A 131246-nucleotide genomic window follows, 5' to 3' on the forward strand; every position below is an offset into this window, starting at 1 on the left:
CCCCAATTGGCCCTCCCTAACCCCAGGATCGTGGAACCAACATGCAGCCCCTTCAGATACTGGTAGAGGGGCAGCAACCTCGTTACCATTGGCAACGTCCCATTTTGTGTCATTGTGGCAGTCGGCAGCCAGCTTGAGAGCCCATTGTGATTGGTGCACTGTGAGAGGCATTGTGACATCATCACTGTGAGAAGACTAGAAGCTGTCTGTGAGAAGGCGGTTTTCACACGCACGTGCACGCACGCACGCACGCACCTAGTTATATAGAGATGTCCCAGCTAGAACAATGAAATTCTTATGGGCCTGTCCCACTGTACGAGGTAATTCAAGAGTTCTCCCGAGTTTCCCCTGATTCGAACTCGGAGAATTACAGTAATAGCCGCTCGTAGGTACTCGGGGCTCTCGTGGACATTTTTCAACATGTTGAAAAATCTTCACGAGCTTACCAAGTACCTGCCGTTAGCGTTACGAGGCTAAGAGACGTCCCGGGCTCTGACGTACCCGCTACGTGCATTCTACGTGCTTACCACGAGTTTAATTTTTTTTTTAAACTCGGGAGAGCTCTTGAATGAACTCGTACAGTGGGACAGCCCCTTTACTTGCAGCAGCACAACAGAATATGTCAACATGGTGCACTGTAAACAGTATAAAATAAACAAGCTAGAAACAAGGTCCAGTGTGTATATACACATACTCACAAATATATATGTATAGATTATGTGTATGTGTATATAATGAGTGAACAATGAGCCAACTACGTCTGTTTTTGAGTAGTCATACAGCGCAGAAAGATGCCTTTCTGCCCATCTTGTCCATGCCAACCCAGATGCCCCATCAAAGCCAGTCCCATTTGCCTGCATAGACAGTCATACAACATGGAAACAGGTCCTTCAGCCCTACTTGCCTATGCTGACCAAGATGCCCCATCTACATAGTCCCAACTGTCCGCCTTAAGGTCATAAGGAATAGGAGTAGAATAAGGCCATTCAGCCCATCAAGTGTACTCCACCATTCAATCTTGGCTGATCTATCTCTCCCTACAAACCCCATTCTCCTGCCTTCTCCCCATAGCTGTAGGGAGAGGTTGAGTAGGCTGGGACACTATTCCCTGGTGCGCAGGAGGATGAGGGGTGATCTCTTAGAGGTGTATAAAATCATAGATCGGGTAGATGCACAGAGTCTCTTGCCCAGAATGGGGGAATCGAGAACCAGAGGGCAAAGGCTTAAAAGAATTTATAGGAAACTGAGAGGTAACCTTTTCATGCAAAGCGTGGTGGAACAGGCTGCCGGAGGAGGCAGTTGTGGCTGGGACTATCGCAACTTTTAAGAAACATTTATAGATAATAGATAATAGGTGCAGGAGTAGGCCATTCGGCCCTTCGAGCCAGCACCGCCATTCACTGTGATCATGGCTGATCATCCCCAATCAGTACACCGTTCCTGCCTTCTCCCCATATCCCCTGACTCCACTATCTTTAAGAGCCCTATCTAGCTCTCTCTTGAAAGTATCCAGAGAACCGGCCTCCACCGCACTCTGAGGCAGAGAATTCCACAGGCTCACAACTCTGTTCCGAAAAAGACAGGTACATGGATAGGACAGGTTTAGAGGGATATGGACCAAACACAGGCAGGTGGGATTAGTGTAGATGAGACATTGGTTGGTGTGGGCAAGTTGGGGCGAGGGGCCTGTTTTCATGCTGTATCACTCTATGACTCTATGTCTTACGAACATATGACATAGGATTGACTTGGATACCCCCGTATAATATTCTTCAAATTAAAGTTGACATTTTATCATCGTTTTACCAGCAGTCCAGTACATAGAAAAGCCTTTTACAAAAGTTCACAAGCTATGGGAGTAGAATGAGCCATTCGGCCCATTGAGTCTACTCTGCCATTCAATCATGGCTGATCTCTGCTTCCTAATCCCATTTTCCTATCTTTTCCCCATTACCCTTGACACTCGTTCTACTCAACAATTTGTCTATCTCTGCCTTAAAAATATCCACTTACTTGGCCCTAAGCAATACGATTGAGAATAAATGCAGCCTCGTTGGTGTGGCTGGTATCTGATTATGGGTCGTGAATCTGCGGAATTCTCTGCCACACCAGGCAGTGGAGGCCAAATCACTGGATGTTTTCAAAAGAGAGTTAGATTTAGCTCTTAGGGCTACAGGAATCAAGGGATATGGGGAGAAAGCGGGAACGGGGTACTGATTTTGGATGATCAGCCATGATCATATTGAATGGTGGTGCTGGCTCGAAGGGCCGAATGGCCTACTCCTGCATCTATTTTCTATGATTCTATATCTATGTTTCTATATTATGAGAGAAAAAACTACTTTGCATTGCCATGACAATAAATAAACTTGCCATTAATAGCTGATTTAATTATTTGAAATATTTAAAGCTAATATTAATTTTTTAGTATTTTGTCATTAGACAATAGCCAAACATGAAAGAATGTGATTAAACATGGCTTCTTCAAATTGTTTATTGTGGTTTTTAATACATATCCAACCTGACTGACTCAACGACAAACCATCTCTGTGGCAATCACCTTTCTCGCTAAACACATTTCATTTTTCACAGCTGTTTTTCCCACTTCAGGATATGCAGGACCATCTCCGCATGGATTTCTCCTCCACAGTCTTTCCTCTCGCAAGGGATTGGCTACAACCGCTGTGCTCCGAACGCTTGGAAGTCCTCCGGAATGGTATCTGGAAATAGAAGCAGGCACGTTAACGGCAATAGACAATAGACAATAGGTGCAGGAATAGGCCATATGTCCCTTCGAGCCAGCACCGTCATTCAATGTGATCATGGCTGATCATCCCCAATCAGTACCCGGTTCCTGCCTTCTCCCCATATCCCCTGACTCCGCTATCTTTAAGGGCCCTATCTAGCTCTCTCTTGAAAGCATTCAGAGAACCCGCCTCCACCGATTTCTAAGGCAGAGAATTCCACAGACTCACCACTCTCTGTGAGAAAAAGTGTTTCCTCGTCTCCGTTCTAAATGGCTTAATCCTTATTCTTAAACTGTGGCCCCTGGTTCTGGACTCCCCCAACATCGGGAACATGTTTCCTGCCTCTAGCGTGTCCAAGGCATTTATGGGAATTTTGGCCAGACATGTAGGGAATGGAGGGATCTGGATCAGGTGCAGCTAAGATGCGTTCAATATGTCACCCAACCCATGTGACCATTTGTGTGCTAGCCAAAGGAACATAGAGTCATAGAGTGATACAGCGTGGAAACAGGCCCTTCACCCCAACTCGCCCACACCGACTAACATGTCCCAGCTACACTAGTCCCAGCTGCCTGTGTTTGGCTTATATCCCTCCAAACCTGTCCTTTCCATGTGCCTGTCTAACTGTTTCTTAAACTATGTGATAATCCCTGCCTCAACGACCTCCTCTAGCAGCTTGTGTGAAAACGTCACCCCTCAGATTTCTATTAAATCTTTTCCCCTTCATCTTAATCCTATGTCCTCCGGTCCTCGATTCACCTACTCTGGGCAAGAGGCTCTGCGCATCTACCCGATCTATTCCTCTCATGATTCTGTACACCTCTACGGGGGGAGATTGCAACATTCACGTGGTCCGCCCTGTTTCGACGAATGCAATCAACCCGGCGTGTACAATCAAATAAGATCAAATAGTACAAGTTGTCCTACAACTGTAGGCTGTGCACGCCAAACGCAAGAAGAAGCAGAAGATACACCTCTATAAGATCATGACTAATCCTCCTGCAGATGTACAATCACATACGAATCATCCTACCACAATTGGAGAGCAGTCCTGAGCTGCTATCTACCTCATTGGTGACCCTTGGGCTATCTTTGATCGGACTTTACTGGCTTTGCCTTGCACTAAACATTATTCCCTAATATGCTGTAAACGGCTCAATTGCAATCATGTATTGTCTTTCCACTGACTGGTCAGCATGCAACAAAAGCTTTTCATGTACAAGGAGAGGGGTTATAGGTTTAATTTAGAGATACAGCATGGAAACAGGCCCTTCAGCCCAGCGTCCCGGGATGGTGGGACTGTCATACGTTGAAAGAATGGAGCGGCTGGGCTTGTATATACTGGAGTTTAGAAGGATGAGGGGGTATCTTATTGAAACATTTAAGAATGTTAAGGGCTTGGACACGCTAGAGGCAGGAAACATGTTCCCGATGTTGGGGGAGTCCAGAACCAGGGGCTACAGTTTAAGAATAAGGGGCAGGCCATTTAGAACGGAGTTGAGGGAAAACTTTTTCACCCAGAGAGTTGTGAATCTGTGGAATTCTCTGTCTCAGAGGGCAGAGCCGATTCTCAGAAGGTAGAAAGCCGATTCTCTGGATGCTTTCAAGAGAGAGTTAGATAGAGCACTTAAAGATAGCGGAGTCAGGGGATATGGGGAGAAGGCAGGAATGGGACACTGATTGTGGATGATCAGCCATGATCACATTGAATGGCGGTGCTGGCTCAAAGGGCTGAATGGCCTACTCCTGCACCTATTGTCTTTTGTCTATTGACCAGTGATCCCCGCACATTAACACTATCCTACACACACTAGGGACAATTTACACTTACACCAAGCCAATTTACCTACAAACCTGTACGTCTTTGGAGTGTGGGAGGAAACCGAAGATCCCAGAGAAAACCCACGCAGGTCACGGGGTGAACGTACAAACTCCATACAGACAGCAGCCGTAGTCAGGATCGAGCCTGGGTCTCCGGCGCTGCAAGCGCTGTAAGGCAGCAACTCTACCGCTGCGCCACCATGACCGCCCTTTGGCCTGCGTAAATTGCCCCCAGAGTGCAGTGAGTGGATGAGAACGTGGGATAATATAGAACCAGTGTGAACGGGAGATCGATGGTCGGCGTGGACTCGATAGGCAAAAAAGAACTATTGTTGTCGTATCGTTCATAAATACACGTTATAGAATTAGGCCATTCGGCCCATCAAGTCTACTCCGCCATTCAATCATGGCTGATCTGTCTCTGCCTCATAACCCTATTCTCCAGTCTTCTCCCCATAGCCCCTGACACCCGTATTCATCAAGAATCTGTCAATCTCCGCCATAAAAATATCCATTGATTTGGACTCCAGAGCCGTCTGTGGCGAAGAATTCCACGGATTCACCGCCCTCTGACGGGATTAATCACTTGTGACTGAACTGGAATTGAGAGGTTATAAGGAAATGCCTTTATGCCTAAATTAAGAGGAAGATTAATTTCAGATTTGAAGGAGTAAAAATTATCTGGTCGTACCCAACAAATTACTAGTCACATGGTTTCCCAAGTACAGTTTCCCAAATTGCAAACTTGTTTTGATTAAATTCATATAATTGCTGCTCCTCTACCACAATTACTAGTTTACTCCGCACATCCTTGGAAGACAGCCCGCACGTAGCCACGAAGGCAGACGTGACCACGATGCACAATAATACAGAGACGCTGCCTGACCCACTGAGTTCTTCACGCTCTTTGTGTTTGGCTCAGTAGTTGAGTATAATACGGTGGCGCAGCGGTAGAGTTACTGCCTCACAGCGCCAGAGATCCGGGTTCGATCCCGACTACGGGTGCTGCCTGTACGGAGTTTGTACGTTCGCCCCGTGGCCTGTGTGGATTTTCTCCGAGATCTTCTGTTTCCTCCAATTGGCTTTGGTAAAATTTTAAATTGTCCCTAGTGTGTGTAGGATAGTGTTAATGTGCGGGGATCGCTGGTCGGTGCAGACTCGGTGGGCCGAAGGGCCTTTTCCCCCCCGCTGTATCTCTAAACTAAATTAAACAGTAACACTTTAGAATGCTTGTTAAGTGAAAATTATTTTTATTAGGTTTGTAGGTTAATTAGCTTGTTATGAATGTAAAATTCATCCTATACGTCCTAGTGTGTTTCGGAGAGCGTTAATAATAATAATAATAATGGATGGGATTTATATAGCGCCTTTCTAATACTCAAGGCGCTTTACATCGCATTATTCATTCACTCCTCAGTCACACTCGGTGGTGGTGAGCTACTTCTGTAGCCACAGCTGCCCTGGGGCAGACTGACGGAAGCGTGGCTGCCAATCTGCGCCTACGGCCCCTCCGACCACCACCAATCACTCACACACATTCACACACAGGCAAAGGTGGGTGAAGTGTCTTGCCCAAGGACACAACGACAGTATGCACTCCAAGCGGGATTCGAACCGGCTACCTTCCGGTTGCCAGCCGAACACTTAGCCCATTGTGCCATCTGTCGTCCCATGCACGGGTATCGCTGGTCGACGCGGACTCGGTGGGCTGAAGGACCTGTTTCCGCACTGTATCCCTAAACTAAACTAAACTAAACTTAGAAGCTAATTAACTAAACTAAGAGCAGGGGTAGGTCACCATGCCCCGCCGTCCAATATTATCATGGCTGATCTACCTCACACTTCATCTACTCTTCTTTTAAAAAAATATATTAATTTTATTAGAAGCGATTGTACGAGGAGAAAGTATTCGACATAACAATTATACAATTTTCGTACAGCTTCAGTTTTAACATTTTATAAACTAATAAGTAAATCGGAAAAAAGGAAAAAGGAAAGAAGGGAATGGAAAAAGAAAAGAAAGAATTTCGAAAAAGATACGAAAAAGAAAAAAGAAAAACCCCTGAACTAACGAAGAACTGAAAAAAAAAGCGGAGAAATATCCCACTACCCGTCCCTATGCCCGCTCACCCGACCCTAGCGTCGGTTTTGAATTTGTGTTCAACTATTATGTTGTTGAAGAAATTCAATGAAAGGAGACTATATTTTGGAGAATGGATCTGATTTGTCAGACAAAACAAGCCTTATTTTTTCTAAATGTAGTGGCTCAGTCATTTCTGTGATCCACATCTTCACTGTAGGAACTGTTATCTTTTTCCAGAATTTAAGTATAAGTTTTTTTGCAGTTATTAAACCATAATCAAGGATCATCTCCTCTTCTGTGTCAGTTCAGACTTTATCATGTATCTGTACACTGTGGACGGCTCGATTGTAATCACGTATTGTCTTTCTGTGGACTGGTTAGCATGCAACAAAAGCTTTTCACTGTACCTCGGTATATGTGACAATAAACTAAACTAAACTTTAGACTTTAGAGATACAGCGTGGAAACAGGCCCTCTAACCCACCGAGCCTGCACTGACCAGCGTTCACCCCATACACTAGCACAATCGCACCCCTTAGAGACAATTTACAATCTACAGAAGCTAATTAACCTGCTAACCTGGAAACCCGGGCTCCCGGAGAAAACTCACGCGATCATGGGGAGAACGTACAAACTTCGTACAGACAGCACCCGCAGTTAGGATAGAACCGGGGTCGCTGGCGCTGTAAGGCCGCAACTCTACCGCTGCGCCACCGTGCCATCAGTTCCTCATATTCCACAATCTCTCAAACCTGTATTTACATCGTCTTAAAATACTGCCAATAATTTAGCCCGCACAACTCTCAGGGTAAAGAATGACAGAAAATGACCATTCAAGAGAGATGTGGAGACTAGAACAACAAGCTCTCCTTGACAGCTTTGAATGTTCGTGCATTTGCTCAGCCCTGTAAAGTTTAGAGTTTCGAGATACAGCATGGACTCTGGCCCTTCGGCCCACCAAGTGCACACCGCCCATTCACACTAGCTCGAACATCCACGCACCAGGGTTATTTTTACAGAGGTCCATTAACCTACAAACCCGCATGTCTTTGGGATGTGGGGGGGGGGGGGGGAAGAGCGGAGCACCTGGAGAAAACACATGCGGTCACAGGGAGACAGGCACAGAATGCTGGATCAGTCATCATCTCTGTAGAAAAGGAATAGGTGACGTTTCGGGTCGGGAGCCCGCTTCAGACTACCTTGTCACATGGGGAACGTGCAATCTCCACACAGACAGCACCCAAAGTCAGGATCGAACCCATGTTTCTGGCACTCGAGGCAGCGGCTCTCTCTACCTCTCTCTCTCTCTCTTTCTCTACTCAACCTGAGGAGCAACCTGTGCGAATGTCATAGAGTCATAGAGTGATACAGTGTGGAAACAGGCCCTTCGGCCCAACTTGCCCACACCGGTCAACATGTTCCATCGACACTATTCCCACCTGCCTGCGTTTGGTCCATATCCCTCAAAACCTGTCCTAACCAAGTTTTTTAAATGTTTTTTAAACATTGCAATAGTCCCTACCTCAACTACCTCCTCCGGCAGCTCGTTCCATACACCCACTACCCTTTGCGTGAAAAAGTTACCCCTCAGGTTCCGATTAAATATTTCCCCCCTATGTCCTCTTGTTCTCGATTCCCCTACTCTGGGCAAGAGACTCTGTGCTTCTACCCGATCTATTCCTCATGATCTTATACACTTTCTAAACTCACTATGGGCCAGACGCAGGCAGGTGGGACTTGGACATGGTGGCCGGTGTGGGCAAGATGGGCCGAGGGGCCTGTTTCTACACTGTATCACTCTATGACTGTTTGACTCCATGACCTCTGTAAGATCATCCCTCATCCTCCTGCGCTCCAAGGAATAGAGTTCCAGCCTGCTCAACCCCTCCCTGTAGCTCATCAGGCCCTCGATTCTTGGCAACATCCTTGTGAATCTTCGCTGCACCCTTTCCAGCTTGACCACATCTTTCCTCTAACACGGTGCCCAAAAGCTGAATGTAAAACGTAAAATGTTTTCTGTGCAATGTCTGAACCAAACTTTGTTCTCTTTGATGATGTCTGTGCATTTCCAGATGTTGTCTTGCCTTGAGCACCCATCCCCGACACCAGCAGCATGTGTCCATGAGGGACATTGTTTCTTACCATTGCAACGATACTTGAGGTTGGACCAGATGATGTTTTCTTGAGAGAAACAGAAGACGCCCAGCCGACCTCCTCTCATGGTGCTGTCTATCATAACTCCAGAGTCAGCCACCAGATCCGAACCTTCGTAGAACTGTGCCCTGATGAAAAAACAGAAACACCAAAACCCATGTAAAAAGCTTGCCTTTACATTTAGTCTCCATTGCTGCTGTAAATTTGGAAACTTTGTGGTTCAACGGTTCATTATTATCACGTGTGCCAAGTACAGTCGCCGACTTTCTCGCTCCCAAATAAGGGACAAGAGGTCAAAATAAGGGACAAATTCCCGACCGACTCGGCCATGGGCTGGGTGAATGATGAGTTGGCCTGGGTGCTGGACTGCACACAAAGCCCAGCCGGCGGGCCAGCTGAGGAGTTTTGGTCCTGACCGCATAGTCCGGCGCCCCATCCAACTCGTGAACCGATGATCAGCCATGAGAAGGAGGGGGTGGTGGTGGTGGTGGTGTCGGCGGTAAGCGAAGGTCCGAAGGTCAGGCAGCTGGCCGGGCTGCCGACCGACGGGGCCACGGGCGAGGCGCTGCTGCTGCTGCACTCCATGGGCTGCACTACGTCGGGCGGGGCCGGACGCGGCGCTCTGACCCGACAGTCCCCTCGACCCGAGTGGTAGCAGTCAAATACGGAACATGGGCGGTCCCTTATAGGACAAACCAATTTAGCCCAATATACGGGATGTCCCGGCTAATACGGGACAGTTGGCAACTCTAGTACCAAGGTACGTGTGAAATTATTTTTTATTGCAGTAAGATCAGTAACATCATTGTCATGCATCAGTACAATCCCCGGTTCAGTAGAGAATGCACAGAAACAGCCCAGTGAGTTTATATACAAGAGTGGCCAGGATTGGGGCACCGTTCCCCAGTCCCCGCTGTAGCTGCCGCAAAGGCCCATTGCAGCCGTCACCTCCGTCCGGATCGTCCCGTGAACCGTCGTCCCTCTCCTCGCCCGGCCCCCTCCAGCCCACGTGACCCAGGGGGTCAACGCCCCCGGTTCTTCTTACCAGCCCTTTGCCCAGCGTCCAACATCGCGGTCGATGATGGCGCCGACTCACAGGAGAGGACGGACCACGTGGTTAGTGAGGATGCCCTTCGGCCCATCGAGCCCATGCCGACCATCGGGGTCACCTCTTCACACTAGTTCTGTGTGATCCCAATTTCTCGCTCGCTCCTTCAACATTAGGGGCAATTTGCAGAGGGCCAATTATCCCGCAAAACCGCACGCCATGGGGATGTGGGAAGAATCCAGAGCACCCGGAGAATCCCTGGAGCACCCGGAGCGGCACGGTGGCGCAGCGTTGGAGTCGCTCCCTCGTAGCGCCAGAGACCCAGGTTCTATCCTGACTACAGGTGCTTGTCTGTACGCAGTTTGTACGTTCTCCCCGTGACCGCGTGGGTTTTCTTCGGGTGCTCTGGTTTCTTCCCACATTCTAAAGGCATGCAGGTTTGTAGGTTTAAGAAGGAACTGCAGATGCTGGAAAATCGAAGGTACGCAAAATTGCTGGAGAAACTCAGCGGGTGCAGCAGCATCGATGGAGCCTGAAGAAGGGTTTTGGGCCCGAAACGTTGCCTATTTCCTTCGCTCCATAGATGCTGCTGCACCCGCTGAGTTTCTCCAGCAATTTTGCGTACCTCAGGTTTGTAGGTTAATTGGCTTCTGTACAACATTGTAAACTGTCCCTGGTAACGTGGGTAGTGCTAGTGTACGGGGATCGTTGGTCAGCGTGGACTCGGTGGGTCCAAGGGCCTGTTTCTGCGGTGTGTATCTATCTAAAGTCCCTCTAAAACCCACGCGGTCTGGTCACAGGGAGAACGTGCAACATCCACACAGATGACACCCAAGGGCAGGATCGAACCCAGTTCTCTGACGCTGTGAGGCAGCAGCTCTACCAGCTGCGCCGCTGTGGTGCCCTTGAATTTAATTTCCCCACAGCTACGACATGCCTGATCCCACACAGTGAACCAAAGTGTCCAATTACAGTTGAATAGGAAGCAGATGGTCTCAGACATGGCTGAATCCATGATGTGTATCGAGCCACTGTGCCACGCTAGCTGGAGGCAGAGATACTGTTTGCTGCTGAGTGTTAGGAAGCCAGTTGATGTGGGGGGGCTGGGGTATATTCACCAGGATACGCAATAGTACTGAATCCCCACATACCTTCTACCCAGTTCCTGGTTCAGGCTGAGAATCTGATCCACAAAAATGTGTAAGCAATTTAATAAATAACATTGTTATCTTCTGGATTGGTTTCAATCGCCTGAGGGGCTTTGTGTTAAGAGCAATTTTCCAGTATTTTGTTTTTAGCTTAGTTTCTAACTACCTTTCAATGTACGCACATAATGAATTACGATTTCCTTTAACCCAACAATTGAAGGACATTTTGTGGCACCTTTTTGGTCCTTTAAGGGGCTGTCCTACTTGGCGATTTTTTCGGCGACTGCCGGCAACATTGACTGACGTATCAGGTCACCGAAAAACGTCGCGCCGTGATGTGGCGTGGCGCCGCGCGGCGTAATTACGTATTGACGTGCGGTGTTTCCTCAAGTGTCGCAACAATGTTTTTTGTTGCCACTGGATTTTGAAATGTTCGAAATCTTTCGGCGACCCTGATACGTCAGTCAATGACGCCGGCAGTCGCCAAGTTGGACAGGCCCTTTAGTTCTTCCCTGCTTTTGTTATATTCTTTAGGGCCCTGTCTAATCTCTGCTTCCCTAACCTTACATTTGCGATCTTGTATGAGCTAAGCAAAAATAAAATTGCTGTGCTGTGCATACATGACATGATTTTCCTTTTTTGACGAGATATCAAATATCTCTCATCAACCAACCTGAACCTTTTCATATTTGTATTAACTTGTTTTGAAGCATCTTCTGGAGTATGATTCTAAATCAATTCAGATTGATGCTTGGATTAGATAGTCATAGTCATAGAGTGAAACAGGCCCTTCAGCCCAACTTGCCCACACCGGCCAACAATGTCCCAGCTACACTCGTCCCACCTGCCTGCGCTTGGTCCATATCCCTCCAAACCCGTCCTCTCCATGTACCTGTCTAACTGTTTCGTAAACGTTGGGATAGTCCCAGCCTCAACTACCTCCTCTGGCAGCTTGTTCCATACACCCACCGCCCTTAGTGTGAAAAAGTTACTCCTCAGATTCCTATTAAATCTTTTCCCCTTCACCTTGAACCTATGTCCTCTGGTCCTCAATTCCCATACGCTAGGCAAGAGACTCTGTGCATCTACCCGATCTATTCCTCTCTTGATTTTGTACACCTCTATAAGATCCCCCCTCATCCTCCTGCGCTCCATGGAATAGAGACCCAGCCTACTCAACCTCTCACTATAGCTCACGCCCTCTAGTTCTGGCAACATCCTCGTAAATCTTCTCTGAACCCTTTCAAGCTTGACAATATCTTTCCTATAACATGGTGCGTATTAATTATAAGGAGAGACTGGACAGACTTGGAGTTTTATTTCCTGGAATGCTGATGTGGGGAGCTGGGTAGAGACCTGATAACTCATACAAGATTATGAGAGGTATAGATAGGGTAGACAGTCCAAACCTTGTACCAGGTACATCGCTCAAAGATGAGAGGTGCAAAGCTAACAAGAGATGTACCGTGATGTTCAATGTTTTATGTTCTATGTTGACTCCAGGTACAGTTGTATGTAGGAAGTACCTAATAGAAAAAAAACTGGCCAATCTATAAAGATGAATAGATTCCTACTTTACCTGATGTATCCAATTTGGGGTCGATGTTGCAAGAACCAGCGGTAAGAGACCTTGTCTTTCCAGCCCACGTCTCTGGGATCTTTCCATAGCAGTCGCACCTGATCAGTGGTGTCTCCAGTGTGCCAGAGTGCATTCCGTAGATGCTCGCCAGGTCCGGTGTTGGACTTGACTGCCTACAGGACCAGTGATGACAGCGTTACATGCAGCATTGCAAAACAGCAAACCCATCAACATCGCACAAGAGCGGCTACAGAAAGCTTCACTCCCCTGCACTCAATTACCATTTTCCACTATAACATTTCAAAATGGCGGTCATGGTGGCGCAGCGGTAGAGTTGCTGCATTACAGCTCTTGCAGCGCCAGATGCCCGGGTTCTATCCCGACTATGGGTACTGTCTGTACAGAGTTTGTACGTTGGCCCCGTGACCGCGTGGTTTTTCTCCGAAATCTTCGGTTTCTTCCCACACCCCAAAGAAGTACAAAAGGTTCGTAGGTAAATTGGCTTGGTGTACGTGTAAATTGTCCCTAGTGTGTGTAGGATAGTGTTAGTGTGCGGGGATCGTTGGTCGGTGCGGACTTGCTGGGCCAAAGGGCCTGGTCCCGCGCTGTATCTCTAAACTAAACTAAAAAACGAAAGCTAGACCAAACATTCTAAGCTACCAAGACAACATGTGAGGCAATAAATAATGGTGGATTTAAATAATGGTTCAATTCGACTCAATTGGACTAATAATTACTTTGATGAACAGTGAATAACTTTTGACGTACTTTTATGATTTTTTAATTTAATTTTAAATGTTTTAATTAATTAATATTTAAATGTATATAAAATTAAATTGATTTTTAATTTTAATTTAATTTTGACTGACATTGACACAGCGCAGCAGCAGAGTTGTTGTCCTAAAGCGCCAGAGACCAGGGTTCGATCCGTGAACAGTGCGAGTTTACCCGGGTGATCCGGTTTCATGTTTACAACTGATAGGAGCAGAATTGGGCCATTCGGCCTATCAAGTCTATTCTGCCATTCAATCATTCAATCTATCTCAACCCCATTCTCCTGCCTTCTCCCCATAACCCCCGACACCAGTACTAATGAAGAATCTATCTATCTCTGCCTTAAAAATATCCATTGACTTGGATCCCCACGGCCTTCTGTGGCAAAGAATTCCACGGATTCACCACCCTCTGACTGAAGAAATTCATCCTCACGACCTTCCTAAAGGAAAGTCCTTTTATTCTGAGGCTATGACCTCTGGTCCTAGATTCTCGCATGCATTAGTTCCTAGTGTGTAGGATAGTGTTAGAGTACGGGGTGATCGCTGGTCAGCGCAGGCTTGGTGGTTCCGAATGGGCCTGTTTCCATGCTGTAGCTCTAAAACTAACACTATATTCAAGGCATCGGAGAGACCAAGCGTAGGTTGGGCGATCGTTTCGCCGAACACCTCCGCTCAGTCCGCAATAACCTACCTGAACTCCCGGTGGCTCAGCACTTCAACTCCCCCTCCCATTCCCAATCCGACCTCTCTGTCCTGGGTCTCCTCCATTGCCAGAGTGAGCAACAGCGGAAATTGGAGGAACAGCACCTCAAATTCCGTCTGGGGACCTTGCGTCCGTATGGCATTAACATTGAATTCTCCCAATTTTGCTAGCCCTTGCTGTCTCCTCCCCTTCCTTAACCCTCTAGCTGTCTCCTCCCACCCTCCCATCCGCCCGCCCTCGGGCTCCTCCTCCTCCTCCCCTTTTCCTTCTTTCTCCCCCCCCCCCACCCCCCATCAATCTGAAGAAGGGTTTCGGCCCGAAACGTCGCCTATTTCCTTCGCTCCATAGATGCTGCTGCACCCGCTGAGTTTCTCCAGCAATTTTGTGTACCTTCGATATTCCAGCATCTGCAGTTCCCTTTTGAACACTATATTCAAGGAACTTGTTTTTGGATATTATACCAGGAGAGCACCTCACTGTGAGAGAGCCACTCTGCAATCCTCCTTGCCACTCTAGCAAGCCAGTCAGAAAGTTCGGTGGGATAGTTCACCCGAAAACATGAGTTAAAATGCACTCAGAAGTGCATGGGGATTTTCCACCAAAATGTTGGTGGTCGGGAACTCATGTAGAAGAGGAAGAAAAATTAACCAGAACTTTTACAGTCAGCAAATTACAGAAAATAATTTAAATATAAAAAGCGAGCAGTGAGCAGAGTTTAGTTTAATTTAGTTTAGTTTAGAAATACAGCATGGAAACAGGCCCTTCCGCCCACCGCGTCCACGCCGACCAGCGATCACCCTAGTTCTATATTTGTATATTATCTCACCCACTCCATACACACACTCGGGGCAATTTACAGAGGCCAATTAATCTATCGACTCGCACATCTTTAGGATGTGGGAGGAAACCGGTGCACCCACTCAGTCACAGGGAGAGCGTGCAAACTCCACACAGACGGCACCCGAGAACCAGTGTCTCTGGAGCTGTGAGACAGCAGCTGCGCATCTGTGCCTCCCTCACACTGTTGCTCGGTGGACTCGCCTGTAATTACTTGCATGTGTAGGAAGGAACTGCAGATGCATGGTTTACACTGAAGATAGACACAACATGCTGGAGTAACTCAGCGGGACAGGCAGCATCTCTGGAGAGAAGGAATGGGTGACATTTCTGGGCGAGACTGAAGAAGGGTAATTCGTTCTATCCAGTAATTAGTTGTAGTTGGCCTGGAATCAACAGACTAAACATATGGAGATGCAAGGCATAGACAGATAGCAGTCTTGTCAATATTCATGCCTTCAGTGAGCTGGAAGAGAAACATTTAAGACACTTGGACAGGTACATGAATAGGAAAAGTTGGAGGGTTATGGGGCAAACACGGGAAAACTAGTGTAGATGGGGCATCTTGGTTTTTACAAGTTTTAGTTTAGAGATACAGCGCGGAAACAGGCCCTTCGGCCCACCGAGTCCGCGCCGACCAGCGATCCCCGCACATTAACACTATCCTACACGCACTAGGGACAATGTTTACATTCACCAAGCTAATTAACCTTCAAACCTGTACATCTTCGGAGTGTGGGAGGAAACCGAAGATCTCGGAGAAAACCCACGCAGGTCACGGGGAGAACGTACAAACTCCGTACAGACAGCACCCGTAGTCGGGATCGAACCCAGGTTTGCGGCGCTGCATTCGCTGTAAGGCAGCAACTCTACCGCTGCGCCACCGTGCCTCCATGGACGTGTTGGGCGAGTTTCATGCTGTATACTCTGTGAGAAGTGCCCGGCAGAACTGGAAAGCTTAAGTTGAATGGTAACAAAGAACTACTTGAGGGATTGTGCAGGAGCTGAGTGAGGCAAGTAGGAGGAAAATATTATGAAGATGGAAATTAGAAGATTTGCGATGGGATGGATATGTGATCCTAATATTTTGGTACATGGGTACTGAGTATAGAGGTTGCGGTAGACACAACATGTTGGAGTAACTCAGCGGGATAGGCAGCATCTCCGGAGAGAAGGAATGGGTAACGTTTTGCGTCGAGACCCTTCTTCAGACTAGTCAGGGGAGAGGGAAACGAGAGATATAGACAATGATGAAGAGAGATAAAGAACAATGGATGAGAGATATGCAAATAAAAAAGTAACGATGATTCAAGATTCAAGAGAGTTTATTGTCATGTGTCCCAGATAGGACAATGACATTCTTGCGTTTAAGAAGGAACTGCAGATGCTGGAAAATCGAAGGTACACAAAAATGCTGGAGAAACTCTGGAGAAACAGCAGCATCTAGGAGCGAAGGAAATAGGCAACGTTTTGGGCCGAAACCCTTCTTCAGATAGAAATTCTTGCTTTGCTTCAGCACAACAGAATATAGAAGGCATGAATACAGAACAGATCAGTGTGTCCATATACCATTGTATAAATATATACACACACGAATAAATAAACTGATAAAGTGCAAATAAACAGATAATGGGCTATTAATGTTCAGAGTTTTGTTTGAGTTAAGTTTGATGGCTGTGGGGAAGTGGCTGTTTCTGAACCTGGTCGTTGCAGTCTTCAGGCTCCTGTACCTTCTACCTGAAGGTAGTGGGGATATGAGTGTGTGGCCAGGATGGTGTGGGTCTTTGATGATACTGCCAGCCTTTTTGAGGCAGCGACTGCGATAGATCCCCTCGATGGAAGGGAGGTCAGAGCCGATGATGGACTGGGCAGTGTTTACTACTTTTTGTAGTCTTTTTCGCTCCTGGGTGCTCAAATTGCCGAACCAAGCCACGATGCAACCGGTCAGCATGCTCTCGACTGTGCACCTGTAGAAGTTAGAGAGAGTCCTCCTTGACAAACCGACTCTCCGTAATCTTCTCAGGAAGTAGAGGCGCTGATGTGCTTTCTTTATAATAGCATCAGTGTTCTCGGACTAGGAGAGATCTTCAGAGATATGCACGCCCAGGGCTGTAAACTGCCCAAGCGAAATATGAGATGCTGTTCCTCCAATTTCATATTTCGCTTGGGCAGCTTACAGCCCAGTGCTATGAATATACCTTAGATTTAAGGTGAGATGGGAAAAATTTAAGAGGAATCTGAGTGGCAACTTCTTCCCTCAGAGGATGGTGGGTGCATGGAATGAGCTGCCAGAGGAGCTATTTAAGGCACGGACTATTACAGCATTTAAAAGACACTTGGACAGATACATCGATCTGAAATGTTAGGAAGGAATGGTCCAATAGGAGAGAACATGGGCATGTTGGACGGCATGAATGAGTTGGGCAGAAGGGCCTGTCTATGAAAGATAACATTCCCTGCAAATCACACAGGATTTAACTTGTGTCTCTAGGGAGAATTATTCTTTGGTACTTGGCCGAGATAAAAACCTAACTGCATAAGAGGGGATACTTGGAGATGACAAGATGAAAGATTCATGGAGCTGGTGTGGGTGGGGGGTGTGGCTTGGTGGCAGGAAATGAAGATTGTTGGGTCTCTAGAGGTCATAGAGTCATACAGTGTGGAAACAGGCCCTTCGGCCCAACTTGCCCGACACCGGCCTACTTAACTCCCACCTGCCCGCGTTTGGCCCATATCCCTCCAAATCTGTCCTATCAATGTACCCGTTTAACTGTTTCTTAAATGTTGCGATAGTCCCTGCCTCAGCTATCTCCTCTGGCAGCTCGTTCCACACACCCACCACCCTGTGTGTGAAAGTTACCTCTCAGATTCCTGTTAAATCTTTTCCACTTCACCATAAACCTATGCCCACTGGTCCTCGATTCCCCTACTCTGGGCAAGAGACTCTGTGCATCTACCCGATCTATACCTCTCATGATCTTATACACCTCTGTCATTAGATCACCCCTCATCCTCTTGTGCACCAAGTTATAGAGTCTCTGCCTACTTATCTTGTCCCTAGAAGTCACACCCTCTAGTCCTGGCAACATCCGCGTGAAAGCTGGGGAGTATTCAATCTAACCCACATGAGCCTCCCTAGTGAAGCTGGCCCATTGCCCATTGACAATGTAGCTAGATGCGTGGGCGATCTGGGTGGTCGGCGTACCTTGAGCTGGATGCCGGGTTCGGCCACGGCACGGAAGGGGGTGGCCTGCCAGTAGGTCTGCTCCGTCTGCTTCCACATCACCACGTAGAAGCTGGAACTGTCCTGGTATCCGAAGATAAACCCAGCATAATCGTCATCGGTCATGGTGTTGACATGGAACGTGCCTTCAAAATCAACTCCATTGAACGCCGTATAGCCTGCATGGTGACAATAGACAATAGACAATAGTCAACAGGTGCAGGAGGAGGCCATCCGGCCCTTCGAGCCAGCACCGCCATACAATGTGATCATGGCTGATCATCCCCAATCAGGACCCCGTTCCTGCCTTCTTCCCATATCCCCTGACTCGCTATCTTTAAGAGCCCTATCTAGCTCTCTCTTGAAAGTATCCAGAGAACCGGCCTCCACCACCCTCCACAGACTCACAACTCTGTGTGGAAAAAGTGTTTCCTCATCTCTGTTCTAAATGGCTTACCCCTTATTCTTAAACAGCGGCCCATTGATAAGATCCAGCCATCAGTCATAGAGCCATTGATAGTCACAGAGTCACACAGAGCACAGGAAGAGGCCTCTCGGCCCCACTGTAACAGTAAGGAACAGCAGATGCGGGTTTATACCAAAGATAGAAACAAAATGCCACAGAAGGCTGTGGAGGTTAAGACAGTGGATATTTTTTAAGGCAGAGATAGATATATACTTGATTAGTACAGGTGCCAGGGGTTATGGGGAGAAGGCAGGAGAGTGGGGTTGAGGGTGAGAGATAGGTCAGCCATGATTGAATGGCAGCGTAGTCTTGATGGGCCAAATGGCCTAATTCTGCCCCTATCACTTATGAACTTATGGAGTAATTCAGCGGGTCAGGCAGCATCTCTGGAGATCTCTGTTTGAGAAGGAACTGCAGATGCTGGAAAATCCAAGGTAGACAAAAGTGCTGGAGAAACTCAGCGGGTGAGGCAGCATCTATTGAACGAAGGAAATAGGCAACGTTTCGGGCCGAAACCCTTCTTCAGACTGATGTAGGGTGGGGGGGGGGGGGCGGGAAGAAGAAAGGAAGAGGAGGAGCCAGAGGGTTGAGGGAGAGCTGAGAAGGGGAGGAGACAATAAGGGCTACCGGAAATTGGAGAAGTCAATATTCATGCCGCTGGGGTGTAAACTGCCCAAGCGGAATATGAGGTGCTGCTCCTCCAATTTCCGGTGGTGCTCACTTTGGCCATGGAGGAGGCCCAGGGCAGAAAGGTCGGATTCGGAATGGGAGGGGGAGTTGAAGTACTGAGCCACCGGGAGATCAAGTAGGTTATTGTGGACCGAGTGTAGGTGTTCGGCTAAACGATCGCCAAGCCTACGCTAGGTCTCACCGACGTAGATCAGCTGACATCTAGAGCAGCGGATGCAATCGATGAGGTTGGAGGAGGTGCAGGTGAGCCTCTGTAGGAAAGACTGCTTGGGTCCTTGAATGGAGTCGAGGGGGGAGGTAAAGCGACAAGTGTAGCATCTCTTGCGGTTGCAAGGGAAAGTGCCCGGGGAGGGGGTGGTGGGGGAGGGAAGGGAAGAATGACCAGGGAGTTATGAAGGGAGCGGTCTTTACGGAAAGCAGACGGGGGGGGGAGATGGGAAGATGTGGCGAGTGGTGGGGTCACGTTGGAGGTGGCGAAACTGACGGAGGACTATTTGTTGTATGTGCCGGCTAGTGGGGTGGAAGATGAGGACTAGGGGGACTCTGCCCTTGTTGCGAGTGGGGGGATGGGGAGAGAGAGCAGTGTTACGGGGTATTGAAGAAACCCTGGTGAAAGCCTCATCTATAGTGGGGGAGGGGAATCCCCGTTCCTTGAAGAATGAAATCTCAAGAAGGGTCCCAACCAGAGACGTCAGCTATCCATATTCTCCAGAGATGCTGCCTGAGCTGCTGAGTTCCTCCATTTTGTGTCTACCTTTGGTCCAACTCTCCCGTGCTGACCAAGATGCCCCATCTGCACTAGTCCCACCTCCCCACATTTGGCCTCCCTCAATCTTTCCTGGCCAATTGTCTTTTGAAAGTTGTTATAGTTCCCGCCTCAACTACCTCCTCTAGCAGCAGGGGCGGACATCCTGGGGGGGACGGGGGGGGGGGAGCGGGCACGTCCCCCCCCCCACTTTGAGAGGTGGGGGACAATCCCCCCCCCATGTTTTGTAATCCGTATTTTATCAGACGCTTTCTAAGGGCTGAATCGGCCCGTTCGTGTCCCCCCGCATGTTTTGACAGCGATTTACGTGCCTGAATAGCGGCATTGGCGTTGCATTAATCAATGTGCTTGGTCCACAACAGATCTTTGGAAATATTAACGCCAAGGAACCTGACGCTCTGAACCATTTCTACATCGGCTCCATTGATACTGATTGGGACAGCAGTAGCTGCAAAACTCTTTCAGTCAGGATAAGGGCCGTAATACTGAAGCTCTGTAAGATGCTGGTCAGGTGGCACTTGGAGTATCGTGAGCACTTTTGGGCCCCATATCTGAGGAAAGGGCGTGCTGGCACTGGAGAGGGTCCAGAGGAGGTTTAGAAGAATGATCCCAGGAATGAGTGGGTTAACCTACGATGAGCGTTTGACGGCTCTGGGCCTGTACTCTCTGGAGTTTAGAGGAATGAGGGGGAGACCTCATTGAAACTTATCGAATAGTGAAAGTCCTGGATAGAGTGGATGTGGAGAGGATGTTTCCACTAGTGGGAGAGTCTGGGACCAGAAGCCACAGCCTCAGAATTAAAGGACGTTCCTTTACAAAGAAGATAGGGAGGAATTTCTTCAGTCAGAGGGTGGTGAATCTGTGGAATTCTTTGCCACAGGCAGCTGCGGAGGCCAAGTCGGTGGGTATTTTTAAGGCAAAGATTGGCAGATTTTTTGACTAGTACGGGTGTCAGGGGTTATGGGGAGACGGCAGGAGAATGGGGTTGAGGAGGAAGGATAGATCAGCCAGTTTGTGGGTTAATGGTGGAGTAAACTTGATGGGCCGAATGGCCTAATTCTGCTCCTATAACATGAAGTTATGAACTTACGACTGCAATCAAACATTGCGTTCCTCTGGCAATTAGCTATGATGATGCTATTGTTTCTGTACAAGGTGAATGAATGCATTATATGATGTTACTTACCCACAGCCAGGCCAGGATCACTGTTCATTGTCTGTACTATTTCCATTCCCTGAAACAAATCAATTGGGTTAGGGAAGGTTACACAATAACCTACACATCACCTTTAGAGCAGTACAACCTGGCAAGGCACTCTACTAGAATGACAATGGAACAGACTTCATGTAGAGCCAAGGTTGGAACAGTGCTCAGCGGTAGAGTTGCTGCCTAAAGGGCCTGTCCCACAAGCATGTGACTCCATGCGGCAAGTGCGACCTAAAGGGCCGGTCCCACCAGCATGCGCCTGCATGCGGCAAGTGCGGCCAAACCAGAAGCAGGGGGCCGCGCGGAGGTCGTGTGAGTGACATGAAGTTCGAGCGAAGTTTGCGCGTGGGTCGCAGGGCATGTTTCAGCACTGTAACTCCAAACTAAACTAAACTAAACAATGTATATTCTGTTTGGTGAAGGGGCATGTGGAAACTTGCAAAAAAAGGGGAAAGGAACCAACAGGGTAAAGAAGGCTTTTGAGCCGGAAGCTATGTGTAATAGCAAGGAACTGCAGAAGCTGGTGTGTCATAGACTCATAGAGTCATACAAACTGGAAACAGGCCCTTCGGCCCAACTTGCCCACACCGACCAACATGTCCCATCTACACTAATCCCACCTGCCTGCGTTGGACACATGTCCCTCTGAACCTGTCCTATCCATATACCTGTCCAAATGTTTCTTAAATGTTACAATAGTACCTGCCTCAACTACAGTTGGTTCCATACACCCACCACCCTTTATATGAGAAGGTTATCCCTCAGCTTCCTATTAAATCTCCCCCCGCCCCCCCTTTCCTTAAATCTATAATTCTTGACTCCCCTACTCTGGGCATGGGACTCTGTGCGTCTACCGGGCCAATCCCTCTCCTGGCTGTTAGTATAAGACTGTACCAGTATTAAGATGACATAACATTGTTCACATCAACTCTCACCTGGTTAAGTACCACCCAGTTTGGATCAATTTGTGCATCGCCTTCAGGATCGAGGACAACAGTCTGGTACGCCCTGAAATCGGTTAAAGTCACCTCTGCATTCTCAGGACAAACGTCTATCCTGTCAATTATGGTGTCCTGATCAAAATCACCTTCACAGATGTCCCCAACTCCGTCAACTAAGTGAAATAAGTAAAGTTGTGCCATTGTAAAAAAAGTAGACACACAATGCTGGAGTACTTCTATAACTTTTCATAAGGCATGATAATTCATGTCAACAATCGAATGTTGCTAAATTCAATTGAATTGTTTAATTAATAACTATCAAATTGTTTAATTACTAGCTCTCCAAACGGGTTATAGAGAAAAAGCCACGAGCAAACACCTGAGATTTGAAGTGTTTAAGAAGGAACTACAGATGCTGGAAAATCTCAGGTACACAAAAAAGCTGGTGAAACTCAGCGGGTGCAGCAGCATCTATGGAGCGAAGGAAATAGGCAACGTTTCGGCCCGAAACGTTGCCTATTTCCTTCGCTCCATAGATGCTGCTGCACCCGCTGAGTTTCTCCAGCTTTTTTGTGTACCTGAGATTTGAACATCTTTTAGGTTTAGGTTTCTATTTATTATTGTCACGTGTAGCGAGGTACAGTGAAAAGCTTTGTTTTGCCTGTTGTCCAAACAGATCAGATAATACTATACATAAATACAATCAAGCCAAACTCAGGTACAATAGGTAGAGCAAAGGGGAAGACACAGAGGGCAGAATATGGTTCTCAGCATTGTAGCGCATCAGTTCCAGAGACAACGTCCAATGTCCGCAATGGAGTAGAGGTGAATCAGACAGTACCCTAGCTTATAGAAGGACCATTCAAAAGCCTGGTAACAGAGGGGAGGAATGCTTCTTGCATAAAACTACTCTTTCCAAATCTGACTTAGGATGGCATTCACGAGCAATATTTTATTGGGTTCAGAATTAGAAATGAAAAGCTTTCCGTTCTAATAGTGGCGGAAGTTGCTCCAACTTAAGTTAGCACAATCCAACATAATTGCATAAGATGGATGATAACTAAAATGAAGGATACAGATCAGGAGATTTCCACTTCATTTACTTCTACAACTTTCGAAGGCTTAGCATGACCAAACCACATCTTTGTACCACCACACTCAGGAACCATTTCTTCCCCCTCTGCTGTCAGGCTTTTGAACGGTCCTCCCGTAAGCTAGGGTATTGTCCGATTCACCTCCACCCCATTGCGGAAATTGGACTTTGTCCCACCAGCACAGAGCACCTCTGTCCACAAAGCTCTTTGGCTGCAGCAGTAATTAGGCTAGAGTAGGAAAAATCCCCCCCCCCCCAGGATGTCTCTCACCCTTACGTAAGCAAGGTCACACGTTCACAAGTTATAGGAGTAGAATTAGTCCATTCGGCCCATCGAGTCCACTCCGCCATTCAATCGTGGCTTATCTCTGCCTCCTAATCCCATTTTCCTGCCTTCTCCCCATAACCCTTGACCACCCGTCCTAATCAAGAATCTGTCTATCTCTGCCTTAAAAATATCCACTGACTTGGCCGCCACAGCCCTCTGTGGCAATGAGTTCCACAGATTCACCACCCTCTGGGGTCAAGGAAAGAGTGTTCACGTACGCGGCCCTGTTTCCACCAATCGTTCCACCACCGCGCACAAGAAGCGACAAGACAGACACCATTGCACGCAGATGCCGAGAAGTGTGTTCAACTCTGGCTGAACAACTTCTAATCTTGTATGTGGACTCGATAAGAAGACTACCCTCTGACTAAAGAAGTTCCTCATCAGCTCCTTTCTCAAAGAGCGCTTGCCCTGACATGAGATACGAAGGCGTGACCTCCATATTTTCAACACTGAAACCATCGGAATGTCCATAACCCACCTGGTTCTTCAGCAACTTTATGCCCCTGTCCCACTTATGCCCCTGTCCCACTTAGGAAACTTGAACGGAAACCTCTGGAGACTTTGCACCCCACCCAAGGTTTCCGTGCGGTTCCCGGAGGTTTTTGTCAGTCTCCCTAATGGTCGAAAGTGGTTCCCGCTTCTTTTATGTTGCGGTTGCGATGCTAGTTGGAGGTGGTTGCCGGAGGTTGCAGGTGGTTGCCTTCCACTACCTGCAACCTCCGGTAACCACCTTCAACTAGCATCGCAACCGGCTTCGACTAAAAAATTACCGATTTTTAAAAAGGCAACCTATTTTTAGTCGCGGCCGGTTTTGATTTTTTAAAAATTTTTTTTAAATAATCGCCGGAACATAGAAGAAGCGGAAACCACTTTCGACCAACGGTTAGTGTCGCTAGATCCCGTGCTGGAACTTACAATCAGAGGCAAGAAGATGGTTTAGATATGTCGAACAATGAGGCAAATGTTGATGTAATCTGATGCTGGCTGCATTGAATAATTACATCAAATAAAATAGTGAATGTGTGAGTTAAGTAGTGGTAGGTTGGGCAATGTTGATGGACAAGGGATCTGGGAAAGCAAATCTGCAGCTGTAACGCATTTAAGAAGATAAGTGGTATTTTTGGCCTTTGTTACAAAGAGGCTTTGAGTACAGACAAGTCAATGAGAAAGCGGGATAATATAGTACTAATGTGAAAGGTCAGAGTGTATTCAGTGGGCTGAAGGGCCTGTTTCCATGCTGTATCGCTAAAAGTCAAACTAAAACTAAATCTTATATATTTAAGAAGGAACTGCAGATGCTGGAAAATCGAAGGTAGACAAAAATGCTGGAGAAACTCAGCGGGTGAGGCAGCATCTATGGAGCGAAGGAAATAGGCAACGTTTCGGGTCAAAACCCTTCTTCAGACTGAAACGTTGCCTAAACTAACCCCTGATCTATCTCATTGATGACCCTCGAACTATCTTTGATCGGACTTTACTGGCTTTACTTGAACTGAACGTTATTCCATTATCATGTGTCTGTACACTGTGAAAGGCTCAATTGTAATCATGTACTGCCTTTCTGTTGACTGGATAGCACGCGACAAATGATTTTCACTGGTACCTCAGTACACTGGTACCAGTTCACTGGTAATTCAGGACAATAAACTCAACTGAACTGAACGGAAAGGTCAGAATGCCGACCAAGATGAACTGAACCACCTTCACCACCTACGCTGCAGCCAATGTTGGTGTTGCCATGATGTGCCAATTAGTTTTTCCTTCGGCACAGCAGGGCTTCCCATACTCACAGTTATCGTCCTCCTGGCCGGGATTGGCGACCAGTCTACAATTATCTGGGCCAGGGGGGAAGACATCAGGGATTCCATCATTATCATCGTCATCATCGCACTCATCTCCAAGCCCATCCTTGTCAGTGTCAAGCTGGGAGCTGTTGATGATGGTGGGGCAGTTGTCGTTGTTGTCTTGGTGCCCGTCTCCATCGCTGGCAATACAAAGAAACACAGCAACATCTTAGCCACGCCATTCTTTTTGTTTAGTTTGAACGAATTGGCCGAGAACGAACACATACAAGGAATTTGCCTCGATGCTCCGCTCGCAAGTAACAACACAACATACAGTAAACAATTAAAAATAAAACATAAAACATTAAAACATTAAGAATAAAACATTATAGTTTAAACGTGTGAATGAAATAAAATGCCAGAGCAAAAAGGAGGCTACAGACTTTTGGTTATCGAGTAGAGCCACCCTTCGTGGAAAAAAGCTGTTTCGAGTTGCAGCGCGGAAACAGGCTCATCCGCCCACCGACCAGCGAACCCCGCACACCAACACTATCCTACTCACATGAGGGACAATTAATTTTACCAAGCCAATGAACCCTACAAACCTGTACTTATTTGGAGTGTGGGAGGAAACTGGAGAAAACCCACGCAGGTCACGGGGAGAACGTACAAACCCTGTTTAGACAGCAGCCGTAGTCAGGATCGAACTCGGGTCTCTGGCGCTGTAAGGCAGCAGCTCTACCCCTGTGCCACCGTGCCTCCCATTATTCTCGTTCTCAATATCTCTTTTTCATTCTGGTGGTGGGTGTATGGAACAAGCTGCCAGAGGAGGTAGTTGAGGCAGGGACTATAACTGCATTGAAAAGGCATTTGGTCAGGTACATGGATAGGAAAAGTTCAGAGGGATAAAGGACAAACGCGGGCAGATGGGATTAGTGTAGATGGAGCATCTTGGTCGGCGTGGGCATGTTGGCCTGTATCCATGCTGTATGAATCCATGAGCCCCAAGTAGATGTTCTATATAGGGTTGGAGTAACGCAGTGTGTCAGGCAGCAACACTGGAGAAAAAAGATCAGTGATTAGTGGGAACACTTCTTCAGGCCGAGAGGGGTGAAGAGGGAGTGGCCAGGGTGGGACTGGCCCTTGATTATGCTGCTGGCCTTGCTGAGGCAGCGTGAGGTGTAGATGGAGTCAATAGAAAGGTGATGGTTTGGCGTAATGGTCTGGGCTGTAAATCGAGTTGGATTTGTATTTGTCTGCATAGTCGTGGGTGGATAAAGAGTATAGAAGGGGGCTGAGAGCGAATGATTGCCGGGGCAACAGTGTTGAGGATTATTGTAGAGGCTCGTCTAGATTGTGACCATGATAATCTATGCACTAGAACGGTACTTGATATTAATGGGAGCGTCAAACGTCAGAGTTCAAACTTGCCTCATTATAATGTTTTTATCCGTTGATATTTTGGGCCCCATATCTGAGGAAGATGTGCTGGCGCTGGAGAGGGTCCAGAGGAGGTTTACGGAAATGATCCCAGGAATGAGTGGGTTAACATATGATGAGTGTTTGTCAGCACTGGGCCTGTACTCGCTGGAGTTTAGAAGGATGGGGGGTGGAAGGGAACCTCGTTGAAACTTTCCAAATAGTGGAAGGCTTGGATAGAATAGATGTGGAGAGGATGTTTCCACTAGTGGGAGAGTCTAGGACCAGAGGTCTTACCCTCAGAATAAAGGTATGTATCTTTAGAAAGGAGAGGAGGAAGAATTTCTTAGTCAGAGGGTGGTGAATCTGTGGAATTCATTGCCACAGACAGCTGTGGAGGCCAAGTCAATGGATATTTTTAAAGCAGAGATTGACAGATTCTTGATTAGTTCGGGTGTCAGGGGTTATGGGGAGGCAGGCAGGAGAATGGGTTTGGGAGGGAGAGATGGATCAGCCATGATTGAATGACGGAGTAGACATGATGGGCCGAACGGCCTCATTCTGCTCCGAGAACCTATGAGCATTATTGAAATGTTTATCAAGATTTGTCAACAAACAAAATAATTTCCACTTTATTTAAGGTTAAGTTACACAAGGATTGGGAAATATTATTGATGTCACTGGTGTTTTAAAGGTTGTTAGACGCTCTTGATTCATGTTTGTCTTTATAGTTGGGTGGCCAAGCAAAACATTTGCAGAGGTGGATTTTCAATCCATCCCATTGATATTTGGGGCGGCATTTACTTGCGTCATTTTCCACCTCATAGATTAGAGAACTGCACACAAGGAACACAAATTTGGGTTGGTTCCCTGGCAACCGAACGTCTGGCAAACAAATGTTAGTTTCGAGGCACAGCATGGAAACAAGCCCTTCGACCCACTGAGTCCGTTCTCACCATCGATCACCCGTTCACTAATTATACGTTATCCAACTTTCACATTCACTCCCTGCACGTTAAGACTGGTCACAGAGGACAATTAACCCACAAAGCCGCACGCCGTTGGGATGTAGGAGGCTACTGGAGCAGCTGGAGGAAACCCACGTGGTCACAAGGAGAACGTGCAAACTCCACACAGACAGCACCCGAGGTCACTGGTGCTGTGAGGCAGTGGCTCGACCATATGTACCACTGTGCCTGCCTCAACTATCTCTTCCAGCAGCTCATTCCATAGACCAACCACCCTATTTGTGAAAAAGTTGCCCCTCAGGTTCCTAATAAATCCTCTGCCCTCACATTAAATCCATGTCCTCTGGTTCTCGATTCCCCTACTCTGGGTAAAAGACATTGTGCGTTTATGGATGAATGAATGAATAAGTTTATTGGCCAAGCATATACACATACAAGGAATTTGCCTTGGTGCTCCGCTCGCAAGTAACATCACGACATACAGTTAACCATTAAGAATGCGCAAAGATACGAAGCAGGTATATCCCTTTTATTTTATTTTTATTTTTTTTATTTTCCCTTTTTTTCCGCTCTTTTTCTTGTACTTTTTCACGAACTATCACTTTCACCACCTTACCTAACTTTCTTTTTCTCTCTCGTTCTTGCTTCTACTATTTTTTTATTATTAAATTTTAAAATAGGTTGTACGCGAAATGTATTATATTATTCTTGGTTTATACTACTGTGTATGACCTAATAAAAATATTTAAAAAAAAAAAAAGAATAAAACATAAAACATTAAAACAATAAGAATAAAACATTATAGTTTAAACCTGTGAATGAATGGGATTTTCACAGACGACACAAACAAACAAACACATACAAAACAGCAAGGAGCAGTACGCCGTGGCAGCCATCTTCAGTGCCAGCCATTACCCGATCCATTCCCTTCCTGATCTTATACATCATGCTGCCTGACGCACTGAGTTCCTCCAGCACTTAGTGTTTTGCCAGATTAGCCTCTAGATTGTAACGTTAGAAGTTCCTACGTAAGAAATTTCAGGTTCATATCAAAGATATCTGATCACAATACAACCAAGAAAGTACCTGTCTTGATTTGTGTCGCAGGAATCTCCAACAAGGTCATTGTCGATGTCTGACTGTGAACAGTGAAACAAAATCATCGGGCGTTAGTGGAACAGGTCACAAAGCTCTTTACTTACAAAATGGGAGGAAACTGGAGCACCCGGAGAAAACCCACGCGGTCACGTGGAGAATGTACAAACTCCGTACAGGCCCTCTGGCCCAACTTGCCCACACCGGTCAACAATGTCCCAGCTACACTAGTCCCACCTGCCTGCGTTTGGTCCATATCCTTCCAAACCTGTCCTATCCATGCACCTGTCTAACTGTTTCTTAAACGTTGGGATAATCCCAGCCTCAACTACCTCATCTGGCAGCTTGTTTCATACACCCACCACCCTCTGTGTGAAAAAGCCACCCCTCAGATTCCTATTAAATCTTTTCCCCTTCACCTTGAACCTATGTCCTCTGGTCCTCGCTTCTCCTACTCTGGCCAAGAGGCTCTGTGCATCCATCTACCCGATCTATTCCTCTCAATGATTTTGTACACTGTGTTTGGCCCAAATCCCTCCAGTGCATGGAATTTGCACAGGGTTAATGTCAGGTTTGCTCAGCCAGACCTGGTTCGGGTTGATGACATCTGGACAGCTGTCACAAGCATCTCCCACGCCATCGTTGTCCTTGTCCTTCTGGTCCACGTTGGGAACCCTCTGGCAATTGTCCAAGAAATTTTTTATCCCTATGGGAAGATGCAACAAGCATCACCAAAACGTTATTCATCGTCAAATTAAAATACACACACCGATTTTGGAAATTTTACACATCTCCATTAAACCTGCCCCTCTCACCTTATAGCTGTGCCCTCTTGAGACAAAGAGTTATAGTGTGATACAGTGTGGAAACAGGCCCTTCGGCCCAACTTGCCCACACCGGCCAACAATGTCCCAGCTACACTAGTCCCACCTGCCTGCGTTTGGTCCATATCCTTCCAAACCTGTCCTATCCATAGAAACATAGAAAATAGGTGCAGGAGTAGGCCATTCGGCCCTTCGAGCCTGCACCGCCATTCAATATGATCATGGCTGATCATCCAACTCAGTATCCTGTACCTGCCTTCTCTCCATACCCCCTGATCCCTTTAGCCACAAGGACCACATCTAACTCCCTCTTAAATATAGCAATCCGTGTACCTGTCTGACTGATTCTTAAACGTTGGGATAGTCCCAGCCTCAGCTACCTCCTCTGGTAGCTCGTTCCATACTCCCGCCACCCTTTGTGTGAAAAAGTTACCCCTCAGATTCCTATTAAATCTTTTCCCCTTCACCTTAAACCCCTGACATCTGGTCCTCGATTCCCCTCCTCTGGGCAAGAGACTCTGCGTGTAGTCTGAAGAAGGGTCTCGACCCGAAACGTCCCCCATTCCTTCTCTCCAGAGATGCTGCCTCACCCGCTGAGTTAGTCCAGCATTTTGTGTCTACCTGCATCTACCTGTGTAGTGTTGGACATTTCCTCCGTGAGGAGAAAGGTTCTGACTGTCCACCCTCTCTATGCCTCTCGTAATTTTAGATGCAACATTGGGAACTCCAATGATTGGGAAATGGGTGAACATGCGGGGATGAGAGTGATTGACTGCGTCGTAGATTTTCACCCAGAGAGTTGTGAATCTGTGGAATTCTCTGCCACAGAAGGCAGTGGAGGCCCATTCACTGGATGTTTTCAAGAGAGAGCTAGATTTAGCTCTTAGGGCTAACGGAATCAAGTGATATGGGTAGAAAGCAGGAACGGGATACCGATTGGGGATGATCAGCCATGATCACATTGAATGGCGGTGCTGTCTCGAAGGGCCGAATGGCCTACTCCTGCACCAATTTTTTTAATGTTTCTATGTTTCTAATGTGATACTCCACTGTTCCAGTCATAGTGTCATACAACAATAGAAAAGGCCCTTTGGCCCAACTTGCTCATGTCAACCAAGATGACCTGCCTCCACTGGCATCTATGTTTCTGCTTGGATGAGATAAAAACTAACCGTCACCATCCATGTCTTCGTCGCAGGCATCACCTTTCCCATCGTTATCCGTGTCTCTTTGATCATTGTTAATCGATAATCGACAGTTATCACAAGCATCGCCATAGTTATCCTCGTCAGTATTCAGCTGGTTGATGTTGCGGACCAGCACACAGTTATCCTGGGGAGAGATGTCAGTGTTCGTAAGTCAATGTTCGATGATGTTCTTGATTAGTACGGGTGTTATGGGGAGAAGGCTCAGGAGAAAGGGGTTAGGAGGGAGAGAGATGGATCGGCCATGATTGAATGGCAGAGTAGACTAGATGGGCCGAATGGCCTAATTCTGCTCCTATCCCTTATGAACTTGCATTAATAATAATAATAATGGATGGGATTTATATCGCGCCTTTCTAATACTCAAGGCGCTTTACATCGCATTATTCATTCACTCCTCAGTCACACTCGGTGGTGGTAAGCTACTTCTGTAGCCACAGCTGCCCTGGGGCAGACTGACAGAAGCGTGGCTGCCAATCTGCGCCTACGGCCCCTCCGACCACCACCAATCACTCACACACATTCACACACAGGCAAAGGTGGGTGAAGTGTCTTGCCCAAGGACACAACGACAGTATGCACTCCAAGCGGGATTCGAACCGGCTACCTTCCGGTTGCCAGCCGAACACTTAGCCCATTGTGCCATCATTAGGAGATAGGAAGGTTGTACCTCATCTCCCTTATGCCTGTATCATCCCCTTTGCTCTATCTATTGTACTTGAGTTTGTACTGATTGTATCTAGCTTTGGTACATCTTAGTTTTGGTTTTTAGTTTTACACGGTAGCACAGTGGTAAAGTTGCTGCCTTACAGCGCCAGAGTCCCAGGTTCGATCCCGACTACGGGCGCTGTCTGTATGGAGTTTTGTACGTTCTCCCTGTGACCACGTGGGTTTTACCTGGCTGCTCCGGTTTCCTCCCACACTCCAAAAATGTACAGATTTGTAGGTTAATTTGACTAGTAAAAATTGTGAATTGTCCCTAGTGTGTGGATAGTGCCAGTGTACGAGGGTTGTTGGGCGGCGGGGACTCGGTGGGCTGAAGGGCCTGTTTCCGTGTTGTATCTCTAAACCGAGCTTAACAAAGGTGTAGTTTAAAAATGGACCTACAGATCTGTACGTCTTTGGAGTGTGGGAGGATACTGAAGCACCCGGAGAAAACCCACGTGGTCAAGGGGGGAACGTACAAACTCCACACAGACAGCACTTGTGGTCCGGATCGAACCTGGGACTCTGGCACTGCAAGGCAGCAACTCTACCGCTGCGCCACCCTGCAGCCCCAATACAATCTGATCTGTTTGATTAACATGCAAAACGAAGCATTTCACTGCATATAAACTTAAATCTAAACTTAAAAGCAGCCCCGAGACTGCAGCACCCGAGGCATTGGTTACAAACTGGAACAACACACGTCCGCTTGGATAGAGTTGCTGCTCCCGGCTTTAACTGATGCTGTATGAGTTTTAACCATATAACCATATAACCATATAACAATTACAGCACGGAAACAGGCCATCTCGGCCCTACATGTCCGTGCCGAACAACTTTTTTCCCACCTGCCTGCACTCATACCATAACCCTCCATTCCCTTCTCATCCATATGCCTATCCAATTTATTTTTAAATGATACCAACGAACCTGCCGCCACCACTTCCACTGGAAGCTCATTCCACACTGCTACCACTCTCTGAGTAAAGAAGTTCCCCCTCATGTTACCCCTAAACTTCTGTCCCTTCATTCTGAAGTCATGTCCTCTTGTTTGAATCTTCCCTATTCTCAAAGGGAAAAGCTTGTCCACGTCAACTCTGTCTATCCCTCTCATCATTTTAAAGACCTCTATCAAGTCCCCCCTTAACCTTCTGCGCTCCAGAGAATAAAGACCTAACTTATTCAACCTTTCTCTGTAACTTAGTTGCTGAAACCCAGGCAACATTCTAGTAAATCTCCTCTGTACTCTCTCTATTTTGTTGACATCCTTCCTATAATTGGGCGACCAAATTTTGCCAAGTTACTTTGCTTCATCAGCAGACACACAGTGCTAGAGTTACTCAGTGGGCCAGGCAGCATCTCTGGAGAATTTGGACAGGTGACGTTTCAGCCCGGGACCTTTTTACAGTCTGATCTCTTGCTTCAGCCTCATCTTTTCCTTTTACTTCAACTCTAGTAGAGTTGACCTTTGGATCACAGGATGCTCTTTGGCAGTCTTATTCAGTGTCCAGGGCAGAGGTAGAGATGCTGCCTGAAAACACCAGAGACCTGGGTTCGATCCTGACTACGGGTGCTGTCTGGACAGAGTTTGTCCGTTCTCCCTGTGACCACGCGTGTTCCCCTGGGCGCTCCGGTTTCCTCCCAACACCCCAAAGACATGCAGGCTTTGATTTGTCCTTTTCACACCTTTCATTCTCTTGTTCCTTGTACCTTTTCATATTTCCCTCTCCCCTGACTCTCAGTCCGAAGAAGGGTCTCGACCTGAAACATCACCCATTCCTTCTCTCCAGAGATGCTGCCTGACACGTTGATGTTACTCCAACATTTTGTGTCTATCTTCATGTTAAATCTTCAGGGGGCCACAGTTTAAGAATAAGGGGTAGGCCATTTAGAGCGGAGGTAAGGAAAAGCATTTTCACCCAGAGAGTTGTGAATCTGTGGAATTCTCTGCCTCAGAAGGCAGTGGAGGCCAATTCTCTGGATGCTTTCAAGAGAGAGTTAGATAGGGCTCTTAAAGATAGTGGAGTCAGGGAATATGGTGAGAAGGCAGGAACGGGGTACTGATTGTGGATGGTCAGCCATGATCACAGTGAATGGCGGTGCTGGCTCGAAGGGCTGAATGGCCTATTCCTGCACCTACAGTATTTTCTCTGTTTCGATGTTTCTAACTCATCGATGCCGTTGGTAGGTTAATTGGCTTCGGTAAAATTATCCCTAGTGCGTAGGATAGTGCTCGTGTGCGGGGTGGTCACTGGTCTGCATGGACTCGGTGGGCCGAAGGGCCTGTTTCCATGCTGTATCTCTAAAGTCGAATGGGAAAGAATGGAGATAGGGTACTGGCCATACCCACTTTGCTCATTCCCACTTTTATGGACGTAATTGACGGTGCAGTGGCAGTGGCCATTGATCCGAAGTCTTTCAGGATCAATCTCAGGTCATGAGTCACAGCCAAGCCCTCTCACACGGACACTTCTGCACAGTTTACCTGTCGGCGCGGCCCAGATTAATTGCCTCTTCCCGAGAGTTAGTCACTAACCAGGCCTCGACTCAACCTGCACTTCGTTGAGTCACTGCCAGGTTGCCAGCTGGAGGCTGAGACTGGGTGAACCCGACTGAATTTGCTCCAGCCACCATCATCGCATGCTGTAAATGCTTAACGCAGATTCATTCTGTACTGACTGTTCTATTGCACACATACGCGCACACACACACACACACACACACACAGGCACACACACATGCAGGCACACGCGCGCACACACACACACACACAGGCACACACACACACACACACACACACACACACACACACACACACACACACACACACACACACACGCAGGCACACGCGTACACACACACAGGCGCACACACACACGCAGGCACACACACAGGCACACACATACACACACAGGCACACACACCAATGCACGAGCAAATGTGCTCACATGCACGCACTCATGCACACACACAGGCACACGCACGCACACACAGATGAATGTGCAAACATGTACACACACACACACACACACACACACAGGCACACACACACACACACACACACACACACACACACACACACACACACACACAGGCACACACACACACACACACACATGCAGGCACACGCGTGCACACACACACACACACACACACAGGCACACACACACAGGCACACACATACACACACAGGCACACACACCGATGCACGAGCAAATGTGCTCACATGCACGCACTCATGCACACACACAGGCACACGCACGCACACACAGATGAATGTGCAAACATGTACACACACACACTAATACAGGCACACACACACACAGGCATACACACACAGGCACACACACATTCATGCACACACACAGGCACACGCACACACACAGGCACACGCACACACAGATGAATGTGCAAACGTGTACACACACCCACTAATACAGGCACACACTAGCACGTACGCACACACATGCGCGCACACGCATGCACACATTCACTCACGCGCACACACACTGGCACACACACGTGCACATCCGTGCACACACACGCGCACACACACACACCACTCCAATCCCATCAGATAAAATGTAAAGAAGTGTGAAAACCTCCAGTTTCAGGGGCAGTTTCTTCCCAGCTGTTATCAGGCAACTGAACCATCCTACCAACAACAGGAGAGGGTTGCTGAGTGACCAGAGGAGGTAGTTGAGGCAGGTACGAGAAGCAACATTTAAAATATATTTGCACAGGTAAATGGATAGGACAGGTTTAGAAAGATATAAGGGCCGAATGCAGGCAGGTGGGACTCGTGTCGATGGGGCATATTGGTCGGAATGGGCAGGCTGGGCCGAAGGGCCTGTTTCCACACTGTATCACTCTATGGCTCGATCGAAACAGGTCGTTCGGCACAGAATGCTCATGGATGAAGCCCATTTTTGTCAGTAATGCTGCTGTTGCCGTGATGCCTGTAACCAGACACCAGAGATGCTGACTGTAATCATTGCCTTGGGTCAAACCCATCATTTTGTTAAACACACACCTGCACGTTGAAAATACCATCTCCATCTGCATCATCATCACAAGCATCGCCTCCTCCATCACCATCAGCATCTTCTTGCCCAGAATTAGGAACAAATATGCAGTTATCCTGAGTTTGGAGAAAGACAATGAGAAAAAAGTTACCTTTCAGTGAAATGTCTATTTTTAAATTACTTGGACTGCTTGAGTTCAATAGTAAGAGCTAGATAGGGCTCTTAAAGATAATGGAGTCGGGGATAGGGGGAGAAGGCAGGAACGGGGTACTGATTGGGGATGATCAGCCATGATCACATTGAATGGCAGTGCTGGCTCGAAGGGCCGAATGGCCTACCCCTGTACCAATTGTCTATTGTCTAAAGCGACACAAATCAGAAGAGTAAAACCGCTAGTAGTAAGTTCATAGGTCCATAGGTTCTAGGAGAAGTTCTTGGAGCATAATTAGGCCATTCGGCCCATCGTCTACTCCGTCATTCAATCATGGCTGATCTATCTCTCCCTCTTAACCCCATTCTCCTTCCTTCTCCCCATAACCCCTGACACCCGTACTAATCAAGAATCTATCAATATCCTAAAATATCCATTGGCTTGGCCTCCACGGCCGTCTGTGGCAATGAATTCCACAGATTCACCACCATCTGACTAAAGAAATTCCTCCTCATCTCCTTTCTAAAGGTACATCTTTTTATTCTGAGGCTGATTCAGAACGCCCGGGGAAAAGCAGCAACTATACCCCAGCGCCAACATGCTGCCCTGTCCTACACCTGCTATAAACCATTCTGTACTAAACACCAGGGACAATTTACAGAGGGCAAATTAACCTACAAACCTGATCGTCTTTGGAATGGGGGGAGGAAACTGAAGCACCCGGAGAAAACCTGTCCGATCCATGTACCTGTCTAATTGCAGTCACAGGGAGAACATACAAACTCCGTACAGACAGCACCCGTAGTCTGGATCCAACCCGATTCTCTGGCGCTGTAAAGGGTCTGTCCAACTTACGCGGCCTTTACAGGTGACTGCCGGCACCCGTGATAGGTCGGGAGAGGTCGTGAGAGGTCTCCTAGGGTCGTGAGAGGTCACCCGCGACATGTCGCCTGGGGTCGCCTGTATGGTCCGTGAGAGGTCTCCTATGGTCATGAGAGGTCTCCAAAAATTCGTAGCGTCTTTCTGGTCGCTGCTGAATTTCCGACATGTTGCAAATTTCGGCGCCCTATCACGGATCCCGGCAGTCGCCTGTAAAGGTCGCGGAAGGCCTTTTGATTTTTGCTAAGCAAATGCTTCCATGAAAATGAAAGCCTAATTGCTTGCCCAGATCTTCCGCAGTTAAAGAAAAAAATGGCTTAAATAAAAACTGGAATGGAAACTCAACCTCTGATGCCAAGCTCTATTTTGGTCGAAACAATGTCATTCCTCTTCCTAAGAAAAGAGGCCCAGTGAACAAGAATTAATATTCTCTTCCCATCTGCTCTTGGCATAGAATAAAAGCAGAGAATACGGGGAGAGCAATGTTGTGGAGAAAAAAACACAGATAATACGTGAGATCAAAATTAGTTTATATGTTATTAGGGGCGGCACGGTGGCGCAGCGGTAGAGTCGCTGCATCACAGCGCCAGAGACCCGGGTTCCATCCCGACTACGGGTGTTAGCAGCACAGAGTTTGTACGTTCTCCCCGTGACCTGCGTGGGATTTCTCCGAGATTTTCGGTTTCCTCCCACGCTCTGAAGACGTACAGGTTTGTAGGTTAATCGGTTTTGGTCAAATTTGCAAATTGATCGCAGGTCAGCGAGGACTCGGTGGGCCGAAGGGCCTGTTTCCACGCTGTGTCTCGAAGCTAAACTAAAAAACTAACCAATGCATGATTACAATCGAGCCATTCACAGCGTACAGATACGTGATAAGGGAATAACGTTTAGAGCAAGGTAAAGCAGTCAGGTCTTTGAACCTCTAACGCCATCTTACTGCCAACACATTTACTGACATGTACAGTGCATTCAGAAAGTATTCAGGCCCCTTCACTTTTTCCACATTTTGTTACGTTACAGCCTTATTCAAAAATGGATTAAATTCAATTTTTTTATCATCAATCTACACACAATACCCCATAATAAAAAAGCGAAAACAGGTGTGTGGAAATTTTTGCAAAGTAATTAAAAAGAAATAACTGAAATATCACATTTGCACAAGTATCCAAACCCTTTACTCAGTACTTTATTGAGGCACCTTTGGCAGCAATTACAACCTCAAGTTCTTGGGTATGACGCTACAAGCTTGGCACACCTGTATTTGGGTAATTTCTGCCATTCTTCTCTGCAGATCCTCTCAAGCTCTGTTAGGTTGGATGGGGAGCGTCGATGCACAGCTATTTTCAGGTCCCTCTAGAGATGTTCGATCGGGTTCAAGTCCGGGCTCTGGCTGGGCCACTCAAGGACATTCACAGACTTGTCACAAAGCCACTCCTGCGTTGTCTTGGCTGTGTGCTTAGGGTCATGGTCCTGTTGGAAGGCGAACCTCTGCCCCAGTCTGAGGTCCAGAACGCTCTGGATCAGGTTTTCATCAAGGATCTCTCTGTATCTCTGTATCTCTCTGTATCTCTCTGTACTTTGCTCCGTTCATCTTTCCCTCGACCCTGACTAGTCTCCCAGTTCCTGCCGCTGAAAAACATCCCCACAGCACGATGCTGCCGCCACCATGTTTCACCGTAGGTATGGTATTGGCCAGGTGTTGAGCGGTTCCTGGTTTCCTCCAGACTTGACACTTGGCATTCAGGCCAAAGAGTTCAATCTTGGTTTCATCAGACCAGAGAATCTTGTTTCTCATGGTCTGAGAGTCCTTAGGAGTGGTTTCCGTCTGGTCACTCTACCATAAAGGACTGATTGGTGGAGCTGCTGTGGATATTGTTGTCCTTCTGGAAGGTTCTCCCATCTCCACAAAGGAACTCTGGAGCTCTGACCATCGGGTTCTTGGTCACCTCCCTGACCAAGGCCCTTATCCCCCCGATTGCTCAGTTTGGCCGGGCAGCCAGCTCTATGAAGAGTCCTGCTGGTTCCAAAGTTCTTCCATTTAAGAATGACGGAGGCCACTGTGCTCTTCTGGACCTGCAATGCTGCAGAAATTATTTTATACCCTTTCTCAGATCTGTGTCTTGACACAATCCTGTCTCGGAGGTCTACGGCCAATTCCTTCATCTTCATAGAAACATAGAAACATAGAAAATAGGTGCAGGAGGAGGCCATTCGGCCCTTCGAGCCAGCACCGCCATTCATTGTGATCATGGCTGATCGTCCCCTATCAATAACCAGTGCCTGCCTTCTCCCCATATCCCTTGACTCCACTAGCCCCGAGAGCTCTATCTAACTCTTTCTTAAATCCATCCAGTGACTTGGCCTCCACTGCCCTCTGTGGCAGGGAATTCCATAAATTCACAACTCTCTGGGTGAAAACATTTTTTTCTCACCTCAGTCTTAAATTACCTCCCCTTTATTCTAAGACTGTGGCCCCTGGTTCTGGACTCGCCCAACACTGGGAACATTTTTCCTGCATCTAGCTTGTCCAGTCCTTTTCTAATTTTATATGTTTCTATAAGATATCCCCTCATCCTTCTAAACTTCAGTGAATTCTTTTCTCCAGCCTAGTCTTTTCAATCTTTCGTCTTATGACAATCCCGCCATCCCAGGGATCAATCTCGTGAACCTACGCTGTACTGCCTCAATCACAAGGATGTCCTTCCTCAAATTAGGAGACCAAAACTGTACACAATACTCCAGATGTGGTCTCACCAGAGCCCTATACAACTGCAGAAGAACCTCTTTACTCCTATACTGAAATTTTCTTGTTATGAAGGCCAACATTCCATTAGCTTTCTTCACTGCCTGCTGTACCTGCACGTCAACTTTCAGTGACCGGTGTACAAGGAGGCCCAGGTCTCGCTGCACCTCCCCCTTACCTAACCTAACCCCATTGAGATAATAATCTGCCCCCTTGTTTTTGCCACCAAAGTGGATAACCTCACATTTATCTGTATTATACTGCATCTGCCACGCATTTGCCCACTCACTCAACCTGTCCAGGTCACCCTGCAACCTCCTAACATCCTCTTCACAGTTCACACTGCCACCCAGCTTTGTGTCATCCGCAAACCTGCCAGTGTTGCTCCTAATTCCCTCTTCCAAATCATTAATATATATGGTAAACAGTTGCGGCCCCAACATCGAGCCTTGCGGCACTCCACTCACCACTGACTGCCATTCTGAAAAGGACCCGCTCACTCCTTCTCTTTGCTTCCTGTCTGCCAACCAATTTTCTATCCATGTCAACACCCTACCCCCAATACCATGTGCTCTAATTTTAGTCACCAGTCTCTCGTGCGGGACCTTATCACAGGCTTTCTGAAAGTCTAGATACACTACATCCACTCGCACCCCTTCATCCATTTTAATTGTCACATCCTCAATAAATTCCAGAAGATTAGTCAAGCATGATTTTCCTTTCATAAATCCATGTTGACTTGGACTAATCCTTTTACTGCTATCCAAATGCCCCATTATTACCTCTTTAATAATTGACTCCAGCATCTTTCCCACCACCGAAGTCAGGCTAACTGGTCTGTAATTCCCCATTTTCTCTCTCGCTCCTTTCTTGAAAAGTGAGATAACATTAGCTATCCTCCAATCCACAGGAACTGATCCTGAATCTATTGAACATTGGAAAATGATCACCAATGCGTCCACTATTTCTAGAGCCACCTCCCTGAGGACCCCGGGATGCAGACCATCAGGCCCAGGGGATTTATCATCCTTCAGTCCCATTAGCCTACCCAATACTATTTCTCACCTAATGAGAATTTCTTTCAGTTCCTCTACCCCCTTAGATCCTCTGTCCTCCAGTACATCTGGGAGATTGTTGGTGTCTTCCTTTGCGAAGACAGATCCGAAGTACCTATTCAACTCTTCTGCCATTTCCTTGTTCCCCATAATAATTTCACCCGTGTCTGCCTTCAAGGGATCCACATTTGACTTTGCTACTCTTTTTCCCTTAAAATATCTAAAGAAGCTTTTACTGTCCTTCTTTATATTCCTGGCCAGCTTCCCTTCGCACTTCAACTTTTCAGCCTGTATTGCTCGTTTTGTTTCCTTCTGTTGTCCTAGGAAAGTTTCCCAATCCTCTGGCTTCTGGCTACTCTTTGCTGTGTTATACGTCTTTTCTTTTAGTTTTATTCTATCTCTAACTTCTCATGGCTTGTTTTTAGCTCTGACATGCACTGTCAACTGTGGGACCTTATATAGACAGGTGTGTGCCTTGCCAAATCATGTACAATTAATTTAATTTAGCACTGGTGGACTCCAATCAAGTTGTAGAAACATCTCAAGGATAATCAATGGACATTTTTGAGTCATAGCAAAGGTTCTGAATACTTATGGAAATCTAATATTTCAGATTTCTTTTTAATTGCAAAAATTTCTAAACACCTGTTTTCGCTTCTTCTTTCAGGGGTATTGTTTGTAGATTGATGATAAAAAAAATTAATTTAATCCATTTTAACATAAGGCTGTAACGTAACAAAATGTGGACAAAGTGAAGGGGTCTGAATACTTTCTGAATGCACTGTATTTTGATTACACATTAGATCAAAATGACCTTGAAGCTTTGTTGGGGGAGTCCAGAACCAGGGGCCACTGTTTAAGAATAAGGGGTAAGCCATTTAGAACGGAGACGAGGAAACACTGTTTCACACAGAGAGTTGTGGGTCTGTGGAATTCTCTGCCTCAGAGGGCGGTTCTCTGGATGCTTTCAAGAGAGAGCTAGATAGGCCTCTTGAAGATAGCGAAGTCAGGGGATATGGGGAGAAGGCAGGAACGGGGTTCTGATTGGGGATGATCAGCTGCTGTCTGAAAAAAGCTCTGAGAATAGCTAAGGACAAACTGCACCCCCTCCACATACACCTGGATATCCTGCCATCAGGCAAGAGATACCGTAGCATCAAAGCCCGGACTACCAGACTGCTAAACAGCTTCCTGCCACAGGCTGTGAGGCTGCTAAACAGTCACTCTGTACTCACAGTCACCTGATTCTGCGGCTTTGCACTGACTTTTTAATAACTCTGGCACTGGCCACTTAAATCAGCTGCCCTGGACATTTTAATGACTGTTTTTACTGTATTTTAATGTTGCTGTTTTACCTGCTTTTAACTATTTATACTGTTTCATCAGGGACTGGATTGTTTTTATTGTTATTATGTGTGAAATGTTTTAAGTTTCATGTGTCCCTGGGAAACGTCTTCTCATTTTGCACTGTACAACTGTTGCTTTGCAAGATGACAATAAAGGTTGATTGATTGAATGGCGGTGCTGGCTCGAAGGGCCGAATGGCCTACTCCTGCACCTATTGTCTATTGACCCCATTGTGGACACTGGACATTTTCTCTGGAACTGATGCACCACAATGCTGAGAAAATATATTCTGAACTTTGCATTTCACCTTAGCTCAACCTATTGTACTTGAGTTGGACTTGATTGTATTTATGTATAGTATTAACTGGCCATGTCATAAGGAATAGGAGTAGAATTAGGCCATTTGGCCCATCAAGTCTACTCCGCATTTCAATTTAGTTTAGTTTAGTTTAGTTTAGAGATACAGCTCGGAAACAGACCCTTCGGCCCACCGGGTCCGTGCCGACCAGCGATCCCTGCACACTAACACTATCCTACACCCTCTAGGGACAATTTTTACATTTACCAGGCCAATTAACCTACAAACCTGTACATCTTTGGAGTGTGGGAGTAAACCGAAGATCTCAGAGAAAACCCAAGCGGATCACAAGGAGAACGTACAAACTCCGTACAGACAGCACCCGAAGTCGGGATCGAACCCGGGTCTCCGGCGCTGCATTGGCTGTAAGGCAGGGACTCTACCGCTGCGCCACCGTAACTGTGACTGATCTATCTGATGGACGATCTATCTCTCCCTCCTAACCCCATTCTCCCGCCTTCTCCCCGTAACCTCAGTTTGGATACCATGCAAAACTAAGCTTATCCACGGTACCTCGGTACACATGACAATATTAAATCCTTGGTACTCGTTGCAATATTAAACCTAAACCTAAAGCTAAGCATGCATCAATCAAAGACACACACTGTAGGTTCCAGAGAAAGACACAAAGTGCTGGAGTAATATTGAACGGCGGTGCTGGCTCGAAGGGCCGAATGGCCTACTCCTGCACCTATTTCCTATGTTTCTATGTAACTCAGCAGGTCCAGCAGCATCTCTACAGAACATGGACAGGAGACTTTTCAGGTTGGGACCCATTCATGTTCTCCAAAGATGCAGCCTGACCCGCTGAGTTCCTCCAGCACTTTATGCCTTTCTTTGGTACACACAGTCTTTGGGTCTCTTGCCCAGAGTAGGGGGAATCGAGAACCAGAGGACATAGGTTTAAGGTGAAGGGGGAAAGATTTTACAGGAATCAGAGGGGTAACACACCAATGGGTGGTGGGTGTATGGAACGAGCTGCCGGAGGAGGTAGTCGAGGCAGGTACAATCGCGATGTTTAAAAAGCATTTAGAGAGGTACATGGATAGGACAGGTTTGGAGGGACATGGGCCAAATGCAGGCAGGTGAGACTAGTGTAGATGGGACATGTTGGTCAGTGTGGGGCCGAAGGGCCTGTTTCCACACTGTATCACTCCATGAGTCTATGACACACCAGCTTCTGCAGTTCCTTGCTATTACACATGGCTTCCGGCTCTAAAGCCTTCTTTACCCTGTTGGTTCCTTTCCCTCCTTTTGCAAGTCTCCACATGTCCCTTAACCAAGCAGAATATACATTGTTTAGTTATTTGGAGACACAGCGCTAAAACAGGCCCTTCGGACCACCGAGTCTACGCCGACCAGCGATCCCCATACACTAGCACTATCCTACACACTAGAGCCAATTTACAGAAACCAATTAGCCAATTAATTACGTGCTTGGAATGTGGGAGGAAACCAGAGCGCCTGGAGGAAACCCACGCAGGTCACAGGGGAAAAAGGTGCAAACTCCCTACCGACAGCGCCCGTAGTCAGGATGAAACCCGGGTCTCCGGCGTGCGAGGCAGAGACTCTACCGCTGCGCCACCGTGATCTCGTGAGCGAATCCCATCGATTCTGGGGCGGAGCGTGCAGCGAGCGTCTACTAACCTTTCTACAACTCTTGTCAGCGCACCTCAGCTCCTGGTCAGGATATCCGTCAATGTCAGTGTCTTTGCCACAAGTGTAGCCGTTTCCAGCCCAGCCGATTCCACACTACGGAGAGGCACAAAGACACTATTAGCAGCCTGTCACACACGCGGCTGAAGGCTAGACCGCCCCTCAGCAGTAAAACACCCCCGCTGATCATTAAGTTATTGTACAGGCACCTTACGTTTCAGAGAGAGTTAGATTTAGCTCTTGGGGCCATAGGAATCAAGGGATATGGGGGGAAAAGCAGGAACCGGGGTACTGATTTTGGATGATCAGCCATGATCATATTGAATGGCGGTGTTGGCTTGAAGGACCAAATGGCCTACTCCTGCACCTATTTTCCTATGCTTCTGTGTTTCTGTGTTTATGCAAAGCATCTTTCTGACCTGGGCCTCCTCCACTGTCAGAGTGAGGCCTAATGCAAATTGGAGGAACTGCATCTCATATTTCGCTTGGGCAGCTTACACCCCAGTGGTATGAACATTGACTTCTCTAACTTCAGGAAACCCTTGCATCCGCTCTCTCTCCATCCCCCTCCAACCAAATCTTTGTACTAAGTTCAAAGTCATCTTGTTGAGTCTCATTGTCTGTAACTCCTTTTCACCCCAGCCTGTTTCCTTTGTCATCGCTACTTTATTGCATATCCTTCATTTATTTGTTCTATATCTCTCTATATTGCCATCTAGATCTCTTGTTTCTCTTTCCCCTGACTTCCAGTCTGAAGAAGGGTCTCGACCCGAAACGTCACCTATTCCTTCACTCCAATGATGCTGCCTGTCCTGCTGAGTTACGTCAGCTTTTTGTGTACCCATTTTCCTCTCCCTGTTCACCGTGGACAGCATGATTGTACTCGTATATAGTTTAGTTTAGTTTAGAGATACAGCACGGAAAAAGACCCTTCGGCCCACCGAGTCCGCGCCGACCCAGTACACCAGCTCTTTCCTACGCACCAGGGACAATTTACAATCTTTACCGAAACCAATTAACCTACAAATCTTTGGATTGAGGGAGGATACAGGAGCACCCGGAGGAAACCCACGCGGTCACGGGGAGGACGTACAAACTCCGTACAGACAGCACCAGTAGTCACGATCGAACCCGGGTGTCTGGTGCTGTAAGGCAGCAACTCTACCGCTGCGCCACCGTGCCGCCCCAGTCCAAGTCTTTACGCTGACTGGATAGCATGCAATGAAAAGCTTTTCACTGTACCTCGGTACACGTGACAATAATAAACTAAACTAAACTAAATTACGCGTTGTTCCTTTAATACCAAAGCTTGATTTACTTGCTGGTATTTTTGGAATAAGGTGTCAAATTTACCACTGACAGCATAGTCGCATATATGTTTAATTTATGCGATTTTGAATTACTGGCCACTTTTCAAGCACGTAACCTCCACATAAAACGTGAGCGGTCTGTATTTTGTACAAGGGGTTAGGATAGAGGATGACTTGTGTACAGGTACGTGGATAGGAAGGGTTTCTAAGGATATGGGCCAAACAGGTGGGACTAGTGGAGACGGGGCACCTTGGTCGGCATGGGTAAGTTGGGCCGAAGGGCCTGTTCCATTGCTGTATGACTCCATGACTGGAACAGTGGAGTATCATATTAGAAACAGAAAAATAGAAACATAGAAACATAGACAATAGGTGCAGGAGTAGGCCATTCAGCCCTTCGAGCCAGCACCGCCATTAAATATGATCATGGCTAATCACCCAAAATCAGGACCCCGTTCTGGCTTTTTCCCCATAACCCTTGATTCCCTTAGCTGTAAGAGCTAAATCTAACTCTCTCTTGTGAATTGGCCTCCACTGCCTTCTGTGACAGAGAATTCCACAGATTCACAACTCTCTGGGTGAAAATGTTTTTCCTCGCTTCAGTCCTAAATGGCCTATCCCATATTCTTAAACTGTGACCCCTGTTCTGGACTCCCCCAACATCGGGAAAATGTTCCCTGCATCTAGCCTGTTTAAGAATTTTATATATTTCAATAAGATATCCTCTCATCCTTCTAAATTCCAGTCGACCCATTGTTTCATCATATGTCAGACCCGCCATCCCGGGAATTAACCTGGTGAATATACGCTGCACTTCCTCAATAGCAAGAATGTCATTCTTCAAATTAGGAGACCAAAATTGCACACAATACTCCAGGTGCGGTCTCACCAGGGCCCAGTAAAACTGCAGGAGGACCTCCTTGCTCCTAAACTCAAATTGTCTCCCTATGCCATTTGCCATACTTCCCTCGGGCAGTAGTATGAACGTTGATTTCAAGTAACCCTTGCATTCCCTCCCTCCCTCCCTCTCCCACCCTAGTTGTCCAACTAGTTCTACTGTTTAAGAAAGAACTGCAGATGCCGGAAAAATTGAAGGTAGACAAAAAATGCTGGAGACACTCAGCGGGTGAGGCAGCGTCTATGGAGAGAAGGAATGGGCGATGTTTCGGGTCGAGTCCCTTCTTCAGACTGATGTCGGAGGGGGGGGCGGGAAAAAGAAAGGAAGAGGCGGAGACAGTCGGCTTGTGGGAGAGCTGGGAAGGGTGAGGGGAAAGAGGGAGAAAGCAAGGGCTATCTAAAATCAGAGAAGACAATGTTCATACTGCTGGGGTGTAAACTACCCAAGCAAAATATGAGGTGCTGTTCCTCCAATTTACGCTGGGCCTACTCACTCTGGCAATGGAGGAGGCCCAGGACAGAAAGAAAATGGTCTACTGTTCCACTGTACTGAAACAGTTCTACTGTTCGACCCTTGTATCCCTTTGTTATCACCTCTACCCCGCCAACAATGGGTCATTGTGGGCTCCACCCTTCTTTGGTCATCTTTTACCGGCCCATTCAGCCTGCACATGTCCCACACTGCAGCACATGTCCTTTTGTGGACTCAATTCAAGGCATTGATTGATTGAAAGGTACAGCATGGAAACGGGCCCTTCGGCCCATCAAGTCCATGCTGACCGACGATCGCCCGCTCACACTAGTTCTAAGTTATCCCACTTTCACATCCAATCCCTACACATTGGGAGCAATTTACAGGAGCCCATTAACCTACAAACCTGCACGTCTTTGGGATGTGGGAGGAAACTGGAACGGCAGAGGAAACCCACGCGGTCGCAAGGAGAACGCGCAAACTCTACACAGACAGCAACCGAGGTCAGGATCGAACCTGCGTCTCTACCAGCTGCGCCACCGTGCCGCCCTTGAATCTAATTTTCCAAGTCTTTGAAACATGTTATGATGTGCCTGATCTTACAGTGTCCAAGGAAGCAGATAGTTTTAGAGTAGCTCAGTTGGTCAGGCAGCATCTCTGGAGAAAAGGAATACTGGACTGGAGAAGTCTTGGGTTGAGACCATCCTTCAGACCCGAAACGTCACATATTCCTTTTCTCCAGAGATGCATCCTGACCCGCTGAGTTACTCCAGCTCTTTTTTTTAGTCTATTTTAGTTAGGTTAATTTAGTTTAGAGATGCAGCCCAGAAACAGGCCATTTGGCCCACTGAGTCCATGCCGCCCAGCGATCTCCCATACGCTAGCTCTCTCTTACACACTGGGGACAATTTACAGGAGCCAATTAACCTACAAACGTCACCTATTCCTTCACTCCAGAGATGCTGCCTGAGTGTGGGAGGAAACTGGAGCCCCCGGGGAAAATCCACGCGGTCACGGGGAGAACGTACAAACTCCGTACAGACAGCACCCGTGGTCTCGACACTATTTATTCAGCCAGCCCACAGCGCTGAACCACTTTAAAAAAAAAAAATTTTAATCAAAAAATGTATTCAATTATTAAAAAATAATAATTATACTACAATAAAACAAGCCGGAACCCACCACCATACGACAATACAAACATATATCCATAATAACCTACTACACAATTATGATACAATCCTTATTGAGGATACAATCAACACCCTGCGGAGCCCAGCGGTCCCAGAACTCCCTCAGGGTGCCCGTGGACAGGGCGTATTCCCTTTCTAACCCCACCCGGGCACGGACGTATCCCCGGAAAAGGGGCAGGCAGCCGGCTCGGGTAGAGCCCTCCACTGCCTGGCGCCTTGACTCTCGGATGGGCCAGCTTGGCCAGGCCCAGGAGCAACCCAACCAGGACATCTTCAGCCCTACCCTCTCCCCTACGCACAGGGTGTCCAAAGATGAGGATGGTGGGTGAGAAATGCAGCCAGAAGGCAAGGAGCAGCCCCTTTAGGTATTCAAACAGTGGCTGCAGCCTCACGCACTCCATGTACACACGTGGTACACAGACTCTTCCAGCCCGCAAAAGTGGCAGGCGGCTGGCGAGTCTGCGCTGAACCACTGGTGCATGCGACGCCTGTGTGTTGAACTCACGATACAAATTATGACACCGTCTCTCTCCAGGAAGCACTGTGCGTTGCCGTGGCAGGGGTTCAGCAGCCTGTTGTTGCAGCTCTTCTCCGGCTTGCAGCCTCTCACTTGGTCTCCGGTGTATCCACCCTCACAGTCTCCACATCTGAACGAACCCTGGAACAATCAGCAAAGAAATACATTGGCAAACTGTCCGGTGTTAAAGCAGAGCGCTGCAGGCGCTGAAACTCATAAAGCAAACTAACGTGTGTGGGAACTAGTCAGGAAGCAGCCACGGTGAGATAAAAAGAGGTCATGTATAAAATCATATGATCATATATAAAATCCTGCATAAAACCATGAGAGGAATCGATCGGGTAGATTCGCCCACTCTGGGCAAGAAACCCCGTGTAGGTGAATCGAGGACCAGAGGACATAGGTTCAAAGAGAAGGGGAGAAGATTAAATCGGAATCTGAGGGGTGACTTTTTCACACAAAGGTTGGTGGGTGTATGGAACAAGCTGCCAGAGGAGCTAGTTGAGGCTGGGACCATCCCAATGCTTCAGAAACAGTTAGACAGGTACATGGATAAGATGGGTTTGGAGAGATATGGACCAAACACGGGCAGGTGGGACTAGTGTAGCTGGGATATTGTTGGCCGGTGTGGGCGAGTTGAGACAAAGGGCTTGTTTCCACACTGTATCACTCTATGACTATCATATCTTAGTTCAATTACCTTCACCAGTACATAATTCACAACGTTTAAGAAACATTTAGACAGGTACATGGATACGTCAGGTTTGGAGTGCTATGGGCCAAATGCAGGCAGGTGGGACTAGTGTAGGTGGGGCATGCCAAATGGCCTGTTTCCACATGGTATGGCTCTGAATGTACAATTCCCTGAAAGTGGCATGATGGCTACTAGGGATTTAATACATTGGCCATCATCACTCTTGACTCTTATAGGGAGAGGTTGGGCAGGCTAGCACTATAAGTCCTTGGAGCACAGGGGCTGAAGGGTGACAATAGACCATAGACAATAGACAATAGTGATCTTATAGAAGTGTATAAGATTATGAGGGGAATAGATCGGGTAAATGCCCAGAGTCTGTTACCCAGAGCAGGGGAATCAAGAACCAGAGGACATGGGTTGAAGGTGATACGGGAAGGTATTAAGCACTCCTTGAGCTTGCAAGTTCATGGGTACGATACGATACCATACGATAGAACTTTATTTACCCCAGGAGGGAAATTGATCTAACAGTCATAAAACACAAAATACATGAAGCATGAAATGAAAGTGACAAGTGGAAAGGATTGGGGACGTACAAAGATTGGGGAGGGGGGGAGAATTGATCTCAGTCTACTCCACGACAGAAGGGGGAGGGGTTGTACAGTTTGATAGCCACAGGGAAGAAGGATCTCCTGTGGCGTTCTGTGCTGCATCTTGGTGGAACCAGTCTGTTGCTGAAGGTGCTCCTCAGGTTGGCCAGTGTGTCACGGAGGGGGTGAGCTGTATTGTCCAGGATCCTCCGCAGTTTGAGGAGCATCCTCCCCTCCAAGACCAACCTCACCATGAACCCAACTCCAACTCTGCCCCCAGGATGGAGCCAGCCTTCCTGATGAGTTTGTTGACCCTATTGACAATGCAAGAACCAAAGGCAGAGAGATTGGAGCGGTAGTGGAAATAATGTGACAAGTGATGGAAGATCTGGGTCACGGTCATGGTCTGGATGGAGCATGGAATCATCCTTCATTATCCTCGCCATTGGCAAATCTATTCTGGTCAGGCAGAGGAAGAGAAAGAGAGAGGGAGTGAGAGACACAGCACTGTAGGGAGAGACAGAAAGGGGTCAAATGGAATAGGATGTACCACACAGGCAAAGTTAGTGTCGGATGTGAAGTGCATTGGAAGCACTGATCGAGGATCAGGGCTCAGATTCCTTACCATGGTGTTGATACACTGGGAGTTGGGGGTACAGCCTCCGTTCCTTCCATCGCTGCATTCATCCATGTCCACGCACACCTGCTCGGTCAGGCACATTGCAATTTGGTTAGTTACACTGCTCATGGACCTTAATGCTCAGTCCTTCTCACCTTCTGGAGCTTAGTTTAACCTAGTCGAGTCTAGTTTCGTTTTAGTTTAGTTTAGAGACACAGCGCGGAAACAGGCCCTCTCCGCCCACCGTGTCCATGCCGACCAGCGATCCCCGCATACTAACACTATCCTACACCCACTAGGGACAATTTTTACATTCACCAAGCCAATTAACCTACATACCTGCACGTCTTTGGATTGTGGGAGGAAACGGAAGATCTCGGAGAAAACCCACGCAGATCACGGGGAGAACGTACAAACTCCGTACAGACAGCACCCGTAGTTAGGATTGAACCCGTGTCTCTGGCGCTGCAAGCACTGTAAGGCAGCAACTCTGCTGCTGCGCCACTGTGCCACCCACTGCAGTGGTTTCCTGCAGTTCGTTTTGCTAGAAGCTTGCAGAAACTCTTCCTCAAATCCTTCTCGCTACAGTGTGGAGTTTTCAATGCACTGGTAATGCCTATTGGCTTAATTCACTGCCTGTACTTGTTTCTTGCAGCTGTTAATTTATTTTAAATAACTGCCTTAAAATACCTTCGATTAGAATGAATTGCAAAATACGTTTGTCCCTTGTTAAAAATAATCATTAACTGGGCACATAGAATGAGCTGCCAGAGGAAGTACAGAAACAGGTCATTTGGCCCAACTTGCCCACACTGATCACCATGTACCATCTGCACAGGTCCCACCTGCCAGCGTTTGGCCCATGTCCCTCTAAACCTGTCCTATCCATGTACCTGTCTAAATGTTTGTTAAACGTTGCTATAGTTCCTGCCCCAACTACCTCCTCTGGCAGCTCGTTTTACCCACCCACCAGGCTTTGTGTAAAAAAAAGTTACCCCTCAGATTCCCATTAAATCTTTCCCCCCTCACATTCAACCTATGCCCTCTGGTGTTCGATTCCCCTATGCTCTGCAGAAAACCCGATCTATTCCCCTTATGATCTCACAGAGAAGCTCACGATAAGATACTTTACGATACGAGAGAACTTTATTTATCCTAGGAGGGAAATTGATCTGCCAACCGTCATAAAAACACGATTTTTATGTGTCCACCATAAAAACACAAAATACGTGAAACATGAAATTAAAGTGATGAGTGGAAAGGATTGGGGATGTGCTGGGGGGGGGGGGTGGGGCAATCAGTCTCAGTCTACTCCACGACAGAAGGGGGAGGAGTTGTACAGTTTGATAGCCACAGGGAAGAAGGACCTCCTGTGGCGTTCTGTCCTGCATCTTGGAGGAACCAGTCTGTTGCTGAAGGTGCTCCTCAGGTTGACCAGTGTGTCATCGAGGGGGTGAGCTGTATTGTCCAGGATGCCCCGCAGTTTGAGGAGCATCCTCCCCTCCAAGACCAACCTCCCATGAATCCAACTCCAACTCTGCCCCCAGGATGGAGCCAGCCTTCCTGATGAGTTTGTTGATCTTATTGGTGTCCGCAGCCTTCGCCCTGCTGCCCCGGCACACGGCAGCGAAGAAGATGGCACTGGCTACCACCGATTGGTAGAACATCTGCAGCACCTTACTGCAGATGTTGAAGGAGGGGAGCCTTCTCAAAAAGTACAGCCGGCTTTCCCTTCTTGTACACAGCCTCAGCGTTCCTGGACCAGTCCAGTTTACTGTCCAGGTACACTCCAAGGTATTTGTACTCCTTGGTAAACTGCACATCCACGCCATTGATGGAGACAGGGGACAGGGGTGTTCCTCTCCTCCTAAAGACCACCACCACCAATTCCTTGAAGACTCCTTGCTGGCTGTTCACTACTAACCCACTGTTACAAAATACCTTTGGGCCATTGAGGTTTTGTGCAAAGAGTTTGTGCTTTGTCTGACGTTTACCTGTTTATGTTTCCTTGCATGTTCCACTCCTACTCCTGACACGCTTCGGCCAGTGTAGCCCGCTGGACAATTCTCACACTTGTAACCTGGGAAGGTATTCACACAGCGAACTCCAGCAGAACACGGGCTGATCCGACACTACAAGGAAACAACATGAGAATGAAAGGAGGTAGACAAAAATGCCGGAGAAACTCAGCGGGTGAGGCAGCATCTATGGAGCGAAGGAAACGCGCGACGTTTCGGGTCGAGACCCTTCTTCAGACTGAAGAAGGGTCTCAACCCGAAACGTTGCCTATTTCCTTCGCTCCACAGATGCTGCCTCACCCGCTGAGTTTCTCCGGCATTTTTGTCAACCTGCGATTTTCCAGCATCTGCAGTTCCTTCTTAGAATTAAAGGATGTTCCTTTAGGAAGGAGATGAGGAGGAATTTCTTCAGGCAGAGGGTGATGAATAGGTGGAATTCAATGCCACAGAAGGCTGTGGAGGCCGTCAATGAATATTTTTAAGGCAGGGAAAGATAGATAGAATTCTTGATTAGTACGGGTGTGAGGGGTTATGGGGAGGAGGCAGGAGAATGGGGTTGAGGGGGAGGGCTAGATCAGCCATGATTGATGGCGGAGTAGACTTGATGGGCCGAATGGCCTCATTCTTCTCCTATCACTTATTAGACACGACTCCTGATGAAAAGTGCTTGTGAATAAAGGCTAATGTGGTTTAGTTTGATTTGATTTGATTTGTTTATTTGCTCCGAACAAGTAAAGACATAAATAGGAATAAATAACAACAACAAAATCGAAATAGTCAAACAATTGGACATTCCAGGCAATATTTGCAAAGCAATGAAAAGCATAAAGCAAAATTTAAATGTCCAACACTTTTTCTTTACAAGCTCGAAAAGGAGTGAGAAGAAGAATAACTTATTTAATCTCACCCCTTGTCCCTAAACCCTTCTTCCATATTTAATAATTAATTAATTAATCATAATAATACCCCAGACAATTTTTAGAGATGCATACAAACATATATATACATACAACTGATATACACTTACAAGTAATATGTATGAAGTAACCAAAAAACATAAATAAATAATAAATAAAATAATAAATAAACATTAACCCCTGTTTGTCAACCATCCCCTTCATCCCTGCACCTTGTGTAAAAAAGTTTTTTGTATGTCATTTTGAACTGGTTCATGTTTGGACATTGCTTTAACTCCACATTCAAACTGTTCCACAATCCTACTCCACAGACCGAAATACAAAAAGTTTTTCTGGTCGTGCGGACTCTTTGTACCTTAAAATTAAATATTCTTCTTAAATTATAACCCCCCACTCGCTCTTTGAATAATTTTTGTATATTTCCAGGTAAGTTTTTATTTTTGGCCCTAAACATTATCTGTGCTGTTTTAAATGCAACCAAATCTTCTAATTTTAATTATTTTGACTGTAAGAATAATGGATTAGTGTGACCCAGATACCTGACATTGTGAATAATAGGTATTGCTCTTTTTTGCAGAATATGTAATGAATGTAGCGAACTTTTATAGTTATTGCCCCAGACTTCTGCACAGTAATTTAAATAGGGTAAGATTAGTGAACAGTAGAGAATGCGGAGTGATTTGTGATCCAGAACCTGCTTAACTTTGTGTAATACAGAAATGCTTTTTGACAGTTTGGATTGTACATGTTTAATGTGTGATTTCCAGCTGATTCTATCATCCATTATAACCCCAAGAAATTTATTTTCATGAACTCGTTCAATTTCAACCCCATTTATCTTTATATTTGCTTGTGTATTTGTTCTGCAATTACCAAATAACATTATTTTGGTTTTGCTCAAGTTTAATGATATTTTGTTCCTGTCAAACCATGTTTTCAGTTTGCCCATTTCTTTTGTTATTTTTCCAGTAGTTGTTTTAAATTCTCCCCAGAACAAAAAATATTTGTGTCGTCTGCAAACAAGACCAGCCTCAAGGCATTGGACACATTACAAATGTCGTTTATATACATGATGAATAGTTTTGGACCCAACACTGACCCCTGGGGGACACCACAAGCAATGTCCAAACATGTAGCTGCCCAGCTTCACAAACTGTTCAAAAGGGAACTGCAGATGCTGGAATATCGAAGGTACACAAAATTGCTGGGGAAACTCAGCGGGTGCAGCAGCATCTATGGAGCGAAGGAAATAGGCGACGTTTCGGGCCGAAACGTCGCCTATTTCCTTCGCTCCATAGATGCTGCTGCACCCGCTGAGTTTCCCCAGCAATTTTGTGTACCAGCTTCACAAACTGCTGCCTGTTACTTAAATAGCTTTTTATCCAATCCAGTACTAGACCTCTGATGCCATACCTTTCTAATTTTTTTAATAAAATATCATGATTGATCGTATCAAATGCTTTCTTTATATCAATAAATATCCCAGCTGCATATAGTTTGTGGTATCTTCAATTGATTCTATTATTGCAAGTGATGTTGATCTGTTAGATCTGAATCCATATTGACTTTCAGTGATTAGTTTATGCTTTTCTACAAATATGTCTAGTCTATTGTTGAACATTTTTTCTAGTATTTTGGAGAATTGAGGGAGTAAAGAAACAGGTCTGTAGTTTGTGAAATGATGCTTGTTCCCAGTTTTGTATATTGGTATGACTTTTACTATTTTCATTTTGATTGGAAAAGTACCGGTTTGGAAAGATAAATTACAGATGAATGTTAAAGGTTTGGAAATCCCCTCAATGACCATCTTAACTAACGACATGTCAATGTCGTTGAAATCAGTAGACATTTTGTTTTTATATGTTTTAACAATGTCCAACAGTTCTTTTTCATCTACTGCCATAAGAAACATAGAGCAGGGATTTCTCTCCAATAAATTCTCAGGAGTTTCTCCAGATGTCCCTGGATCAGGGATTTGTTTAGCCAGGTCTGGTCCAACATTTACAAAAAAATTATTAAAGCTATTATCTACATCCTCCATATTATAATTTTCATTGTCCTTATCAATAAAATACTTCTGGTAGTTTGTTTTCCCCGGGCCATTCTGATAATATTATTAAGTATACTCCATATTCTTTTTATGTTGTTTTTGTTATCATCTAATATTTTCTTATAATAATCTTTCTTGCTTGTTCTTATAATATAAGTTAACTTATTTTTGTAATTTTAATATTTATTTTCTGTATCTTTAGTTCTCTGTCTTATAAAATCTCTGTATAGTGCATTTTTACAGGCATTTTGTAATCCTTTTGTAATCCATGGACATTTAGTATTTATTGGTTTTCTGTTATATTCTTTGATTGGACAGTTTTTTTATCATATAGTGACTTAAACATAGTAATAAATGATTCATAAATGTTTCATAAGCACTGTCAATGTCTCTTTTTTGGTATATTATGTCCCAGTTTTGTGCCAGTAAGTCCTTTTTTAGTGCCTTGATAGCTTCATCCGATCTCACTCGTCTATATTCTGTTAGTTTGTATGGTTTGTTGTTCCTGTGGATGTAATCATAAACTATGAAAACTGGCAAGTGGTCACTTATATCGTTGATTAATAATCCACTTACTATTTTGTTTTCAATGTCATTGAAACAGTTCTTTTTCAATACGGTCATCCCCACCAAGCTCACCACCAAACTCCACCAGCTAGGCCTCAGCTCACCGATATGCGCTTGGATCCTGAACTTTCTCACGGAGCGACCGCAGGCAGTGAGACTGGGCCCGCACCTGTCCTCCACCATCACCCTGAGCACCGGCACACCACAGGGTTGTGTACTAAGCCCCATGCTCTACTCCCTCTTCACTCACGACTGTGTCCCTGCATTCGACACCAACACCATCGTGAAGTTTGCAGACGACACAACAGTGATTGGGCTGATCACCAACGGTGATGAAACAAAATACAGAGCGGAGGTGCAGAACCTGGCGGACTGGTGCGCCAATAACAACTTGGCACTAAACACCTCCAAGACCAAGGAGCTGATTATTGACTTCAGGAGGTCCCATTCTGGAGAATACGCCCCAATCTCCATTTATGGGGAAAGTGTGGAGAGAGTGTCCAGCTTTAAGTTTCTGGGCACTCACATTTCAGAAGACCTCACATGGTCCACAAACACCGCCGCGCTGGTCAAGAAGGCACAGCAACGACTGTTCTTCCTGAGGACATTAAAAAAGACTAGTCTGCCCCAACAGCTGCTGACAACATTCTACCGCTGCACCACAGAGAGCATACTAACGTATGGCATCTCTGTGTGGTATCTCAGCTGCACGGAGGCGGAGAGGAGAGCTCTTCAGCGCGTCGTCAACAGAGCGCAGAGGATCATCGGGACAGAGCTACCAGCCTTGGAGGGCATCTACCACACGCGGTGCCTCAGGAAGGCCCTCAGCATCCATAAGGACTCATCACACCCCTGCCACGGTCTGTTTCAACTACTTCCCTCCGGCAGACGTTACAAGGCCTTCTACGCCCGAACCTCCAGACTCAGGAACAGTTTCATCCCAAGAGCTATAGCGGCTCTGAACCGGCCCTAATGAGTGCCCCCCCACCCACCCCCTTTGGACAGTCTCCCTCAGATGGTCACGTCAATCAATTCAGCTTGTTTATTTATGTATTGTATTTATTTACCTTTCTTGTACATCAGTGGAGCTGCACACTAAATCTCGTTGCACTGACGTGCAATGACAATAAAAGATATATTATTATTATATTATTGTTGAATATATTGTCAATGAGTGTAGCACAATGGGAAGTAATTCTACTGGGTCTGGTGATTTTGGGAAATAGACTCATACTGTACATTGTGTTGACAAAGTCTTCTGTAAGGTTGTGTTGGTTAGGATTTAGTAGGTCGATATTGAAATCTCCACATAAAAAAACTGATTTGCTACTTGTTATTGAAAACATACTCTCCATCCAGCCCCTGAAGATTTTAGAGCCATAGCGCGGAAACAGGCCTCTCGGCCCACTGAGTCCGCGCCGACCACTGATCGCCGCGCACTAGCACAGGAGACAATTTGCAATTTTAACCAAGCCAATTAACCTGTACGTCTTTGGATGGAAACCGGAGCACCTGCGGAAAACCCTCCTCCTGGATCATGAAGAGAACGTACAAACTCCGTACAGACAGCATCTGTAGCCAAGATGGAACCCAGGTCTCTGGTGCTGTAAGGCAGCAACTCTACCGCTGTGCCACCATAAGGACAAATAAAGATTTAGAAATAAATTGATATGTGTGTGTTTCTTGGTAAATTATAAGACTAGGCTTGTATTCACTGGAGTTTAGAAGGATGAGGGGATATCTTATAGAAACATATAAAATTATAAAAGGACTGGACAAGCTAGATGCAGGAAAAATGTTCCCAATGTTGGGCGAGTCCAGAACCAGGGGCCACAGTCTTAGAATAAGGGGGAGGTCATTTAAGACTGAAGTGAGAAAAAACTTTTTCACCCAGAGAGTTGTGAATTTGTGGAATTCCCTGCCACAGAGGGCAGTGGAGGCCAGATCACTGGATGGATTTAAGAGAGAGTTAGATAGAGCTCTAGGGGCTAGTGGAGTCAAGGGACATGGGGAGAAGGCAGGCACGGGTTATTGATAGGGGACGATCAGCCATGATCACAATGAATGGCGGTGCTGGCTCGAAGGGCCGAATGGCCTCCTCCTGCACCTATTTTCTATGTTTCTATGTTTCTATGTTTCTATGTTTCTACAATCAAGAATCGGCACGGTGAATAAGGGTCCTCCCACACAATGTCATAGCGGTAGAGTTCCCGGGATCGATCCCAACTATGCGTGCTGTCTATACGGAGTTTGTACGTTCTCCCCGTGACCTGCGTGGCTTTTACCCGGGTTCTCCGGTTTCCTCCCACACTCCAGAGACGGACAGGCTTTAAAGGTTAATTGGCTTGGGTACAATTGCAAATTGTCGCTAGTGCGTGTAGGATAGCGTTAATGTGCGGGGATCGCTGGTCGGTGCCGACTCTGTTTCCGCGCTGTAGCTCTGAAGTAAACTAAACTAATCAGATAGTGGAAAAGGAAAAAGACAGCAGCCATTTTGGTATTTGACTCTCACCTCGTCTTCATCGGTACATCGGATTCCATCGCCCACAAACCCCTTTGGGCACGGTCCACACCGGAATCCATCCTTCGTGTCCACACACTTCACTCCACGGAAGCAGGAGTCCGTGGCGCAGCGCGGTTTCGGGGTAGTGGGGACCGCAGGTCGTATGTTCAGCTCCTCTAGATCGGTTAAACCAATACCTAAAATAAGAAATGGGACATCAAGTAACCGTTATGTCGGTGCCAATTTTGTGTCGGTAAATCACATCTGAAACGTCAAAGACTTGAGGGCAGGGCGTAGGGTCACAATCAGAATCAGAATCGCACTTAATTTGCCAAGTATGTGGTGCAACATACGAGGAATTTCGTTGGCCAGGTCAGTCATACAATTCAAAGCAACAAATCACTCAAAAACACATTTTAACAAGAACATCCACCACAGTGACTCCTACACATTCCTCACTGTGATGGAAGGTGAAATAAAGTTCAAGTCCCTTCCCTTAGTTCTTCCTCAGTCATGTAGGAGCAGGAGTAGGCCATTTGGCCCTTCGAGCCAGCACCGCCATTCAATGTGATCATGGCTGATCATCCCCAATCAATACCCCGTTCCTGCCTTCTCCCCATATCCCCTGACTCCGCTATTTTTAAGATCCCTATTTATCTCTCTCTCTTGAAAGCATCCAGAGAACCTGCCTTCACTGCCCTCTGAGGCAGAGAATTCCACAGACTCATCACTCTCTGTGAGAAAAAGTGTTTCCTCGTCTCCGTTCGAAATGGCTTACTCGTTATTCTTAAACTGTGGCCCCTGGTTCTGGACTCCCCCCAACATCGGGAACATGTTTCCTGCCTCTAGCGTGTCCAAGCCCTTAACAATTTTACATGTTTCAATGAAATTGCCTCTCATCCTTCTAAACTCCAGAGTGTACAAGCCCAGCTGCTCCATTCTCTCAGCATATGACAGTCCCGCCATCCCAGGAATTAACCTTGTAAACCTACGCTGCACTCCCTCAATAGCAAGAATGTCCTTCCTCAAATTAGGGGACCAAAACTGCACACAATACTTCATGTGTGATCCCACTAGGGCTCTGTACAACTGCAGAAGGACCTCTTTGCTCCTATATTCGACTCCTCTTGTTATAAAGGCCAATTCCCTTTCTTCACTGCCTGCTGTACCTGCATGCATACTTTCATAGACTGATGTACAAGGACCCCCAGATCCCGTTGTACTTCCCCTTTTCCCAACTTGACGCCATTTAGATAGTAATCTGCCTTCCTGTTTTTGCTACCAAAGTGGATAACCTCACATTTATCCACATTAAACTTCATCTGCCATGCATCTGCCCACTCCCCCAACCTGTCCAAGTCACCCTGCATTCTCATAGCATCCTCCTCCCAGTTCACACTGCCACCCAGCTTTGTGTCATCTGCAAATTTGCTGTTACTTTGAATCCCGTCATCCAAATCATTGATGTATATTTTAAAAGCTGCGGTCCCAGCACCGAGCCTTGCGGTACCCCACTAGTCACTGCCTGCCATTCTGAAAGGGACCCGCTAATCCCTACTCTTTGTTTCCTGTCTGCCAACCACTTCTCTATCCATGTCAGCACTCTACCCCCAATACCATGTGCCCTAATTTTGCCCACTAATCTCCTATGTGGGAGAGTCCAGCTACACTACATCCACTGGCTCTCCCTTGTCCATTTTCCTAGTTACATCTTCAAAAAATTCCAGAAGATTAGTTAAGCATGATTTCCCCTTCGTAAATCCCTGCTGACTTGGACCGATCCTGTTACTGCTATCCAAATGTGTGGCTATTTCATCTTTTATAATTGACTCCAGCATCTTCCCCACCACCGATGTCAGGCTAACTGGTCTATAATTCCCCGTTTTCTCTCTCCCGCCTTTCTTAAAAAGTGGGATAACATTAGCTACCCTCCAATCCACAGGAACTGATCCTGAATCTATAGAACATTGGAAAATTATCACCAATGCATCCATGATTTCTAGAGCCATTTCCTTAAGTACCCTGGGATGCAGACCATCAGGCCCTGGGGATTTATCAGCCTTCAGTCCCATCAGTCTACGCAACACCATTTCCTGCCTAATATGGATTTCCTTCAGTTCCTCTGTCACCCCAGATCCTCTGGCCACTACTATATCAGGAAGATTGTTTGTGTCCTCCTTAGTGAAGACAGATCCAAAGTACCTGTTTAACGCATCTGCCATTTCATTGTTCCCCATAATAATTCACCTTTTTCGGTCTTGAAGGGTCCAACTTTGGTCTTAACTAATTGTTTCCTCTTCACATGCCTAAAGAAGCTTTTACTATCCTGCTTTATATTCTTGGCTAGCTTACCTTCGAACCACATCTTTTCTCCCCGTATTGTCTTTTTGGTTATCTTCTGTTGATCTTTAAACATTACCCAATCCTCTTGCTTCCCGCTCATCTTTGCTACGTTGTACTTCTTCGCTTTAATTTTATACTGTCCCTGACGTCCCTTGTCAGCCATGGTCGTCCCTTTCTCCCTTGGAATCTTTCTTCCTCCTAGGAATGAACTGATCCTGCACCTTCTGTATTATTCCTAGAAACACCTGCCATTTTTGTTCCACTGTCATCCCTGCTAGTGTATCTTTCCAGTCAACTTTGGCCAGCTCCTCCCTCATGACCCCATAGTCCCCTTTATTCAACTGCAACACTGACACCTCCGATCTACTCTTCTCCCTCTCCAATTGTAGATTAAACCTGACCATGTTATGGTCACTGCCTCCTAATGGCTCATTAACCTCGAGGTCCTTTATCAAATCCGGTTCATTACATAACACTAAATCCAGAATTGCCTTCTCCCTGGCAGGCTCCAATACAAGCTGTTCTAAGAATCCATCACGAAGGCACTCTACACAGTCCCTTTCTTGGGGTCCAGTACCAACCTGATTTTCCCAGTCTACCTGCATATTGAAATCTCCCATAACAACCCCAGCATTACTTTTACTACATGCTAATTTTAACTCCTGATTCAACTTGTGCCCTATGTCCAGGCTACTGTTTGGGGGCCTGTAGATTAGTCCCATTAGGGTCTTTTTACCTTTACAATTCCTTAGTTCTATCCATACTGACTTCACATCTCCTATTTCAATGTCACCCCTTGCAAGGGACTGAATTTCATTCCTCACCCACAGGGCAACCCCACCCCCCCTGCCCACCTGTCTGTCTTTTCGATAAGAGGTATACCCTTGGATATTCAGTTCCCAGCCCTGGCCCTCTTGTAGCCGTGTCTCTGTAATTCCCACAACATCATACTTGCCAGTTTCTAACTGAGCTTCAAGCTCGTCCACTTTATTCCATATACTTCGTGCATTCATATACAACACTTTGACCTCCGTATTCACTTCCCCCCTCGCAATTGGCCCTGACCTTTCTCTGTTGTCCATTCTCAAGCTTTCCTTCCCATTAATTCGAGAATCTTTTGTAATTTTTCCTGTAGCCACTTCCCCTTCAACTCCTTCTTTATACTCCCAATTTGTCACCCCCCCCCCCCCCATTAGATTCTTGCTTTGCTTCAGCATAACAGAATATAGTAGGCATAAATAAATACAGAACAGATCAGTGTGTCCATATACCAATGAATATATATATATACACAAATAAATAAACAGATAAAGTGCAATGGGCTATTTAACTATCAGAGTTTTGTTTGAGTTGAGTTTAATAGCCAGATGGTTGTGGGGAAGGTACTATTCCTGAACCTGGATGTTGCAGATTTCAGGCTCCTGTACCTTCTATCTGAAGGTAGCGGGAAGAACGGAATGGATTTAAGAGAGAGTTAGATAGAGCTCTAGGGACTGGTGGAATCGAGGGATATGGGGAGAAGGCAGGCACGGGTTATTGATGGGGGACGATCAGCCATGATCACAATGAATGGCGGTGCTGGCTCGAAGGGCCGAATGGCCTCCTCCTGCACCTATTTTCTATGTTTCTATGTTTTCCTGAGACGTGCAGGTTTGTAGGGTTAATTCGCTTGGTAAAATTGTAAATGACCCCGAGTGGGATAGTGTGAGGGGTCGCAGGTCGGCGCGGACTCGGCGTTTCCACACGTGGTATGGAGGTGGCCAGTGTAAAAATATGCCGAATATGTGAAGAAGGGTCTCGACTCGATAAACGTCCCCCATTCCTTCCCTCCATAGATGCTGCCTGCCCCGCTGAGTTACTCCAGCTTTTGGTGTCTGTCTTTTTGTAAAACAGCATCGAACGTCAGAGATTGAAATTGCTGTTTTTTTCCCTTTTTCCGTCCGCCCACAATATTTAATATGAAAAAGAATATGTGATTCTGTTCCATTCTGTTTGTAGTTTATTTGGTTGATTGTTTGTTTGTCTTTTTGCACAAAGTCCGCGAGCATTTGCCACTTTTCATTTCACTGCACATCTCGTATGTGTATGTGACGAATAAACTTGACTTGACTTGAGAAGTAACTGAGAAACTTACCACATGCGTGACATTTAGCAATGGTGTAGCGCAATAAGGTGGTTTCAGTGACCTGTGAAAATAAAGCAGACTTTTAACAACCTTGGGCTTTTGTTTTTTGCTCTGGGATTTTTAAAAATTTATCGAGCCTTTTTTTGTGTGTGTTTTATGATTATATTATCTATTGAGAACTGTGTTTGCCGAACTCTTGTTTCTGCTGCGAGTAAGAATTTCATTGTTCCGTTTCTGTACACAGGAGAATGCATTTCAAGTTCAAGTGAGTTTATTGTCATGTGTCCCTGTATAGGACAATGAAATTCTTGCTTTGCTTAAGCACACAGAAAATAGTAGGCATTTACTACAAAACAGATAAATGTGTCCATATACCATGATATAAATATATACACACATGAATAAATAAACTGGTAGTGCAAATAACAGAAAGTGGTTGCTAATTATCAGAGTTTTGTCCGAGCCAGGTTTAATAGCCTGATGGCTGAGGGGAAGTAGCTATTCCTGAACCTGGTTGTTGCAGTCTTCAGGCTCCTGTACCTTCTACCTGAAGGTAGCAGGGAGATGAGTGTGTGGCCAGGATGGTGTGGGTCTTTGATGATACTGCCAGCCTTTTTGAGTGGGATAGATAGATCAGCCATGATTGAATGGAGGTGCTGACTTGTTGGGCCAAAAGGCCTGATTTTTTAAAGTTTAGTTTAGTTTAGAGAAACAGCACGGGAACAGGCCCTTCGGCCCAACGAGTCCGCACTGACCAACGGTCCCCGCACATTTACACCACACACACACTCGGGACAATTTTACGTTTATACTAAGCCAAGTAACCTACGAACCTGTAAGGTGTTTGGAGTGCGGGAGGAAACCGAAGGACTCGGAGAAAACCCACGCAGGTCACGGGGAGAACGTACAGGCAGCACCCGCAGTGAGGATTGAACCCGGGTCCCCGGCACTGTAAGCATTGTAAGGCAGCAACTCTACCGCTGCGCCACCGTGCCGCCCCTAATTCTGCTCCTAGAACTTATAAACGTATGACTTCCAACCCAGGAGATCAGTATTACCTGCTGTCTGAGCAGCTGCTTCATTTCTGCAAGCATTTCATTGAGTTGGGTCATCTGGACAACCAAATGCCTTCCTGAATCACCTGCAATGCAAAGAGAACTTGTTAACGTGGGAGGTTGAGTCTCAAGAAGGGTCTCATCCCAAAACGTTGCCTATTTATTTCGCTCCATAGATGAGTTTCTCCAGCATTTTTGTCTACCTTCGATTTTCCAGCATCTGCAGTTCCTTCTCAAACAACATGTTAACATGGGAATTTTTTTCCCGGGCATCGATAAGGAATGAAGACAGATCAACAAGATAACCGTTGAGTAGGAAGGGACTGCAGATGCTGGTTTACACCGAAGATAGACACAAAATGCTGGAGTGACTCAGCTGGACAGGCAGCATCTCTGGGGAGAAGGAAAGGGAGCCTTTCGGGTTGAGATCCTTCTTCAGACTGAGAGTCAGGTGAGAGGATGTCTAGAGATATGGAAGGGTAAGGTGTGAAAACGACAGATCAAAGCGGATGATGGTAAGGAACTGTAAAATGGTTCATTGTTAGCTGAGGGGAAGGTGACAACGAGGCATATAATCAGTAATATTTAATCAGGAGGACAGCAGAACTAGTAGATAACTTTTGCAAACAAATGTTCCCGGACTCTAGAGCTTTTGGAGAAGGTCTGGGTTACTCCAGCATGTTGTGTCTGCCTTCGATTTAAACCAGTGTCTGCAGTTCTTCCTTATACAGCCGGAGAACCCGGCAGGCCAGCCAACATCCATGGAGAGATATGAACAGAGTATTCAGATTGAGACCCTCACCTGCACTCTTTTAAGATATGGAGCAAATGTCAGAAGATAGAGATGAGGTACAGATCAGCCATGATTTAATTGAACAACAGAACTAGCTTTAGGGTGAGAGATTGAGGAACTGGATGTCTCAGCCACTTCGGCGATTTTTCAGGCCTGAAATTCATACGGTGCAAAGCCAAGGTGATACAGACACACACCGCGATGAACATGAAGGTTGGCGCTGTAATTAAGACGTCTAAAACACAGTGTACGGTAAGTCCTTTAAACGAGGGGGCGAGCAGGGGGGGGGGGGGGGGGGGGGGGGGGGGGGGGTGTCGAAGGAGGGAGAAGGAATGGAGACAACTTTTAAGAAGCCAGAGATACACGGCTGTGAAGCTCGGCGGACATTTAACATTACCGGTCGGTTATCCTTGGTTCTGAAAACTACTCCTTACGTTTTTTTTCCCCAATGAGCCAATGAAATTCACCGGTCAGCACTGGCTACAACCTACGAGAACCAGCGAGAACCTTCGATCTCCTGGCGACCCACTAGGACCTCCTGGCGACCCACCTACGGCACGAGAATTCTCGCTTCTCTCCATGGCGGCTTCATTCTAGTCGCCGCTAAATTTTCAACATGTTGAAAAATTCACGATGACCATAATGAGGCCGCGACTAGTTCACAGAATCCGGGAACTCCTCACGACCATGAAGGCGACTCCCCGGCAACCACCCGCGAACATGTGGCGACCATGTGGCGACTGCATAGTCTCCTGCAGTCGCCTAAAAAGTCGCCTAAGTGGGACAGGCCCATTCGGATTAGGTTTAGTATCGTCACACATGCTGAGGTACAAAAGGTGCTAACCAAACAGATCCAAACAGATCAGATATCTGAATCGGGTCATACTCATACAATAGATAGAGCAAGGTAGAAGATACAGAGTGCAGAATTTAGTTTAGTTTAGAGATACAGCACAGAAAAACCCACCAAGTCCGCTCCGACCAGCGATCCACGCACAATAACGCTATCCTGCACACATTAGGGACAATTTACAATTACACCAAGCCAATTAATCTACAAACTTGTACGTCTTTGGAGAGTGGGAGGAAACAGGAGGTCTCTGAGAAAATCCACGCAAGCCATGGGAAGAACGTACAAACTCCGAATATAGTTCTCAGCGGTGTAGCGCATCAGGTCCACGGAGTTCATTGTCCGCAATGGGGTAGAGGTGAATCGGACAGTGCAAGGACCGTTCAGAAGCCTGGTAACAGAGGGGAAGAAACTGTTGCTGAGTGTGGTGGTGGTGCGGACTTTCAAGCTTCTGTACCTTCTGCTGGACAGGGGCAGGGAGAAGAAGAAATGACTAAGGTGGGACAAATTACTCAATTCAACAAGTATTTTTTAATCTGCTTCTTACATCTGGCTCGGATGGATAGCGTCTTTGGCAACCTCTATCTCTACATCCTTCCTGTCATGGAGCGACCGGCTACAACGAATGTCAAAGATATATCCAAGACTAGCGTGAGGGTGAGAGGGGTAAAGTTCAAAGGAGATGTGTCCAGCAATGTTTTATTTTACACAACTGCAGTGGGTACCTGTTACCAGGGGTGTTGGCAGAGGCAGGTTAGGTAATGGTGTTTAAGAGGCATTTCGATAATAGACAATAGACAATACACAATAGGTGCAGGAGTAGGCCATTCGGCCCTTCGAGCCAGCACCGCCATTCAATGTGAGCATGGCTGATCATCCCCAATCAGTACCCCGTTCCTGCCTTCTCCCCATATCCCCTGATTCCGCTATCTTTAAGAGCCCTATCTAGCTCCCTCTTGAAAGCATCCAGAGAGCCGGCCTCCACCACCCTCTGAGGCAGAGAATTCCACAGACTCACAACTCTCTGTGAGAAAAAGTGTTTCCTCGTCTCCATTCTAAATGGCTTACTCCTTATTCTTAAACTGTGGCCCCTGGTTCTGGACTCCCCCAACATCGGGAACATGTTTCCTGCCTCTAGCCTGTCCAAACCCTTAACAATCTTATATGTTTCAATGAGATACCCTCTCGTTCTTCTAAACTCCAGAATGTACGCCCAGCCGCTCCATTCTCTCAGCATATGACAATCCCGCCATCCCGGGGATTAACCTTGATAAGCACATAGTTATTCAGGGAATGAATGAATGAATGAATGAATGAATGAATGAATGAAAACTTTATTCATTCATGAAAAGATATTGATCAAGTGCAGGCATAGATTAGGTTAAACTGGCATCATGTTCGGCACTGACATTATGTACCAATGGGTCTGTTCCTGTGCTGTACTATTCTGTGTCTGTATCAAGGAAAGACAAAAAGTGTTGGAGTAACTCAATGGGTCAGGCAGCATCTCTGGAGAACATGGATAGGTGACCTGTCTGGAATTTTTTTTTTTAAGTCAATGTTCATACCGCTGGGTTTAGTCTAGTTTAGTTTAGAGATACAGCATGGAAACAGGCCCTTTGGCCCACCGGTTCCGCGCCGACCAGCGATCCCCGCACATTAACACTATCCTACACCCACTAGGGACAATTTTTACATTCACCAAGCCAATTAACCTACAACCCTGTACGTCTTTGGAGTGTGGGAGCAAACCGAAGATCTTGGAGAAACCCCACGCAGGTCACGGGGAGAATTTGGGATCGAACCCGGTTCTCTGGAGCTGCATTCGCTGTAACCGTGACCGGTTGTAAGAGCTGCCCAAGCGAAATATAAGGTGCTGTTCCTCCAAATGGCGCTGGGCCTCACTCTGACAATGGAGGAGGCCTGGGACAGAAAGGACAGTGTGGGAATGGGAGGGGGAGTTAAAATGCTGAGCAAGCGGGAGATCAGGTAGGTTTAGGTGGACTGAGCGGGCGTTTGGTCTCACCGATATATAGGAGTCCACACCTGGAACAGCGGATACAGTAGATGTGGTCGGAGAAGGTGCAAGTGAACCTCTGACTCACCTGAAGACTGTCGGGGTCCTTGGCAATTAACTTCAAGTAACCCTTGCTTTCCATCACTTCCTGACTAGTTCTCCGACCAGTCTTACTGTCTCCAACGACATTTTATCTCCGTTTGCTTTGTTGTTACCTTCTCCCAGTTATCAATGATCTATTCTACATTTACCTTGATCTCCATTCACTTTGCCCTGTTTTCACGTCTTCACACGTCCTTATCTACAGTATCTATCTCCCTCCCCCCTGACATCAGTCTGGAGAAGGGTCTCGAAACATCACCCATTCCTTCTCTCCAGAGATGCTGCCTGTCCCGCAGAGTTACTCCAGCTTTTTGTGTCTATCTATGAATGGGTAACGTTTCAGGTTGGACTTTTCTTCATGACCCGAAACGTCACCTATCCATGTTCTCCTGAGCTGCTGCCTGACCTGCTGAGTTACTCCAGCGCTTTATATCTTTCTTCAGAATAAACCAGCATATGCAGTTCCTTGTTTGGAAATAATTTGTCTGTGTCTGTGTCTGTCTCTATCTATACTTATGTCTGTGTCTATGTCTGTGTCTATGTCTTTGTCTTTGTCTATATCTGTGTCTATGTCTAGTCTATGTATATGTATATGTCTATATCTGTGTCTATGTCTATGCCTGTGGTCTGTGTCTATGTCTGTGGCCTGTGTCTATGTCTATGTCTGTGGTCTGTGTCTATGTCTGTGTCTATGTCTATGTCTATGTCTATGTCTATATCTGTGGTCTGTGTCTATGTCTGTGGTCTGTGTCTATGTCTATATCTGTGGTCTGTGTCTATGTCTGTGGTCTGTGTCTATGTCTATGTCTGTGGTCTGTGTCTATGTCTGTGTCTATGTCTGTGGTATGTGTCTATGTCTGTGTCTGTGTCTATGTCTGTGTCTATGTCTGTGGTCTGTGTCTATGTCTGTGGTCTGTGTCTATGTCTGTGTCTATGTCTGTGGTCTGTGTCTATGTCTGTGGTCTGTGTCTATGTCTATGTCTATGTCTGTGGTCTGTGTCTATGTCTGTGGTCTGTGTCTATGTCTATGTCTGTGATCTGTGTCCGTGGTCTGTGTCTGTGTCTATGTCTGTGGTCTGTGTCTATGTCTGTGGTCTGTGGTCTGTGTCTGTGGTCTGTGTCTATGTCTATGTCTGTGGTCTGTGTCTATGTCTGTGGTCTGTGGTCTGTGTCCGTGGTCTGTGTCTGTGTCTATGTCTGTGGTCTGTGGTCTGTGTCTGTGTCTATGTCTGTGGTCTGTGTCTATGTCTGTTGTCTGTGTCTATGTCTGTGGTCTGTGTCTGTGTCTATGTCTGTGGTCTGTGTCTATGTCTGTGGTCTGTGTCTATGTCTGTGGTCTGTGTCTATGTCTGTGTCTGTGTCTATATCTGTGGTCTGTGTCTATGTCTGTGGTCTGTGTCTATGTCTGTGGTCTGTGTCTATGTCTGTGGTCTGTGTCTATGTCTGTGGTCTGTGGTCTGTGTCTATGTCTGTGTCTGTGTCTATATCTGTGGTCTGTGTCTATGTCTGTTGTCTGTGTCTATGTCTGTGGTCTGTGTCTGTGTCTATGTCTGTGGTCTGTGTCTATGTCTGTGTCTATGTCTATGTCTGTGATCTGTGTCCGTGGTCTGTGTCTATGTCTATATCTGTGGTCTGTGTCTATGTCTATGTCTATGTTTGTGATCTGTGTCTATGTCTATGTCTGTGGTCTGTGTCTATGTCTGTGGTCTGTGTCTATGTCTGTGGTCTGTGTCTATGTCTGTGGTCTGTGTCTATGTCTGTGGTCTGTGTCTATGTCTGTGGTCTGTGTCTATGTCTGTGGTCTGTGTCTATGTCTGTGTGTCTATGTCTGTGGTCTGTGTCTATGGTCTGTGTCTATGTCTGTGGTCTGTGTCTATGTCTGTGGTCTGTGTCTATGTCTATGTCTGTGGTCTGTGTCTATGTCTGTGGTCTGTGTCTATGTCTGTGGTCTGTGTCTATGTCTGTGTATGTGTCTATGTCTGTGGTCTGTGTCTATGTCTGTGGTCTGTGTCTATGTCTGTGGTCTGTGTCTATGTCTATGTCTATGTCTGTGTCTGTGTCTGTGTCTATGGTCTGTGGTCTGTGTCTATGGTCTGTCTATATCTATGTCTATATCTGTGGTCTGTGTCAGTGGCCTGTAACCAATAAGCAAGGGGTTAAGGGGGTAATGAGTGCTCCTCTCATGAATCCTCCTGCTTGCTACTGTGGTCTATGGTCTGTGGTCTGTGGTCTAGGTCTGTGGTCTGTGGTCTATGTCTGTGGTCTGTGGTCTAGGTCTGTGGTCTGTGGTCTGTGTCAGTGGCCTGTAACTAATAAGCAAGGGGTTAAGGGGGTAATGAGTGCTCCTCTCATGAATCCTCCTGCTTGCTACTGCTTACCTGCAATGCCAGCAGCATCACTCTGTTGCAACATGCAATCCTGGAGCGCCGCCACCTTATTGATCGACCCTCCCAAGACGAACTTCACATCTTCTACAGAATCCTGCAAAGAGCAAAAAATGAATCAGCGTGAGACAAGGTTCCAGCTCCATCACTTGCACACACTCACTGGTCAATACAAGGGTATCGTCAGCAATTGGGAATGGAAACGTTCCCAGGACCAAGGGATTTTTTTAGTTTAGTTTAGTTTAGAGATACAGTGTGGAAGCAGGCCCTTCGACCCACCGAGTCCGCGCCGACCTGCGATCCCCGCACACTAACACTATCCTACACACCAGGGACAATTTACAACGATACCAAGCCAATTACCCTACAAACCGGTACGTCTTTATAGTGTGCATGGAAACCGAAGATCGCGGAGTAAACCCACGCAGGTCACGGGGAGAACGTACAAACACCGTACAGACAGCGCCCGTAGTCAGGATCGAACCCGGGTCTCTGGCGCTGTGAGGCAGCAACTCCACCGCTGCACCACCGTGCCACCCCTGATTGAACATTGTAATAACCTACCACAAGTGTAGTCTCTTCCTGTATAATACGGTACCATGGAATAAATGAGTTTGCAATCATCCCAGCAAGGAAGCAGAGTTCAATCCTCACCCCTGTCCCCACCTGGACCCGTCTAACCCTCTTCGTCACCCTCCTTCATCTCTTTTCATTGGAGACCCTCATTGGAGGGGCAGCACAGTGGCGCAGCAGTAGAGTTGCTGCCTTGCAGCGCCGGAGACCCAGGTTTGATACTGATTGCCGCCTCACGACTACGGGTGCTGTCTGTTCAGAGTTTGCACGTTCTCCCTGTGAGCGCGTGGGTTTTCTCCGAGACCTTCTGTTTCCTCCCACATTCCAAAGACGAACAGGTTTGTAGGTTAATTTAGCTTGGGTTTGTATACTTGGTATAAGTGTAAATTGTCCCTAGTGTGTGTAGGCACAGTGGGCCGAAGGGCCTGTTTCTGTAAAACTGAAAACTAGAACTAAAACCCTCGGAATACATTTAGTCGAATTTTACTGGACTTTTCTCCTGCACGAAACATTATTCCCTTCGTCATGTATCTGTACATTGGGGATGGCTCGATTGTAATCAATTATAGTCTTTCTGCTGACTGGTTAGCACGCAACAAAACTCCCAATCTCCCAACCTTGTGGGAGATTGTACCTCCTGCAGTTTTTTGTTATTTATCGGCACATTCTCTGTAGCTATTATACTGTGTTCGATATTATTAACCACTGGTTATTTTTATCATTAGCATGTTCATGAGTAGGACTTAATCCTACACATGTACAGTATTATTTGAGATTATTTTAGTTTAGGGATACAGTGTGGAAACAGGCCCTTCGGCCCACCAGGTCCATGCCGACCAGCGATCCCCGCACACTAAGACGATCCTGCACACACTAGGGACAATTTACAATGATACTAAGCCAAACCAACAATCCTGTATATCTTTGGAGTGTGAGAGGAAACCTGGGCACCCGGTGAAAACCCACGCAGGTCACGGGGAGAACCTACAAACATCGACCCGTGGTCAGGAACGAACCCTGGCCTCTGGCGCTGTGAAGGCAGCAACTCTACCGCTGCGCCACCGTGCCGTCCCCTGGATTTGACTGTCATTCATCATTCATCGTCGTTGAGAACATTAGCGACTCAGTGGCGCTGGTTCCCGACGGGAACGGTGACGGACGCACCACACACCTCTGTCCTCCAGTTCCTGCGGACTTCCCCTCCTCACCCGGCAAACCAGGTGGGGGAGACGGTTTAGTCGCTGACTATCCAACCACGGAGCAGGTAGCACGGGATTACATGGTACCCGTGAATGGTACATTAAGGTACACGGGACAATAATAAACAAACAAATTAATCAATATTATAATAAATAATAACCATTGCTACTTGAAGATCGATTGCTCTTTAGTGAAAGGAATTGAGAAAACTGTAATGAAGCGGATTATTGCTTGGGTTTAGTTGTCTTAACATCCATCTACTGAAACTCTGCTGTCCTCTGGAAAAGACTGAGTGTCTGAACGAGAGGTCTGTGGATGGAATGTAAGTTATCCAAGTGACCTCATTGCTTCCAAGCTGAGCTGTGGGAAGGAAAGTGAAGCACCACTGCCCCCCGATGGTGACAAACAAAGGTGCAAGTGATAAGATTTTTAAAATATCCTTCAGTGTTTGTGGTGTTTTGTGTCGAAGTCAAAGCTGCGATCCCTGGACCATCGTAAGTGTTGCTTATTAAGTCATGTTCCTCAGGGAAGCCTTTCCTTTGGCAGCATGTGTGCCTTCTGTGTAAAAAAAACATTTACACCTTCTGTGTAAAATAAGTTACCCCGCACATCTCCTTTACACTTCGCCCCCCCCCCCCCCCCCCCCCTTACTTTCAAGCTATGCCATCTAGTATTTGATTTTTCCATCCTGAGGAAAAAGTTTCTGACTGTCTACCCTGGGTGTCCTTGTACACCAGTCACTGAAAGTTGGCGTGCAGGTACAGCAGGCAGTGAAGAAAGCTAATGGAATGTTGGCCTTCATAACAAGAGGATTTCAGTAGAGGAGCAGAGAGGTTCTTCTGCAGTTGTATAGGCTCTGCTAAGACCACATCTGGAGTATTGTGTACAGTTTTGGTCTCCTAATTTGAGGAAGGACATCCTTGTGATTGAGGCAGTGCAGAGTAGGTTCACGAGATTGATCCCTGGGATGGCGGGACTGTCATATGAGGAAAGATTGACAAGACTAGGCTTACATTCACTGGAGTTTAGAAGGATGAGGGGATATCTTATAGAAACATATAAAATTATAAAAGGACTGGACAAGCTAGATGCAGGAAAAATGTTTCCAATGTTGGGCGAGTCCAGAACCAGGGGCCACAGTCTTAGAATAAAGGGGAGGTCATTTAAGACTGAGCTGAGAAAAAACGTTTTCGCCCAGAGAGTTGTGAATTTATGGAATTCCCTGCCACAGAGGGCAGTGGAGGCCAAATCACTGGATGGATTTACGAGAGAGTTAGATAGAGCTCTAGGGGCTAGTGGAGTCATGGGATATGGGGAGAAGGCAGGCACGGGTTATTGATTGGGGACGATCAGCCATGATCGCAATGAATGGCGGTGCTGGCTCGAAGGGCCGAATGGCCTCCTCCTGCACCTATTGTCTATGTTTCTATGTTTCTATCTATGTCTTTCATAATCAGAACAACAGACGGCCAACCATGTCATCTCTGGGTACCCGCTCTACCACCCACCAAACGGAGCTCAGGGCCCGGCAGACATTGACCCAGAGACAACAACCAGGCTGCTCAACACCCGGCTTGAGATCTAACTATTCCTTTGGTTTATGTTTCATTCACAAGAAAGCACCGTGTTCTTATCACACATGGTACTAGAAACCATAACTCCCTACGCCATCACCACAACAGCACCAAGCTGCCATGTCTTATTACTAAAATCGGAATTCAATAAAATGAATTGCATGGCTTGAAGCAGGAGTAAATAATTTACTTGACATACTCTAGTGACACATGGAACATAGAAGTGTACAGCATAAGAACAGGCCCTTCAGCCCACAATGTCTGTGCTGAACATAATGCCCAGACCATCTTGTATCTAATGCCCCTGTCCCACTTTGGAAACCTGAACGAAAACCTCTAGAGACTTTGCGCCCCACCCAAGGTTTCCATGCGGTTCCCGAAGGTTGCAGGAGGTTGCAGGTAGTGGAAGCAGGTAGTGGAAGCAGGTAGGGAGACTGACAAAAACCCCCGGGAATCGCACGGAAACCTTGGGTGGGGCACAAAGTCTCCAGAGGTTTCTGTTCAGGTTTCCTAAGTGGGACAGGGGCATAACTCACATAATCTATATCCCTCTATTCCCTGCATGTCCACCTGCCTTTCCAAACGTCTCTTGAATGCCATTATTGAATCTGTCTCAACCACCACCCCTGGCAATGTGTTCCAGGCACTCTCCAACTTCTGTGTTAAAAAAATTACCCCGCACATCTCCTTTACACTTTGCCCCCCCCCCCCCCCCCCCCCCCCCCCTCCTTCTTACTTTCAAGCGATGCCATCAAGTATTTGATTTTTCCACCCTTGGGAAAAAGGTTCTGACTGTCTACCCTATCTATGCGTGTCATAAATTTATACACCTCCACTAGGTGTCTCCACAACCTCCAGTGTTCCTGAGAAAACAATCCAAGTCTATCCAACCTCTCCCTGTTGCTATGTAATACCCCCTAAACCAGGCGTCATGTTGGTCAATGACAAAGTCCATTTAGAAATCCATTGGAAGCTGCCCAGCATGGACAATGTCAAAGGAAAGACAGGATATTTCAAAGCGCTGCACTGCATTGTAAAGGCACCTTCACAGAAAAAAATTCGAAGGACTTGCATTCACCAATTTAATTGCAAACTGCCTTTCATTATCACAGGATGTCTTAAACGGTCAACAAAGCACTTTTCATGTAAAGGACATTGTACAAGAGAGGCCATCGCGGCTATTTATTCACAGGTGGGTTTCAGAGGCTGCAATTGTGTAATGACCAGATGACCTGCTTTAGTTTAGTTTAGTTTAGAGACACAGCGTGGAGATCGCCCTTCGACCCAGCGAGTCTGTGCCGATCATCGATCAACTGTTCACTCCAGTTCTATCCTACACACTAGGGACAATTTACATAAAGCGGTTGACCTACAAGCCAGCACATCCTTGGACTGTGGAATGAAACCACGCAGGTCACGAGGAGAACATACAAACTCCGTACAGACAGCACCCGTAGTCAGGATCGAACCCGGGTCTCTGGCGCTGTGAGGCAGACTCTCTACCGCTGCGCCACCGTGCCGCCCCTTAGAGGTGGTGGTGATTGAGGGTGCAACTGAAGAAGTGCCCAAACCATCACCCATTCCTTCTCTCCAGAGACGCTGCCTGTCCTGCTGAGTTACTCCAGCATTTTGTGTCCATCTTCAGTTGAAGTAACCTGTCTATCTGTCCTCAAGAGAGCGCGATAAGATCTTTCACATCTAATTGAGATGTGGTTCAATGTCACATCTGATTGACTGCAGACCCTATTATTGCCGTCCTCCCTCAGGCTACATGAGATTGGTAGCACTCATGTCTTTGATCAGATCTTAGGAGTAGAATTTGAATAGGAACTTCTGAACGTCGACACTTCACGCTGCCTCGGCAAGGCCAGCAACATAATCAGGGAGCAGTCTCAGCCCTGGTCACTCCCTCTTCTCCCCTCTCCCATCAGGCACGAGGAACAGAAGTTTGAAAACTCACACCTTGCAGACACAGGGATAGTTTCTTCCCAGCTGTTTCGTTTTAGTTTAGTTTAGTTTATTGTCACGTGTACCGAGGTACAGTGAAAATCTTTTGTTGCGTGCTAACCAGTCAGCGGAAAGACTGTGAAAGTGTTACAATCAAGCCATTCACAGTGCACAGATACATGATAAAGGGAATAATGTTTAGTGCAAGACAAAATCCAATTAAAGATGGAACGTGGGTCTCCAATGATGTAGATAGTAGCTCAGGATCGCTCTTCAGTTGTTGGTAGGATGGTTCCGTTGCCTGATAACAGCTGGGTAGAAACTGTCCCTGATTCTGGAAATGTACGTTTTCACACTTCTGTTCCTCTTGCCTGTTGGGAGAGGGAGTGACCAGGGAGAGGGAGAGGGAGTGACCAGCGTGAGACCCTTCTATGATTATGACTATGAAAAGACTAGGCTTGTATTCACTGGAGTTTAGGAGGATGAGGGGCATATCTAATAGAAACTTATAAAATTATCAAAGGACTGGACAAGCTAGATGCAGGGAAAATGTTCCCAATGTTGGGTGAGTCCAGAACTAGGGGCCACAGTCTTAGAATTAAGGGGAGGTCATTTAAGACTGAGGTGAGAAAAAACTTTTTCACCCAGAGAGTTGTGAATTTGTGGAATTCCCTGCCACAGAGGGCAGTGGAGGCCAAGTCACTGGATGGATTTAAGAGAGAGTTAGATAGAGCTCTAGGGGCTAGTGGAATCAAGGGATATGGGGAGAAGGCAGGCATGGGTTATTGATTGGGTATGATCAGCCATGATCACAATGAATGGCGGTGTTGGCTCGAAGGGCCGAATGGCCTCCTCCTGCACCTATTTTCTATGTTTCTATGTTTCTATTATGCTGATGTCTGTATTCACAAGCCAGGAGTAGAATTTGAACTGGAACTTCTGAACGTCAATGACCTATCTCATCCTGGCAAGGGTGTGCAAACGCACACCTCCAGATTCAGGGACTCTTTCTTCCCAGCTGTTATCAGGCAACTGAACCATCCTCTCACCAAGTAGTCATAGAGTGATACAGTGTGGAAACATGCCCTTCAGCCCGACTTGCCCACACCGGCCAACAATGCCCAAGCTACACTAGTCCCACCTGCCCGCGTTTGGTCCATATCCCTCCAAACATGTCCGATTCATAAGTAGAGAGCAGGGTTGACCTTCCATCTACTCAGTTGGAAATGTTTAATTGGACTTTACTGGACTTTATCTTGCACTAAACGTTATTCCCTTTATCAGTACACTGTGGATGGCTTGGTTGTAATGTGTGGGAAAGAACTGCAGATGCTGGTTTAAATCGAAGGTAGACACAAAATGCTGGAGTAACTCAGCGGGACAGGCAGTATCTCTGGAGAGAAGGAATGGGTGACGTTTTGTGTCGAGACCCTTCTTCAGACAGAAGCAGTAGACTGAGAGTCTGAAGTAGGGTCTCGACCTGAAACGTCACCTGTTCCTTCTCTCCAGAGATGCTGCCTGTCCCGCTGAGTTACTCCAGCATTTTGTGTCTACCTCCACTCGATTGTAATCATGTATAGCCTTTCCGCTGACTGGTTGGCGCGCAACACAAACGCTTTCCACTGTACCTCTGTACACATGACAATAATAAAGTAACCAAAACTGTATCAGCGCGAGAAAGCTACCCACAGACATAGTCCATGCCTGAGCTGAGTTATGCCTGCATTCATAAAAATTGTTCTTGTTCTCAGGTTTATTAATAAACCACTTATGCAGGAAGGAACTGTAGATGCTGATTTACACAAACACAAGATTCTGGAGTCACAGTGGAGGGATGGAGAGAGAGGGAAAGCAAGGGTTACTTGAAGTTGGCAAAGTCAATATTCATACCAAGGTTCACAAAAATGCTGGAGAAACTCAGCGGGTGCAGCAGCATCTATGGAGCGAAGGAAATAGGCAACGTTTCGGGCTGAAACCCTTCTTCAGACTGATGGGGGGTGGGGGGGGGGGGCGGCGGGTAGAAGAAAGGAAAAAGGAGGAGAAGGAGCCTCAATATTCATACCGCTAGGTTGTAAGCTGTCCAAAGTGAAATATGAGATGATGTTCCTCCAATTTCCGCAGGGGGTTCATACTGACAGTGGAGGAGGCCCAGGACGGAAAGGTCAGTGTGGGAATGGGAGTTAAAATGTTTGGCGACCAGGAGATGGCATAGGCCAAGGTGATAGTAAACCACTTGAACTTTGCTCATAGGCCCGTTTGTTCTCTAGTCTTGTGCCAAGTTACATTGTCATTTCATGTGTTTCTGTTCCAAATCTATCATCTGGAAGCGGTAATCAACAAATTACTGCTCCCCTCTCTCACCGTTATTTATTACCTATTAAAAATAAGAAACCAGAGTGGAACACTGTTCCGCACTTCCCGGCCGTCAGACCCCGACATGCTTCCAGAGGTAATTACTCGCGATTACTGCCCCCGTAGAAAGCCATCTTGTTTGGAATGAATAGCAGCTGAATGTTACCGCCTGATGCAGATGTAGCCGCGGCCCATCGCAGTTCAGCCACAGCAAGCGGCCTGGTGACTTTAACGAGCAGGAGCTGAGTGGCTAAACTGTGCAAGTGGAGTGGGGAAATCCATCCCGCCTTACTCAAACTTCTCATTCGGGAAAAGAACTGCTGAAAAAGGAGTATGACGGAATAATAATCCGGGGCCAAGCAGGTGGCAAGACAGACACAAAATGGAGCCAGGGCCATGTAGGAGCATGGCGGCACGGTGGCGCAGTGGTAGAGTTGCTGCCTAATCCCCCTGTCCCACTTAGGAAACCTGAACGGAAACCTCTGGAGACTTTGCGCCCCACCCAAGGTTTCCGTGCGGTTCCCGGAGGTTGCAGGTGGTTGCAGGTAGTGGAAGCAAGAAGGGAGACTGACAAAAACCTCCGGGAACCGCACAGAAACCTTGGATGGGGCGCAAAGTCTCCAGAGGTTTCCGTTCAGGTTTCCTAAGTGGGACAGGGGCTTTACAGTGCCAGGGACCTGGGTTCAATCCTGACTACGGGTGCTGTCTGCACGGAGTTTGTACATTCTTCCTATGACCTGCGTGGATTTTCTCCGAGATCTTCGGTTTCTTCCAACTCTCCAAGGACATACAGCTTGGTACGAATGTAAATTCTCCCTAGGGTGTGTAGGATAGTGTTATAATGCGGGGATCGCTGGTCGGCACGGACTAGGTGGCCCAAGGGGCTTGTTCCTGCGCTGTATCTCTAAACTAAACTAAACGAAAAGGAGAGAAGCCCAAGGAGCTACATATTGTCTCCTGTCACAAGGATCCCCTAAATGGTGCAAAGAGATGCCTCACAGAGCCACGGATCCGGGTTTGATCCTGAGTGCTGTCTCTGTGGAGTTTGCATGATCTCCCGGTGACCAAGTGGGTTTCGTCCGGGTGCTCTGGTTTCCTCCCACATCCCCAAAACATACAGTTTTGGCCTCCATAAAGAGCCCAGAGGGTGTAGGGAGTGGATGAGAAAGTGGGATAACATCAAACTAGTTTAACGGGTATTCAAAGGTGTGCGTGGACTCCCTGGGCTGTAATTCCATGCTCCACACTCAATTCCATTCAATCAAAAATTGACCGTGGTGGCACGGTGGCGCAGCGGTAGAGTCGCTTACAGCGCCAGAGACCTGGGTTCAATACCGACTACGGGTGCTGTCTGTACGGAGTTTGTACCTTCACCCTTTGACCGTGTGGGTTTACTCCGAGATCTCCGGTTTCCTCCCACACTCCAAAGACGTACAGATTTGTAGGTTAATTGGCTTGGTGTAAATGTAAATTGTCCATAGTGTCTGTAGGATAGTGTTAATGTGCGGGGATCGTGGGTCGGCGCGGAAACGGTAGGCCGAAGGGCCTGTTTCCGCGCTGTATCTCTAAACTAAACTCAGCTGAACAAAAATTAATTTAGGTGACATTGGTTATATTCAGGACATTTAAACAAACCCTGCTCCCCCTCTTTAAAGATGGAATGAACATGTTAATACGGGCAATAGTGTGCAGCTCTGTTCACCACATAACAGAAGGCTTTGGAAAGAATGCAGAAGAGGTTTACCAGCTACCGCCAGGATTACAAGGGCATTAACTATTATGAGAGGGAGACAAACTTGGATTGTTTTCTCTGGAGTGTCGGAGGTAGAGGGGAAACCGGATAAAAGTATATACATTTATGGGAGACATAGATAGGATAGAAACATAGAAAATAGGTGCAGGAGTAGGCCATTCGGCCCTTCGAGCCTGCACCACCATTCGATGTGATCATGGCTGATCATCCAACACAGTATCCTGTACCTGCCTTCTCTCCATACCCCCTGATCCATTTAGCCACAAGGGCCACATCTAACTCCCTCTTAAATATAGCCAATGAACTGGCCTCAACTACCTTCTGTGGCAGAGAATTCCACAGATTCACCACTCTCTGTGTGAAAAATGTTTTTCTCATCTCGGTCCTAAAAGACTTTCCCCTTATCCTTAAACTGTAACCCCTTGTTCAGGACTTCCCCAACATCGGGAACAATCTTCTTGCATCTAGCCTGTCCAACCCCTTAAGAATTTTGTAAGTTTCTATAAGATCGCACCTCAATCTTCTAAATTCTAGAGAGTACAAGCCGAGTCTATCCAGTCTTTCTTCATATGAAAGTCCTGCCATCCCAGGAATAAGTCTGGTGAACCTTCTCTGTACTCCCTCTATGTCAAGAATATCTTTCCTCAGATTAGGAGACCAAAACTGTACACAATACACCAGGTGTGGTCTCACCAAGGCCCTGTACAACTGCAGTAGAACCTCCCTGCTCCTATACTCAAATCCTTTTGCTATGAATGCTAACATACCATTCGCTTTCTTCACTGCCTGCTGCACCTGCATGCCTACTTTCAATGACTGGTGTACCACGACACCCAAGTCTTGTTGCATCTCCCCTTTCCCTAATCGGCCACCAGAGACATAGATAGGATAGACACTTTTCTTCATCATTCTTCTTCATTCATCTGAACTCCATCGAGTACAGACCCAGTGCCATCCAACGCTCGTCATATGTTATCCCACTAATTCCTGAGAATTTTCTTGCAAACCTCCTCTGGACCCGCTCCAGAGCCAGCAAATCCTTCCTCAGATATGATGCCCAAAATGACTCACAATATTCCAAATGCAGCCTGACCAGCGCCTTATAGAGCCTCAGCATCAAATCCCTCTTTATGTATACAAGCCCTCTTGAAATAAATGCCAGCATTGAGTTTGCTTTCTTTACTACCGATTCGACTAGCAGATTAACTTTTTGGGAATCCTGCACCAACACTCCCAAGTCCCTTTGCACCTCCCCATTATCTCCCCATTTAGAAAATAATCTGTGCCTATATTCCTACTACCAAAATGCATGACTCCACACTTTGCTACACTATATTCCATCTGCCACTTCTATGCCCACTCTCCCAACCTGTTCAAGTCCTTCTGCAGAGGCCCTGCTTTCTCTACACTATCTGCCCCTCCACCTATTTTCGTATCATCCGCAAACCTGGCCACAAATCCTTCAATCCCCTCGTCCAAATCATTAATATACAACGTGAAGAGTAGCGGCCCCAGCACCGAGCCATGCGGAACTCCACTAGTCACTGGCAGCCGAGCAGATAAAGCCCCCTTTATCATCACCCTTTGTCTTCTGCCATCCAGCCAACCTGCTATCCATGCTAGTATCTGCCCTTTGATACCGTGGGCTCTCATCTTCCTTAGCAGCCTCAGTTGTGGCACCTTATCAAAGGCTTTCTGAAAATCTACTGACGTCTCCTTTGCCTGTCCTGCTATTTACTTCTTCAAAGAATTTACTTGCTAAGACTGATCATTTGACTGGAACTCATAAATCTTTCTAATCACGCTATTCTCTGTACAGTCGGTGGAACTAAAGTGCGTTCGGGACAGTTGGCGGCGTTATCTTCAGCCGTACCTGAGCCCGCCTGTGGGCCGTGCGTATTTCGATGGAGTCTGCGTTCTGCGGCATCTTGGTGAAGAGGGGGGGCAGATTGTGGGCGGAGCCGGCCTGCGTGCAGTCGATGTAGAGTTCGGCGGCGGCAGGGCCGCGCCGCAGCCCGCTGACGTGCAGCAGCACCGCGTGCCGCTTCCCGTCGGCCAGCGGCACGTTGTGGAACGTGGTCACCTGCGGCTTCCCGTCGCTCTTCATGTAGCGGACACTGACTGTGGATGGAAGCAGAGAGAGCAAGTCAATAGGCAATAGACAATAGGTGCAGGAGTAGACCATTCGGCCCTTCGAGCAAGCACCGCCATTCACTGTGATCATGGCTGATCATCCACAAGTCGTACAGTCATACAGCGTGGAAACAGGCCCTTCAACCCAACTCGCCCACACACACCAACACGGTTTATGTTCAGAAGTTCTAGGAACAGAATTAGGCCATTCGGCCCATCAAGGCTACTCCGCCATTCAATCATGGCTGATCTATCTCTCCTTCGCAACTCAATTTTCCTGCCTCCTCCCTATAACCTCTAAAACCCGTACTAATCAACAATCTGTCAATCTCTGCATTAAAAATATCCACTGACTTTGCCTCCACAGCCATCTGTGGCATAAAAATCCACAGATTCACCACCCTCTGACTAAAGAAGTTCCCCCTCATCTGTTTGCTGAAGTCATACAATATGGAAACAGGCCCTTCGGCCCAACTTGTCGACACAAACTAACATGACCTATCTACACTAGTCCCACTTGCCTATGCTTGGCCCATATCCCTCTAAACCTGTCCTATCCATGTACCTGTCCAAATGTTTCTTAAATGTTGCGATAGTCCCTGCCTCAACTACCTCCTCCAAGAATCCCTTTTTGCATAGGTCCACCCTCCGCCACCTCCAGTTTAAATTCCATTTGGAATATTTTTGGAGGAGCAAGAACCAAGAAGAAGAATAAAAACCCCAGATGCATCACAGCACGGTTTGGGAACAGCTCCATCCAAGACCACAAGACATGGCAGCAAATTGTGGAAGCAGCGCAGACCATCACACAAACCAACCTCCCTTCCATTGACTCCATTTACACTTCACGCTGCCTTGGCAAGGCCAGCAGCATCATCAAGGGCGAAGTCGCACCATGGCCACGCCCCCTTCTCCATCAGGCAAAAGGGATGGAAATGTGAAAAATGTGAATCTCCAGTTTCAGGGACAGTTTCTTCCCAGCTGTTATCAGGCGACTGAATCATCCCATCAACAACTATAGAGCAGTCCTGCGCTACTATCTACCTCATTGGAGACCCGCAGACCATCTTTGATTGGAATTTACTGGGCTTTATCTTGCACTAAACATAATTCACGTTATTCATAGAAACATAGAAACTAGGTGCAGGACGAGGCCATTCGGCCCTTCGAGCCAGCACCGCCATTCATTGTGATCATGGCTGATCGTCCCCTATCAATAACCCGTGCCTGCCCTCTCCCCATATCCCTTGACTCCACTAGCCCCTAGAGCTCTATCTAACTCTCTCTTAAATCCATCCAGTGATTTGGCCTCCACTGCCCTCTGTGGCAGGGATTTCCATAAATTCACAACTCTCTGGGTGAAAAAGTTTTTTCTCACCTCAGTCTTAAATGACCTCCCCTTTATTCTAAGACTGTGGCCCCTGGTTCCCCTTATCATGTATCTGTACACTATTCCCCTTATCATGTATCTGTACACTCTGGATGGCTCGATTGTAATCATATATTGTCTTTTTGCTGGCTGGTTAACACGCAATAATAGCTTTTCACTGTACCTCGGTACACGTGAGAATAAACTCAACTCAAACTCACACTGCACTAGTTCCACCTGCCCTGCGTTTGGCTCATATCCCCCCAAACCTGTCTCATCCATGTACATGTCTAAATGTTTCTTAAACGTTGCAATAATACCTGCCTCAACTACCTCCTCCGGCAGCTCGTTCCATACACCCACCAACCTTTGTGTGAAAAAGTTACCCCTCAGGTTCCTATTAAATCTTCCCCCACTCACCTTAAACCTATGTCCTCTGGTTCTCGATTCCCCTACTCTGGGAAAGAGACTCTGTGCGTCTACCCGATCTCATAATTTTGTACACCTCTATAAGATCATCCCTCATCCCCCTGCGCTCCAAGGAATAGATTATAGATTCCCAGCCGGCTCAACCTTTCCCTGTAGCTCAGGCCCTCAAGTCCTGGCAATATCCTCGTAAATCTTCTCTGCACCCTTTCCAGTTTAGTGTGGGAAGAGAAGGTTTATGAGAATGATCCCTGGTATGGTTGGGTGAACGTACGATGAGCGTTTGTTGGCACTGGGCCTGTACTCGCTGGAGTTTAGAAGGATGAGGGGTGACCTCATTGAAACTTAACAAATAGTGCAAGGCCTGGATAGAGTGGATGTGGAGAGGATATTTCACTAGTGGGAGAGTCTAAGACCAGAGGGCACAGCCTCAGAATAAAAGAATATACCGTTGGAATGGAGACGAGGTGGAATTCCTTTACCTGCGTTTATTGCCGCAGACGACTGTGGAGGCTTAGCCATTGGGTATTTTCAAAGCGGAGATTGACAGGTTCTTGATTAGTAAGAGCGTCAAAGGTTACTTGGAGAAGGCAGGAGAATGGGGTTGAGAGGGAGAAGTAGATCGGCCATGATCGAATGGCAGAACAGGCTCGATGGGCTGAATGGCCTAATTCTACTCCTATGTCTTACGGTCTTATCTGAAAACCCACACTGCTGTGACCACCTGTCTTCTATTCAATATGTGATTCTGTTCCATTCTGTTTGTAGTTTGTTGTTTGATTGTTTGTTTTTTACACAAAGTCCGCGAGCATTGCCACTTTTCATTTCACTGCACATCTCGTATGTGTATGTGACGAATAAACTTGACTTGACTTGACAATAGACAATAGGTGCAGGAGTGGGCCATTCGGCCCTTCGAGCCAGCACCGGCATTCACTGTGATCATGGCTGATCATCCACAATCAGTACCCCGTTCCTTCCTTCTCCCCATACTCCTTGACTCCGCTGTCTTTAAGAGCCCTATCCAACTCTCTCTTGAAAGTATCCAGATAATTGGCCTCCACCGCCTTCTGAGGGTCAAAGGCGATGCAGTTCCCCCATCTATTCATTCAGTGGGCATTTACAATATTGCCAGGGGCAACAATCAGAGCAATTCTAGAAACAATTATTGATTGTGTCGGATGAAACTGCAGATGCTAGTTTACACCGACGATGATCATTGTCCTCAACATTTAATTTTACTGTTCGCACGCCTCGTTGTCATGTTCCCCCGCAGCCAACAATTAACCATTCTACATTTCCTCGATCATCACCTGCTATGATCTGTCATTTTTGCACCTTACCCTCCCATATCTCTCGTTTCCCTCTCCCCTGACCTTCAGTCTGAAGCAGGGTCTCAACCCAAAACATCACCGATTCCTTCTCTCCAGATATGCTGCCTGTCCCGCTGAGTTACTCCAGCACCTTGCGTCTATCTTGTTTTTACATACCTGTTGTGCAAGTAAGAATGCAATTGTTCCATTTCGAGGCATATGCCAATAAAACACTCTCTTGACTCTTTGCTCTCAGCTCGTGGAGTAATGCAGCACAGAAACAGACCCTTCGGCCCAACACCCACACCGAACAAGAGGCCCCATCTACGCATTTAGCCCATACCTGTCCTATCCATGCAATTTTTTTTTCTCTCTCTTTTTTTGTATGGCTTTGTAAATATTTGATTAGTGTATAAATGTAAATAATTTGGTGTTTATAGCTGCTAAATTTGTATAAGACAATTATAAGCAGTTGAATAAGGGGTTGGAATTAATAAGCTTTGGCTTCTTCCTGCTCCTTTTCAGACACATACGATTCATTTATTTAAAAATAATGTTTATGATACTTTATAAATATTCTTGTTTTGTTTTTTTGAATTTTTTATATGCTGTTTCATACTTGCTTTTTATTTGTTATTCTGTTCGAAATAATGAATTATAATTTTTTTTTTTTTTAATTAAAAAAAAATGCTATTATAGTACTTGCCTCAACTACCACCTCTGGCAGCTCATTCAATATACTCACCACTCTCTGTGTGAATCCTCAATCTATTTGGAGTATTGCGTGCATGAATTAGAGGGATATGATTTACGTGCAGGCAGGCGAGCTCTGCTCTTGGCATCATGTTCGGCACAGGTATTGATTGATTATTGATTGATTGATTGATTATACCTTTAATAATCCTTTACAGGAAATTACAGTGCCACGACAGCTTCAAGACAGACATAACACCACACATTTCCTCAAATAGCTTCCATACTTAACAAGTTAAAATACAAGTTAAAATACAAGTTAAAATACAATTAATTAAAAAAAGTGCAGTTATTTATGCGCATTATATAACCTTATAGCAGCTGGTAAACAGGACTTCCTATGTCTCTCAGTTTTGCACATTGGTGCAATCAGTCTCTGACTGAAGATGCTGCTCTTGATCACCTTCAGGGCATGGAGTGGGTGAGTGGGGTTGGTCATTATTGAACCCAGTTTGTTCAGAGTTCTGGCCTCTGCCACCTGCTGGACCGTTCGTTGCTCAGCCCCGACCACTGAGCCGGGTGTGTGCTGTACTGTCCTATGGTCTATGTTCTGGTTGCCTCATTGCAGGGAAGATGCGCAGGCTTTGGGGGCATGCGGAATGATGCCTGGATTAGGAGGTATTAACTACAAGGGGAGGTTGGACAAACTTGAATTGTTCTCTCTGGAGCGTCGGGGGACTGGCGGGAGGCCAGTTTGAAGTGTATACCGTTATGAGAGGCAATAGATAGGATAAACAGTCAGAACCTTTTTCCAATGATGGAAATGTCAAACACTAGAGGGCTCGGCTCTAAAGTAGGAGGGGAAAAATTAAATTGTAAACTCCTATCTCACCAGGGACTAACATCACTGTACCACTCTACTGCTTTTTTTTTTTAAATTGCTGTTTTTATTAATTCTCCTTTTTCCTTCCGCCCACAATATTTAATATGTAAAAGAATATGTGATTCTGTTCCATTCTGTTTGTAGTTTGTTTGTTTGTTATTTTTGCACAAAGTCCGCGAGCATTGCCACTTTTCATTTCACTGCACATCTCGTGTGTGTATGTGACGAATAGACTTGACGCCTTGACTTGGAAAAATCTAAAGGAGATATGTATTTTTTTACATAAAGGATGGAGCGTGCTTAGAACGCACGGCCTGGGATTGTGATGGAGATAGATACAATAGTGGCATCTAAGAAGCATTTATTAAGGGACATGCATACGCAGAAGATGGAGGGATATAGATCACATGCAGGGCAGAGGAGATTATTTATCATGGCATCATTGTGGGCCGAAGGGCCTGTTCCTGTGCTGTACTATTCTATGACAGGTCACCTTTAGACTTCAAACTTAGACTTCAGACCGCCCGACCAACTTGTTCACACTAGTATTATCTTACAGGCTAAGGAAATTAACCAACATACCAAAGCCAATTAACCTACATAAGGTCATATGGTTATAACTGATAATAGCAGAATTAGCCCAACAAGTCTACTCCGCCATTCAATCATGGCTGATCTATCTCTCCCTCCTAACTCTATGCTCCTGCCTTCTCCCCATAACCCCTGACACCCGTTCTTATCAATAATCTATCTATCTCTGCCTTAAAAAATATCAATTGACTTGGCCTCCACAGCCTTCTGTGGCAAAGAATTCCATAGATTCACCACCCTCTAAAGAAATTCCTCCTCATCTCCTTCCTAAAGGTGTTAATATTAACTAAATTAGAGTTATTATAAAATGGAGGATCATTGCATTTGCAGGGCCTGCTTGGCCTCTGTCTGTGAAAAGCTACAGGTTGTGGGTTTGCGCCAGATAGTCTGAACCATAGATTAATATGCAGGATGGGGAAAGATCCAGATGACCTCTCTATTGTTAAAATGTATGAGGACTTTGCTGAAGTGCTCAAAGGTGTTTCAGATGCATTATCAGGGTTGGCCCGCTGCAGAAGGGTTGTAAATACTGTTAATAATGTTGCAAGGTGTTTGTGTTACTGTTTGATGATTGGCTGAAGTGTGAAGCCTTGTTTGAATTGTTTATACTCCCTGGGAGAATGTTGCATTACTTGATTAACTGACTTCTTTCCAGAAGCTTCTGTAGAAACATTGTAATGGGGCGCTTTGTAATTGGGTTGGGGGAACGGTCAATAACACTGTATATACTAATCAAGAATCTATCTATCTCTGCCTTTAAAAATATCCACTGACTTGGCCTCCACAGCCTTCCGTGGCAAAGAATTCCACAGATTCACCACCTTCTGACTAAAGAGATTTCTCCTCATCTCCTTCCTAAAAGAACGTCCTTTAATTCTGAGGCTATGACCTCTAGTCCTCATTAGTCCTCTCCCGCTAATGGAAACGTCCTCTCCACATCCACTCTATCCAGGCCTTTCACTATTCTGTACGTTTCAATGAGGGCCCGTCCCCCCTCATTCTTCTAAACACCAGCGAGTACAGGCCCAGTGCCGACAAACGCTCATCATACGTTAACCTACTCATTCCTGGGATCATTTTTATAAAATCTCGTTAAAAAAAATGACTCCGAAGTTATACTTCTGAAAATAACTCCGAAATGAAGGAGAATCAGTCTGAGGCAGGTACACAAAAATGCTGGAGAAACTCAGCGGGTGCAGCAGCATCTATGGAGCGAAGGAAATAGGCAACGTTTCGGCCCGAAACGTTGCCTATTTCCTTTGCTCCATAGATGCTGCTGCACCCACTGAGTTTCTCCAGCATTTTTGTGTACCTTCGATTTTCCAGCATCTGCAGTTCCTTCTTAAACACATCAGTATGAGGCAGTCGGATTTTGTTTTGGAATCAGGCCCTGGTTCCAACTGGGGAATATTGTCTGCATTCTGCGGCAGCTGCGAAACCCTTTGAAATATCTTCCTGCCTGGAGTCCTGGTCTCCGGAGTCTCCCTGAGCTTAATTGTTCGACCATTGGTAGCATGTGTTTAGCTGTCGAGACCCTACAATTCCCTTCGGAGGAATGCTGAATGAAGATGAAATACTGTATTTATAGCAATGTGCATGAATCCCGTCTAAATTTACCTTGGCTCGGTAATAGCAGCTACAAAGTAAATATTGTGTGAAGCACTTTGAGACGTATTTGAGTAATGTGATGATGTGCTAAATATGTGAAAGTCAGTTTGCTTCTCTCGCATCATTTTCTTGAAGCTACTTGGATCAGAATTTCCACGTCCCAGCGCAGATGGGACTAATCTAGGCACGAGAGACTGCAGGTGCAGGAAACATGAGCAAAATACGAATGGCTGGATGCTAAACTCAATGGGTCAGGCGGCGTCTGTGGAGGGAGATAGAGAGACCATATTTCCAGACGGGACTAGAGACCTTCATCGGTCTAGTCATAGAGTCAGACAGTGTGGAAACACTGGCCCTTCAGCCCAACTTGCCCATAACCCTCTAAACCTATCGGTGGTGCAGCGGTAGAGTTGCTGCCTTATAGCGCCAGAGACATGGGTTCGATCCTAACTACGGGTGCTGTCTGTATGGAGTTTGAACGCTCTCCCCCCCATCAGTCTGAAGAAGGATTTCGGCCCGAAACGTTGCCTATTTCCTTCGCTCCATAGATGCTGCTGCACCCGCTGAGTTTCTCCAGCATTTTTGTCTACCTCCCTGTGACTGTGTTGGTTTTCTCAGCGAGCTACGGTTCCCTCCCACGCTCCAAAGACGTGCAGGTTTGTAGGTTAATTTGGCTTCGGTAAAAATTGTAAATTGCCCCTAGCGTGTGTAGGATAGGGTGATCGCTGGTTGGTGTGGGCTCGGTGGGCCGAAGGGCCTGTTTCCCTGCTGTATCTGGAAACAAAATTAAGCTAATCTCTAATGGAAGATGAACTCTTCAAACCCTTCATAACTGTGTGACTCCTCTTGTGGCTGGCATTACAACAAGTAAAGCACGAGGCTCCATATGGGGTGATAGAATATCCACTCTACCTGCCTCTACCGCCATGGGACTAACGGCAAGTGAGCAACTCCTGCCTGGTGCAGACGCTAGTTGGGCCAGATGGAAATGCCTCAATCGATTGAGAACTGGTTTGGCAGAGCCACGGTGTCTCCAAACAAGTGGGGATATAACTCCAACGATGTCACCTTGCGAATGTGGTATTGAACCACAAGCAATGGAACACATGCTGGAATGCCCTCAACTGGAAGACGCAACATTCTGGAGTAACTCAGCGGGTGAGGCAGCGTCTCTGGAGAGAAGGAATGGTGACATTTGGGAATGGGAACGTCACCCATTCCTTCTCTCCAAAGACAATAGACAATAGGCAATAGGTGCAGGAGTAGGCCATTCGGCCCTTCGAGCCAGCACCGCCTTTCAATGTGATCATGGCTGATCATCCCCAATCAGTACCCCGTTCCTGCCTTCTCCCCATATCCCCTGGCTGGGCTATTTTTAAGAGCCCTGTCTAGCTCTCTCTTGAAAGCATCCAGAGAATTGGCCTCCACCTAAGGCAGACAATTCCACATACTCACCACTCTCTGTGAGAAAAATTGTTTCCTCGTCTCCGTTCTAAATGGCTTACCCATTATTCTTAAACTGTGGCCCCTGGTTCTGGACTCCCCCAACATCGGGAACATGTTTCCTGCCTCTAGCGTGTCCAAAGCCTTAACAATCTTATATGTTTCAATGAGATTCCCTCTCATCCTTCTAAACTCCAGAGTGTACAAGACCCAGCTGCTCCATTCTCTCAGCATATGACAGTCCCGCCATCCCGGGAATTAACCTTGTAAACCTACGCTGCACTCCCTCAATAGCAAGAATGTCCTTCCTCGAATTAGGGAATGCTGAGATGCTGCATCACTTGCTGAATTACTCCAGCATTTTGTTTCTACCTTTGATTTCAACCAGCATCTGCAGTTCTTTCTTACACAACTAATCTTGTGATGTGGACTCAATACGAAGAGCTCTTCAAAATCACTGTAGGCACAAGGATCTAAACCGACAGAAGACTTGTAAGGAACTACAAATGCTACAGTTAAGATGGTTGGGTGCCAGAAGGCCAATAATTGGGATTAGTTTATAGTCATGTTTGTAGGATAATGTGAGTGTAAGGGGTGTCCGCGGATCTTGGGGCCGATGGTCCTGTTTCCACACTGTATCACTCTCTAACTCTGTCCTATCCATGAACCGATCCAAATGTCTCTTAAATGTTACGATAGTCCCTGCCTCAACTACCTCCTCTGGCAGCTCGTTCCATACACCCACCACCCTTTGTTGAAAAAGCTATTATTCCTATTAAATCTTTTCCCCTCATCTTAAACGAATGTTCACTGGTCCTCGATTCCCCTACTCTGGGCAAGAGACTCGATGCATTTACCCGATCTATTCCTCTCATGATTTTGTACACGTCTATCAGATCACCCCCTCATCCTCCTGCATTCCAAGGAATAAAGTCCTCGCCTGTTCAACCTCTCTCTACATATAACCATATAACAATTACAGCACGGAATCAGGCCATCTCGGCCCTTCTAGTCCGCGCCGAACACTTATTCTCCCCTAGTCCCATCTACCTGCAGACCATAACCCTCCATTCCTTTCCGGTCCATATACCTATCCAATTTATTTTTAAATGATAAAATCGAACCTACCTCCACCACTTCCACTGGAAGCTCATTCCACACAGCTACCACTCTATGAGTAAAGAAGTTCCCCTCATGTTATCCATAAACTTCTGTCACTTAATTCTCAAATCATGTCCTCTTGTTTGAATCTTCCCTACTCTCAATGGGAAAAGCTTATCCACGTCAACTCTGTCTATCCCTCTCATCATTTTAAAGACCTCTATCAAGTCCCCCCTTAACCTTCTGCGCTCCAAAGAATAAAGACCGAACTTGTTCAACCTTTCTCTGTAACTTAGTTGCTGAAACCCAGGCAACATTCTAGTAAATCTCCTCTGTACTCTCTCTATTTTGTTGACATCTTTCATTTAATTTGGCGACCAAAATTGTTCGGCGAAGGATCGTGACCTGAAATGCCGCCTGTCCATTTCCCTCCACAGATGTTGCCTCGGCTATTGAATTTCCAGAGCAGTTTGTTATTTTTTCTGATGGGGGAATAAGGATCTGTTGAACGATAAATCTGTGCCTGAACTGAACTTATTCTTGGACTGACTTGTTTCAGCCGGGAGATGAGCTTCACCAGTTCTTGGTCACCTGCCAAAGGTACACTTAATATCACCGTGTTGTACTGCAGGGGTGGGTATTCAGATGCTTGGTGGGAGGTGGGGGAGTAGAGGATCGGCGATCCGTTGCTATCCATCCACATTCACGCTACCAAACGAGGGAGTGCAGCTGTAGGTGCACAAGGTTAATTCCCGGGATGGCAGGACTGTCATATACTGAGAGAATGGAGCGGCTGGGCTTGTACACTCTGGAGTTTAGAAGGATGACAGGGAATCTTCTCGAAACATGTAAGATTGTTAAGGGTTTGGACACTCTAGAGGCAGGAAACATGTTCCTGATGTTGGGGGAGTCCAGAACCAGGGGCCACAGTTTAAGAATAAGGGTGACGTTTTGGGTTGAGACCCTTCTTCAGATCCTTATTCAACCCAGTGGTATGAATATTAATTTCTCTAATTTCAAGTAACCCTTGCCATTTAGAACGGAGACGAGGAAACACGTTTTCTCACAGAGATTTGCGAGTCTGTGGAATTCTCTGCCTCAGAGGGCGGTGGAGGCGGGTTCTCTGGAAACTTTCAAGGGAGAGCTAGATGGGGGCTCTTAAAAATAGCGGAGTCAGGGGATATGGGGAGAAGGCAGGAACGGGGTACTGATTGGGGATGATCAGCCATGATCACATTGAATGGCGGTGCTGGCTCGAAGGGCTGAATGGCCTACTCCTGCACCTATTGTCTATTGTCAAACGTCAGTGGCACAGTGCTGGAGTAACTCAGCGGGTCAGGCAGCATCTTTGGAGAAAAAGAATGTGTGATTTTTCGAGTCGGGAACTTTCCTTCAGAATGAAGAAGAGTCCCAACCCGAGACGATGCCTAACCATGTTACATGTTACATCTCTCTCCCTCCTACACACCAGCTGCCAAGAGGTTGCCTGTCACCATCAGAACATCAAGAGACTGGTATCCTGAGGCAGATGAAGCCCTGAGGTATTGTTTTGAGACAACAGATTGGGATGCGTTCTGTGAGGAGTATGGGGAAGACATTGACGGCCTAACAGAATGCATTACCCATTACATCAATTTCTGTTATGATGACATCATGCCACCCAGGGTAATTCGTTGCTACCCCAATAACAAACCTTGGATTACCAGCAGCCTGAAGGCCTTACTAAATGAGAAGAAAAAGGCTTTCAGGGAGGGCGACAGGAATAAAATCAAAGAACTTCAAAAGGAACTGAAGGTGAGGATTAAGGAGGGGAAAGAAGCCTATAGGTTCAAATTAGAACGACAGCTGCAGCAAGATGGTGTGAAGCAGGTATGGGCTGGAATGCGAAAGATCACGGGCATGAAGCAGAACGGTGGTACACTGCCTGATGGTGAACAGGGTCTGGCTGATGATCTGAATAGATTCTTCAACAGATTCGACGGCTCCACACCACCCCAGCCTCCCCCACCTGGTCTGCTGACCATTGCTGCTTCCTCTCCACCTCCCATCCCTCTCTCCATCACTCCTGAGACGTCACCTGTACGGAGTCCCCTCTTTCCACCTCCCACTCCACCGGCAGCCCCACACATGACTCTTTATACTGCTCAGGTCAAGGTGATGCTGGACAGACTGAAGCCAGGGAAGGCAGTGGGGCCTGATGACACCAGCCCAAGGCTACTGAAGACTTGCTCTTCAGAGCTGTGTGGTATTTTAACACACCTGTTCAACCTGAGCTTACGTCTACAGAGGGTTCCAAGGCTGTGGAAAACATCTTGCCTGGTACCTGTCCCAAAGAAGACCCATCCCACTCTCTACAATGACTACAGACCAGTAGCGCTCACTTCACATATAATGAAGACATTTGAGAGACTTGTCCTTTCCTACATCAGGACTAGTGTGTCAAATCACATGGATCCTTTGCAGTTTGCGTATCAGCCTAACATCAGTGTCGATGATGCCCTCATTTACATGCTGCAGAGGGTGTACACACATTTGGACACTGCTGATGCATCTGTAAGGATTACTTTTTTTGACTTTTCAAGCGCCTTCAACACTATTCAGCCCCGACTGCTAGGGGAGAAGATGGAGAAGATGAAAGTGGATCCATCACTGGTACTGTGGTGTTTGGATTACCTTTCCCTCAGACCACAGTACGTGCGCCTACAGAACAGTGTCTCGGGCACCATCTTGAGCAGCACAGGGGCTCCACAAGGAACTGTGCTGGCTCCGTTCCTGTTTACCATCTACACAGCGGATCTCCAATGGAACACCAACAACTGCTTTTTGCAGAAGTATTCGGATGATACAGCTGTTGTCGGCCTCATTAAAGGGGGCAATGAGGAGGAATACAGAGACATTATAAGTAACTTTGTGGAGTGGAGCGCACACAATAATCTCCATCTCAACACCAAAAAAACAAAGGAGATAGTGGTGGACTTTAGGAGGGGGAGGAGGAGGACTCAAGCAACGCCGATCAACATTAAGGGCACTGAGGTGGAGGTGGTTGCTAATCACAGGTACCTTGGGGTGCAGCTTGACAGTGAGCTGAACTGGAAGTGTCATATGGAGGCGGTGTACAGGAGGGGCCAAAGCCGACTGTATTTTTTAAGGAGGCTGAGGTCTTTTAATATCTGCCAACCCCTACTGTGCAGTGTCTACCATTCAGTGGTGGCCAGTGCTCTGTTCTTTGCTGTGGCCTGTTGGGGAGATGGCGCCCGTATAGCGGATAAAAACAGATTGGACAAACTAATTAGGAAGGCCGGCTCAGTGGTCGGGGCTGAGCAACGAACGGTCCAGCAGGTGGCAGAGGCCAGAACTTTAAATAAACTTGGTTCCATAATGACAAACCCCACTCACCCACTCCATGCCCTGAAGGTGATCAAGAGCAGTATCTTCAGCAAGAGGCTGATTGCACCAATGTGCAAAACGGAGAGATACAGGAAGTCCTGTTTACCAGCTGCAATAAGACTTTTTAATGAGCACAAATAACTGCACTTTTTTTAAATTAATTGTATTTTAACTTGTATTTTAACGTATTTTAACTTGTTATGTATGAAAGCGTGGTGTTATGTTATGTTTGTCTTGAAGCTGTCGTGGCAAATAATTTCCTGAAAAGGATTATTAAAGGAATATTCTATTCTATTCTATTCTATTCTAACCATGTTCTCCGGAGACGCAACTTGGAGGAACAGCACATCACATTGCGCTTGGGCACCTTACAACCCAGTGGATAGACACAAAGTGCTGGAGTTACTCAGCGGGACAGGCAGCATCTCTGGAGAGAAGGAATGGGTGACGTTTTGGGTTGAGACCCTTCTTCAGATCCTTATTCAACCCGGTGGTATGAATATTAATTTATCTAATTTCAAGTAACACTTGCATTCCCTCTCTCCCCCCCCCCCCCCCTCCCCCCCAGCCAACAATGGACCATTGTGGGCTCCTTGGCCATCGCTGCCGGCTCTGATTTGTTCTGAACCTTTTCATACCACTAGTTCCTATCCCCCCTGACTCTCAGTCTGAGGCAGGGCCTTGACCTGAAATGTAATCTATTTCTTTCCTCCACAGATGCTGCCTGGCCCGTTGAGTTACTCCAGCGTTTTGTGCCTATCCTCCAGAGATACTGCCTGATCTACTGAGTTACTCCGGCATTTTGTGTCATTTTTTTGGGGGAGGAAACCAGCACCTGCAGTTCCTTGTTTCTGCCTAACATCCTCCCCACTCACAAATACTGCCCGGATTGGGAGCAGTCTGTGAGAGCTCATCGTCTCTGCTGGCAGAGAACCTCAACCCAAAGGTAAAAACAAGCTGGAGATACAAGAAACTGCAGATGCTGGAATCTTGAGGAAAAATAACAAAGTGCGCTGGAGTAACTCAAGGGACTAGGCAGCAATGGAGGGAAATAGACAGAAAATATTTCGGGTCGAGACCTTTCTTCAGACTCAGAAAAGTTCTACAGTTCATTAAAATAGGTACAATTATTTTCACATGCTTCAACAATATGCCTCACAGCGCCAGCAACCTGGGTCCGATCCTGACTACGGGTGCTGTCTGTACGGAGTTTGCACGTTCTGCCCGTGACTTGCGTGGGTTTTCTCCGGGTGCTCCGGTTTCCTCCCGCGCTCCAAAGATGTACAGGTTAGTTGGTTAATTGGCTTGGAATGAGTGTGAGTTGCCCCTAGTGGGTGTGCGATGGTGTTAGTGTGCGGGGATAGCTGGTCGGCGCGGACTCGATGGGACGAAGGGCCTGTTTCCGTGCTGTATCTCTAATACTAAACTAAGACGAACAAAGTGGCGAGTCCCAAATGACCATGGCCACCGCCTTGACCATCTTATATATCCAAATACATATCATTTCAACTCTCCTTCCCACTCCCGCACCATCCTGTCTGCCCTTGGCCTTCTCCGTTGCCGCAGAAAGACCAAATGTAAATTGGAAGAAAAACAGAACACATCTCACTTGGGTACTGTAGCTTACAAGCCAAAGGTGTTAATGCAGGCATCCCCCGACTTGCATAAGGGGTTATGTTCCGTGAACCATTGCGGGCATCAGTTATTACGCAAGTTGGAATCGCCATCCCCATCCCCATCCTGAAATCAGTGAGTGAGAGCATTAACTGTCTCAGCCGCATCCAGGGCACTTTCTGTCGGGCACGGCCTTCTGGGTAATCACCGCCGCCATTGCCGGCTTGATTCCGATGTAATCTTCACTGATCGTACAGTGTTGTGGAAATTACAAACTGCCTTGTTCGCACTCGGGGGCCGAGTACAGAACTGTTTACGTATGGGAGAGTTCACGCAAGACACAGGTGCAGAATTAGGTCATTCGGCCCATCAATAGACAACAGACAATAGACAATAGGTGCAGGAGTAGGCCATTCGGTCCTTCAAGCCAGCACCGCCATTCGCTGTGATCATGGCTGATCATCCCCAATCAGTACCCTGTTCCTGCCTTCTCCCCATATCCCTTGACTCCGCTATCTTTAAGAGCTCTATCTAACTCTCTCTTGAAAGCATCCAGAGAACCTGCCTCCGCCGCCCTCACCACTCTCTGTGTGAAAAAGTGTTTCCTCGTCTCCGTTCTAAATGGCTTACCCCTTATTCTTAATCTGTGGCCCCTGGTTCTGGACTCCCGCAACATCGGGAAAATGTTTCCTGCCTCTAGCTTGTCCAATCCCTTAATAATCTTATGCGTTTCAATGAGATCTCCTCTCACCCTTCTAAATTCAAGTGTATACAAGCCCAGTCGCTCCATTCTTTAAACATATGACAGTCCCGCCATCCCGGGAATTAACTTTGTGAACCTAAGCTGCACTCCCTCACTCCAAGTCGCATCGAGTCTATTCTGCCTTTCATTAATGGATGATCTATTTTTCCTTCTCTACCCCATTCTCCTGCTTTCTCTCTGTAACCTTCAACACCCTTCCTAACCAAGAACCTAGACAATCCCTGCCTTAAAAACACCCAATGATGTGGGCCCCACAGCCATCTGCAGCAATTAATTCCACAGATTCATCACCTTCTGGCTAAAGAAATTCCTCCTCATCTCTAGTTTAAAGGTACGTCCTTTTATTCTGAGGATGGGCCCTCTGGTTCTAGGCTCTCCCATTATTAGAAATATCTTTTCCACGTTCATTCTATCCAGGCCTTTCATTATTCAATAGGTTTCAATGAGATCACCATTCATCCTTCTAAACACCAGCGAGTACAGACCCGGTGTTTTCAAATACTGGTCATTCATTAACCCAACAATCCCCGGGATCATTCAGGCCCCCCTTTCAAAGCCAGCACATCCTTCCTCAAGGGAGAGGGAGAGAGGGAGAGAAGGGGAGAGGGGGAGAGAGAGAGAGAGATGCACTTCTTCCTAAAATGCAAAAAAATTGACAAAACAAGGAAAACATACTTTGACAAACTCAGTCTGGCAACCCCTGATTTTAAAGAACTAGATGATACATCGAAACTAAGAATAATCCTTGGTGAAGGAAATACGGCACATCTTGGTGCACAATACGTAACAGCATGCCATAACCTGAGAGACGGTGAATGACCAATATGCACATATGCACGCACACACTAATTGACATTAACTGACACTAAGAAATTAATATTGAATTGCTAAACTTGCTATTCTGTTGTACTGCTTACAGCTGCAAGAACATGTAGCAATCAATAAAGGGCTATAGGTCTATTGCGAGTTTATGTACAGGGACATATCTATCCACGCACTGTATACTTGTATACTAGAGAGAGAGAGAGAGAGAGAGAGAGAGAGAGAGAGAGAGAGAGAGAGAGAGAGAGAGAGAGAGAGAGAGAGAGAGAGAGAGAGATAGCGACGAGAGAGCGAGATGAGAGACGAGAGAAGAGGAGAGAGAGAGATGAGAGAGAGAGAGAGAGAGAGAGAGAGGAGAGAGAGAGAGAGAGAGAGAGAGAGAGAGAGAGAGAGAGAGAGAGAGAGAGAGAGAGAGCACATGAATGAGCAAGTGTGAGCATGAGACAGAGTGAGAAAGAGATTGAGAGAGAGGAGTGAGAGTGTGAATGAGTGAGAGAGCGTGAGAGAGAGAGTGAATGAGAGAGTGTGTGTGTGAATTAGAGTTGGTGAGGGTGAATGAGAGAGAATGTGAATGTGAGTGTGAACAAGTGTGACTGAGAGAGAGTTTGTGTGAGGGTGTGAATATTATTCCCTCGTCATGTATCCGTACGCTGTGAATAGCTCGATTGTAATCATGTTTTGTCTTTCCACTGACTGACAAAACTGTACCTCGGTACATGTGACAATAATTTAAACTTGTAACTGGACGAGAGTATGAATGAGAGATAAATACATATTACTCATTGCTGTCCGTCAGAGTGGAATGAGTGCACCTTCACTGGCCCAGTGGCCACCAAATTGATAATAATAATAATAATGGATGGGATTTATATAGCGCCTTTCTAATACTCAAGGCGCTTTACATCGCATTATTCATTCACTCCTCAGTCACACTCGGTGGTGGTAAGCTACTTCTGTAGCCACAGCTGCCCTGGGGCAGACTGACGGAAGCGTGGCTGCCAATCTGCGCCTACGGCCCCTCCGACCACCACCAATCACTCACACACATTCACACACAGGCAAATGTGGGTGAAGTGTCTTGCCCAAGGACACAACGACAGTATGCACTCCAAGCGGGATTCGAACCGGCTACCTTCCGGTTGCCAGCCGAACACTTAGCCCATTGTGCCATCTGTCGTCCCAAAATTGATGCAAGATGAAGATGAATGCCACCCTTTCAAGGGTAATCAGTGATCACCAATACTCACCAGTTTATCTACAATGGCCATATCCTACAGAAACACTTTTTGGTTTTATACGGCAGAATATGTTTTTTTTACCTTTATTCAGCCGACCCAAAACTGAAAATTCAAAGTATCTAACGCTGCTCCGTGTGGAATAAAGTCCGAAAACGACGGCGAGGGTTTTTGGTCGTACTTTTAACGTTGACACGATATAAATATCATTGACTGCTGGAGTATCGGTGAGCGCTTGTTGGAGTAGGTCCACATAACTTCTGTGCTCCGAGAGGGAGAGGAGGTCAAGAACTGCAAGAGAAATTCAAAAAGAAAAGAAAAATTAATAAGATTGAACGTCAATAGCTCTTCTTGTGAATAGCAAAAATATCTCTTTCTCAGTTTCGCCCCCAATCCCTCTCCCACTCCATCACATACACTGTGTGTGAGATCAGGTAGACGCACAGTCTCCTGCCCAGAGCAGTGGAATCGAGAACCAGTAGGTTTGTATGTTAATTGGTAAATGTAAAAATTGTCCCTAGTGGGTGTAGGATAGTGTTAGTGTGCGGGGATCGCTGGTCGGTGCCGAATGGCCTGTTTCCGTGCTGTATCTCTAAACTAAACTAAACTACACCAGAGGACATAGGTTTAAGGTGAGGGGGGAAAGATTTAATAGGAATCTGAGGTTTGATCCTGACCACGGGTGCTGTCTGTACGGAGTTTGCACGTTCTCCCCGTGACCTGCGTGAGTTTTCTTCGGGTGCTTCGGTTTTCTCCCATGCTCCAAAGACGTACAGGATTGTAGGTTAATCGGCTTGGTTGAAATTGTAAATTGTCCCTAGTGTGTGTAGGATAGTGTTAGTGTGCGGGGATCGCTGGTCGGCGCGGACTCAGTGGACTCAAGGGCCTGTTTCTGAGTTGTATCTGCAGAAGAAAGTATGGCTTAGCCTATCGGACCTTCCACATTTCCCGAAGAAGAGTCCTGACCCGAAATGTCTCCTGCCAGTTCCTTCCGCAGATGCTGCCTGACCCGCTGAGTTCCTCCAGCACTTTGTGTAATGCTCAAGGTTCCAGCAGCAGCAGCAGCAGCAGTTCCTTGTCTCTTCAACATATCCTGTTTTGCCCACTGGGCCTGTTTGCTCCAACCTCCACATCTGCATCAACTTTTACATCTAGTGGATTCATTTGGGTCTCACTCGCTTGCCTGACTGATTTGAATCCACCTGCTAACCTTTTTAGTGAAGGCACCAACAACCCCCCCCCCCCCCCCCCCCCCCCCCACTCCCCCCGCAACAAGATGTGTCCAGCAAAGTTAGCTGAGAAAGGGCATATTTATGCAATAGAGCAATTATGGACAAGATTAAGAATTCAATATAAATTCATCATAGACCCAAGCATCCGCGGTTCCTTCCTATATATTAAGAAGGGTCTCGACCTGAAACGTCGTCAGTTCCTTCTGCCTCAATAGACAATAGGTGCAGGAGGAGGACATTCGGCCCTTCGAGCCAGTACCGCCATTCAATGTGATCATGGCTGATCATCCCCAATCAGTACCCCAAACTCACCTGATGAGTTTCTCCAGCATTTTGTGTCTACCTTCGATTTTTACCAGCATCTGCAGTTCTTTTTTAAACGTATAAAGTTTGTTATAAATTAAGCAGTTAATTTTAAGTGGTAAAGAAGGCACCAACAACTTAGCTTGGCCAGGATAACGTGGCTTTATGTGTAAGATGGAACTGCAGTTGCTGGCTTACACCGAAGATAGACACAAAATGCTGGAGTAACTCAGCGGGTCAGGCAGCATCTCTGGAGAGAAGGAATGGGTGACGTTTCGGGTCGAGAGTCTGAAGTCCGAAGAAGGGTCTCTGTCATACTGTCTGACCCGTTGAGTTACTCCAGCATTTTGTGTCTATCTACAGAGATTTGTCAATTGGGATGCTTGCTGCTGCTTCTGCTGAAATGCCGGTGAGCAGTGACATTAATAGTTGGGATGAGCAGAACTGCTGTCATGAAGATGAGGCAACCGTGTTGAAGGGAGAGGCTATCTCTTTGAAGCACATTGTGTGTGTGGTTAGATGGGTTGAATCTAATACAGTTGCATTATTATTGGACGAACAAATGGGGAACTGGTGGAGGGGGGTCGGGGGGTGATCCAACCATTATTCAGTCAGAGTCACAGCAAACCATCTACAGGAACGATTGGGTTAACATATGATGAGCGTTTGATGGAGCTGAGCCTGCACTCACTGAGTGGGGGGGGGGGGGGAGCCTCATAGAAACTTACCGAATTGCGAGAGGCCTGGATAGAGTGGATGTGGAGAGAATGTTTCCACTAGTGGGAGAGTCTAGGACCAGAGGGCACAGCCTCAGAATAAAAGGACGTACCTTTAGAATGGAGATAAGGAGTTTGTTTAGGGTGGTGAATCTGTGGAATTCATCAACGCAGATGGTTGTGGGGGCCAAGTCAATGGATATTTTTAAAGTGGAGATTGATACGTTCTTGATTAGTAAGGGTGTCAGAGATTAGGGGAGAAGGCAGGAGAATGGGATTAAAAGGGGAAAATAGACATGGCATGATCAAATGGCAGAGCAGACCTGATGGGCCGAATGACTTAACTCCGCTTCTATGTCTTATGATTATGATCTAATACTGACTGGGAATTCGCTCTGCCTACTGATACCTATTTGGAAATTAACCAGATTAGTCCTTAATTTCCTGTTGAGTGGAGCTGAGACGAACGCCTTATGCATTCCATATGTGTACATCTGTGCATCGTGGACATTCTCCTTAGTCAGTGAAATTGGACACCACAGGGGGAATAAGTGTTGTAAAATTCACTCCGTCCTTTTAAATGAGAGATTTTATGGTTTTCACTTCATCAAGATTTCTTACTCCTTCGAGTTCAATTCCTACACTCCTGAAGATTCAGTCAGCATGTTATTCCAACTTCCCAGCCACCTAAAACATGTCCCATTTGAACAACGCTGTACTACTTTAGTAATTTCCCCAAAAACAGACTGCTCACAGTCATAGGTAGACACAAATGCAGGAGAAACTCATTGGGTGAGGCAGCATCGATGGAGCAAAGGAATAGGCGACGTTTCGGGTCGAGACCCTTCTTCAGACTGTTACTCATAGAGTGATAGACCCTTCAGACCAACTTGCCCACACTGGCGAACATGTCCCATCTACACTAGTCCCACCTGCCTGCGTTTGGTCCATATCCCTCCAAACCTGGTCCTACCCATGTACCTGTTTAAATGTTTCTTAAACGTTGGGACTGTCCCTGCCTCAATTACCTCCTCTGGCAGCCCGTTCCATACACCCACCACACTTTGTGTGAAAAAGTTACCCCTCAGGTTCCTATTAAATTTTTTCCCCTTCACCTTAATAAACCCATGTCCTCTAGTCCTCGATTCACCTACTCTGGGCAAGAGACTACTGAAGAAAAGCCTACCCGAGATCAGATGTCCCTTCTCTCTACCAGGAGTGAGTGATACCCATTACAGGTAGTCAGTCTCCTGAGTTTTGATCATAATAGCTCTAATTAATATCACAACAGAGGATTCAGTCTACTTGGATTCCCTTCGGAAATAATACAGACTTTCCAAAATAATTCAGTCTCTTTCCAACTTTTCCCCATTCCATAAGGCCATAAGACATAGAAGCAGAATTAGACCATTTGACATTGAGTCTTCTCTGCTATTCAATCTTGGCTGATTGGTGGCGTGGACAAGTTGGGACAAAGAGCCTGTTTCTGACCTGTATGACTGTGATGTATTTTCCCTCTCAACCCCATTCTCCTGCTTCTCCCCACAACCTTTGACACTTGTACCAATCAAGAACCTAAATCCCATTGACTTAGAAACATAGATAGAAACATAGAAAATAGGTGCAGGAGTAGGCCATTCGGACCTTTGTGCCTGCACCGCCATTCAATATGATCATGGCTGATCATCCAACTCAGTATCCTGTGAGCAGTAGCCTTCTCTCCATACCCCCTGATCCCTTTGGCCACAAGGGCCAAATCTAACTCCCTCTTAAATATAGCCAATGAACTGGCCTCAACTACCTTCTATGGCAGAGAATTCCACAGATTCACCACTCTCTGTGTAAAAAATGATTTTCTCATCTCGGTCCTAAAAGACATCCCCCTTATCCTTAAACTGTGACCCCTTGTTCTGGACTTCCCCAACATCGGGAACAATCTTCCTGCATCTAGCCTGTCCAACCCCTTAAGAATTTTGTACGTTTCTATAAGATCCCCCCTCACTCTTCTAAATTCTAGCGAGTACAAGCCGAGTCTATCCAGTCTTTCTTCATATGAAAGTCCTGCCATGCCAGGAATCAGTCTGGTGAACCTTCTCTGTACTCCCTCTATGGCAAGAATGTCTTTCCTCAGATTAGGAAAGACTTGGCCTCCAACTCCGTCTGCGGCAATGAATTCCACAGATTCACTACCTTCTGACTAAAAAAAAATCCTCCTCATTTTCATTCTAAAGGTACCTCCTTTTATTCTGGGGGTTTGCCCTCTGGTCCTAGACTCTCCCACTGGTCCTAGACTCTCCCACTAGTGGAAACATTCTGTCCACGTCCACTCTATCCAGGCCTTTCATCGTTCCATCATTCCATAACTCACATCATTGGAAAGATCATAGAGTTGCCAGGAACATAGTTCAGTTCAGTTCAGTTCAGAGATGCAAGCTGGAAACAGGCCCGTCATCTCACCGAGTTCATGCCGTCCAACGATCACCCATTCACATGAGTTCCATCCACTCCCTACACACCAGGGGCATTTTACAGAGTGCCAATTAACTTACGAAACCCCTGCACACCTTGGGGATGTGGGAGGAACCCTGAGCACCCGGAGGAAGCCCACGAGGTCACTTGGAGAACGTGCAAACTCCTCACAGATAGCACCCGAGGTCAGTCAGGATGGAACCCGGGTCTCTGGCGCTTTGAGGCAGCAACTCTACCGCTGCGCCTCCGCGCAATGAAACACGTTATTATGGCAAGAACAACTACTGTTTGCGCTATTTTAATAACACTACAATCTGGCTGATTGTTTCCTTATCCACCAAGTGTTTGGTTGCATGAAACTGAAATACTTGAAGGTGATTTCACTGGGTAGCCGGTTAGCAGAGATGGATGAAGCAAAACAGCTGGTAACTTGCTCTCTGGCGCTGAGTTCCAACGCAACCCGGACTTTAATCTAAAAAAAACAGTTCGGAATTAAAAATGCAACAATGTGGTTTTGCTTGGAGATCTCAGCGCATCGCTTCTCCCCACAACCTTTGACACTTGTACCAATCAAGAACCTAAATCCCATTGACTTAGAAACATAGATAGAAACATAGAAAATAGGTGCAGGAGTAGGCCATTCGGCCCCTCGAACCTGCACCGCCATTCAATATGATCATGGCTGATCATCCAACTCAGTATCCTGTGAGCAGTAGCCTTCTCTCCATACCACCTGATCCCTTTGGCCACAAGGGCCAAATCTAACTCCCTCTTAAATATAGCCAATGAACTGGCCTCAACTACCTTCTATGGCAGAGAATTCCACAGATTCACCACTCTCTGTGTAAAAAATGATTTTCTCATCTCGGTCTTAAAAGACATCCCCCTTATCCTTAAACTGTGACCCCTTGTTCTGGACTTCCCCAACATCGGGAACAATCTTCCTGCATCTAGCCTGTCCAACCCCTTAATAATTTTGTACGTTTCTATAAGATCCCCCCTCACTCTTCTAAATTCTAGCGAGTACAAGCCGAGTCTATCCAGTCTTTCTTCATATGAAAGTCCTGCCATGCCAGGAATCAGTCTGGTCAACCTTCTCTGTACTCCCTCTATGGCAAGAATGTCTTTCCTCAGATTAGGAAAGACTTGGCCTCCGCCTCCGTCTGCGGCAATGAATTCCACAGATTCACTACCTTCTGACTAAAAAAAAATCCTCCTCATTTTCATTCTAAAGGTACCTCCTTTTATTCTGGGGGTTTGCCCTCTGGTCCTAGACTCTCCCACTGGTCCTAGACTCTCCCACTAGTGGAAACATTCTGTCCACGTCCACTCTATCCAGGCCTTTCATCGTTCCATCATTCCATAACTCACATCATTGGAAAGATCATAGAGTTGCCAGGAACATAGTTCAGTTCAGTTCAGAGATGCAAGCTGGAAACAGGCCCGTCATCTCACCGAGTTCATGCCGTCCAACGATCACCCATTCACATGAGTTCCATCCACTCCCTACACACCAGGGGCATTTTACAGAGTGCCAATTAACTTACGAAACCCCTGCACACCTTGGGGATGTGGGAGGAACCCTGAGCACCCGGAGGAAGCCCACGAGGTCACTTGGAGAACGTGCAAACTCCTCACAGATAGCACCCGAGGTCAGTCAGGATGGAACCCGGGTCTCTGGCGCTTTGAGGCAGCAACTCTACCGCTGCGCCTCCGCGCAATGAAACACGTTATTATGGCAAGAACAACTACTGTTTGCGCTATTTTAATAACACTACAATCTGGCTGATTGTTTCCTTATCCACCAAGTGTTTGGTTGCATGAAACTGAAATACTTGAAGGTGATTTCACTGGGTAGCCGGTTAGCAGAGATGGATGAAGCAAAACAGCTGGTAACTTGCTCTCTGGCGCTGAGTTCCAACGCAACCCGGACTTTAATCTAAAAAAAACAGTTCGGAATTAAAAATGCAACAATGTGGTTTTGCTTGGAGATCTCAGCGCATCGCTTCTCCCCACAACCTTTGACACTTGTACCAATCAAGAACCTAAATCCCATTGACTTAGAAACATAGATAGAAACATAGAAAATAGGTGCAGGAGTAGGCCATTCGGCCCCTCGAACCTGCACCGCCATTCAATATGATCATGGCTGATCATCCAACTCAGTATCCTGTGAGCAGTAGCCTTCTCTCCATACCACCTGATCCCTTTGGCCACAAGGGCCAAATCTAACTCCCTCTTAAATATAGCCAATGAACTGGCCTCAACTACCTTCTATGGCAGAGAATTCCACAGATTCACCACTCTCTGTGTAAAAAATGATTTTCTCATCTCGGTCTTAAAAGACATCCCCCTTATCCTTAAACTGTGACCCCTTGTTCTGGACTTCCCCAACATCGGGAACAATCTTCCTGCATCTAGCCTGTCCAACCCCTTAATAATTTTGTACGTTTCTATAAGATCCCCCCTCACTCTTCTAAATTCTAGCGAGTACAAGCCGAGTCTATCCAGTCTTTCTTCATATGAAAGTCCTGCCATGCCAGGAATCAGTCTGGTCAACCTTCTCTGTACTCCCTCTATGGCAAGAATGTCTTTCCTCAGATTAGGAAAGACTTGGCCTCCGCCTCCGTCTGCGGCAATGAATTCCACAGATTCACTACCTTCTGACTAAAAAAAAATCCTCCTCATTTTCATTCTAAAGGTACCTCCTTTTATTCTGGGGGTTTGCCCTCTGGTCCTAGACTCTCCCACTGGTCCTAGACTCTCCCACTAGTGGAAACATTCTGTCCACGTCCACTCTATCCAGGCCTTTCATCGTTCCATCATTCCATAACTCACATCATTGGAAAGATCATAGAGTTGCCAGGAACATAGTTCAGTTCAGTTCAGTTCAGAGATGCAAGCTGGAAACAGGCCCGTCATCTCACCGAGTTCATGCCGTCCAACGATCACCCATTCACATGAGTTCCATCCACTCCCTACACACCAGGGGCATTTTACAGAGTGCCAATTAACTTACGAAACCCCTGCACACCTTGGGGATGTGGGAGGAACCCTGAGCACCCGGAGGAAACCCACGAGGTCACTTGGAGAACGTGCAAACTCCTCACAGATAGCACCCGAGGTCAGTCAGGGTGGAACCCCGGGTCTCTGGCGCTTTGAGGCAGCAACTCTACCGCTGCGCCTCCGCGCAATGAAACACGTTATTATGGCAAGAACAACTACTGTTTGCTGTTTCCGCTATTTTAATAACACTACAATCTGGCTGATTGTTTCCTTAGCCACCAAGTGTTTGGTTGCATGAAACTGAAATACTTGAAGGTGATTTCACTGGGTAGCCGGTTAGCAGAGACGGATGAAGCAAAACAGCTGCTAACTTGCTCTCTGGCGCTGAGTTCCAACGCAACCCGGACTTTAATCTAAAAAAAAAACAGTTCGGAATTAAAAATGCAACAATGTGGTTTTGCTTGGAGATCTCAGCGCATCGCTGAGATCTCCAAGCAAAACCACATTGTTGCATTTTTAATTCCGACGGCAGACGAACTGTTTTTTTAAATCATACTATTAACCAGCTCATTCATATAACATAGATTCGATTGGACATTCTCAAGAAAAATATGTTAAGAGAGACAAAGACTGTTCAGGTGGAGTATCTCTAAACAATCAAAACTAAAACACAACACTTTAACATTAAACAGATGGTTTTCTCGTGAGAGAAATATCAGATGCACACGGCTTCAAGCAGAACAAAGGTACACCTTACCAGAGGAGAAATAAAGAACCAAGGAACTATTATTGTCTGTTTATCTGTCTGTTTATAATGATAAAGGGTCTTGCTGGACTCGAATCATCACTTATTTCTTCACTCCAGAGATGCTGCCTGACCCGCTGAGTAAACGCCAGCCTTTTGAGTCGGTCTTGGGTGTAAACCAGCATCTGCAGTTCCTTCTTACACACACACACACACACACACACACACACACACACACGCACGCACACACGCACACACACACACACACACACACACACACACACACACACACACCCACACACCCCCACACTGAACGTTGTTGTTATTTATTACTGGTTTTACAGAGTTCTATGTCTACATATTTTTGCAAATGAGAATGGCATTGTTCCGTTTCGGGACATTTGAGGATAAAATACTCTTTTGACTGTTAACCTGTAGTTGCTGCTTTACACGTGTGTCCCAGGACATGCAGCATCTCTGGAGATTATGGATAGGTGAGAGTTCTGCTGAAGAAGGGCCGCGACCGGCTTCTTCGCCTGTCCATGTCCTCCAGAGGTGCTGCCAGTCCCGCCGAGTCACTCCAGCACTCGGCTGAAGAAGGATCTCGACCCGAAAGGTCTCCCATTCCCTCTCCCCTTGTGTGTCTACTTTTTGTGTAGGAAAGAAGTGCAGATGCTGGTTCACACCGAAGATAAATGAGAAAATAATGTTGGAGTAACTCGGCAGGACAGGCAGGATCTCTGGCGTGAAGGAATGAATGGGTGATGTTTCGGGTCGAGACCATTCTTGTGTCTATTTGTTTGATAACTAAATGAGTTTGTTGCGGGTCAGAACTCAGGACTGAAGGTGCCCCCGGGAACGTCTGAGTTGGAAAGTTTACTTTCTTATTATTTTGAAAAGAACGAAGCAATTTCAATGGTTTGTAGCATTTTAGTTTAAGTAAAACACATCACAGAAGCCAGACTCTGGGAAACATGTCTATACCTAGGAGTTAGAGTAGACGCTTTCTACAATGCCCATATAAGTATGTTTTTAATTAAAGTCACATTATTTCCACGGGCAAGCAATTGAATCCTGATAAACCAGGTGAATTATTTTTTACATTTATACATGTATTCATGAAAACTAGTGTGAAAAAAAGTCATCAGCAACAACTTAGATTTACACGACGCCTTTCACGAGGCATTGAAACGTCCCAGAGCACAAAATTGAATAAATGATGCTAAATAACTTATAACTGGGATTAAAGTCAAAGTCTGAAGAAGGGTCGCGACCCGAATTGTCATCTATTCTTTTTCTCCAGACATGCTGCCTGAGCCGCTGAGTTACTGCAGCACTTTGTGTCTGTCTTTGGTTTAAATAAACCAGCATCTGCCGTTCTTTGTTTCTACAACTCTGAAATTCTCGAGTGTCGATTTACAACACACACATACTCACTTTCTGGTTCTGCGTCCGTTGAGGAACTGCCAGCTGACTCGTCCAGGAGAAGCCGGAGAAACAATAGCACAAAACTCCACTTCATCTCTTCGGATCTGGTTTTCCAATGAACTCGAGTAAGCTAACTTTAAAAAAAAAGTTTTCAGCAGAAGTGTGTCCTCTTCGGTCTGAAGGCGTTGGAGAGACGGCTGATCTCATCCGGACATGCTGGCACTTTGCCCTCACCCACCTGATGTGATCGAGACCCTGTTGCAGGAATGTGCAGGGTTCCTGAGCGACTTTCCTTTTTAACTCTCCCGAACGCTCGCCTCACACTGAGACAGCGTGACGACGAAAACTTGCTCCATATGTGCCCAGGTTTGCTTGACTTCTCACACTGTAGACATAACTAACCTCTCACGGCCGCTAAGAGTCAAGAGTGCTAATACTATTGTCGTATGTCCCAGATAGAACAATTAAATTCTTACTTACAGCAGCACAACAGAAAAAAGAATATGTAAACACAGTAGGCTTGTATTCACTGGAGTTTAGAAGGATGGGGGGGACTATTATTGAAACATATACAATTATAAAAGGACTGGACAAGCTTGATTCAGGAAAAATGTTCCCAATGTTGGGCTAGTCCAGAACCAGGGGCCATAGTCTTAGAATAAAGGGGAGGTCATTTAAGACTGAGGTGAGAAAAAACGTTTTCACCCAGAGAGTTGTGAATTTATGGAATTCCCTGCCACAGAGGGCAGTGGAGGCCAAATCACTGGATGTATTTAAGAGAGTTAGATAGAGCTCTAGGGGCTAGTGGAGTCAAGGGATATGGGGAGAAGGCAGGCCTGGGTTATTGATAGGGGACGATCAGCCATGATCACAATGAATGGCGGTGACATTCTTGATAAAACACCATTGATCATGCCACTTTCATTTCACTGCACATCTCGTATGTATATGTGACAAATAAACTTGACTTGTCTTGGCATGTGAATCAACAAAATACCAGATCAAAGGGAGGTTATAGGTTTTTTGCTGTTGAGTAGAGCAACTACTCGTGGATAAAAACTGTTTTTATGTCTGGCTGTGGCAGCTTTGACAATCCGGAGTCGCCTTCCACAGGGAAGTGATTCCAAGAGTTTGTGGCCAGGGTGAGAGGGGTCAGAGATGATCTTGCCCGCTCGCTTCCTGGCCGTTGCAGTGTACAGTTCGTCAATGGAGGGAAGGTTGCAGCCAATAACCTTCTCACCTGATCGGGCGATTCGCTGCAGCCTCCAGGTGTCGTGCTTGGTGGCTGAGCCAAACCAGACCATGATGGAGAAGGTGAGGACAGACTCTACGATGGCCGTATAGAATTGGACCATCATTGCCTGTGGCAGATTGTGCTTCCTCAGCTGCTGTAGGAAGTACATCCTCTGTTGTGCCTTTTTGACTGTGGAGTCGATGGTAGCCCCCCATTTAAGGTCCTTGGAGATGATGGTTCCCAGGAACTTAAAAGACTCCACAGATGTGACTGTGGTGTTGTTGATTGTGAGTGGGGTGAGGGGAGGGGGAGCTCTCCTAAAGTCTACAATAAATTCCACTGTCTTAAGAGCATTGAGCTCTAGGTTGTTGCGACGGCACCAGGACGCCAGCTGTGACACTTCCTGTCTGTGGGCAGATTCCTCCCCATCCTGGATCAGTCCAATCAGGGTTGTGCCATCCACAAACTTGAGAAGCTTGACAGAGGTGTCTGTGGAGGTGCAGTCGTTGGTGTAGAGAGAGTAGAGGAGAAGAGAGAGTACGCAGCCTTGCGGTGCTCCTATGCTGAGGGTCTGTGGGTCCGAGATGTGCTCTCCCAGCCTCCCATGCTGCTTCCTGTTTGTCAGGAATCTGGTGATTCACCGACAGAGGGGTTCAGGCACAGTCAACTCGGAAGGTTTGGAGTATAGTAGCTCTGGCACAATGGTGTTGAATGCAGAGCTAAAATCACTAAAACAGGATCCTCGCACAGGTCCCCTGGTGGTCTAGGTGCTGGAGGATGAAGTGCAGGCCCAGGTTGACTGCGTCATCCACAGGTCTATTGGCCCGATAGGCAAACTGCAGAGGGTCCAGCAGGCGGTTTGTGATATTTTTCAGCTTGGCCAGCACAAGTCTTTCAGGGGTCTTTATGACTACAGGGGTCAATGCGACAGACCTGTAGTCATTAAGACAAGTAATCAGGAAGCAGACTATTATCTAAATGGTGGCCGACTAGGAAAAGGGGAGATGCAGCGAGACCTGGGTGTCATGGTACACCAGTCATTGAAAGTAGGCATGCAGGTGCAGCAGGCAGTGAAGAAAGCGAATGGTATGTTAGCTTTCATAGCAAAAGGATTTGAGTATAGGAGCAGGGAGGTTCTACTGCAGTTGTACAGGGTCTTGGTGAGACCACACCTGGAGTATTGCGTACAGTTTTGGTCTCCAAATCTGAGGAAGGACATTATTGCCATAGAGGGAGTACAGAGAAGGTTCACCAAACTGATTCCTGGGATGTCAGGACTGTCTTATGAAGAAAGACTGGATAGACTTGGTTTATACTCTCTAGAATTTAGGAGATTGAGAGGGGATCTTATAGAAACTTATAACATTCTTAAGGGGTTGGACAGGCTAGATGCAGGAAGATTGCTCCCGATATTGGGGAAGTCCAGGACAAGGGGTCACAGCTTAAGGATAAGGGGGAAATCCTTTAAAACCGAGATGAGAAGAACTTTTTTCACACAGAGAGTGGTGAATCTCTGGAACTCTCTGCCACAGAGGGTAGTCGAGGCCAGTTCATTGGCTATATTTAAGAGGGAGTTAGATGTGGCCCTTGTGGCTAAGGGGATCAGAGGGTATGGAGAGAAGGCAGGTACAGGATACTGAGTTGGATGATCAGCCATGATCATATTGAATGGCGGTGCAGGCTCGAAGGGCCGAATGACCTACTCCTGCACCTAATTTCTATGTTTCTATGTTTCTATGTAATCCTTGCCTTTTTGGGTACAGGGACAATAGTGGAGACTCTGAAGCAGGCAGGGACAGTACATGTTTGCAGGGACTGGTTAAAAATGTCTGTATAGACCGGTGCCTGTTATTTGGCACAGATCTTGAGAGTAGAGGGGGAAACATTGTCAGGTCCTGGAGATTTCCAGCTTTTCTGTCATCTGAAAAGCCTCTCCACCTCCTTTATTGTTGTTGATGGAGAAGTGATGTTGTGCAGCACGGAGGGGGTGGGTAATTGGGTGTGAAGTGGTGATTGGAGAGAGGTGGGTGTAGAAGGGCCCAGTCTTTGCAGACTGAGGTCAGGCTGTGAGTGGGTGTGAAGTGTTGGTTGGGGTTGGGAAATGGTCCAGTTTTTTCATACTGGAGTCTTGCCTTAAGTAGGTGTGAAGTGGTGAATGGGAAGGAGAGGGTGCAGGGTCCATTCTTTGCAGACTGGGGTCTGGTTGTGTTGGTTGGGGAGGGGGGGAGGGGGTACCAGGGTTACGTTTCTGATTTTCAAACCTGCAGTAGAACTCACTCAGGTCGTTGGTCAGCTGACGATTGTCCAAAGAGCGGGGGGCTTTCCTCTTGTAGCTGGTAATTTCTTGCAAGCCCTTCCAAACTGAAGAAGAGTCACTAGCTCAGAACTTGCTCCTCAACTTCTCAGAGTACCTTTCCTTGGCAGCTCTGATTCCTCTTCTCAGCTTGTACTTGGCCTGCCTGTAGAGGTCTGCATCCCTGCTCCTGTAGGCCTCCTCTTTAGACCGTTGGAGCTGTCTGAGTTCTGCAGTGAACCAGGGCTTGTTGTTGTTGAACCATGTCTTAGTTGGAATGCAACTGTCCTCACAAAAGCTGACATATGATGATACGGTGTCCGTATACTCATCGAGGCTTGTGGTTGCTTCCCTGAACACATTCCAATCCGTGCCGTCAAAGCAGGATTGTAGGTTCTCAATGCCCTCGCTTGTCCACCTTTCCGTTGTTCTGACCGAACCATATGAGATGCTGTTCCTCCAATTTGCGCTGGGCCTCACTCTGACAGTGGAGGAGGCCCAGGACAGAAAGGTCAGTGTGGGAATGGGAGGGGGTTATAAAGTGTTTGGCAATCTAGAGATCAGGTAGGCCAATCTGGACAGATTCAGGGAATCTGCAGAACTGTGGAACTGGTAAAACGACTAGGGTGGAGGAAGGGAGGTAACAAGGAGGGGGGGGGGGGGGGAGTGGCGGGAGGGGTGTAAGATTCTATAGGCTTGTTCACACCTATTGAATAGAATGCAAACCTACAGTTTAAAGGCATAGCTGACAAATATGGAACCATTGAAGTTGGGTATCCACAGCGGGCAAAATTGGAGGGTAGCAGGTGATAAGCGGCTGAAGATTATGAAGATTAGTACAAACATGGAAAACTCTGAAGGCAAGGATGAGAATTTTAAACTGAGGATTTGGCTGGATTGGGAACCAATGCAGGTCAATGAGTGATGGGGCAATTGGTAATTGGTGCAAATGAGGACACAGGCAGTGAATCTTTAAATGTCCCCTTGCGGGAGACATTGTAGGGTTGGGGGTTATGGGGAGAAGGCAGGAGAATGGGGTTAGGAGGGGTAGATAGATCAGCCATGATTGAATGGTGGTGAATGGTCTAATTTTAGTTTAGTTTAGTTTCATTTGGTTTCAGATTAGTTTAGCGCAAAAGGAGGCCCTTTGCCCTTCTGAGTCAGATATGCCGACCAGAATTCCCGCACACTCCTACACGCACTTGGGACAATTTACAATTTTACCAAGCCTACAAACCCGTACGTCTTTGGAGTGTGGGAGGAAACTGGAGCTACTGGGGAAAACCCGCGCAGGACACGGGAAGAACGTGGAAACTCCGTACGGTTTGTTAAGGAGGACACTCTCTAACTTCTACAGGTGCACAGTAGAGAGCATGCTGACCGGTTGCATCGTGGCTTGGTTCGGCAACTTGAGCGCCCTGGAGAGGAAGAGACTACAAAAAGTAGTAAACACTGCCCAGTCCAAAATCGGCTCTGACCTTCCTTCCATCGAGGGGATTTATCGCAGTCGCTGCCTCAAAAAGGCTGGCAGTATCATCAAAGACCCACACCATCCTGGCCACACACTCGTCTCCCTGCTACCTTCAGGTAGAAGGTACAGGAGCCTGAAGACTGCAATGACCAGGTTCAGGAATAGCTACTTCCCCACAGCCATCAGGCTATTAAACTTGGCTCGGACAAAACTCTGACCATTAATAACCCATTATCTGTTATTTGCACTTTATCAGTTTATTTATTCATGTGTTTTGTAGTCAATTCCTACTATGTTCTGTTGTGCTGAAGCAAAGCAAGAATTTTGTTGTCCGATCAGGGACACATGACAATAAACTCACTTGAACTTGAACAGACAGCACCCGTAGTCAGGATTAAACCCGGGTCTCTGGCGCTGTGAGGCAGCAACTCTACCGCTGCGCCACCGTACCCACTGAAAGTGATTCTGCTCTACAACCTACAAACTTATGATATAAAGGAGGGTTTAGGTAGCAGATGAACAGATGCAGGAGCAGGGAATATTTTAATAATACAGTAGTGGGAGTAAATGCTTTTTAGAATGGATTTTCTGACCTTCAGTTTAGGATGGATCTAAATGTAATCGCACAAGTTTTGCAAATAGTGTGTGATCCCACATTAGACAGTTGCCATGGAGAGGAATGAAGCTTTTCCTTTCCTACATAAATCTGAAGGAAGTATTCAATCATCCATCAGTAGCATGGATGCGATCATTTCATTCAGAGAGGTGTCGGTGCGATAGTTTCTAACGTGTAAGGAACTTCTCCTTCAACTTGTGATTAAAGGGCCTGTCCCACTTTCCCGAGTTGCTCACGAATTCCCCCGAGTTTTCCCCTTGATTCAAACTCGGAAAATGTCCGTAGCGAGTCCGTAGGAGTCCGTAGATATATCGTAGCGGCTCGTTATGCCAGCCATAGGTACTCGGGGCATCAGGTAAGTCGGGACGTTTACCTGTCCAGCCTGACAAAAAGTCCACGAGTAAAAAGATAGTCGGGAGGGGGAGTTCGTAGATCACAAAAATCGTGATTTTTTTTTTTTTAAGGTCCTTTCAACTCGGCAGAGAACTCGGGAAAGTGGGACAGGCCCTTAACTCTACAAAAAAATGATCTATCCTAAAGTGGAAACAATGTCAATTTGTTGGCAGCCAGATTTCAAGCTTTATGTTGAATGAAATGTGTCGTTAGATTAGAGAACTATGAATGGTATAACAGTGTAGGGGCTGCCCGGTGGCGCAGCGGTAGAGTTGCTGGCTTACAGAACCAGACACACAGGTTCGATCCTGACTATGGATGCTGTCTGTACGGAGTTTGTACGGTTCCCCCCGTGACCTGCGTGGGTCTTCTCCAGGATCTCCGGTCTCCTCCCACACTCCAAAGACGTACAGGTTTGTAAGTTAATTAGCTTGGTGATTTTAGTAAATTGCCCCAGTGTGGGTCGGATAGTGTTAATGTGCGGGGATCACTGGCCGGCGCTGACTCGGTGGGGCGAAAGAGCTTTACCCGCCTTGTATCGCTAAACTAAACTAAACCCTGACTATGGTCCGTAGAGTCTTGGAGTCAAGTCCTGCAGATCTGTGCCAATTATCAACTTGTCGCCATGGTATAAATGATTGAATGCCAATCTACTCATTTTTCTAACCACAGGTTGTGGGTCAGGGTGGAGCATTAGCGTCCACTTGAAGAATGTCCCTTGAGATAAATTTACAATTAACAGCTGATCAGTCTGGTTGTTTCTGCAGCTAAAAACCAAGATGTCATTTTTATTTTGCTGTGTCTTTTTTGAAGCGAATGGAGGAATAAGGTATGAGTTTCAATGTGTATTAATTTCTCTCTTTGTCTAGATCCAAGTTTAAACTAATCCCAATAAGGGTGGCACTGCAGTAGAGTTGCCGCCTTACAGCGCCAGAGACCCGGGTTCGATCCTGACTACGGGATGCCGTCTGTACGGAGTTTGTACGTTCTCCCAGTGACCTGCGTGGGTTTTCTCCGGGTGCTCCGGTTTCCTCCCACATTCCAAAGACGTACAGGCTTGTAAGTTAATGGACTTCATAAAAGATTGTAAATTGTCCCTAGTGTGTGTAGGATAGTGTTAGTGTGCGGGGATCGCTGGCCAGCACCGCCTAAGGGCCGAAGGGCCTGTTTCCGCGCTGTATCTCTAAACTAAACTAAATTTCCCTCTACAGATGATTATGATAGGGGGTTTATACTTTATCTCAATTTTAATAAATATAGAAACATGGAAAATAACTGCAGAAGTAGGCCATTCGGCCCTTTGAGTCAGCACCGCCATTCAATGTGATAACCATATAACCATATAACAATTACAGCACGGAAACAGGCCATCTCGGCCCTACAAGTCCGTGCTGAACAACTTTTTTCCCTTAGTCCCACCTGCCTGCACTCATACCATAACCCTCCATTCCCTTCTCATCCATATGCCTATCCAATTTATTTTTAAATGATACCAACGAACCTGCCGCCACCACTTGCTGATCATCCAAAATCAGTACCCGTTCCTACTTTCTCCCTATATCCCTTGATTCCCTTAGCCCTAAGAGTTAAATCTATAATCTAATGTTATATAGGTATAACATTACATGCTTTCTAACCAGATGCATGACTCATACTTATGAAATAGAAGAATCACTGTGCATATTATGCTTCCTACACATATCCCAAGGTTGCAACTTCATTTGATTGGGATCAGTTGTAAAAGGTATTAATTTTGTGTCCACCAGAAAATAGTCAATACGTGTATAAGTTTTATGTACGGATGAATAAAAGGAATATTCTCTTCCGGATGGATTTGCAATCCTCCACACGTCTGTTATGTATTTTTTATATACGTATTTAGGATTTCGCTGGATTTTGATTTTGTGTTATATAATAATAATAATGGATGGGATTTATATAGCGCCTTTCTAATACTCAAGGCGCTTTACATCGCATTATTCATTCACTCCTCAGTCACACTCGGTGGTGGTAAGCTACTTCTGTAGCCACAGCTGCCCTGGGGCAGACTGATGGAAGCGTGGCTGCCAATCTGCGCCTACGGCCCCTCCGACCACCACCAATCACTCACACACATTCACACACATTCACACACAGGCAAAGGTGGGTGAAGTGTCTTGCCCAAGGACACAACGACAGTATGCACTCCAAGCGGGATTCGAACCGGCTACCTTCCGGTTGTCAGCCGAACACTTAGCCCATTGTGCCATCTGTCGTCCAGATCTCTTTTGTTGCGAGGATTTATCCAAATATTGATCCAAAACACAGTTGAAATCTCCCCCGATTATCAGATTTTGCTGGGTGGAATCTGAGATTATATTAAAAATGCTGTTAAAAAATTGTGGATTATCAAAATTGGGAGCATAGATATTCACCATAGTAAGTGGGTTAGAATATATCTCCCCAGATACTATGGCGTACCTACCCTCTTTATCTGCTATGGTGGTTTTACGTTTAAATGGTATACCTTTACGGATTATAATTGCAGTACCTCTGGTTTTGGAGAGAAAAGAGGAGTGATATATTTGACCAATCCAGTTAGCCTTCAGCCTGGTCTGAGCTCGATCTTTGAGGTGCGTCTCCTGTAAAAATATTATATCGGCATTAATCGATTTTAATTGGGCAAGAACCTTACCCCTTTTAATTGGCTCATTAACGCCCCTAATATTCCAGCTACAAAATGTAATTCCTCCAGTTTTCTTCAGAGGGTCGTCTTGAATTATGGCTTACATGGATTCCCTTGTTTCAGATGGGGCAACACAATAAATCAACCTTCTGGATGTTGGGTGGGTGATCCCAATTGCAAAACCCTGCTGGTATATCACAAGAAAACGTGCCAGATGCCGGTAAGTATTTTTCATTCGGTCTGTTTTTCTTTCCAGGTGTTTCAATGCGTTTTAACGCATTTTTCGGAGCGGAGCTAAAAGGAGCGCTTCTTACTGCTCCATGGCGCCACCGGAAGTCTCCACAAAACAATATTTATTAAGTGTCATAAACAATATCTATAAATAAATGAAATCGTATGTGTCCGAAAAGGAGCAGGAAGAAGCCAAAGCTTATTAATTCCCACCCGTTATTCAACTGCCTATAATGATCTTATACAAATTTAGCAGCTATATGTACATCATATGTACACCAGCAGCGATATGTACATCAAATTATTTACATTTATCCACTAATCAAATATTTACAAAGCCATACAAAAAAAGAGAGAAAAAAAGAAAAATGAAAAAACCCTCTTGTACTATACAAGTATCTCTTAGTCATATATACAACCCATCACCATATAATCACCCTTCCCAATACAATCAGTATAACAAATATCCCACTCACAGTCACCTATCACAGTGTACTGTACACTGCACAATGACAATAAAGTTGAATCTGAATCTGATCTATCCTCATCCCAATATCCTTTTAAAAAAGTGTTTTTGTACATCTTTTTAAACTGAATTATGTTTGTGCTAAGTTTTATCTCCTGTTCCAGACCGTTCCACAAATTCACCCCACAGATTGCTATGCACATACTTTTAAGAGTTGTTCTGACATTGAGTATAAAAAAAAAAGTTTTTGTATATTTCCTGGAAGTAAATTATTTCTTGCTTTATACATGTTTAGTGCAGTCTTAAATTTAACCAGATCGGTGAACTTCAGTGTATGTGACTTTAAGAATAATAAATTGGTATGTTCAAGATATCCAACGTTATTGATCATTCTTATTGCTCTTTTTTGTAATGTGCATAACGGCTGTAGGATGGTTTTGTAGGTGTTACCCCACATCTCCACACAGTAACTCAGATATGGCAATATGAGTGTATTAAACAGAGTATGTAATGATTTGTGGTCCAGAATGTGTCTTGATTTTCCCAATATCGCTATAGACTTTGCCAGTTTTGCTTTGACGTGGTTTATATGTGGTTTCCAGCAGATTTTGTGGTCTAAGGTCACACCAAGAAATTTATTTTCACATACTCTTTCTATGCTTATGTTATCCATTTTCAATTGTACGTGTGTTTTAGGGGCTAAGTTTCTTGCACAGAAGCTTAGTTTTTAGTTTAGCTTTGGACCAGCATGGGGAAGGTTTACCCTTTGACCATGTGGAGTGTAACGGAGACACGAGGAGTTTTCTAACCTTGAAGGCGATATGCTGGAGTTCAATGAAGATTATAGTGTACGAGTCGGAAGAAGTTTGGATGTACCTTATTGTTTTTCATCAACAATGAAGAATATATTAATCAAAAGACTGTGTTATGAAGATTGATCTGTGAAGAAGCTCTGAAGGTTCCCGCGGAGAGCTCGCGTGCGTATTACGACATTCCCCTTAACCATGTAGTCCACTTAGCGGTTAGAGGGAGTAATCTCTTGAACGATATAAAAATCCACCGCTACACAGAAGCTGGGCCTTTTTTTCCGCTGAAGCATAGGGAGGCTAAGAGGTGACATTATAGAGGTTTATAAAATCATGAGTGGCACAGATAAGGTGAATAGGCACATTCTATATCCTGGGGAAGGGAAGTGAAAAACTTCCGAAAATGATTTTAAAAGGGAAGGGTAAATTTGAGGGCAGTGTGTATATGGAACAAGAAGCCAGAAGAAGTGGTACAGGTGGGTACAATTACACTTAAAAGACACTTCACAAGTTCACAAGTTATAAAACTAGAATTAGGCTATTTGGCCCATCAAGTCTACTCTGCCATTCAATCATGCCTGATCTCTGCCTCCTAATCCCATTGTCCTGCCTTCTCCCCATAACCCTTGATCACCCGTTCTAATCAAGAATTTGTCTATCTCTGCCTTAAAAATGTCCACTGACTTGACCTCCACAGCCTTGTGTGGCAATGAGTTCCACAGATTAAAAGGGCGTCATATCAGTGTCACCAAAAGATTTTGAACATTTCAAAATCCAGCGGCGGCAAAAAAAATGTTGCGACACTTGAAAAAAAAACGCACGTAATACGTCATCGAGCCGCGTCACCGCCGCGTCATACGTTATCGAGCCGCGTCACCGCCGCGTCATACGTTATCGAGCCGCGTCACCGCCGCGTCATACGTTATCACGCCGCGTCACACCGCGTATTTTTCGGTGACCTGATACGTAAGTCAATGATGCCTGCAGTCGCCGAAAAAAATCACCAAGTGGGACGCCCTTAACTACCCTCTGACTAAAGAACTTCCTCCTCACCTCCTTTCTAAAAGAGCGCCCTTTAATTCTGAGGCTATGGCCTCTGGTCCTAGACTCTCCCACTAGTGGAAACATCTTTTCAACATCCGCTCGATCTGTGCCTTTCATTATTCTGTAAGTTTCAATGAGGTCCCCCCTCAACCTTCTAAACTCCAGCGAGTAGAGGCCCAGTGTCGACAAACGCTCATCATACCCAAACCCACTTATTCCTGGATATATTCTTGCAAACCCTGTAAACCACTTGGACAGGTGCGTGGATAGTAATGGCTTGGAGAGATATGGGCCAGGTAAGTGGAGCTAGCTGGGTTCAGCAACTTGACTGATGTGGACGTACACTCCATTGAGGATAAATGGGGATCCTGTGGATAGGATGAACTGTTTTAAATATCTGGGAGTCCACATCTCCGAGGATATGACATGGGCATCACACGCCGCAGCACTCGTGAGTAAGGCAAGGCAGCGCCTTTACCACCTCAGGCAATTGAGGAAATTCAGAGTGTCTCCGAGGATCCTCCAGTGCTTCTACGCAGCGGCGGTGGAAAGCATCTTGTCCGGGAACATTACCATCTGGTTTGGGAATTGCTCTGCCCAGGACAAGAAGGCTCTGCAGAGAGTAGTGCGTTCGGCCGAACGCACTATGGGAACTTCACTTGCCCCCCTGCAGGAACTATACATCAGGAGGTGCAACTCCAGAGCCAACAATATCATGAGAGACCCCTTCCACCCCTGCAACGGACTGTTCCAGCTGCTACGGTCAGGCAAACGCCTCCGTTGCCATGCGGTGAGAACGGAGAGGTTGAGAAGGAGTTTCTTCCCAGAGGACATTCGGACTGTAAACGCCTATCTCACCAGGGACTAACTCTACTGAACGTTTTTCCTTCCATTATTTATTATGTAAAAGAATATGTGTGTTATGATTGTGTTTATAGTTTGATTGGTTGTTTGGTTGTTTGTCTTTTGCACAAAAGTCCGCGAGCATTGTCACTTTCATTTTACTGCACATCTCGTATGTGTATGTGACAAATAAACTTGACTTGACTTGACTTGACAAGTTGTCCCAAAGGGCCTGGTCCCATGCTCCAAAACTCTACGATTCCAAATGTATTCCTGGCATATCGCAAAGAATTTTGTTCAGGAATGTTTAACTCGGTTTACGATTTACTTGAGCGACATGCACTAACATTTCAAAGAAGGTTACAAATTCCATGAAGATGCCGTGAAGAATGAATGGTTTACTGCTCCTATCCGTCTCCACTCCTGACTCTTTCATCCGCAAAGTAGAAATGCCAGCTTTGGACCTGTGACCTGTGACCTGTGCTGAGCACTTGTCCTGTACGGTCATTCACAACTGCACTTAACATGGTGGCGAGCATGTGTCTCATTCCTCTCATTTCACCACCAAATTGTGAAAGTAATATGGGGTGAAAGGAATGCTACATCGCACTGTTTGAGTATCTTTGGTGACCCTCATACTATCCTTGTTCGGACTTTGCTGGATTTACCTTGCTCTAACTGTTATTCCCATATCATGTATCTATACACTGTAAATGGCTCGATTGTAATCATGTTTAGGAAGGAACTGCAGATGTTGGAAAATTGAAGGTGGACAAAAATGCTGGGGAAACTCAGCGGGTTAGGCAGCATCTGTGGACCCGAAACGTCGCCTATTCCCTTTGCTCCATAGATGTTGCCTCACCCGCTGGGTTTCTCCAGAATTTTTGTCTACCTTTGATTGTACTCATGTATTGTCTTTCTGCTGACTGGTTAGCACGTAACAAAAGCTTTTCACTGTACCTCGGTACACGTGACAATAAACAAAACTGTGGGTATTTTCATTTTTCATTCCTTCCAGATAATCTGCCATTGTAGTGATATTCTACAAATGAATGTTAATTCTACTTAGTTATTAACTAACATGCTTAACTAATTGGGGCAACACTGTTTAGAGTTTAGAGATACGGTGTGGAAACAGGCCCTTTGGCCCACCAAGTCCGTACTAACCCCGTACACGAGCACTATCCTACACACACTGGGGACAATTTACAAATTTACCAAAGCCAATTAACCTACAAACCTGTACGTCTTTGGAGTGGTGGAGGAAACCGGACCACCCGGAGAAAACCCACGCAGGTCACGGGGAGAACGTAAAACTCCGTACAGGCAGCACCCGTGGTCAGAATCGAAGAAGGGTCTCTGGCGCTGTGAGGCAGCAACACTACCGCTGCGCCACCGTGCAGCCACTGTGGTGTTGTGGTTTCGTGTGGTTGGAGAGTGGTCGTTTTCAGTGGTTAGCATGAACTAGGGGGGCCGAAGGGCCTATTTCCACACTGCATCTCTGAACTAAAAACTGTTAGGGAGATAAATACAGAGGTGTGCTTCCGTTAACTAAGCTAGCGAAACTTAACATGCCATTACCAAGAAGAAAGTGGGAGACTTGCGGGAAGAGACTGCAGATGCTGGTTTAAACCGAAGATAGACACAAAATGCTGGAATGCATAAGAATATGGTACACAAAATTAATGCCCATAGGATTAGTCTTTGTAAGTCTCTTCCTCAAAGCAAAGAGAAAGCAGAGTCTATGAATGTTTTTTAAGGCAGAGGTAGATAGATTCTTGATCAGCAAAGGAGGTGAAGGTTTCAGTGGGTAGATGATAATGCAGGATTAGAGGTAGCAATAGAGGCATCCATGATCTTATTAAATGGTGGAGCAACAAAGGGACGGGAGACTTATTCTCGTCCCTTATAGTATATGTGCAAAAAAACACTTTGAAAATCCAGTGGAATGTTTCATTTGTTTCTTGTGAAGAAATCAGTTCACCACTTTTGGACTTGCACATAGTTTTGATAAACTCCAACATAAACTCCATACCAATTACAATAATAATCAGACCACAATTGGGCAGCTCAGTGGTGCAGCGGTAGAGTAGCTGCCTCACAGCGCTAGAGACCCGGGTTCGATCCTGACTACGGGTGCTGCCACAATGTTTGTACGTTCTCCGTGTGACCGTGTGGGTTTTCTCCAGGTGCTCCGGTTTCCTCCCACACTCCAAAGACATACAGGTTTGTAGGTTTCATTGGTTTTGGTAAAAATTGTAAATAGTCCTTAGTGTGTGTAGGATGGTGCTAATGTATGGGGATTGCTGGTTGGTGCGGACTCGGTGGGCCTAAAGGGCCGGTCCCACGAGCATGTGACTGCACGCAGCAAGCGCGACCTAACGTGGTCACTTGAGCCGTACCGCCTCGCGGGGCCGGTCCCACCGATCGCCGGAGCCGTATCGGGGGGTTTTGCGGGGCTGGTCCTGACATCGTGCGGGGCTCCGAAAAACTGACTGTCCAAAAATTTCGCGCGGCAACGGCCTGTCGGCCCGCAGCCGCATTGAGGCCATACGCAGCATCTTGACAGCGTACGCCTAGCGCGTGGCATTGCGCGATGATGTCACCGCCCGGCGTGCCGTTGCGTGATCACGTAACCGCTGGACGCCGTGCGATGTCCAAATTCAGTCGGCCCGCCTCTTGCCCAGCTGATTGGTGAGTATGATGTCGGGACCAGCCCCGCACAACTCTATACGCCTCCACGGTTGTAAGTGGGACCGGCCCCGCGAGGCCGTACGCCTCAAGCCACCACGTTTGGTTGCGCTAGACGCATGCAATCGCATGCTGGTGGGACAGGCCATTAAGGGCCTGTTTCCGCGCTGCATCTCTAAAGTCTAAAGTATGACCATATCTGTACAGCTTCCAAGGCCTATTCTATGTTCTAGAGATTGTTGAATGTGTACGTTTTGTTGTTCTCAGGCAAATGCTGAGCAGCAGTTTTGCCTCTGATCTAGATACCACAGATTAGAAACTGGAGTGAACATTCCAGAGCTTTTCCAAATTGGAAAGACCCAAACAAACATAATTAAAAAATATTACCAGGCATTAACATTACCTATAACATTACAACTTTACATTTGACTCCTCCCATTTCCTCCAAACACAAGGCGTAGCTATGGGCACACGCATGGGCCCCAGCTACGCCTGCCTCTTTGTCGGGTACGTTGAACAATCCATGTTCGAGACGTACCAGGGCCCCATCCCCGACCTCTACCTCCGTTACATTGACGACTGCTTTGGCGCCACCTCCTGCACCTACACACAACTGACTGACTTCATCCGCTTCACCACCAACTTCCATCCGGCACTCCAATACACCTGGACGATTTCCGACACGTCCCTACCATTCCTTGACCTCACCATCTCCATCGCAGGGGACAGACTCCTGGCCGACATACATTACAAACCCACTGACTCACATGGCTATCTGGACTACATGTCTTCCCACCCTGCCCCCTGTAAAGACTCCATCCCCTACTCCCAATTCCTCCGCCTACGCCGCATCTGTTCCCAGGATGAGACATTTCATACCAGGGCATCGGAAATGTCCTCGTTCTTCAAGGAACGGGGATTCCCCTCCGCCACCATAGATGAGGCTCACACCAGGGTCTCATCCATACCCCGTAACACTGCTCTCTCTCCCCATCCCCGCACACGCAACAAGGGCAGAGTCCCTCTGGTCCTCACCTTTCACCCCACCAGCCGGCAAATACAACACATAATCCTCCGCCATTTCCGCCACCTCCAACGTGACCCCACCACTCGCCACATCTTCCCATCTCCCCCCATGTCTGCCTTCCGCAAAGACCGCTCCCTCCGCAACTCCCTCGTCAATTCTTCCCTTCCCTCCCGCACCACCCCCTCCCCGGGCACTTTCCGTTGCAACCGCAAGAAATGCAACACCTGTCCCTTCACCTCCCCCCTCGACTCCATCCAAGGTCCCAAGCAGTCGTTCCAGGTGCGACAAAGGTTCACCTGTATCTCCTCCAACCTCATCTACTGCATCCGCTGCTCTAGATGTCAGCTGATTTACATCGGTGAGACCAAGCGTAGGTTGGGCGATCGTTTCGCCGAACACCTCCGCTCAGTCCGCAATAACCTACCTGACCTCCTGGTGGCTCAGCACTTCAAATTGGAGGAACAGCACCTCATATTCCGTCTGGGGTCCTTGCGTCCTTATGGCATTAACATAGAATTCTCCCAATTTGGCTAGCCCTTGCTGTCTCCTCCCCTTCCTTAACCGTCTAGCTGTCTCCTCCCACCCTCCCATCCGCCCGCCCTCGGGCTCCTCCTCCTCCTCCCCTTTTCCTTCTTTCTTTCCCCCACCCCCCATCAGTCTGAAGAAGGGTTTCGGCCCGAAACGTCGCCTATTTCCTTCGCTCCATAGATGCTGCTGCACCCGCTGAGTTCCCCCAGCAATTTTGTGTACCATTAACATTACCAAGGCAGCATGGCGATGCAATGGTAGAAGCGCTGCCTCACAGCGCCATGAACCCTGGTTCGAGCCTGGCTACAGGTGCTGTCTGTACGGAGTTTGTACGTTCTCCCTGTGACCGCATTAGTTTCCTCCGGGTGCTCCAGTTTTCCTCCTACCTTCCAAAGATGTGCAGATTTGTAGGTTCATTGTCCGCTGTAAATTTCCCATCATGTGCAGGATGCAAAACTAGTGTACGGGTGATCGTTGGTCAGTACGGACTCGGTGGGCCGAAGGGCCTGTTACCATGCAGTATGTCTAAATTAAACTAAACGTAGAACGGTACTGCGCAAGAAGAGGCCCTTCGGCCCACAATGTCCGTACCAAACCCGATGCCAAGACCAACTCTTGGCTGCCTGCACATGATCCATATCCCTCCATATGCAATGTCAAGTCAAGAGTGTTTTATTGTCATATGTCCCGGATGGGACAATGAAATTCTTAAGGGCCTGTCCCACGAGCATGCGACTCCATGCGGCACGCGTGACCTAAAGGGCCGGTCCCACCAGCAAGTGCCTGCATGCGGCAAGCGCGACCAAACCAGAAGCGGGGGCCACGCGGAGGTCGAGTGAGTGACATGAAGTTCGAGCGAAGTCCGCGGGAAGTTCGCGCGTAACGTACGGCGTCGAGGCGGCTGCGGGCCGGCAGGCCATTACCGCGCAGAATTTTTGAACACGGTCAGTTTTTCGGAGCCCGCGCGATGTCGGGACCAGCTCTGCACAACTCCATACGGCTCCGGCGATCGAAGTGGGACCGGTCCCGCGAGGCCATACGGCTCAAGCGACCACGTTAGGTCGCGCTTGCCACATGTAGTCGTATGCTGGTGAGACAGGCCCTTTACTTGCTGCAGCACAACAGAATATGTGAATATGTAAACATAGTACATAACGGGGGAAGAGAAAAAAAAGTTCAATAAATAACAAATATTACTTACTTACTGCCTATTATGCCTCCTGGCATGTAGGGCAGCAACAAAGGTCCTCCACTCATGTCTGTTCTGGGCTAGCTTCTGGACACTACCCCAGGTCAGGTCTATTGTTTTTATCTCCTCCTCTACAGTTCGACACCAGGTGGTTTTGCCTCTTTTCCTTTTCCCTTCCGGTGTCCAGTGCAGGGCTATTCTTGGGATGCTGTCAGGTTCTCTTCACAGTATATGGCCAATCCAGTTCCAGCGCCTTCTCGTGATGATGGTGCCCATGGTCTCTTGTTGGCATTGGGCAAGGAGATCTTGGTTGGATATGGCGCTTGGCCAAAATATTCTACTTCCACCTTCCTGCCAGTGGCTTCCTTTCGGCTTTCACCATTGACATTCATCCTAGTATCTGTCGATAGCCCTGGAAGTCCATCACACCCAGTAGTGTTGATTCCTTCAGTTGCTGTTTCTGTAACATATTTGTTTTACGAGACAGGGTTGTTAGCCCTGTGCTCAACCTCCAACCTGGAGGACCAGTGGATCGCTCTTCGTCTCGCCTCTACCCTTTGACCTGTCCAGCATGGGAGACCCTAACAGGAGACGAATCTCCCGCTGGCATAGCTCTAGAGGTCACTGAGACACACACAAGCTCCCCGACCACGACAAGGTTGCAATCCAACGGGGAGAAATAACAAACATAGTACAGTAATAATATAGACTTTTCCAGTTCAGAGCTCTGAGCTTATTTGTTATCGTGTTTAATAGCCCGATGGCTGTAAGGAAGAAGCTGTTCCTGAACCTGGACGTTACAGTTTTCAGGCTCCTGTACCTTCTTCCTGATGGCAATGGTGAGATGAGTGTGTGGCCAGGATGGTGTGGGTCTTTGATGATGTTGGCTGCCTTTTGGAGGCAGCGACTACGATAGATCCCTTCGACGGTGGGGAGGTCAGAGCCAGTGATGGTCACATCTTTTTGTAGTCATCCAAAGGCCTCTTAAACACCACAGGTGTATCTGCCTCCACCACCATCCCTGGCAATGCTTTCCAGTTACCTCCCTAGACAACTTCATTGAGCATGTTACATGACATGGAACACAGTAGAACCTTCGGCCCACACGCTGTACCTAGAAAATGCAGTTAAGAAACACTTGGTCAGCAGAATCTCTATCTCAAGGTTCCACCTTATTCCGGAATCATTGGCATGGTAACACAAGAAGCAACACACAATTCAAATATTAAAAAATAAAATAAAAAAATAATTCCAAAAATAATATTTGGATTAATGAGGTACATAGGGCAGCAATGCAGTTTAAAGTTTGGGGTGAGGTGGGATTGAGGCCAATCAAGAATCATTCGAGACCCACCAGCTATTTCTATTGCGAGAAATATTTTATGATCTTCAATTTACGTCTCATAAAACGGCAGCCCTGGTACTGACCCAGATTGGAAACCTGAGTTAGTGAGCGGAGATTACTGCCTGCTTGCTTGCATTGATTTGGAAAGATCAGTAAAACATGTTTTCTCACATTGCCGGGAGAACCTGCCAAGAGTGTGAGGTTTTATGAGCAGAATGAAATGGGGATTGCAAACGAGTGCAGTTTAGTTTTGAGATTCAGCGTGGAAACAGGTCCTTCGGCTCACTGAGTGCACGATCACCTGTACACTAGTGTGCAGCAAAGAACTGCAGATGCTGGTTTAAACCGAAGATGCTGCAATAACTCAGCAGGACAGGCAGCATCCCCGGAGAAATGGAATGGGCGACGTTTCGGGTCGAGACCTTTCTTCAGACTGATCTTTTGATTCTTCGGACCCGTAAACTGGTTCTATGTTATCCCACATTCGCATCCTACACACTAGGGACAATTTACAGAGGCTTATTTACCTTTGAACCTGCATGTCTTTGAGATGTCTTTGCACACTGGCCACTCCCTCTTCTCCCCTCTCCCATCGGGAAAAGGGTATAGATGTGGGTGAACACGCACAACTCCAGATTCAGGGACAGTTTCTTCCCAGCTGTTATCAGGCAACTGAACCATCCTACCACAACCAGACAGTGGTGCTGAACTACTATCTCCCTCATTCATGACCCTCGGACTATCTTTGATCGGATTTTACTCACTTTACCATGCTCTAAACGTCATTCCCTTATCATGTATCGGTACACTGTAAATGGCTCGATTGTAATCATGTATTGTCTTTCTGCTGACTGGTTAGCCCGCAATAAAAGATTTTCACTGTACCTTGGTACACGTGACAATAAACTAAACTGAGATGTGGGAGAAATCTGGAGCACCTGGAGGAGACCCACACGGTCACAGGGTGAACATGCAAACTCCACGCAGACAGCAGCCGAGGTCAGGATCGAACATGGGTCTCTGGTGCTGTGAGGCAGCAGCTCTACCGCTTGGGTGATTCAAAATTCAGATGAGTTAATTGTCAGGTAAACCAGGTTGCAATGAAATTCCTAGTTCGCATGAAGCTCATAGCGTAAACAATGCATACAAAGAGCACCAGAATAAATACAGCATGAATGCAAACGCAGCAGAATGACACAAAGATTGTAGTGCAAACTGAACTGGAGAGGTGCTGATTAAATGAAACATGAAGCAAAAACATCTTTATCTCAAGTAAAGAAAATATTCAAACATCACTTGTGCTATTTGATATAATTGAACATGCAAGGAAGTTCAGGAGTCAAAGAGTCTTTAATTGTCATATGTACTGAAAACAGAACAATTACATTCTTACCTGCTGCAGCATATCAAGTCTGCAAACAGTACTCAGAGAGGGCATCAGAAACATAATTAAAGTTCAATAAATTAAAAAAAAACCACTGTTAGTGATTTAAAAAAAAAAGCTCCCCAATGCAACCAACAGGGATGCAAAAACGCTGCCAGGCCACATTTGGAACATTGTGAGCAGTTTTGGGCACCATATCTGAGGAAGGATGTGCTGGCCCTGGAGAGGGGCCAGAGGAGGTTTACAAGAATGATCCCAGGAATGAGTGGGTTAACATATGATGAGCGTTTGACGGCACTGGGCCTGTACTCACTGGAGTTTGGAAGAATGAGGGGGGCCCTCATTGAAACGTACAGAATAGTTAAAGGCTTGGATAGAGTGGATGTGCAGAGGATGTTTCCACTACTGAGAGAGTCTGGGACTAGAGGTCATAGCCTTAGATTTAAAGGATGTTCCTTTAGGAAGGAGACGAGCAGGAATTTCTTTATACGAGGGTGGTGAATCTGTGGAATTCTTTGCCACAGAAGGCTGTGGAGACAAAGTGAATGGATATTTTTAATCCTTAATTAGTACGGGATCAGCCATGATCTATCTTGGGTGCTGCCAGCGTGTGTGTATATGTGTGTTTGTGTTGAGCTTAGTTTATTGGTATGTGTACCGAGTTACAGTGAAAAGCTTTTTGTTGCGTGCTGACCAGTCAGCAGAGATACATTTAAAGGGCGCTCTTTTAAAAAGGAGGAACTTCCTTAGTTAAAGGGTAGTTAATCGGTGAAACTCAGTGCAACAGAGGGCTGTGGAGGCCAAGTCAGTGGATATTTTTAAGGCAGTGATGGACAAGTTCTTGAATAGAATGGGTGTCAAAGGTTATGGGGAGAAGGCAGGAAAATAGGATTAGGAGGCAGAGATTAGCCATGATTGAATGGTGGAGTAGCCTCAATGGGCCGAATGGCCTATATTCTACTCCTATAACTTGTTATGATTGAATGGCGGAGTAAACTTGATGGGTCGAATGGGCTATTTCTTTTCCTATCATTTATGACATTATGACACTTTGTAGTTCAGTTTGTGTTTGTAGTTGCCATAACCATTCTTTATTTGATATCTTGAAATTGAGACATAATCTCTTTGGGCTGCAGTAGAGTTGCTTCCCAACAGCGCCAGAGAACCGGGTTCGATCCCGACTACGGATGCTGTCTGTACGGAGTTTGTACGTTCTCCCTGTGATCACGTGGGTTTTCTCCAGGTGCTCCTGTTTCCTCCCACATTCTAAAGACGTACAGGTTTGTAGGTTAATTGGCTTTGGTAAAGATTGTAAATTGACCCTAGTGTGAAGGATAGCATTATTGTATGAGGATCGCTGGTTGTTGTGAACCTGGGGGGGCTGAAAGGCCTGTTTCTGCACTGTCTCTAAACTCTGTTTATATGGATTTAAGAAAGTCCCATTGCCTTGGATACATTTATGGAACGAGTTGTCAGAAAGAGAGGATGAGGCAGGTACAAATGACATTTAAAAGACATTTGACACAATAGGCTAAATGCGGACTCACCACGTCTTATATAACTGCAACATTCTAACGCGACAGATGGCACAATGGGCTAAGTGTTCGGCTGGCAACCGGAAGGTAGCTGGTTCGAATCCCGCTTGGAGTGCATACTGTCGTTGTGTCCTTGGGCAAGACACTTCACCCACCTTTGCCTGTGTGTGTCCTTGGGCAAGACACTTCACCCACCTTTGCCTGTCTGTATGGAAGTAATTGTGTGAAGCACTTTGGGGTCAATGCAAGTTGACTAAAAATGTGCTATATAAATAAAGACATTATTATTATATTATAACATGACCTCCCAGCTTCTATACTCTATACTCTGACTGAGAAAGACCAAAGTGCCAAAAGCCCTTATGACCACCCTATCTACCTTTGATGGAAACAAGCCCTTTGGCCCATCGAGTCCATGCTGATCATCGATCACCGGGTGGCACAGTGGAGCAGCTGCCACAAACAAACAAACAGTAATAGTGCAAAAAGACAAAACCTATGCTCCCAGTCTAGGTAGTTCAGAGCTTATTTGTATGTGATTATTCAATGGGGGGGGGCAAGGGAGGGAGAGAAAGAGAAAGAAAGGGGGAATCGGAAGGGAGAGAGAGTGAGTGAGGGGGAAAGGGGGAGGGGAAATTGGGAGGGGAGGTTGTTGGAGGAACTGCAGAGAGAGAGAGGAGGGAGAGGGAGAAAGAGGGGGAGGAAGAGAGAGGGTGGGAGGGAGAAAGAGGGGGGAGGGAGAAAGAGGGAGGGGGGAGGGAGAAAGAGGGGGAGGAAGAGGGGGAGGGAGAGAGAGGGTGGGAGGGAGAAAGAGGGGGGAGGGAGAAAGAGGGAGGGGGGAGGGAGAAAGAGGGGGAGAGGGAGGGAGAAAGATGGGGGAGGGAGAGAGAGGGAGAAAGAGAGAGGGTGGGAGAAAGATTGATGGAGGGAGGGAGGGGAGAGAGGGAATGAGAGAGAGAG

At 46.5% G+C, this 131246-nt stretch overlaps 1 protein-coding gene across 1 annotated transcript; it reads right to left on the bottom strand.

The window, feature by feature from the left end:
• Window positions 1-2479: 2479 nt before the first annotated feature.
• thbs4 (thrombospondin 4) lies at window positions 2480-108922 on the bottom strand. Its single transcript, XM_033018587.1, has 23 exons — window positions 108764-108922; window positions 108535-108655; window positions 98711-98917; window positions 81119-81366; window positions 69841-69943; window positions 63704-63786; window positions 62655-62706; window positions 58187-58374; window positions 52117-52254; window positions 50129-50206; window positions 48205-48357; window positions 43819-43923; window positions 35647-35754; window positions 30876-31035; window positions 29467-29585; window positions 28871-28923; window positions 25404-25597; window positions 22184-22362; window positions 21228-21276; window positions 18102-18298; window positions 12581-12753; window positions 8794-8933; window positions 2480-2720 (listed from the first exon to the last, which is right to left on the bottom strand). The coding sequence occupies exons 2-23, from the start codon at window positions 108617-108619 to the stop codon at window positions 2674-2676; spliced, it is 2859 nt and encodes a 952-aa protein (XP_032874478.1). The 5' UTR covers window positions 108620-108655; window positions 108764-108922; the 3' UTR covers window positions 2480-2673.
• Between the last annotated feature and the right edge of the window lie 22324 nt (window positions 108923-131246).

This window comes from Amblyraja radiata, chromosome 3 (assembly GCF_010909765.2).
Source record: "Amblyraja radiata isolate CabotCenter1 chromosome 3, sAmbRad1.1.pri, whole genome shotgun sequence".
In the NCBI taxonomy this organism is placed as follows: domain Eukaryota; kingdom Metazoa; phylum Chordata; class Chondrichthyes; order Rajiformes; family Rajidae; genus Amblyraja; species Amblyraja radiata.

Excerpts from the sequence above, each read along its gene's own strand:
- thbs4 (XM_033018587.1), bottom strand. The coding sequence starts at position 108,619 with ATGAAGTGGAGTTTTGTGCTATTGTTTCTCCGGCTTCTCCTGGACGAG. Across the intron at positions 52,255-58,186 it reads GATGTACCGATGAAGACGAG|TGTCGGATCAGCCCGTGTTC; the intron begins GTGAGAGTCAAA and ends GTTTCCTTGTAG. Across the intron at positions 21,277-22,183 it reads ACTGGGTGGTACTTAACCAG|GGAATGGAAATAGTACAGAC; the intron begins GTGAGAGTTGAT and ends GATTTGTTTCAG.